The 144,179-nt window shown below is 39.9% G+C and overlaps 1 long non-coding RNA gene across 3 annotated transcripts; it reads left to right on the top strand.

Moving 5' to 3' along the window:
• The first annotated feature begins 26,816 nt into the window (after nt 1-26,816).
• LOC117885152 lies at nt 26,817-128,632 on the top strand. Of its 3 annotated transcripts, XR_004647728.1 has the most exons (5): nt 26,817-27,216; nt 29,944-30,030; nt 113,768-113,939; nt 114,055-114,101; nt 128,293-128,632. It is a non-coding gene; the product is annotated as an uncharacterized LOC117885152 (long non-coding RNA). The 3 variants fall into 3 exon arrangements; XR_004647727.1 differs by lacking the exon at nt 128,293-128,632 and having other exon boundaries at nt 113,771-113,939; nt 114,055-117,120; XR_004647726.1 differs by lacking the exon at nt 128,293-128,632 and having other exon boundaries at nt 114,055-117,120.
• Nucleotides 128,633-144,179: the final 15,547 nt, after the last annotated feature.

Below are 144,179 nucleotides of genomic sequence, written 5' to 3'. Positions count from 1 at the left end.
CTTGAGTAAGTGTCCTATTTGCTGGCAGTGACTGGCACTTGATGTAGAATTTTAAAACAAAACAAAAACCCAAAAAAATAAGGAGTTGAAAACCAGTATTAAAGTTTATTAAAGTGCCTTGTAATAAATCAACCATCCCACTTTAACTTAATATCTGTTGCAAGCACCATATAACTATAGCAAACTTTATAATTCAACGTTTTTTAATAAACAAAAATTCAGAATTAAATACCATTGTCTTAGTTACAGTCCCCTATAGTTAGGGCCCTACCAAATTCACGGTCCATTTTGGTCAATTTCACAGTCAGAGTGTTTTTAAAATCCATAAATTTCATGATTTCAGCTATTTAAATCTGAAATTTCATAGTGTTCTAATTGATGTTCTGAACATCTGACCCAAAAAGGAGTTGTGGGAGGGTCGCAAGATTATTGTGTGTGTGTGTGTGGGGGGTGCAATACTGCTACCCTTACTTCTGCCCGGCTGCTGGCTGCAGCGCTGCCTTCAGAGCCAGGCAGCTGGAAGGTGGCAGCTGCTGGCCAGGAGCCCAGCTCTGAAGGCAGAGCCGCCGCCAGCACAGTGCAGAAGTAAGGATGGCCTGGTATGGTATTGCTACCTTACTTCTGCACTGCTGCCTGCAGAGATGGGCCTTCAGTCAGCAGCCACCACTCTCCAGCCACCCCGCTCTGAAGGCAGCAGTGCAGAAGTAAGGGTGGCATGGTATGGTATTGCCATCCTTATTTCTGCCCTGCTGCTGGTGGGGTGCTGCCTTGAGAGCTGGGTGCCCGGACAACAGCTGCCGCTCTCTGGCCAACCAGCTCTGAAGGCAGTGCAGAAGCAAGGGTGGCAATACCATGACCCCGCTAAAATAACCTTGTGACCCTCCTGCAACTCTCTTTTGGGTCAGGACCCCCAATTTGAGAAACACTGGCCTCCCCTGTGAAATCTGTATAATATAGGGTAAAAGCACACAAAAGACCAGATTTCATGGGGGGGAGACCAGATTTCATGGTCTGTGATCAGGGCTGGCTCCAGCTTTTTTGCCGCCCCAAGCAGCGAAGAAAAAAAAACCCGATTGAGCTGCTGCTGAAGAGACGGAGTGAAGGACCTATCACCGAATTGCCACCGAAGACTAAAGTGGAGCGCTTCAGCTGCCGCCGAAGTGCCGCTGAAGACCGGGACATACTGCCCCAATAACGGATGGAGTGCCGCCCCTTTCTATTTGCCGCCCCAGGCACCTGCTTCCTTTGCTGGTGCCTGGAGCCGGCCCTGTCTGTGACGCATTTTTCATAGCCGTGAATTTGGTAGGGCCCTACATATAGGCATATCCTGAACCCTAGCCAACAGCTAGGCTGTGAGCGGAGGTTTATTGCCTGGGAAGATGAGGGAAATTCATGAAGCAGTAATAGCTCCCACAGCTCCTGTGCTGCTGCTTCCTAGGGAGACCAGTGGTTGGTGGCCATGTGCAGAAGTCGATCCACCATCCCCTTATATTTTCCCAGCCAACATCTGCCCCATCCCTATGTGACAGCACACAGGAACCCCCTGCAAATAGGGCTCCATAACATGCAGGTAGTGCTCATCTCCTGTGTACGTGCCACAAGTCCTGCCCACCCTTTGCAGCGGACTGAGTCATTCTGCTCCATCTTGGGACCACCACCACTGTGGAAGAAAGGAGAGGATTTACTCCACTGGTCTCACTGAAGTCCAGAACAGAACTCTCAGTGGTCCAGTGGGACTAGGATTTAGGCCAGTGGTTCTTAACCTGAGGTGCGAGATGCCCTTTCTGGGGGTGCGAGACATGCCAGATTGTTTTAGAAGGTAAATCATCGAAAACACACATTAAGCACAGGCACGTAAGTACAACTACTTTATTTCATCAAACTTATGTATTTATTAACATTATACATTTTTTAACAATTACTGTAATATACAAACAAAAAATATATCTAGGTTTAAAGAACTGACCTACTTCAAGGATTTTTGATAAGGGGTGCGAGAACATATTTTGAGAACCAAAGGGGTGCAGGTTGCAGTAAAGGTTAAGTACCACTGATTTAGCCTGTAGGACAACGTGCAGCGTGCAAATGGTATCCACCTTCCCTGATTCCTAGGACAGCATTAAGTTCTGGAAAGACCCTCTTTGCAAATGATAGGCGATCAGCTAATTAAAATGAGACTCTGCACAGATGCAGACATTTTTCTTGCAGCTGTATAAACGAGTGTGCATAGCCTATGAATGTGTTCCCATAAGATGGGACTGTCCCAAGCAATTCAGGACATGTGGTAGAGTAATGTGCAGTGGGCTGAAGTCAGTGATCATAAACCATCTTGAAAAGAAAAATATGTGCAGTTTACTGCCAGAGATTACTGAGAGAAAAAACCTGTTTTAAATCAAGAACTGGAGCCATTTCAGTTCCTTAAACTAGCTGAATGTTAGTTTTGAAGAGAGCACTGGTTTTACACCCAAACCAATAGGTTTAGTCTATAAAGGGAATGTATCATAACAAATGAAACCCCTGCTCATGTCTGTACATTTTCCACATTTCTACTGACACTTCAGAGCTACGCCTTTTGTAGTGGATCATTATTTGCTTAATCAGATATTGTAACATGCTGGTAATAATTTAGGATGCAACCCTGCCACACACTAAGCATCCACAACTTCCACAAAGCTGATTGTAATGGGAATTGAGGGCACTCAGGGCTAGATTCACAAAGGGACTTAGGTGCCTAACTGCCACTTTAGGTACCTAAATCCCAGAATCAGGCACCACTGATATTAATAAACCCCCTGCTCAGCTACCACCAAACTCTGTAGGCACCTAAGCTCAATTGGCACCTACATTTTTGCAGTAAAAGCTCCCTAGGTGCCTAGGTTTCTGCCTCCGAGCATGGGCACTGCTGCCCCACTCTGAGCATCCAGATGCCAAGCCCCAGAGTGATGCACAAACTGTGGGGAAGATAGATGTTCCTCTGCCTAACTCACCAGTGGGCCCGATCCAGTCAGTGTACTCAGAGGACACTTACCAGATTGGGCCCTGCACACAAGCTCACACAAAATGGGGGCGGGGGGGAGGAGCAGAGGAGGACGATGACAATTTCCCTTATAACTTTCAGCCCAGTGGTTCGACTAGTCACATGCGATGTGGGAAACCATCCCTCCCCTCAGTTCAAATTCCTGCCCTTCCCTCTGGCTGCCTGCTTAAAAAAAAAAAATTGTGTAGGCACCTAACTCCAAGAGACGGTTTGCAGCTGAGAGTTCCAAGGAGTGGGAAATGCTTCCCTCCAGCCCAAATTTAGGAGCTGCACTCCCTCAGAGGGGTAGGGCTTAGGACACATCCTTTCCTTGGTATCTCCCACTGGCTAGCTTATGCGGGGAGCTACCTAGCATGCTGGCATTTGTGAATCCCAGTTTTAGGATCTGTCTCCCTCCATTCTTGTATAGGATGCCTGGGTGTCTAATTCAGGCTTTGTGGATTCCAGTGATTTTCTAGACCCTTAAGTTCTTTTGTGAATTAAGCCCTCAGTGCCCTGTAGATCCAATCCTCAATTACCACATTTCCCTTCCTCCCAATTTCTTTTTACATCTGAATCTTTTATTTATTTTTAAGCATATGGTTTAAATCTTCCTGAAATCCCATTGTATTTCAGAAACTGGCACATACAAGTCTAAAAATTATCTTTCTACTTATGCCTGACAAAGGACAGGTCATTGCAAGCTATATTTTATGGGACTCTTTTTTTTTTAAAGCAAATTTTTGTCATTGTTATCCATTCTAAATATTCAGAGCAGTGTCAGTCACATCTGTAGAGAGAGGTCTGCTTTAAAGGGACATCTATTTATTCAAGAGTTATTTTTATTCAGCTATTTCATGTTAACTTAATTTTTAAATAAATCTTTGCTTATCTATTGTTTTCATCATATTCATTGTTAACTTATTTATAATGATTATAATAACTATTATTCATAACTCAAATGGTCTTTTAAAATCTCTATATATTAAAGAATAAAAGGTCAATATTGGTTGCAACAGCCATTACAAATAATAATAATAATTAATAATAATAATCAGCTGGTGCGATTTGCAATAAATGTACTACATATCTATGTTGTAACAGATCCAAAAGGGCAAAATTCTGACTCAGTAGTACCACTATAAATCAACTACTGATTTCAGTGAGTTTCTTCCATATTTAAGCCTGTGTTATGGAATTTGGCCTGCAGTATAGATGTTCCTAATAGGTTGTATTTCTGTACAACATACAATAACTAAACAAGTTACGAAGCCAATAGCTTTCAATAGTTTGAAAAAGAAAATTACATGATGGTGAAGCTAAGTTAGTATTATTATAAAAATAATAAAAAAACTGTTTCAGACATAAGGAGCCAGATTCTGATCTGTTACCACGATGTAAGTCAGGAGTAACTTCAATGAAGTCATTAGAATTCAGTGGGTATAAGTGTGATCAGAATTGGACTTACAGCCACCAAGAGTGTATGGGACAAATTCTGTTGTCAGTTACATTGATGTACATTTGGAGAAAGTTCATGGAAGTCACTGGTGTTTAAAAGTCCATTTCTTCCTTCAGTTATCTGCCAAGATTGAGCTGGGTGCAACATGCATACAACAAAAGTGAGTTAATATAATCCCCATTTAATGGTTGGGGAAACTGAGGCAATCAGAGATTAAGTGACTTGCTCAAGGTAACAGAGTGAGTCAGTGGCAGAGCTAGGTCCACATCCCCTGGCTTTCAGACTCCAGCTCCAACTACTAGACATGCTTCCTCTGTTACCTAGCACAGCTATGTACATCATGATTCTGAAGTGTCATCTGGATCATGAAGACACATCATAATATAGGGACATTATTCTGTCTTTTTATAGCATAGCTTTAAAAAAAGAACAGACGGGTTTATTTACCTCTAGTGGACCAGCTCTTGCAACCCCCTACTTACCTAAGTAGTCTCCCTGATTTTGTTGATGCTATGGTTCTGCTATGGGATACAGACTCAACAGTTCTAACAGCTGGTACAAATGGCTGATATTCCAGCACACAGCTGATGTATGGGCTGACAGGGATCACTGCTGCCCAATGGTAGTGGGTTTTGTCCCTTCTAGCCCCTGTGCACTTCTTTCTTGTAAAACCTAAGTACTTAGGCAGTATGTCAGTGAGCTGAATTTCACCCTGAGTGTGACTGTACTCCTGGGCACTATTTTGTCAGCAGAACCAACTGGAAATCAGCCAGCCCATGGATACCTATTTTCTTTGAAATGACAGAAAGTTCAGGCATGGGACCAGTTTGTCTTGTTAAGTGGGTCTTGTCTTGGATATGGTTAGCCCCTTCTGAGTATTATCAAGAAGGGGCATCACTGAGATACAAATTCACACTGATATCACCCTGTAAAGTACATTTACTGTCCACCTTGTTTGCTCAAAAATCTGCTGGTAACATTCTTGGGAGAACAGCTATAGTTATTGTGAGACTTTGGCTGAGGATCTGATCAATTCAATTCTGGCTCCTCTTAAAACACAAACACACAAAAAACCTGACACTTAGCAAATCACAGCCAACAATGAGACAAAGCTTAGAACTGAAAAACCTCCATTCTGCATGTTTGTAACAAGTCCCACTACCAGTTGGTCAAATACTGGAAAGGACAAAAAATAGAGTTACCTACAAAGAAGGCCAATACTTACAGATTTGTATGAGAGCTCCCATGTGTCAATAGAGATCTGTCTCTCAGATTCAGTGCCCCAGTTTCCAGTAATCTCACCTGGTGGTTGTGGAGCAGTTAAAGCTGGTGGGTTCCCAGCTTTTTCTAAGGAGGCCAAGAAGCACAGATGAATAATTCAGCAAAATTAAAATGACATGCTAAGTGGTAGGGGATTTGTAGGCCCCATTTTATTTTTATTAAATAGACTGCTAATGCAAAATGGGTGTTTTTAGGCCATCTCAACAAATGGTATTAAACTCTGAGAAATCTGTGTTAGGGATTTCTGTAACAAACAAAGGGATTCTGTGTACAATGAGACTGTCATCACTCTTGCCAATCCGTTACGTGTTCTGGGATCCTGCCCTGGGTCAAGAGCCACCCAGGCTCATTCGCCACTAACACTTGTCTGTGGGATAATTTGTTGATATGAAAGAAAATTTTATAAAGATTTTTTTTGTTAACTTATTGTTTTACCCCAGTGATACCACATGAGTATCTTACTACAAAGCATGGACTTCTGACAGATAAAGGAGAGGCTTTGAGGGATTCATAAACCCTCTCTCAAGAACTAAAATTAAGTAAAAGGTTCAGTTATGAGACCACAGAATTGTGAGGAGGTTAAAATTCCCAGATCCCTTTCATTAGCTTGGGTAGAAGCCTGTAGTGTTAGCTACTATTACATCTGATGTAGACAAAAAGAACAATAGAAAATGTAGCATCATATATAGAAAAGGCTTTTGTTACATTGCTAAAGGGGAGATTTTGACATAAACATTTATTCCTTGATAATCCTAAGAAAACCCAGCTTTGGTTTCCTGTAGCTGTTGTTCACTGCAAGGTTTATGGAATGCAAAATGTAATTTATCGCTAGACAATAACTAATTATTACTGATTACAAAGAAATAAGTCAACAAAGATATTTTCTTGTTTACATTCTTATCAGACTGTATCAGGACCATCTGTATTTTCAAGTCCTTTATCCCAAGGGATAAATAATTTGCATTGTTCACTGAATATATTCATGCAAACATGGCATTTGGATTTGATGCACAGTTGCAAAGCCATAGCCAAAACACTTTGGTGGGAAAACACTCATTAATATACAGTAAGGAAAACACACGTGTGCACACCCACACACAGAGGAGTGGAACCTAGACACCACAGTGAATTGATTGTTGAGAAACTATATAAGGATTGGATTATACTGGAGTAATGCTTGTGTTTGAAAGCTATTCTGTGTACAATTATCTCCATATTCTGCAGATATTTGTGCAGATTATATTCACATATATATTTGATGTGTGTGACAGTGTGGCATGTCACCCACGCTGCAAAATTCAGATCCAAATCTGGAGGAGACATGAAATGGTTATATAACTTGAACCTTAAAAACTCCAGGATGAGTCTGTGTCCTGTGGGCTCTAAACTGAGAGAGAGGAATATAGTGATATCCTATGTCTCTTGTCCTGCTAGCAAGAATTCTCAGCTCACTCCTGCTTCCTCTTCCAGCCTCTGCTCAGTCACACAAAGCCCTCTCTTGCTCTTAGCTGAACTGAAAGGCCCCCTCCCCCTTCCAGCAGGCCAAGATTTTCAAACTTCCTGCCCAACTCCTCTCTGCTGCCAGCTTCACTGCCCACTCTCCCTGCACTCACAGGTTGCTGGCATAGTGGTGGTGTTAATTCTTTCTAGTATAGTACTGTTTTGCTGATTTTTTCCCCATAACTCTTTCCTGGCCCAAGGGAAGAGTCAGAAACTTGGAGGTTCAGGAAAAAGGCCAGGCATGTCAAGAAGGCTGAGTAGGGGGTAGAGGGGTTTCCCAGCAGGGGTAGTCAGGATAACTCGGACTTGATCTACGCATGAATTCCAGCCTTCCCCAGCAGCCAGAAACCCAGCAAACAGCAGACTATTTGGTTCCCCTGTATACTTAAGTCTTCATCCTGTGAATCAGAGGTTGCCTTAAGTATTAATTCTGTGTTTTATAAGAGATGCTGAAAAATAATCGTCAGGTGTTATATTATTATTCATCTTGCTAAAGCCCAAAAGTGCACCAGGCCCCAGAAGGTATAAAGCTTTCAAACCAGTTAAAACTTTACTCTCATTTCTTTGTGCTCCTCTGTCTGTTTGTTGTATCCTAGGTGCTGTCCTGACACAATAACTAATAAACTGTTCCGACTTGAAATGGAAATGGAGGCAGTTTGTGCACATTACGTGATACCTGCCAGCTCCCATGCACCAGGTTAGTGATACAGTCATGGTCATACAATGCCCTACGAGCAATAAATAGAGACAGTTTGTTTGCGTATCCTGGTACCTGGTACAAAGTTCATGTTCACTGGTGTAGTAAAATCATGATGCTCTTGGAGCCTAGATATGACATAGAAATGTACATATCTCACTTATCTACTATTGCCCATGAATTGGCCTCTTAAGTCTTATTTCTTATGCCAACCAGATGGTATTAAAAATGAGCCTAATTGAAATCTAGGGAAAATATCCTTTTTAGCTGGTGTGGCAGTATGGATCATTCTCACAAATACTCTTAATGGGTTAGGGGGAGACTCTGTGTCCTGAGGAAGTAACAGGCTACCTCATGGCAGTGAGAGGCTGGAGTGTGCTGATCACTGCACAAGGCTGATTAATGGAGTGATTAAAGCACCAGAGGGTTAGGACTCTGGCAGCTGGGGCATAGGAAATGGGCATGGGAGAGGGGAAATATACAACTCCCAGAAATCATGGGATTGAATTCCCCTAGCAAATACTTTGATGTTGGAGGTGGGAAGGAAGAAACACATCAGGCAAAAAGAAATAAAGTAGAAAAGCACTTAGAAGTCTGATGCTTACAAGGGAAATCTCCCAACTTTTTGCTCACTTAGCAGAAGGCAATAAAGTTGCCTGTTGTGAGGCTTGTTCTGACGTATTGCTAACCGATCTCAGACCTGAGGTTGTTGGTTCAGGCTCCAGAAATCTGGTCCTTTGGAATAACAATACAGTAAATGCTGACTGACAGCTTCTCAAACCCAGCAAAGCCAAATAAAACTCATAGGCCCAGGCAGCCCTGTGCTTCAGCCACATCTCTTACTTTTCCTATTCCCTGTCCTATTCCTTACTCTTAGGTTTTTGATTTGGTCTATTATACAGATAAGGACCATCCACAGAGCTGGAATCTGCATCTGGATTTAAAATTCCCAAGGCTCAGAGAGGTTTAGATCAGATGTCTGGGAATGGAGGTCTGCATTATAGCCCCAGACATCTGATCTAAAATAACTTTAAACTTGTAACCATTTTCATATTCGCTTCAACAATAAGAAATATGGGAATCTGCATTCTTGGGCTGCTAGCATAACTTCTCCATGCTTTCCAACGCCACACTTGATAAGAAATACTTTCAATATTAACATTCAGCTCCTGTATCATGCATGAAGGTTAATAGCCAAGAATATCCTTAGAGAGAAGGTGCACTGCATTTAATAAATGAAGACCAGAATGGGATATGAAAGGAAAGTAAAATTCACCCTCAATCCACTAGAGGGTAGCTCCCTTCAGATAAAGACTGAAACACTTCAAACCAATCTGAGCAACTCTCTGCTTTGTTTGCCTGCACTTTACTTGGCCTGACAAACCAATATTAATATTCATTTCTTTCTCTCTCTCTCTCTCACACACACACATTGAGCTTCAGCTTCTAGTTTAATAAGCCACAACAAAAACATCAAAATTCTGTAATGACTCTGACATGGCAGCAGGGAAAATTAGAATCCAAGGATAGTATGCATCTCAAATTACATTAGCCATCAAAACCTTTTTTTAAAAAAATAGACAACTGGTCACTAAAGCAATGGATTTACTATGTAATATGAATTAATAGGTCCTAAGTTTAAATCCCCTGTATGTTATTTAGCGGTATTTGTGGAGTACAGACATTGCTACGGAATGGATCGTTCATGAGCATTACAAGGAAAGCACATACATTATATATAATGCTTATAGAAATCTACACCGCCTTCAACATGCCAGCTGTTTCTGTTCATGACACTGAGTTATTGATGAAATCCAGGAAGACATTTTGTAGTAAAACATGCTACCTGCTTGCTTTTTAAACCACTGGTGTTGCCGGTTCATCTAGCTAAATAATTAAGGAAGCAATGTGAAATTAAACGTTATGTGCCAACTCACTTTTTTCCCCTCATCGAACCTGCTGGTAAGAGGAGGCAGGAACTGGAGAAAAATATGGATTACAGGGGTTGCTTAGGTGTTGCTATCATATGTACAGAAGGTAAAGAGAATGATAATATGTGTTTCCTGTCTGTGTTCACTGTTCAGTGTTGCAAACCTTTCTGCTTGTTGCAGTAGAGTAAATGGGGTGTTTAATTTGGGATTCAGTGTAGTCTGGAGTCAAGGTGCAGCAGTTTTATAACAGACATACAATTTTATTGGAGGCTGAAGGTTTAAATTCCACCGTACATGCATTTATATAAATGGAACTTCAACTCTGCAGATGTACAGCATCTGTGTGTGTTTGTGTATGTTTAGTGTGCTCTCTGATTTCTGAGTTTGAGGAGGTGGAAAAATTATGCTGTAAATACATTTGTTTCTGAATATTTCTAATACAAATGCACTTACAAGCATTCTAAAATGCAAAAATAAAATAAAATAAAAAATTGTTCATCAGGCACTGTTTCTCAGTTCCTCATTAGATTTTTGAGAACACGCTTGATATCTCTGTTTCTAGTTTATGACCTACAAAAGAAGCATTTATGTTTTGGCAAATATTTTCTTTGTTTAGCTTTTCCCAGAAAACAGCACCAAAACTCTAAGGAAAGGTATTTGGATCATGTAATTGCTTCTTTTCTGTTTAGCTTAGGACAGTCTTTTTTTTTTTGTGCAATGATTTTCTGGAAAGACCACAATTTAATGTATATGTTTGGAAATCAAATTATTTAGAATTATGACCACGTCATCAAAATAAACTATTTTGAAATGCACTGCCAGCTCACAAAACAGATTGTATGGGGAAGAAATGGATAATGCTTGGCTTGAGCTCATAAAAGTCAGTAAAATCTAAACACTAAGAACTGTTTCATTTTATTTTCCTCAAAATATAAATCCATCTCTGATCATGATATTTAAACTGTTCATGGGGTGGACCCCCCTTAGTGTGTGAATTTTCATTGATTTTTATCAACACCACATTCGGTGAGTTAACCACCAGGTGGTGCCCTTAGTTTATGGACATCCGTCCATTCCCTCCTTCCCAAAGATACAGTGAGATTAATATTATTGGAGCAAGAATCCTGTTTCAGACAGGGGATTTAACACCCACAGATAAAAAAAGGAAAGCTTCTGCCTACACTGGTACAATAAACCTGGCTTTAAGAGCCTTGTTACTACTAGATTTAATAGCCTACACATTTTTCCCTCTGTTTACAATCCTTGCACACCAAAGACAGAAAACAATATGGTTGTGTGGGACATAAATACATTGCTGCAGATCTTTTTTATATAGGGCAAACTGCACACTGACTCTCAACTGTTAGCATATTTCTGTTTCATTGGTGGTTGCTTGTGTGCTGTGAACCTCTGCTTTCTCAAGTACAGTATAGTAACTGTGTACCTGGGGGAAAAGAAATTATTTCTGGGCAGAGAAATGAAGATGCTAATTCTGCTGTGGGTAATCAAAGGCAATTTGCATTTCAGTTACCATTTTTCTAGCTCTCCTTCTACTGCACTACTTGAAATCTAGCTAGTGATAGCCCACTGTCACGGTTTATTATGACTCCTGTTTAGCCACAAGGTAATTACACTGACGTATGTAATCAGCTGCTCATCTGTATATATTTTTTTTAAATTGGCTGAATAACTTGCTTGTGAAAGAAAGACACTGACAATCTAAAAATTAACTCCTGTATTAACACATGCACATAGCTGCAGAATGAGCTAACCCACAGCATCTTGCCAATGACCTCAACCTTGATCTGGAAGGACCATTTATTCACAAGCAAAACATTTATTCTTAATGCAAGCTGGTCCTGGGGCTGCTGACTATGTGACATTCGGGGCTCTATGAATAACATGAATATACACACTCACAAAGTTACTATGATTATTCTTGTTACTGTTTGGAGGTGTATGTAACGTACACAATTATCTGATCGTTCCTGGGGAACTGTTAATTTAAAGTCAGGCTTTGCTGGCTTTGTACATTTCACAAAGAAAATGTGGATTTGGAATGTGGGGAGATGCAGGGCTCAGGAAGCATCCTGATATATTCATGAAGCCCAGCATGTCCATTAGAAACCTCCTTTATTTTTGTCACTGCAATGAAATATTCTATGATATGTTACATGTTCTTGTTCATGAAACTCCTAGTAACCACCATTTTGCTGTCTGCCCACAACAGCAATAAAATGGTGGTACAGAGGAGAGCTACCACATCTAGCTCAGTATAAGAGTTCCTCTGCTCGCACTAACCTCAATTACAACTAGAACCCTGCAAACATTATGTAGTTGTTGTTATTAAATAGCAATAGTTTTTAGATTAGGGAAAAGACAAGGAAATGAGAAAAATATCAGATGTGCATCAGCAAAACACACTGGGTAAAAATTAACCTTGAAATTGAGAGAAACAATGTATCTATTCATTTGAAAGCAGCCCTCCTGTGAAATACTTTAATAACTACAACAAAGTGTATCCTACTTTTAGAGTATGTGGCTATAAGATGATTCAAACCTCCAGCACAATATGTGACTTTGTGAGGCTGAAGAAGCTAGGAAAGTATTTTAAAAAATAAAACCAGATTGAAAAATAATTATATCCAAGTGCAAGCAGAAATTAGATTTATCCTTGCAAATGATGCACCAAGGAGGAGATTTTTTAATATTATGATTTGGCAGTTTTGGAGTGTAGTTAGTCTCATTTTTACAGGGTTCTGCTTACTGGACACCTGTTTGGGGATGTAATGAAGGGTTGACCAATTACATGTATGGCAAGGGAATTTTAGTGATTAAGAAAATTGCAGGCTTCAAGAGTGAGTGGGAGAATGCAATTTCTCCCTTTCAAGACAGAGCTGTGGAAAATGTATGTGAATGAAACACATTGCTAGAGCCCATATGTAATATATAACACAGTCCACCAGGGGCTGAACTGAAACCACGACTACTATGCCTTAGGACCATTAGTTGGTCTTAAACAGGTGTCAAAAAGGCAAATACCAGTGTTTCACTTATTAGGTTATGCCAGTCATCTCCTTACCTTGTTGAAGTTTTTGCCTTTAAAACAAAACATGGATAACACTAGGCTCAAACCATCACAGAGGAACTAAGAGAAGCAGTGCACTTTATCATTTTGTTCTCTAACTTAATAATGCTTTTCAGTTAAACTTAAGTGCTCTCTGCCATTTCAATTCAAAGCTAAGGAAAGCCCCTTAAGCTTAATTTTTCCCTCTAGAGTTGTTTTTTACTTTATACGGTTAATTTTCTTTGGTATTAAACAGCAAATCCAAACCCAACCAAGATAAGCTGCTCAAATTATATTTCTGTGCATTCTTGACCCAATGCAACAATTATCAGGGGAAAATAAGTTCTCTTTACAATACTGAAGGCTGTCTTGTGTCTTGACATACACTGATTTTCATTGGATCGTATAACTTAAACAAGAACAGTTTGCTAGCCTAATAAATCCAGAATTCTGGTCAAGAAATAAATGTGGTGTCAATAACCCTTTAGCCAGATAATAGAAAGGAGATTATGTGATTATTTTGTCAAAAAATTAGGTTTCTTGTTTTTAATTGGTGTCATATCCTGTCGAGAGCCTGTAGGGTTTAAATCACAGTCCACCAGATTAGACAGAGAAGGAAGCGTTATAGTAAATCCTTTCATCCAGTGGTTGTTGGTTTTTATCTGTTGCCCTAATTTCTGTTAAAATACTTCCCAGGAAAGATAACAGGAAACAGTAAACATGGCAACACCACAAAATAATTTTCTGATGCACTATTTCTGTCAGTGTTCAAAGAATAAGTTGTACGGGCTGGAAAGGAAACTGCTGTATCATTAAAACCCATGCAGGCTAAAACAGCCACCCTTTCACCCTTTTGTAAAATGACCCCCCTCCCCACCATATCTCATAAATCTTTCAAACTAGGCTAGAGCCATGTATTGACGCTGCTTCTTGCATTAATGGCTTGAAACTGTTGTGCATCACAGTGCTGCGTTCAAAGGGAATCAAGAGTATTTAAAAACAACTTCTGGTGTAGGATGCAATTATAACTGACAACCAGATGTCTGCCCTGTCTGGCACAACAAGCCTACCAGAGATTGTAAATGGTCTTGAGACCACTAGATCTAAACAGTGCGTCCAAAGTGACTGATATACAGATAAACAACAATACCACAAATCACCGAGACAAACTGAGGAGTTGCTAGTACTGATAAAGATTTTAGAAGTCAGGAAGCAGCTGACCCCTCCGCCCTTGCTCCTCTTACTTTTTACTGTGCCAAACCAAAGCATGTTAGTGAAAAAGGACCTAGCACATAAAGTATGTTTATATATCCACTGCCAAAAGTTCATCTCAGGAGGAAGGCCCCATGGGTAAGTGTTTAGATTACAAAATCTAAATGGACTCTAGTGAGAAGTATTCAATACTTTTGTTAACTTACAAAGGTCTGGATAATTTGTGTCAATCTCTGTACTGCATTTTGGTTCCTTTCCCAATTAAGTATTATCTACTGGAAGCATTTAACAGTGATTTTACATCCTAAAATTAAAAGCAAACCCTCATCTAGCTGCAATCTGATTTGATCACTAGGAAAACCTACTTGCAGGTGGTACAGGTTTGATATGAAAGTGCACTTCCAATAGGAGTCCAAACCGTTGGTTAGAAATTTCCTTTTCTTTACTCAGCACCTACTTTAAATATCTTCTGTGTACAACGCACTCACAAGGCACAGAATCAATATGTGCCTACTACATTAATACACAGAGAGCCATGAGAAGTTCCAACCAGACCACAATTTGTGGGAGGGCAGAGCAGAGAACTCATCTATCTTCATATCCTTTATCTACATATTTCTGTGGATTATTCTTTGTGGGTCTGTAATAGGCAGCAGGTTTAAAACAAACATAAGGAAGTACTTCTTTACAAAACAGTCAAACTTTGGAACTTGTTGCCATGGGATGTTGTGAAGGCCAAAAGTATAACTGGGTTCAAAAAAGAATTAGATAAGTTCATGGAGGATAGGTGCTTCAATGACTGTTAGTAAGGCCCTACCAAATTCATGGTCCATTTTGGTAAATTTCATGGTCATAGCATTTTAAAAATCTTGAATTTCATGGTTACAGATGTTTAAATCTTAAATTTCACATTGTCACAAATCATTAATATGTATTTAAAAATATAAACATATAAAGCCCTTAAGTCACCATTTCTCAAATTGGGGATCATGAACCAAATGGTGGTCTCAAGACAACTGGGTTGTGGTCACTGTATTGATACCCTAACTTCTGCTCTACCTTCTGAGCTGGGTGGCTGGAGAGCAGTGGCTGCTGGCCAGAAGCCCAACTCTGATGGCAGCACTGCTGCCAGCAGCAGCCCAGAAGTGAAGGTGGCATGGTATGGTATTGCCACCCTTACTTCTCCACTGCTGTCAGTGGTGGTGCAGAAGGGTGGCAATACCACACCATGCCACCCTCACTTCTACGCTGATGCTGATGGTGGTGCTGCCTTCAGAACTGGGCTCCCAGCCAGCAGCCACTGCTCTCCAGCTGCCTAGCTCTGAAGGCAGCGCAGAAGTGAGGGTAGCAATATCACAACCCCTCTACAATAGCAAGATTTCATGGGGAAAACCAGATTTCACAGTATGTGATGCGTTTTTCATGGCTGTGAATTTGGTAGGGCTCTAGCTATTAGCCAAGACAGTCAGGGATGAAACCCCATGCTCTGGGTGTCCCTAATCCTACAACTGTCAGAAGCTGACACTGGACGACAGGAGATGAATCACTCAACATTGCTGTATTCTGTTAATTCCCCCCGAAGCATCTGGTGCTGGCCACTGTCAGAAGACAGGATACTGGGCTAGATGGACCATTGGTCTGATCCAGCATGGCCATTCTTCTGTTCTTAATCCAAAGCCCATTAAATTAAATGAAAAGACACCTTCCACTTATTTCCATGGACATTGTATCAGTCCATAAATATCTCTGATGACATTTTTGTAAGAATGTTCTATCAAACTGACATACTTTTGAAGTATCAATAAATTAGACAGTAGACAATATCTGGAAGAAAATTTGAACAATCCTATTTTGAAATGGGGGATCATGAAAGGAGTGTAAAGTAAACTAAAAATAAGCTACTATGTCTTCTCTAGACCCTTTAAATGGATTTTTATTTTAATCTATTTTAAAGACACTCTTCTTCTTGAGATATTGCTATTGTCTTTTTTTTAATTATCTCATTTATAAAACATTTCTCTGCTTTGAAACCTCTTATTTTTGTATAGATGGCTGAGTTACAAATGTGAACTCAAAGGATCTGAGAAGATCCTTCCCTTATATCCCAGTGAGGAAATACATGCATCACTTTACTTTACCACAAGTCTTCACTGTGTTGCAAAAGCAGGTCTACCCAATATATAATTAGAATGAAAGCTAAGGGACTCTATAATACAAAGATGGCATCAGTGATGGGAAAACTGCAATTTTGAAAGGGGCCCTTTTCCAAATATGAAGTTTGAAAGATTTAGTGTCTTGAAACATCTTTTGGGTTGGTGCAATGTCACTGTAATAAAAAGAATGTCACCTAAATCAGAGCAATATGGTGTGCAAACTTCTGTTGGACAAATTGCCCAAGGTATTATTCAGAGGAGAACTGATATAGCTAGTCTAAGAACCAGCCCAAACTTTTGCTCACTCTTTGAAGCAAACTTTTTAAAATGAGTTGAAAATTAATGGTTAAGGACCCTTCCCATGAAGGAAGACCCAAGATGGCCTCTGTTCTCTCTGTTTATTTTTCTTGACCTTCAAGTTTGGCCTCCACTCCTGACAGCCTTCCTGCAAACCCCTAACAAGCTCTATCAGACTGTCCTTTGTCTTTTGGCGTTCTAGAGCAGTATCCAGTCCCTCTCAGAATCTCTCCTCTGCTAACTGCTGCTAACTCATCTTCTATGGGGTACAACATGAAAAAAATGGATTGCTTAGCCCCCACAGCATGGGAAACTTAGATTAAGCAGTAGAAAGACTAACAAAGCCTGAACCTAAGAGAGGGGAATGACAGCATGACCTTGAACATCTTCTGCTCAGAAAGAAACTGCTGGGAGGGTGAGGTGGGAGAGAGAACTGCAAGCCATGCCTCTTCAAGAGAAGGTGACAAGTACAGACCACAGGTTTCCCTCAACAAAAAAAGATGCTGCCAGGAGGTTGGGTATGAAAGGAGAAAGGAGAAGAGAATAGCTGGAAAGTAAAGGTTTGAGCCTTCCTCTCAAAGATAGAGGCCTGAGGGGAGTCCCACCGAGGGAGAGAAGTAGAGCCTAGTGAGGGCTGCACTCGATGGCTAGCATCAAAATCTGGATAATAATTCAGCTAAGCTTTAAGTAAGTGTCCAGAAGCTTCTTTGAACCAAACTAATCTATGAAGCTGTGCTGGGTTTTGCTCCTCACTGCCTATTATTCCTTCATCAAGTTTATCTTTACGCTGGGCCTTCTGTTTGTCACCAGAACTCTAAAAACTTCCTTTTGATGTGGTGCATTTTGTATTTACCAATTTTAAAATTATTATTATAATTACTATGCAGTATTATGCATAAGAACATTTCCTTCTGAGACCTTTTTTGTGGACATTTCAGAATTTTAAATAAAATCTGTTGTCAGTGTAATGTCATACTGATAATGTTATATCAATCATAACTGGCCTATTTAGGTTGGTAATCATTAAGAAAGGGATAGATAAGATGACAGAAAATATCAGATTGCCTCTATATAAATCCCTGGTATGCCCACATCTTGAATGGGTGCAGATGTGGTCACCCCATCTCAAAAAAGATATACTGGAATTGGAAAAGGATCAGAAAAGGGCAACAAAAATGATTAGGAGTATGGAACAGCTTTCAGATGAGGGGACTAAGTCGGGCGGACCGGATGATCTTCATCCAAGAATACTGAAGGAACTGGCGCGAGAAATAGCAGGCCCCTTAGCGATGATTTTTAATGAATCTTTAAACTCGGGGCTGGTACCGTTGGACTGGAGAATAGCTAATGTAGTTCCTATTTTCAAGAAAGGGAAAAAAAGTGACCCGGGTAACTACAGGCCTGTCAGTTTAACATCTGTAGTGTGCAAGGTCCTGGAGAAAATTCTGAAGGAGAAAGTAGTTAAGGACCTTGAGGTCAATGGCAATTCCGACAAATTACAACATGGTTTTACCAAAGGCAGATCGTGCCAAACCAATCTGATCTCCTTCTTTGAGAAAGTAACAGACTTATTAGATAAGGGAAATGCGGTGGACCTAATGTACCTCGATTTCAGTAAAGCGTTTGATACGGTACCGCACGAGCAATTATTGGTTAAATTGGAAAAGATAGGGATCGATATGAAAATCCAGAGGTGGATAAGGAACTGGTTAATGGGGAGACTGCAGCGGGTCATATTGAAAGGTGAACTGTCAGGTTGGAGGGAGGTCACCAGTGGAGTTCCTCAAGGTTCAGTTTTGGGACCGATTTTATTTAATCTATTTATTACTGACCTCGGAACCAATTGTAGGAGTGGGCTGATAAAGTTTGCGGATGACACAAAGCTGGGAGGTATTGCCAATTCGGAGGAGGATCGGGATATTCTGCAGGGAGACTTGAATGACCTTGTAAATTGGAGTAACAGAAATAGGATGAAATGTAATAGTGAAAAGTGTAAGGTGATGCATTTAGGGATGACTAACAAGAATTTTAGTTACAAGCTGGGGACGCATCAGTTAGAAATAACAGAGGAGGAGAAAGACCTCGGAGTCCTGGTAGACCGCAGGATGACTATGAGTCGACAACGTGACGTGGCGGTGAAAAAAGCCAATGCGGTCTTGGGATGCATTAGGCGAGGTATATCTAGTAGGGATAAGGAGGTGCTGCTTCCGTTGTACAAGGCACTGGTGAGACCTCATTTGGAGTACTGTGTGCAGTTCTGGTCTCCCATGTTTAAAAAAGATGAACTCAAACTGGAACAGGTACAGAGAAGGGCAACTAGGATGATCAGAGGAATGGAAAACCTGTCGTATGAAAGGAGACTCGAGGAGCTCGGGTTGTTTAGCCTAACCAAAAGAAGGCTGAGGGGGGATATGATTGCTCTCTTCAAATATATGAGAGGAATAAATACCAGGGAGGGAGAGAAATTATTTCAGCTCAGTACTAATGTGGACACGAGAACGAATGGATATAAACTGGCCATGGGGAAGTTTAGGCTTGAAATTAGACGAAGGTTTCTGACCGTCAGAGGGGTGAAATATTGGAACGGCCTTCCGAGGGAAACGGTGGGGGCGACGGACCTGTCTGGTTTTAAGATTAAGTTAGATAAGTTTATGGAGGGAATGGTTTAATGGTGAAACATAGTAGTCAAGGAATACCAAGCAATGGTAGGTAAATAGTATAATGGCTAACAGGGGTCAGGCTAGAGACTCTTGCCTATATGCTCGGGTTCTTACTGATCGCCATATTTGGGGTCGGGAAGGAATTTTCCTCCAGGGTAGATTGGCTGAGCCTCTGGAGGTTTTTCGCCTTCCTCCGCAGCATGGGGCAGGGATCGCTAGCAGGAGGGTCTCTGCTGATTGAAGTCACTAAAACACAGGATTGGGGACTTCAACAGCAGAGTCCAGGGAAGGGGTAGGGACGGTTTTATGGCCTGCAGCATGCAGGGGGTCAGACCAGATGATCATAATGGTCCCTTCTGACCTTAAAGTCTATGAGTCTATGAGTCAAAAAAAGAACTAGATAAATTCATGGAGGATAGGTCCATCAATGGCTATTAGCCATGATGAGCAGGAATGGTGTCCCTAACCTCTGCTTGCCAGAAGCTGGGAATAGGTGATGGGATGGATCACTTGATGATTACCTGCTCTGTTCATTCCCTCTGGGGCCCCTGGCATTGGCCACTGTCAGAAGACAGGATACTGGGCTAGATGGACCTTTGGTCTGACCCAGAATGGCCATTCTTACGTTTTGTAATTCTCACATATACAGTGGGCCTGAAAGTCTACTCACCCAAGTGTGTGGTGTGCAGCAGAAAAGCAGTGCACCCAATAGATCAAGAGATAGTAAAAGAGTGCAAAAGACACCAAATGTGTCTTCTCTCAACCCCCACCCAATGGTGTATGTCTGAGACACAGTCTGTTGACAGGTAGTGTGGTCTGACAGAAAGTGGCATGTTGTGGACAACTCCAGCGTGCAACATTCAGCTCCTAAACAAGCTGGATAAGAAATGTGCATTCACAGAGCATGAGATAAAGTTGCCTTCAGCTTTAAATTGCTCACATTCCCCATAAACAGACCAAAGACCACCTTTACCAATAAATGGGGACACAGGAAAGATGGGCTGTCCAGTTACTGCACTAATAAACTAGGTTTAGAAATCATGGTACTCTAGCCATAACAGTAGATTTGTGGCGGAAATAACTCTGTATTCAATTTGCTATAGTGGATCACACATTGAAACTGAGCCAATGTGATGCTGTTGCAAAAAAGGCTAATATCGTTTTGGGGTTTATTAACAGGAATGTCATATGTAAGACACAGGAAGTCGTTGTTCTGCTCTACTTGACATTGGTGAAACTCAGCCAGAGTAAACTCATAAACTTTAAGGTCAGAGGGGACCATCGTGATCATCTAGTCTGGCCTTCTGCACACTGCAGGCCACAGAACCTCACCCACCCATTCCTGTAATAGACCCCTAACTTCTGGCTGAGTTACGAAGGAGAGGGGAAATTAAAATAAAAAAAAAGAGAAAGTTAAGAATAGGCAGAAGAAAGAAAAGGAAAGACAATACATAGAAAAAAGAGGAGAGGCAATTTGAAATAGTGACCCTGCAAAGCAGCATTTGATTCCTTGCACCAGTCCCCCCGCCCCCTCTTTTATCTTCAGCTGATAGGTTAGCGAAAGTGAGAGCCCAGAATCATGGGAAGACTAAACCCCAGGCAGACAAAATGCACTCGCAGGCTGATGGAGAAAAGTGAAGTGAAGTTCAGAGAATTCAGAGGTAGTGATTGCAGCAAAGCCCCTAGTGATCCCAGGCACGGTTTGGAGATTTTGCTGGCTGGGAGCTGAGCGCTAGGATTTAGGGATGACCCTATGGTGGGATTTGATCGGCACAAAGAATAACCTTTTCTATCGCTGGAGAGAACAAACTGCCCCTCTTGGGCAGCGTGGAACGAGTTCCACAGGAGCCTTTTCTCACAGCAACATCTGCTCCAGGGAGGCATGTTCACTCTGCCTGGGACAGCTCATCCCACAGGGACTAAGGGAATCTGGGCCCCCCCAGGAGTGTCCTCTTGCCTGGGCAAGGTGAGTGCAGAAGTTAGTCATGGGGGCAGGTTCAGCAAAGTCCCAAGGAATCGCCCAGCTAGACAAGTCGGCTTCCCACTCCTTGAAGAGGGATTTTGATTAGTTAACATTTCAGTGGCCAAAGGCTCAAAGTTCTGTTGACAAATGGTTTTTCCTGCATCATCCTCACCCAGGGAGTGGCACCTGCTCTGGTCACTAATGGTTTTTACTAAGCAGAAGATCGAAACTTTCCCCCCTAGGAGCAGTTGTATCTTCCTCTTGTCCAGCTTCCCCTTCCCCCTAGATCTGGCTTTTCACCTCCTCCCTGCTACCAAGGAATCTAAGCTGAGCCTCAGTTAGGTGTTAAGCATTTATTCTACCACTAGGAGCTCTAGTTAAACCCTTCTCCTCATTCACAGCCTCTCAGGCCAAGAAACCCTGGACTGAGCTTCCTTCCGAGGACATGCCAAGTGAGACGTAATGACTTGGTGTGCAGCAGAATGTAGTAAGAAGAACAAGGAATGGATTTTATTAAAACTAATGAACTGCCTTTGAATAATTTTGTGACTATGCAAATTGGCAACTTCTTTCTCTGAATATCACTGTAATTGGCAGTGAAAGTTGCTACTTGCTAGATTTGTCATTGGTTGCTTTGGACACTTATTTCCACATTAGGGAAACCAATAAGTCGCTAAATCTAGTGACAAAATTGGTAAAGTTGGCAACACTGGTAATGATAGCTTGCTATAGAAGATGGCACCCCTTGCATCACATCGGGAGAAGGGATGGTCTAGTGGTTAGGGGACTAGCCTGGGATCTGGGTTCAATTTCCTAATCCACCATATACTTCCTGTGTGACCTTGGACAAATCCCACCTTGTCTTTCTAATATCCTGAGGCCGACATGGCTACAACTACACTGCATACTTAGACAAGTCACTTAGTATCTCTGGGCCAGATCATTAAAGATATTTAGGTGTCTAAAGAAGCAGATAGACTCCTAGTGGGATTTTCAAAAGCCCCTCGGTGCCTAAGTACCATTGATTTCAATGGCTTCTGGCACTCAGTGCCCCAGTTTTCCCTCTGAAAATGAGAGTAATGGGACTTATCTGTCTCACAGGGCTGGTGTGTTAAAGATTGGGAGGTGCTCACATATTATGGTAATGGGGCCATGTTAATTACCTTAAATAGCATTGTCCCTTTGTGATCACTTTCTCTTCAGCCAATGGACACTTTGCCTTAATAATACAGCGAGTTCCTGCACTGATACTGTTCCTTTGTTCTCCTGGGAGCTGTCGTAAATGAAAGGACTTCACAGCAGTTCTGATATTGCCCTTTATCTGTATTTATTAGCCATGTGCATTGAGTTTTCACACAGGACTCTGTGAGCATGGGGGTTAATGTGTGTGTGGGGGGGAAGGAATAAAGTATTACAGCAGTCCCGAATTCCTACCTGATCAGCTGTCTGAACAATACAATTTGGTAGAACTTCTCAATATAAGGTAGAATAAAGTTCTCAAATTACCCTTATTTTGCTGTAATTGTTTTCATTTACTAGGGCAAAGGGTTGCCTCTCTGGACCCCTCTAATAATACTGAGTAGTGTGCTTCCAAGGTGGTCTTATCAGACTCTGTTCCTCCCTTTATCTACTACTGCTGTTATGATAAATAAAGTAGCCTCCACAAGAAACAGACCATAAACGAACATTACCTTTTTGTTGAAAACAAGTAATGGGCTATGTATAGTAAATGGGAACAGGCTTGAAATAATAAACAAGAGAAACTGATATGAGAACTACCACTTGTCTTAAGTATATACAGAAATACCCAACTCAAACTATGTTGAATTATAATTGATGACCATGTGCCTAAGCAAAAAAAAAATCCCAACTTGTCTTTTGAGAATTAGAGATGCTCTCCCTTTCTGCCCTCTACCTTCAAACCCATAGCCTGAGCTGCTGTCAGCTATCTCAGAGGATAACTGGGTCTTCAAACTAGGTCCACCCATCAGATGAGCCTGGGGTTTGCTTCCACCTTTCCCTCCAAACTGGGGATACAGAAGAAAATCCAAGGAACTAGGGAACTTTAAGTTAGATAGATGCTCCACTGATTAAATAGTCTATAGCTAGTTTTCCACCCAGTTTTGCTTATCTCACTTTCCTCTCAGGAAAGCCTTTATATGATACATCCTGTAAGGGTTCTTTAGCAACTGGCATGCAGCTAGCACAATGTTCATTGGCATATGCACATTAAATTACACAGCTAGAACTTTCACTGCCTTGTTATAACATATTTAGTGCATATTATCATCATCCGTATGAATTTTTGCCCTAGTGTATCTGTCTCCAGCATATCTATGTACTTGGTGTTGTGGGTTTATCATCATTCCCACATTCTGCATTTTCAAAGAGCCAACTGTGATTTAGCCACACAATTCACATTTCAATCAATAGGAGTTTTGTGGCTAAATCCCAAGCAATTCTTGTAAACTGTGTTATCTTCTTTAATCAGAGGTTTATGGATTGATTTTCTTTGTTTATTGTTTTTTGCAGTTGTTTTAAAAAAGAAGCGGACATGGTGTAATGTGTGTGTGTGTGTGTATAAAACATGTATACACACACACTCAATTATTATTTAGCCCATTACATCAGTCCATAGCATAATACAGTACAGAATAATGTCCGTTGATATTATGAAACCATGATAATGTTAAAGAAATGCATATTAACAATTATAACTAATAATTGCAAGTCAATGGCAAACCTCTCCATGTCTTCAGTGGGACCAGGAATTGGCCCATTATAGTTATTAATATGTATCACTCTATGACCACCATAATGTCAATTGTCCCCATGATGTACTATGGGCCTAGAGTTTGCAGTTTTATCCTGAGTTCATTGGGACCAGGATTTGCTGCTCTATTAAAAAACAATAACTGTAGAGTCAAAAATGTGGGAATATATTCACATATAGTGGCCAAGAACATACACCAGGCTAACAGTTTGCAAAATGTAAAGGAACAAATATTGTCTCAGACCTACATTGCAGATGTCTCCTGCAGCACGTTCTCCATTCACTCAGTACAGGGCACTACCACTGACATCAATGGGGGTTTCATGTGCAGAATATTTTGCTGAACTGACCTTACCAGCATTGACACTGATAGTGGTGGTGAGAGACCATTCATTAGACTGGTATTTGTCCTAGCAAAGTACAAAGCTTTCTGGAGGTTCAAGGGTCATGCTCCTGTCTGGGAGTTTTTCTGTTGAAGCTTCCCCTTTCCAGCTATAGCAATGAAATCAGCACTTCAAAGTCCTGTTCACCCATTTTACCCTCACCTGAGCACCACTCCAGCCCCACAGTCACTGTATTGCTTACCCTCCATTTCTTCACTCTCTCTGGCAGTGGGACTCCACACTTGCTTCCTCAGTCCTCTTCGGGGGTTTCAGAAGAAAATCCAAGGCACTAGGGAAGTGTTAAATTAGTTAGATGCTTCATTGGTTAAATAAGTTGTAGCTAGTTTTCAACGAGTTTCTCTCTCTGTGTCTCTAAAGGAATAATTGAAAACTCTGCTCTTGCAAGGTTAACTATTTCCAGTCCATCATGCCTTTCTGCACATCATTTCATTCTACAGATTTCCAATTTGAGGGTTATGAAAGGTTTAAAAAGTTTAATTTGACCTTGGACCTGTAAACAAATGATTTACAGTTGATGATATTGTTCTGGGATAACTGAACTTCTGTCTTCAAGCAAATCTGTATTAAAGGATTTGCTTTACTTACACTGGGCCAGATTCTGATGTACTTCCTAACACTGAGTAGTACCGTAACTCCTTCAGAAGCCCCATTGATTTCAAAGGCACTGCCCCAGGACTCAATATGAACAAAGGTATCAGAATGTGTCCCACTATTACTGGGGCAGGAAAGTCCTTTGTTCTTAAGATTCTGCTGATTTGGAAGATAAACAGTTTGATCAATTTCCCACTCCTTATGTCTTTTGCAAAGTACATGTAAATTCTTACAATATGCTTTAAACCCAAATTAACTAATGCATTTTTCTTTTAAAACACCCCTTTTGGCAGAATCATGGGCATGCTTGCAATATCACACAAGTGTATGTGTTAGAGGCAAAACAAGCACTGTGTATTTGAATATGGAAATATATTTTAGTTCTAGGCTTCAAGGGGCTATTTTAAACCACAGTGAATAAAACAATTATTTTTAAAATGATGGACTGCACCTTACTGGTGTCCCTCTGAAGCTAAAACTTTAGAACTGTGTGCGTTAGCAAGACAACGTTGGCATTTAAAAAACATATCTTGTATCATCGGTCTCTTTTATCTTTTTTGGCATGCTCTTTAGGAAACAGCAGAGAAAGAAAAATATGAAATTGAACACAGCAAATTTAATTATAAAACAAAACCACCCACCTTGCTTTCAGGGTCAGGAAGTATAATCTCCTCCTTTTGACGCAAGAATGAGTTTAACGACATATGTTAAATTAACAATTATTTAAAATAAAAGGAAATGACCTTAAAAACAGCTGCAGTATCTCAGGCTATAGCACAGAGAGCACTGCAGAAAAACAGCCCATTGTGGAACTCAGGCATATACACAATCAGAGTTCCCCAGTAACTGTACCCTTTCAAAAACAAAAAGCAATCGCTTCAGAGAATATTGCAATACACCTTGTTCTATATTTGATCTCACCAATATAGTCTCTCTCCTTTGCTGCTGGAGCAGATCAAAAGTCACTGTTAGCTGCCAAATGGTGCTATAAAAGGCTATTTTTCAATAAATGGCTTTTTACTGAAGGTTGCAAGCACTTCAGCATTAAATGCACACCTAAGAAGAATAAGCATATTGCAACAGAATAAATTCATTTTTATTGAAACAGCCAGGAGTCACATGACCAAGAATCTAGCCTTTAGGATAGTAACAGACCTAGCTTCAAATGGTAAAGGAATTAACCAGTCTGCCTCCTCCTTCCACCAAGCTTTTTAGCCTGTCAAGGGGTTGCATGTCCATATCTTTCACAGCGCATCTGTAGAGCTATTAAACTGGATAATCCCTCTGGCCTTTGATACATTTCTGGACATGATTATTTCATTACTCGCAGTATATCAGTAGGATCATAATAAAAAGGACTTCTGACAACCTGCCAAGAGTTTTGTGGCCTTGTAAACACAAAAGTACTCTAATAAAATTTTATTAAGTGTTAAAAAGTCATAAAAAGTGAAATAACATAAACTACAAAATTTACTGTCCTCAGCAAATGCTGAAAATATCGTCCATAGTAAAATTAAATTAGCATGTAATAGACAGAGAAGCAGTGTGGAGTGGGTTTAAAAGAGGATCCAGGACAAAAAAATGCTCTTGGAACTGGGTCCTTGGGATTTAGTTTATGGAGATCCTTTCTTTTTATTGGCGGGAAGGTAGAGATGAATGAATATGCAGATTATGGACAGGGGCGTTCTAAGGTCATTTGTGTCCTGTAGGTTGTCGATACCTCTTTGGGAGGGGGTGGGGGGGAATATATTACAGGCTGTAATAGGGGATGGGAGGAGGGAAGCGAGTCATGGGTGCGGCTGCTGTCCACTAGGGAGCGCTGTGAGACTAGGAATCTCTATGCTGTACCTAGGGAGGGAATGGGGGACCTAATAGAAATAACCCTACGGCTCAGTAGGAATGTTCACCCCCCACCGTAAAATTATATTTACATTTTTGGCGTTTTCTTACAAATAAAAAAAAAATGGAGTGAAGAAAACAATGCTGTGGAGTTGAGCTGCCACAGACTTTCTCATGGGGAAGGAAGAGAGGGGGCTGGCTTCTTTGGCTGCATTGCCCATGCCTTCCTCCTGCAACTTTCAGTCCTGCAGCCCAGAGGGGGAAGAGATGTCCCCGATCCCTGTTTCTGATGGGGGGGAAGGCATCAGCCTTAGGCGCTGTGCTTTCCACTTGCACCGTAAATGCCACGAGGGGCCAGACCGCGTGGATCCAAGTAAGTTGACTCTTTTACTCGCATTTGCTGCCCTCAGGGCAATGCCTTGCCACACACTAGGGGCAGGGGTTGCTCGGCTGGTGTTTGTAAGAGCGGACTGGGGGATCACGGAAATAACCCCGCAGTTCAGGGAAATCCACCCACTGCCCCGCTCCCAAGCGCTGCAGGCGGGAGGTGCCGGCCGGCCAAGGGAGCGGCCGCGCGGGGGGTGCTGCCAGCAGGCGCTGGGCTGCAGCGGCTGGGGCTTGAGGGCCGAGTTATCCCAGACCTGCCATGGTTTAAGGCCCCCGAGGCTGGGCGGAGCTGCGGGATGCATGGGAGTGGGGCCGGGCTGCGCTGCAGGCCTAAGGCTGCCTGAACCCAGCCCGCTGCGGCTGGTGGCCCACGCTGACCCCAGGCCTCCTAATGGCCCCGCAGCATCAGTCCTGGCTCGGCCCCACGTCGCTCAGAAAGGAACCTTCGGAAATCCGCAGACAACGTCTCCCATCCGAGCCCTGTGCCCTGGCACCAGCAACCCCTGCTCCGGGCCACGTGGGAAAAGGTCTGCGGAGCACCTCTGAACGGACCTCGCCCTTCAGGGATCACCTAAATCGCCCCGGGGAGGCCCTCTGAGTGCAGATTACAAATGCCCCAGCTGCCCTGGAGAAGGGAGAAAACAATCTGTTGTATATTGGTTGCTTTAGGAGTCAACAATACTCGGCTAAGCAGGATTGAAGCAAACAGGAAGTAAATGAGCAGGCAAATGCCAGGGTGTCATGCCATCACTCTCAGGATTTCCTTAGCTTTTTTGGCTGCACTAGGATTTACCTGAATGTTGCCAGAAAGGAAGTAAACATGTTCTAGTCACATGTAGACACTCCCCAGAGTGCTGGAAAGCTGCCTAAGAGAGAGGGAATTGTATAGAGTTTTATGGACAGGACATTTTTTAAAAGTTTCATTTTGTTTCAGATGAAAAGGATAGTTGGCTTTCAGGTGGCAAGGCTGAAGCCAAACAGAGCAAGATATTGTATAAGCCTGTTTTGTCTTTGTGCTGAATACACGCTGAACATGTGCTGAATACATGCAGTAAAACTAAACCAGAAGTGCAGCTATACATAGCTGTTTTGTGGAAATATTTGTAGGCCAAAAAAAAAAAAAAAAAGTTTTAAGATACATATTATACACACACACAGGTAACCAAGGCCTTTGCTTTTATTAAGAAAACTCCACATAAAGTTGTTTTTTGGAGTGATTTGAGCAATTGTGTAAGCAATTAGTATTTTAGCAACAGAGGATAGAGGTTTAAATAAAAACAAACAGACTTATATGTTATTATTTTGAGGCATAGGAAACAGAGCTAATGAATGAGTAAGCTGTAGGCACAACTTGCTTTACACTGAGTGCTATACATTTGCTAGTTTCCAAAATAGGTATTTTAGCTTCTATATGATATTGGCTAGAACCATGTGCATATGTAGAACCTATAAGCATAAAATATATATTCATCACTATGTTTGATCGCTAAAGCAGTAGTTTAAAAAATCCTTATTTTTGTCCCTTTTGGAGTTAGAAGTATGAGGATATTATTGTATGATCAATATTTAGTTATATTAGCAAATTACAGAAAATGCATTTTAATGCAGATGATGTATTTGATCAATAACAAAAGTCTTCACACTTGATCTGACATTTTATTTTTGAAATATCTAATATTAATTTAATATTAATAACTAATTGGCAACACTCACAGAATATTGTACAGAACATGTTTTGGGAGATAATTCTGCATTTTTTAAAAGGAAGATTAAGAAAATTACCACATCATATAATCTCTTAATTTAAGAAATCTGTGATCAAATATATCTTCTGCAAAAAAATGCGTATTTTAAATATGAAATTAAAAAAAATAATTATTTTTATATACTACTATCTGTACTGTCACAAAAGATCATTTAAGGACTATAAAAATATATGCAGTGCGGTAGAAAAACAGTATAGTCAAGGCTTTGAACTTAATATATGACTAAAAAGTCACTGAAGCATTATATATGTGAATAATGTGAACCATATATGTGTATAACTTAAAGTTTTTAAATGAAATGAAGAGGTGTTCGAATTTGCATTACTGGAAGAATCACCATGTTCATTAAAATGTTGGAGCAATTACCTTATTGCTCTGATTTTTTAAACACCCTTGAAAAAACTGCTTTGGACTTTGACATTAAGATGTATACTTAATTGTTCCTTTAAAATATATATTTTTAAACATGTCATTATATCAACTAATATAATATTTGTGGTTATTTTGCTTTGCATTCTTTCTAAGGATCTGATTTTGCCCAAATATATACACAGTTAAAACCTCAGTCATGCAAGTAATCCCATTTACTTCCGTGGGACTGCTGATCTGAGTAAATGGATTACTGGATCAGGGTTTAAATTATTTGAAAAATACTTTCTTTAAACTCGGCATTGTATTTATACTGGGAATTTTGAACATGTAGCTTGCGGATACAAAGGATTTTCCGAATTGGCTTCATGGGCTGTAACATTGAAAAACTACCCAAGATATGCAAATGAAATCTCAAAACAGGAATTGTACATTTAAATGAGTGTAAAAAACCCACAAATACTGTATCCAAGGGCCTGATCTTGAGAGGTGATGAGTATCTGCAACTCCTATTTAAAATTCTTTCAGTTCAATCCTGTTTGTTTTAAAACACAAATCATTTTTTATTTGTTTTATAGTGTGCCAAAGTGTGCAAGGCACTTCACATGAGACTTGATCCCTACCTGAGACAGTTTGCAATCTGCATTTCAGACATGACACAAGAGGTGAGGAAGACAAACATAATAAGGGGAGTGACCAGTGGTCGCAACAGGCAGTAATGGATCAAATCCTATGCTCAGAGGTGCTTCTTTTGCTGGGTTTCTTTAGATACTTAAAGAATTTTAAACAACCCACTACCCTGTACTATCCCAGCTCTCTGATTTAGGGTTGCCAGGTGCCCAGTTTTCAACCAAACACCCGTTTGAAATGTAGGGTGACCACATAGCAAGTGTGAAAAATCGGGATGAGGGTCGGGGGTAATCAGAGGCCATATTAAAGAAAAGCCCATATATCAGGACTGTCCACATAAAACCGGGACATCTGGTGACCCTATCGAAAAGGGACGCTCTCCCCAGCCCTCTCCAGGTGAAAATGAGCGAGTGAGTGAGGGTGGCGGGGCCTCGGGGAACGGGCGGGGCAAGAGTGTTTGGTTTTGTTCCGTCAGAAAGTTGGCAACCCTACTTACACATACCTAAATCTTTCTGAATTAACCAGTGGCTTCAAATCTCTTCAAAACATTGTATTTCAGAAACAGATTATCTGTGAAATATTGGCCTCATTGAAGTCAACAGCAAAACTCCATTGACTTCAGTCGGGCCAGGATTTCACTCATTCTATACTAATACTTTACATCAAACATATGATAGAAATTTTAAATTATATTTAAAAGAACTGAAATTAGCTGTTTTAAAAGTTATTCTAATTGGTTGCTAACTATTTTTCTGCTGGTAATAGCACAGGTAACATATAACTGTAAGTTCATGTATGTGACCAGTTCTTATAACATTTTAATTACCTGTAACTACCCAGTAACTATAAACTAACACTTTAGCTCAAAATCTACTACAGTTGGTTTATATAATATATGTAAAGTATGTAGATAAGAATATAAGGTCTGATCTAAACTAAATCAATGGGAGTAGGGACATTTAAGATGCTCATTCCATCCACAGTTCATTCCCATCTTCAAATGTGCAATACATTAATACAAGCGATGGGTTAAGTAGGAAGAGGCAGTATTAAATTTGAACTTCTTGCTTTGTGCATTTGAATCATGCCTTTAGTGTTATTTAAATGTTTTTTCTAATTTTAATTTCCCTTGATTTTTAGCAGCAACATAATATTAATACTTGGATAGCACTTTTCATCTGATATAAAATAATCAAATCAGAAAAAAAAACAGTATTGCTTTTAAAAAATGTCAGTTCCCCTACAGCTACCCATATAGACACATCTTCACTGACATTTTTTCTGGTCCATCAGACTGGGATGGAACCAATCCTTTGTATGTATTACATTTTCAACATCTGGATGGAATTTTGATCCGAATTCATCCTGTCCACAGAATGCATTCTCCTTCAACGCAGTTTGAACAAATGTTTCACACCACAGTGTTTGTGTAAATTTTAAACTAAAGCTACATTTTCTTCTCTGGGATTCTGCATTGTGTTCACACTGGGCCAAATTAGTTCTTTCAATATTCATGTGCTCATCACATAAAGGCAACAAGAGTTGAACGGGTAGCTACACGGGCGGAACTGAGAACAGTATGTGTGCAAGGCATTAGGGAGAGCAATCCATGTTGGAAAGGGTTATGAAAATTAGCTGCTGAATGCTCTGTAAAAAATAGCGTTTTGAACTGAGTGAACTTGTCTGTAACTCATCAAATTGATTTGATCCCTTCTCTTTCTCTGCATGCAGGAAAAATGGCCTGCAATCCCTCATTTACTTTTTAAAAGTATTGAAACTGCCCCCAAATAAATTCCTTTTTTATTCACAGTTCTTCCATAATAAAAAACAACTAAACAGGTTTACATTAAATTTGGGATGGGGGGAGGGAGGATTTCATTCAGGCATAGCACTTGTATGTCAAACTTCAGCTTGGTGTGATTTTAAATGGCTAAGCTATATACCCCTCAAAAATGTCTGTTTATAATTAATCAGTGGACCTCTCCTTAACTACAATAGCCTTCTTAGTAGCATTTTAATATATACCAGGTACAGTCCATTAAGCTGGAACAAATATAATCCTGAAAAGACTAGCTTTACATTTTCCTGATCGTGGGTAAGTTTCCACACTTTTAAGCTACCATTTGAAAGCATTTTCTTATTTCCTGAGTTTGAAGTACAACATAGCATCTTTGTTGCCTGATTGCTTTGCTTTCCACAGTTCCTTGAAGTTTGTGGTCCATAAGTCTTGGAGCCTTCAATATAGCTCTAGCTACTGGATAGTCTCTGAGATAATTTCGTAAAATGTTATCTGCAGCTGTGTGATTCTCATGCGCAAGTTACTGCCTGCAGATGTCAAACTCCTAGTGCTGTTAGTACTGTATGTCTAGGTCACAGAGCCTAAAATGAAGGCCTGGAGCCAGACACTCACCTGGGTGCAACTGCAAAGAAGAAAGTGGCTTTCATAATGAAAAACTATATATCAAAATTCATGGCTTTTCAAGGCAGTAGTAGGAGTGTGCCTTAAGAGCTTGATTCTGCTCACACTGAAGTCAATGAGGATTTTACCAGTGACTTTAACATAAGTAAGACAACAGGCCCTAAGCATTTTATCTAGATTCCAAAGCATAACCAGAGTCCAATGTATTCTAACACTTCAGCCTTAGATTTTCTGCATAGTGTACCCATTGCTGCAAAACTATGTGGCAGATTTAAAGCTTGGATTAAACAATTATGGGCATGTTGAAGTCAATGGAGCTGCACCCATTTACACGAGCAAATAATTTGACCTTACATTTCTAGCCCTTAGAGTTGCAAAAACAGCCTTCTAAATACGAACCCAATGCAAACTAATGAGTCTGCAGAATAGCTCTGAGAAATGTGAACTGCACCTATTAATTTCAATGGTGTGTTAATTTAGAAACCTTATAATGATAAGTTAAAGAAATGGTTACATTGTTAACTATCAAACTGCTAATATTTTAGCAGAAGCATTCAGCTAACATGCATTGGATGCAGCGGCTGATATACATAGGGGCTCCAGTTCGGGCAGCAGTAGGACTTATACAGCACATGCAAGGGGTTAGCTCCTTATTCACTACTGGATAAGAACAAGTGACAATCTAGCTCCCCTGTGATCTTATTCCTGTAACCTTTGCCCTTCCTCCCTATTGTTTATTACCTTTGCACTGTGTCCTGTGCAGAACTAGAAAATATTTGCCATATCCCCTTAACCAAGATACATAGATGCAAAAGATACATAGATGGACCTTGTTCCTTATTCTCTCGTTGGAGAACCTGGCTTACATCAACATCAGAACAGATCACCATAAGAAGACTTATACTAGTATAGAAACAGGACAGTTCACAACAAAGTACTACATGTAATGTGTGGCGCATCAGCCATATTTTGAATTTTATCAATCTCTAATGACACCTTTTACATCAGTGGTTCCTCACCTTTGCAGACTACTGTACCCCTTTCAGGAATCTGATTTGTCTTGCGTACCCCAAGTTTTCACCTCACTTAACTACTACTTGCTTACAAAATCAGACATAAAATTACAAAAGTGTCACAGCACACTATTACTGAAAAATTGCTTGCTTTTTCATTTTCACTATCTAATTATAAAATAAAAGATTGGAATATAAATATTGTACTTATAATCAGTGTGATACTTGAATCTGTTTTTCACTTGTGAGCTTTGTCCGAAGCCCAAGCCCCAGGCAATAGAGCTGAAGCATGTAACTTAGCTTCACAGGGCCCCCTATGGCATGTGGCCCCGGGCAATTGCCACCCCTTAATGCCAGCCCTACACTTGCGAACGCCTTAAACCCATCTCATGATGCTCCACCCGGGAGCTGCAAATCCCAGGTTGAGAAACACAGATCTAGGTGAATTGAGCACCCCCAGTAATAGATCTCTGTGTACCCCCCAAGGGGACGCGTACGCCTGGTTGAGAACCACTGTTTTACATTATGTCAATGTAGATTCTTGATTGAGAATCCAATCACACAACTGACTTTATTTTTGCTTAACTTTAATATTGGCACAATAAGTGGAAGGAGCATCAGAACTGAGGAAAAGAAATAGGGATTTTCCCCCACTATAATAAAACAAAACAAGCCAACTGTGTGAGGGTACACACCATCCCAAGAAGTTAGGTCGAGTATATCAGGTTCATAGGATTTTTCACCCTCCCTTCAGGCTGGGCTGTAAAGTTTCCTCTTCTCTTATTGTCAGCCCTGCAGCCCGGTGAACAAAGAGTCTCAGAAGAGACTGTATCAAACTGCAAGTAGGATGTCAAAAAGAATCCAATTCTCATAATTTATGAGAGCATCACTTTCAAAAGGCTTCCAGTGCCTCTACCAGCCTGAGGTCATGCTCAAACTCAGGTTCCTAAATGGTACCGGCCAAGCCACTGACCAGACCAGTTTCACCATTTGGTCTCTTTATACGTTCACATTATTACCCAACTTGATTGGGTTTTTAAAGCAACATGAAAGAGTGCCCCTTTGATTATATTCTTTCACACAATTTTATTGTGTGAGAAGACGCCATCCAGTCTTTGCTTACTCTTGTTAATGCATGCATGATGTGAAAGCCAAAGCCACAGGAGTAGGATGAACAGCTGAAATATCTCTAATGACACCACTTTGAAATTGTATAGCTGCTATTTCTTTTCTATGGTTTCCAAACAACAACAAGAAGAGTAATGTCTATGTTAAGAGCATCAGTGGGGCTCTTTTAATTGGGTAATAGTTATCTGTGTAATTTCTTTTTTTTCTTCTGGTAACACTGGTCTACAATTTTTGAGACGTCGTCTGCTTCAGAGATAAAATGTGCTATTTATTATGTATTTTGATGTGCTGAATTCAAATATGACAATTAAAACAACTGATTGGCTACTGTTTCTAAGATATTTAAGTTTTTACATTTTATGTCTATGTATATTGTGTAGATAGTAGAGTTTTCATCATAAATTGTAAACCTAGGTCTTTTCATGTGTTTATGGTTGCTTTACATGATAATAGTTCACCTGTCCTGTTTATGTAACACTTTAAAAATCAGCAAAAGGGTTATATAAATAAAATGTATTATGAAACAAAAGGCAAAAAACTATTATGGACATAGTTTAGTCCTATTCAGTGTCTACTCGGCGCTTCTTGGCTTGTCTCTTGTATTCATTAAATGGAGCATCTCTTGTCACTGTCCAGCAATAGTCTGCAAGCATTGATGGGCTCCATTTGCCCTAATAGCATTTCTCCATTGTTGCAATGTCCTGGTGAAATCGCTCGTCGCTCACTGCTTTGCAGTTCGGTGGAAAAAAATCTAGATGAGAGTGCAAAAAATGTATCTTTAGTGACATATTGCAACGAAGGCTTTTGTATGCCTTGAGGAGGTTTTCCACCAACAACCTGTATTGTCTGCCTTGTTGTTCCTAGAAAATTTATTGCCACTAACTGGAAGGCTTTCCATGTCGTCTTTTCCTTGCCACGCAGTGCATGGTCAAATGCATCATCTCGAAGAAGTTCACGAATCTGAGGACCAACAAAGACGCCTTCCTTTATCTTAGCTTCACTTAACCTTGGAAATTTTCCACGGAGGTACTTGAAAGCTGCTTGTGTTTTGTCAATGGCCTTGACAAAGTTTTTCATCAGACCCAGCTTGATGTGTAAGGGTGGTAACAAAATTTTCCTTGATTCAACAAGTGGTGGATGCTGAACACTTTTCCTCCCAGGCTCCAATGACTGTCGGAGTGGCCAATCTTTCTTGATGTAGTGGGAATCTCTTGCACGACTATCCCATTTGCAGAGAAAACAGCAGTACTTTGTGTATCCAGTCTGCAGACCAAGCAAGAGAGCAACAACCTTCAAATCGCCACAAAGCTGCCACTGATGTTGGTCATAGTTTGTGCACCTCAAAAGTTGTTTCATGTTGTCATAGGTTTCCTTCATATGGACTGTATGAACAACTGGAATTGATGGCAAAACATTGCCATTATGCAGTAAAACAGCTTTAAGACTTGTCTTCGATGAATCAATGAACAGTCTCCACTCATCTGGATCGTGAACGATGTTGAGGGCTGCCATCACACCATCGATGTTGTTGCAGGCTACAAGATCACCTTCCATGAAGAAGAATGGGACAAGATCCTTTTGACGGTCACGGAACATGGAAACCCTAACATCACCTGCCAGGAGATTCCACTGCTGTAGTCTGGAGCCCAACAGCTCTGCCTTACTCTTGGGTAGTTCCAAATCCCTGACAAGGTCATTCAGTTCACCTTGTGTTTATGAGGTGTGGTTCAGAGGAGGAGGATGGGAGAAAATGTGGGTCCCGTGACATTGATGGTTCAAGACCAGAAGTTTCATCCTCTTCCTCGTCTGACTCAAGTGAGAATGATTCTGATGCATCAGGAACCGGCAGTCCTTCTCCGTGGGGTACTGGGCGTATAGCTGATGGAATGTTTGGATAATGCACAGTCCACTTTTTCTTCTTTGACACACCTTTCCCAACTGGAGGCACCATGCAGAAGTAACAATTGCTGGTATGATCTGTTGGCTCTCTCCAAATCATTGGCACTGCAAAAGGCATAGATTTCCTTTTCCTGTTCAACCACTGGCGAAGATTTGTTGCACAAGTGTTGCAGCATATGTGTGGGGCCCACCTCTTGTCCTGATCTCCAATTTTGCAGCCAAAATAAAGGTGATAGGCTTTCTTAACCATAATGGTTATACTGCGCTTTTGTGATGCAAAAGTCACTTCACCACAAACATAGCAGAAGTTATCCACACTGTTCACACAAGTACGAGGCATCTCTGCTCACTTTGGCTAAACAGAAATGTGTCCCTTTGCAAAATCAAACACTGACAAATAAGAGAGCACGACACTGTATGATTTCTAGAGCTGATATAGGGCAATTTGTTCAGCAGAGTGATGTAAGCTTCGTTATGATTGCATCATCCATGACTTCTAGGAATAACATGATGCAATTCATATCATGTATGACGCAATACCAACTTCAGATTGCAGCATTCATTGTTTTGCCTATAAAGCAAGTACTGGCCAAACCCAGTCATAGATTTATTCATCGATCCAGTCAAAGATGTATTTTAGTCATTTCTGGTTTAAATTGAGATCCCTTCCCTTTATAACTCACTTAACCTCCGCCATTCCCAAGTCAAGGGTTGTATATACTGACCCAATAGCATATCTTGAAAACTAGAACCAATCAACAATTTTAAGCATCATTTTCATTCTCAGTGACCCAGAATTAGTAAAGTTTGACTACATTTATTTCAGAAGCATTTTGGCTGTAGAGCAGTATAATTTAAAATGAAGAGGAAGAAAGCAAAGAATTTTCATGAAGGTTATGTGTTTTAATCACCTGGGAGACCAAACCAGCTATTTATTTACCAAGTGCACATGTATGTAGGCATTTTAAAAGGTATAAATAAATAAATTAATGGAGATATCCCATCTCCTAGAACTGGAAGGGACCTTGAAAGGTCATTGAGTCCAGCCCCCTGCCTTCATTAGCAGGACCAAGTACTGATTTTGCCCCAGATCCCTAAGTGGCCTCCTCAAGGATTGAACTCACAACCCTGGGTTTAGTAGGCCAATGCTCAAACCACTGAGCTATCCCTCCCCCCCCAGTCATCCAGTGTCATCCAGTTAAATATGTATGTTCATGGTCATGTTACATGTAATTTGGTAGACTGTAGGTTCAGTAGTAACAATGACATTTTGCACTTGCATCTCAGATTCTACAAGTGCATTACAGATATTAATTTATTCTCAGAACACCCTATTAGGCAAGTATTAACCCCGTTTAAGAGATGGGTGTAGTGAGGCACAGAGAAGTTCAGGGTTAAATTGTACCTGTTCAGCCCAAAAGAAGCTCTCTTGGAATGCTGGGGGAGTGGATACTGCAATACCCCTTGAAGGAGTTCAGTATATTCCCCTTCATGTGGCTGACTAGCTCTTCCAACTGGTGTGAAAGAGGGGTGGAGCCAGGGCTCTGCCTTCTGCTTCACCTTTGAGATGCCCTGTAAGGGCTGGGGAGAATTTAGCTCTGCTGTCAGTGGTTTGTGCAAAGAATGGCAGAGCTGATAAAATAGCCAAAGTTCAATTCCCAGCCCCCTGCTTTAAACCCTATTCACAATAGTCCCTCCTAAAGTAATAAAAATGAATGGTGCTATTGAGATGACCATCACTATTAATGCATGCCATGACCACTTGAAACTGAGCTCTGCTCACGGTAATGTGGATTGCCACAAGACCCTTTGATGATCACAAATTTAACCCAAGTCTCTACTATATTTTAATATATACATTTTACTGTACAGTTTGTTAGATGTGGGAATTATTCCAAGACAATATGTCCTAATGACTAATGGCCAGATTCTTCTACCCTTATGTTGAGTAAGTAGTACTTTACTCTGCAAATACTTCTATTGATTAAAGTTGAGCAAGGTGTGAGTAAGAGTAGCAGAATCTTAAACCCCAGCCCTGCACTCCACTAGCTCCTCTGTGCTGCCCCATTGAATTAACTGGGGTGCTACATAAGCATAGGTTCTGTTTGAGTGGATCTGACTGCAGGATTGGAGCCAATATCAATACACACTTACTTATTTTAGCTGAAATATTCAGATACACATTAGCACTGAAAACATGTTGAGGCTCTATAATTGCTGTTCCTGCATTCCCATTTTCTAGATGTACAATACTATTTATACTTGTTATCATTCAGTGTCAATTAGTAAACCGGAAAACATGGGAATACTTTTAAGAAAAGTTAATAGCATGGTATACATGAAAACTGCATTTTGGACCTAAAAGCCTCATCTATTGTAATGTATTCTTTTCCCCACTCCCAAGTAATCGAAAAAGAAAGCTACCTAAAAACGCAGTTCACATTAAAAAAACCCCATAATTTTAAAATGCAAAATGGCTTAATAGTTTTTAGTAATAAAATAACCAGCCAGAAAACTTTTTCTATTTCAATTTTGTGCTTTTATGTAACTTCAATATTCCACATCGTTTTAATGTCAAATTCTATTCAAAACATATATTCCCATTTGAGATTAGAACCAAACATACTGTGATCCAGAATTAATTTTTATGGCCACGATATAATCCCCTGAAACAGGGTCTGATCATGGAAGTGCTGACACACCTTTAAATGTAGCATGATGATTGGCATCACTATTATGTTGAAACCAATACACAAATAAACTTAAGATAATTGCTACATAGTTTAAGCAGCAGTGGAACTGCCATAACTTTTATGTATGACTACATTACAATCTTTAGATAAATTGCCTGATGGAAATCAGCAGTGTAGGGCCAATTCATTTTTGTCTATCTTAAAAAGGGCTCAGAAAAACATCATTCCTCATCAAATGATCACTGAGAAGACAGCTTACTGTAATACATGGAGATAAAGAATGGGCTCAGGAGAGGAATGTGCTGTCTTATCAGGATGGACTTAATTGTCCCTAACAGCCAATGTAAAGCTGCATAAAGATTATATTAATTGATTTAATTGTTAATTAAGCTGATTTTAACTTTGTTAGACCAAAAAATGCTGAAAAATTTACAAACACCCATTTTATGAGGCAGTGGTGCTGTTCTCCCAGATACCTCATCACTCTGAGGAAGCCTACTGTGTCTGTTGTGCATGTTTCTGTAGCATATATGGTTTGCTGCGGTAGGTCTACCACCACTGATCATATTTCAGGACAAATTCTCCCCTTTACCATACAGGGGTTTTTCACTATAGAGCCACATAAACTAGTCGTATTTCATGATGAATTGTCTCTGGCCTCCACATTCCACCACCAGCACTATGGCGGCAGACCTGTCAATCCCTTACACCTTCCTCCCATGCCTTTTCCATCTATTCTATTTCATCTAATACAAGAAAGGCTGTTATGCTATAGAGTCCCCACACAGATTCTGTAAATTTTTTTGTAAATAGAGTACAAAAAAGCTACTATTGACATGTATTTTGTGTGTATGTCACTAACAAAGAGGGGGCAGAGAAATCTGCACTGGTGGAAGTGTCCTTGTTGCTTGGGCAGTGGTCTAGAGGCAGGGCTTGAAGACAGCTTTAACTGGTCTCTGGCTACTGATGTTAGTTAGAGATGTGATGATTGGGCCAGGTCCTGCTTCCATTGCCACGGTACTCCTGCTGATTTCTCTCTCCCTTCCCCAATAAATTCCTATAAATGATGATATTCATTTCCCAGCTTGTGATGTTATCTGTTTTATGTAAATATTCTCTGTGTATGAAAGAGTTAGATGCTACCGTACCGTGACCTGCAGACTCTTGTAACATTTTTGAACATCTGAAATTGACTTCAGTGGGGTTGCACAAGGATAGCCGACGTGTGAAATTTGATCCTTTTTGTGATTGGTAGCAATTGTGATAGCAATTATTTCAGCAGGTGACATACACATACTGGACCTTACACCTAAATCAAACACACAGGACTTGATTTTACTACACAGTTTTACAAGGAGATAGTTCCATTAATATCAACGGAGTTACACCAATGTCAAAATGTATTAGTGCAGTGGTGGATCCGGGCCATCATTGCTACAAACAAAACAACGTTTTTTTTCTAACAGAAAATATTAGAAGCTCAGGAAGAGGGATGTAGTTCAACAATAGAAGGGAGTTTCTCCTTGCCCACTCTCAAAAATTGTTCAGTCATTCAGGATAGACTCCCATGTTCTATACAAACATCTGGTCCAGGTTTTCAGCGCATAACATCATTCATCACTATCTGACATGCTACCACTGCTGCCCACATTCCATCAACACGCCACAGAACATCTTTCCTTCTCTCAACACTTTACATTTCATCTGGTCATAGGAATCATTCATGTAGTCTAACAACAAAATGCCACCATTCATAGATTCTAACAACATAATCACTAGTTATACAACAAGTTCTCATTTAGAATATCATATCCCCCGTGGTCACTGGGGGGTGAGTGAGTGAGTTCTGAGACTGGGATATGATCTGCTCCAATGACATGATCTGCTCCAAAACAAAAGTATTCCTAATTAGTAAACAACACATTCAACTCATATAATACTTTTCATTCAAGGATCTCAAAAGTACTTTACCAACATTAATCCTGCCAACACACCTGTTCGGTGAGTATTATTACTCAATTTACAGATTGGTAAACTGAGATATGCAACAAGTAAGTGACTTCTCTGGGGGCTTGTCTGCACAAACACTTAGTTTGTGGCAAGCTGGGGTGTAAGTCTACCCCACACCAGCCAGCCTTGCACTGTGTCTCTGATCTAACCCGCTTGAAATGGGAGTATTTTAAGGTATACTCTGGACATTTTTCTACACATCAGCAGGGTCCAAATGGTGTGTATCAGGCTAGATTGTCTAGATTGTCCATTGTCTACAGCCAAGCCCTAAGATACAACCGAATTTGCTCCAATCCCTCAGACAGAGACAAACACCTACAAGATCTTTATCAAGCATTCTTAAAACTACAATACCCACCTGGGGAAGTGAGGAAACAGATTGACAGAGCAAGACGGGTACCCAGAAATCACCTACTACAGGACAGGCCCAACAAGGAAAATAACAGAACCCCACTGGCCATCACATACAACTTCCAGCTAAAATCTCTCCTGCGCATTATCAACGATCTACAACCTATCCTGGAAAACGATCCCTCACTCTCACAGACCTTGGGAAGCAGGCCAGTCCAGTCTTCGCTTACAGACAACCCCCCAACCTGAAGCAAATACTCACCAGCAACTACACACCACACCACAGAAACACCAACCCAGGAACCAATCCCTGTAGCAAACCTCGTTGCCTACTCTGTCTCCATATCTACTCTAATGACACCATCAGAGGACCCAACAACATCAGCCACACCATCAAGGGCTTATTCACCTGCACGTCTACTAATGTTATATATGCCATCATGTGCCAGCAATGCCCTTCTGCCATATACATTGGCCAAACCGGACAGTTCCTACATAAAAGAATAAATGGACACAAATCAGACATCAGGAATGGTAACATACAAAAGCCAGGAGGTGAACACTTCAACCTCCCTGGACATTCTATAACAGATTTAAAAGTAACTATTCTTGAACAAAAAAACTTCAGAAACAGACTTCAAAGAGAAACAGCAGAACTAAAATTCATTTGCAAATTTAACACCATTAATTTGGACTTGAATAGGGACTGGGAGTGACTGGCTCATTACAAAAGCAGCTTTGCCTCTCGTGGAATTGATACCTCCTCATCTATTATTGGGAGTGGACTACATCCACCCTGATCGAATTGGCCCTGTTCTGGTTCTCCACTTGTGAGGTAACTCCCTTCTCTTCATGTGTCAGTATATAATGCCTGCATCTGTAATTTTCACTCCATGCATCTGAAGAAGTGAGGTTTTTTTACCCACAAAAGCTTATGCCCAAATAAATCTGTTAGTCTTTAAGATGCCACTGGACTCCTTGTTGTTTTTGTGGTCTTGTTTGTGTAGTGCAATCTGAGGACAGAGGGATTCTTGTAATGTGCCTGTACAAATACCATTAGGTTCATTTCATTGTTACGATGCAGTTACTGTTAATTCTGCTTGCACAGAACACCATTTTTCTTCTACCAGAGTTGAATTACAGATCTGACCACTTCATGCTGAAGCACTGAAAGTCTAGTGGGTCAATTTGCTGCAAGTGTCTTATAGTTGTCTTGGTCTGGACCACACAGATTCAAGTTGTGCTGCTGTGTCCTTAGAGGAAGCATTTCCTTCACCACAAAAGGAATGCTTGCCCGGTTAGACCTTGCTGTAGTCAGCACAGTTGGGGAGTAGGTGTAGCCTATCCAATTGATAAGTTCTGCTCAGCAGAGCTGGTCTGAGGTCTGATTTTCAATGTTTTGTCACTACACAGTGTGTAATGTTATCCTGCCATCTGATATGCATGATGGCTCTCAAAAGGGACAGGTGAAGTTTGTCTTTGGCTTGACAGCAGTAGTATATCTGGATTCACAGAGAAAACAGCTAAGATCACTCTGCTTGATAAACTTTGAATTGGGTGGATAACCTGATAGTATGGAGATCCCACACATAATGTTTATGTCTTCTAAAAGAGAAACCAACCTCTCTGATGCAAATGTACAGCTTCTAACCCGTGGAAGCAGTTATCAATGGTTGGAGGGTGAAATCGGCTATGGTAATCCAGCTCAGTAAGGCTGATGCAGATGGGAGTTATAGGACATTGTTTATCTGGTACCGATTGGTACTTTAACTTCTATTTTCAATACATGTTCTCTTGCTGAAAATCTGCCTACTGTCATTTGAAGATATTTTGGAATATATGCTTCAATTGCACAGTCATCTCATCAAATGAGGGCTTGTTGTGAATGAGATTAGAAAGGAAAGATAGTCCAGCCGGGAATTTGGGATACCTTGGTTCAGTTCCTTGCTTGGCCATAGACTTCGTGTGTGACCTTGGCCATAGACTTCCTGTGTGACCTCTCTGCCTCAGTTTCCCATCTGTAAATTGGGGATGATAGCATTTCCCTACCTCACAGGGGCACTGGGAAGATCAATATATTAAAGAGGGTGAGGCGGTCAGATGCTATGGTGCTGGCACCACATATGTATCTGAGATAAAGAGTTATTTATTGATGTAGTTTGTGATGTGCAATTTGATCAGACTCAAGAGATTGTCAGGTATGCAAAACCTGATGCACATGTACAATATATTAACCTCCTTTACTACATCTTGATTCTGACCTGTTCTCCTTCTATACTTCCCTCCTTAGTCAATGTCATCTCCCAAGCCTCTCAAAGCCTGGCTTCAACCCCTCTGTCCAGTATGAGATTTCTCCCCCCGGATCTTCCACTGCTAATTAAGAGTCACATTCTCCAAAACTAAACATCCTACCTTTTCTCCTAAATCTTCTCCACCACCTCTCATCTGTTTCCACTGACATCTCAACTCACTGATCCATCTCTTAGGCTCACAATTCTGGGGTCATCTTCAGTTATTTTCTCTCCTTTGCCAATATCTGCTCTGCTGACATCCACTCTATTGCCAGTTCCTGTTGCCTCTCTCTCTCTCTCCTTTAATACATCTGCTCTCATCATCTCCTTTTGTTCAACCCCTTTCAGTAGCCAAGCTGTAAAAGTGACCCCGTTCTTTGTGATCTTTTCCTCACACAGCTTTGTATGCATATACCCACTTACTGCCCTGGTCTTCCACACATCTTCCCTCTCATGGTCCCTCCTTAAAAGGCACTGCTTCCAAAAGGCTTGTGTTGTTTTTCCATGCACAGAGAGCAAAATATATATCTTTTCAGTTAGATCATTTATACTACATGTAAACAATGAGGGAGATAGCTGTATCATTTTGTATGATTATATGTGCCTCAGTTTACCCGCTTGATATTTTTCTGGCTGATTACATGGAGTTAAATCAAAGGAGGCTGCTAGTGGGGAGTAAGCAGGAAACAAACCAATGACAGACAGAAGCTATTTCCAGAGAGAATATCAGGGGCCCTGGAGAGAAACAGTAGCTGAGCTAGTCACTGAAAAATCCTCACCTGCCTGTCACCAGCAGGGTGACTGGTCTGTGTTTCCCAGACAAGAGTCTAAGAGCAAATGAACACTAAGCAGTTAAAACTCCTGGCCCAGAGGAAAAAGAAGAAAGGCAGAAATGGTCAGCAGCTTCCTGGGCAGATAGACTGGATTAGGCAAAGGATACAGCAGGGCTGTGGAACTAAGGCGGAGGCTCTGGAGGATGTGCCTGAGATAACTGGGCTTGCTTAAGCTTTGAGAGTTGAAGAGCTGCAAGCAAGCCCTGGCAGTGCAGGCCCATTGTGGGTTTCGTCCTTTCCCCTCTCCTTGCTGTGTACCTTTGGTCACATGAACAGTATGTCTGTTTGGAAGGAGCTGGTCTAAGTCATTTTAAATAGTGTCTGGTCACAGGCACCCAAAGGGGAATGTTGTAACAAGGTGGCCTTCCCCTTTAAGGGCCAGCAGGCTTGGGGCCAGTCAGCCCTGCCTCATTATACCTGTGCTGGGTGTTGGACTTAAGAGGAGGAAAGGCCAGCAGTGGAGGGCTGATTGGGAAGGAAAGCAGACAGGCTGCTCCTACTCCTATCTGGGTGAGGGCCAGGAGCTGTCTGAGGACTGTGGTTGGTCAATGTCCAATGTAAGAAGATGGGCACAGGACCAGCTGGATGGGTTGACTAGAGCGCAGGTATCTGTTGAAGCAGGCTGTTGCAGCTGAGGCTCCCTTGTAAGGAAGGGGGCTGGATGCTGAGCTCAGCTGAAGCATCCTTTGTCTAAATGACTCTGTTACCCCGGAAGGAGTAGAACTCTAAAGTGGCTTGGCTGGAGGGCCAAATCATATCTGTGGCTAGATTAGGCCAAAAATCATTGGGAAGCTGAGGCAGCGCTTCTGCAATGCCAGGTCTTGCTGCATGGGAGTGCTTCAGGCCAGGGAGTCTTGTAACAAGTGTCTTGCAGGAATTGCAATTGGGCCGCTCTCATGGTAACATGGTTGGAAGCAGGGGGGCGAATTGTGGCAGAGCCCTGGGGTTCCACCAGAGAGAGGTGAAGGTAGCGAAACCTGTCATCTGTGTGTGCACTCGTGAGGGCCTGCAAGGGAGTACCAGACGCCACCTGCATTGTAACCATAGCAGGACAGGGGAATAGGGGGGTTTGTAACATGTTGATCCAGTCTAAAGTGGGGTGAACTATGGAGTTCCACTGGAAAGAGAGTAAGTCAAGGTCTGTCACTTGGAAAGAGCATCCCTGGGAGAGACCAGAGGTGCAGCTGACACCTTAGCCACCCCACTACATAGTAAGAAAAATACGTAAGAAAGAACAAATATATATCATCGCCATGAAAGGGAAATTACAGAATTACAATGGCATCTCTTTTCAGTGAAACAGCTATGCACATCACAGCCTATAAACCCTACCAGAAAAAAGGCCTATCTATATCCTCTGTTGCTGGCAGAGATGAGTTAATTAACAGAAGACTGAACATCAAACACTAAACAGCACTTTGGTAACAAAATCTTGGCACTAACAAATTAGCTCTTAGGTTCCCAATCCAATCACATTGCTTTGTTCCCTTCCACACACCCACCCTTTCTTTGTCCATTGTCTGTTTAGACATCAGCTCTTCATGGCAGGGATCTTGTCATACCAGTTCATAAAGCACCTGGTACACTGTTAGAGCTATACTGAGAGGGTTGCTGCACATTTCTGTATGTCAGGCCTCTCTACTGCAGATGTAGCCATATGCAAAGTAGTGCCATGCTCTGCATTTTCATAACACAGCATTTACAGTTTTTAATCTCTTTAATGGTTGTTTTTAATCCTGACGACTGTCACTTTCAACCACCATTTTTTCCTCTCATTTTTGGATGACATAACACATACTAATTTCCTTTGGAACTTTCTGAGGACCTTAGCCCTTCCCGTCCCTTTTTACTAGAAAGGGGGAAATATGGCCCCAAACGCTCCCTGTGAAATGGTAAGTGACAGTTTCATTTTTGGCAGGAGACTTTCAGCTTGTGACCGCTCCATTGCTAATTGTACAAGCATCTTTCAATACACTCAGTCTGTTGTGTGAGCAGAGGGGTTTCCATGGGCTTGCCGAGAAGTGGGAACAGGCAGAAGAGCTGTCACTTCCCCCTTTCCATATATCTTGAGCCATTTGCACAAAGATTTCATCTTTTATTTGTTTTTCCCCCTCTTCCACCTGCACAGTGGAAGAGCCCTTGATCATGGATATATTCTTAAATGGATGTATGCTGTTCCCTGGAAACCAGACACTTTTTTTTTGGTCTGTCACTATATCGAGTAAAGGAAAGTTGTGCCCCAGTGATGCTATGAAAAGGTTCAAGAAATTTTAGGCTCACCCTAACCTTTAGCATATTAATGCTTTTTGCTCCTCACAAGAGGCCTCATATTACATGAAACAGTCTTGTAAATAAACCAATACAAAAACAAACAAAAAAAACCCATGCTATTAGAGATGGGCTTTGCCCACCCCCCATCCTCCCAAGGCCTTAATACCCCCCAAACTTTGTCTTCTCCAGATCTGAACTTTGTGGGTTAGTCTACGCCTACCCGTTATTGGTCTGAACTAATTAAACTCACTATCATTACATTTCAGTGTTTATTTTTGTGACATTTCAGCTTTTAGTTACATTAAAATGAATCAACTCAAAATTTAGCATCTGATTTAAAAAAAAAATAATCATGAGTTTGAAGGTCAATATTAAATTCTTCCCAAACTGCCATCTCAGGGAAATGGTGACAGACTGGTATTTTCAAAAGAGCTCAGTATCAGTAGGAAATAGTTGGAGCCATACTAAGCCCTCTTGGAAAACCTATCCGTATTGAACATTATTATGTAGAAAATGAAGGGGCAGGTTCCCACCTTTCAGCTACATCCTAGGCTGAAGGAGACTTGCTGTGTCTCTGGTAGGACGGTGCAAATTTCCCTGCTCTGAGCCTCAACCTCAGTGATGTTCTTCCTAATCAAGTCAGCAGCTCTTAGGATCAGAACCTCTGAGGATCCCCACTGGCTGATTCTCAGAGTTCCACGGACAGATGTCCAGTAGGTTCATTGGTCAGAGGTCAAAGCGCCTCAGGAGAAGCTTCCCCAGAAAATGAATCTTTAAGGGAAATATGGGAGAAATAAAATTAGCTCCAGAATAAAGATCTGGACAAAGTCAACATTTCAATACTTTGGCGGCACTGACCACCCTATGTCCCACAAAAAATCAAGTTGCAGAATAATGAGCAGTGCTTTTCCAAAAGCTTAGACAGCAGTATTACACCCAGTTGAGGCTTATTATCATGTCTAGGTTGTAGGATTTTTGATCTATGATGTAGCATAAATACAGTTATAGATACTTTACTTACCTGTATTTATCACTCTGAAAAGATCATATCTATTAATCACAGATAAGAGCATTGCCTATTGTGCCCCTTACAATTAGAGTGCTCTGCCAGCAGAACTGAAGCAAATGCCAAGATCAAGGAAATGTAAGATCGCTATATAGTCTCATTTCAGAAAACCTTGCATATGCTGTAACTAGGGTCTTGTATGGATTCTTTTTGAGTTTGCTGCCGTTAAAAGTGAATCTGAACATCCCTGAATTGTGGCTCAAGTTTGTCTCAAGATCCAAACATTGAGGATTGGGCCTGTCTCTAGTAGTCTTCCAAAAATATTACAGTAGGTATCTCATTTGTGCCTCTTTGTCCTTGGGACTCCAGCAGAGATGAGCACTGGGCTGTATGGGAGAGAATTTTTAAAAAAACATATGTATAAGGGCCAACATTTTCAGATTTAGGCATCTCAGATTAAGCATCTGAATAAGTAACCCCATTTTCAAAAGTGATGAGTGCCCACAACTCCCATTTATCTTTACACAAATTCCAAGTACGCCAAAATCTTAGAGTTCAAAATCTGGATCCAAATTTTGCAGCTTGAGCACATCTGTAATTAAGAGTCTGTACAAAGAAGTTTGTAAAATATTTAGATCTCTTTTGTTGATGTTTTAAAACTATTTGTCAGTCTAAAAAAGGCTGATTATCTTTTACTACTAAATTTAAGGGCTATTCGTATACAAGAGGTCAGACTTGATGCTCTAATGGTCTCTTTTGGCCCTAAACTATGAATTAAACTCTATGTATCTACAAAGGGTCTACAACATGAAAGCACACAATGTAACTGTTAGTGCACAATAGCAGTGTCCACATTTAGTGCATGGCAGACTAATGTGCTGTACAGTCACATCCTGGTTTGCCACACACAAAGTCTCCTTGTAGACAAGCCCTAGCTTATATATTTAAAAAAAAAATACACCTGAGTAACTAACAAGATGTCTGTCTTCCCATTCAATTGCATTGCTTTCATCGTTTCTCTTCTCCCCTTTAGTTGAATACTGTATGCTCTTCAGGGCTGGGGCCTAGTCTTCACACACGTCTGTAAAACATCTAGCATGCTACAGATAAATGTAAACAGTTTGATTCAGGGAACATCTTTTTGTTCTGTTTGTACAGCACCTAGCACAATGGGGTCCTGGTCTCTGATGGGGGCTTGTAGCTGCTACTCCAATAAAATAATAGCACATTGATGCTATACAAATGTATTAATAATAATTAGTAACTGCTTTCAATGTGTTTGCAGCTATAAGACAACTGAAATTCTTACTTTGTTTTCCTGCAGAATTTGCATGTTAAATGGGTAACTTATAGAGGAAATTCTAGTCACTAATAAGGAATAAAATTATGTGAACAAGACAAAATATTTCAAATATTTTTTTCTAAGAAGAAACTCATAATTTAGATCAGCCAGGTACCTCAGCACTAAGAGTGTTTGTTGTAAGAACACCTGAATCAGACAGCACATTTTGAGAGTGGGTGTTTAATTTTTCTGTGTTTGAAGAGAAACAAAATTTACATTAGGTAGCAGTATTTTTCCTATATTTATTTTTAAATCAGCTGGGTTTTGGCACAAAACATTCTCATTTTTCTGTCCCTGTACATACTTACATTCTTAATAAAGGTTCTTATGTGGAGTGCTAACAGCAAAGTCTGAGTTTGTAGTTTGAGGCAGATCTGTGTATTACAGAAATATGATAGGAACCAACAATAAAATTAGTCACTTTTATCTGAATTAAAGTACCTACTGAATTTCTGTCAATATCACTAAGAGTTCTTCAGGAAAGCATTACCCGCATATGCACTGGTCTACCCATTTTAAGAGTTAAAAGCCCAATAATAGGCTCCTGCTCCCACTGAAGCCAATAAGTCAAATATATTTCTGGCCTAAATCTACTATGAAGTTACAGTAGGAATGCATTTAGTTTACTGACTCTCCATGTGAACACTGCATGATTGGAGATCTATGGGTAGGGGAATGGTGAGCTAAAGGAAGGGGTGGCAACAGAGCAGCCACGTCATACATGTGAAATTCTGACTGGAGCTAGTGCTGCTCAGAAAGAGGGGAAGTGCACAGGCATAGATAGAGAGACAGTGGCAGCATGGATTCTCAGTGAGTCAGTCTGTGTTAGGGAAGGGAGGCATATGGGAAAATAGAGCAGCAGTGAGCATGTGACCTTCCTAGAACTGTGGGGATTTTCCCACTGGTTTTAGGGCATTCACATCACTTGCCCCTCTCTGGATCTGCACATGCCTCCTTTAGCAAAGGGATGATGTGTTGAGAATTCTGCATGGTTTACAACTGCTTGCAGTTTTCTGGGGTGCTATCCCCACCATGAAACATTTTCCATACAGGAGGAGAAAATTACTGTTTTGGGAAGGGGAATTGCCTCTTATCCAATGAAAAGGAAATCTCTGAGGACAAAGAGTTCAGAACTACTGGAAGGAATTCTTAAATCCATCAGACCAAAGAAGTGCATGGTTTCTGATATTCACTTTATGCTTTGTCAACTGGATTTTTACAGCTAATGAAATTGCATTTCCTTTCTGATGTGTCTGAAAATGGATCCACAACCTACACCTGACGATCACTCTTGGTTAATCTTCATGAGCATGATCGTTTAAACCAGATAAGAATGGCCATACTGAGTGAGCACAATGGTAGATCTAGCCCAGTATTCTTTCTCCTGGCAGTGGCCAGCACCAGATACTTTAGAGCAGTAGTTCTCAAACTAGGGCCGCCACTTGTTCAGGGAAAGCCCCTGGCAGGCCAGGCCGGTTTGTTTACCTGCCGCGTCCGCAGGTTCGGCTGATTGCGGCTCCCACTGGCTCCAGGCCAATGGGGGCTGCAGGAAGCAGCACTGGCCAAGGTACATGCTGGCCGCCTTTCCTGCAGCCCCTATTAGCCTGGAGCGGTGAACTACGGCCAGTGGGAGCCGCAATCAGCCGAACCTGCGGATGCAGCAGGTAAACAAACCGGCCCGGCCCGCCAAGGGCTTTCCCTTAACAAGCGACGGCCCTAGTTTGAGAACCACTGCTTTAGAGGGAATGAACAGAACAGGGCAGTTTGGTGAGTGATTCATCCCCGGTCATACAGTCCCAACTTCTGGCAGTCAGGTTTAGGGACACCCGGAACACTGAGTCCTTAACCATCTTGGTCTACTGATGGACCTATCCTCCATGAAATCTAATTTTTTTTTTAACCCGGTTATACTTTGGCCTTTGCAACGTTCCCAGGTTGACTCTGTGTTGTGTGAAGAAGTACTTCCTTATGTATGTTTTAAACCTGCTGCCTGTTCATTTTATTGGGTGGCCCCTGGTTTGAATGAGTAAATAACACTTCCTTATTCACTTTCTTCACATCATTCATGATTTTGTAGACCTCTACCATCTCTCACTCTCACACAAACACACACGAGTTGTCTTTCTTCTAAGCTGAACAATCCCAGTCATTTTAATCTCTCCTGATATGGAAACTGTTCCATTCCCCTAATCATTTTGTTTCCCTTCTCTGTACTTTCCAGTTCTAATATCACTTTACGAATGTGGCAACCAGAACTGCAGGCACTATTCAATGTGTTGGCATACCATAGCTTTATACAGTGGAATATTTTCTGCCTTATTATCTATCCCTTTCCTAATGGGTCCTAACATTGTGCTAGCTTTTTTGACTGCTGCTGCACACTGAGCAGACATTTTCAGAGAAACGTAGGACCAAGCATGAACGTATAACCACCAGATTTGTTTTAACAAGGTAACCAATAGCATTCTGGCTAGGACCTTGTGGACCAGACCTCACTCACATTTCAAGTCAATAAGAATTTTGCCATTTGACTGCACTGGGAGCAGGCACTATAAGGAGCAATCCCACAATAGAAGAGTCATTGCATTAGTTTACTTATGGAAACATTAACTGTACGTTTTACCATTGCTAAACTTTATCCTTTTAGATATAGTATAGTTGATCCAATAATATATCATCCCATCAGCAACAGATCATGGCTGAGAGTGAAGGCTCATAATGCTCCTTAAGCTTAACTGATTCCCAATAATTTAGAGAAGATTCATAAGATATGTGATACAACTAATTTTCATTTTGGGTGGCATAATAGGTGGTATATCAAATTATCAAGCCTTTTTCTCTCCCTGCAAAATTTCTCTTTACAACACATTTAGAACAAAATAGCAAGATGGATATTAATTGAGACTCTAAGTAGCACTTACAAACATTGGACCATTTAAAAGTGCTCAGTAAATCAGTTTGATTTAGAAACATTTACTTTGGAATAAATGACACACATGGTCAATTGGTTTCCAAACAATCCAGAGCCTTGGAAAGAGAGAACACATTAGATCTGAGAAATGCATTCAGGATTTTCAAGATTAGTAAACAGCCAGTTGAAAAAACAATTACATGACAATTTGGGGGAGGTTGCAGAATGTGGCTTGAAGTCTACCAATAGTTTATGGGACTTGATGCTCAGGGGATTGGAAATGGGTTACAATGCATTTCAACTCCAGGTCATTGGGTTGAATCCATGCCATCTCAATAGAGACTGAAACTCATTACAATAATGTCTGTTCAGTGGCCTATGGGAAATGAATTGTCAATGTCAATGCCGTTCCTAGATGATGGGGGTTTACAAGACAGTTGGCCCCCTTGTTAGTAGTCTCAGTAGAGAAGCTAAGGACTACATATGGTTGTGGTAAAACAAGGCTGAAGTGTGTTCCTTGGGCAGAGTGGGGAAGCTTATTCTGCCACTGGCTGAACCATAAAGCAAAGATTTAGGACCCCTGTGCTGTCACTAAAATCAGTTTAAATAAACATTCTACAGATCCACCAGTTTTATTATTGGAAATAACATATTAAAATGGCATGTACAATATGTAGCATTTCTAACACTGCAGTACAGTGGTTAACATTACTTTGTATTGAACTCAGAATGTTTTAGAAATCTGTGCTAATTCTGCATGAGTCTGGAGATCAGTTCAACCAAGTTTGTGATATTTTTGTGATATTTTTGTCTCAGCTTTTACTTTTAATGAGAGCTGTTTTCCTCTACTCTGTCATTGCAATTGTGTAAAATCTGTAATTCTACTGCCTCTAGTTACATATAGCTCAGAGAAATGTCCACTTTCAGATCGAGGCATGCAGATGGGAATGTAGGGATAAGATTTTGGGAATTTTCAAGTGAGAAGGAAGGAAGAATTAAGTTCTGGATAGAATTCATCCAAAAATGTAGGTTGTGTAGTCTTTTCTATTCTCAGCACACACAAAAAAGCTAATCATGTAAATTAAAGCTACCCAAGACCCTACAGTATCTAATACCCTGGAATCTGCAGCTCATTCAGATCACCCCATTCACATATTCCTACCCTTAATAAAACAGGAAATATTGTACAGAGGAAAAAATATTAGCCAGACTCCAGGAATGATCCAAACGTGCAGCAATATGATCTTAGCATTCAGCACTAAACATAAGTATTAAGATGATTATCTTATCTACATGGTGTCCTGGGTCTCTGAAGTCTATGCATAAACTGCAGAATAGTGGTCCAAATTCTGCCCTCACTTGCACCCAGCACTGTCTCAGTGATGTCAGTATGGTTGCATCCAGTACTAGTGAGGGCAGGTTTTGGCTCAGGTTCTGTATGCCTAGATATCAACGTGATAGGTATATTTCTCACATGATATTCTTATCGATAAACTAGGCAAATACAATTTAGATGGGGCTACTATAAGGTGGGTGCATAACTGGTGGATAACCGTACTCAGGGAGTAGTTATTAATGGTTCTCAATCCTGCTGGAAAGGTATAACAAGTGGGGTTCCGCAGGGGTCTGTTTTGGGACTGGCTCTGTTCAATATCTTCATCAACGACTTAGATATTGGCATAGAAAGTACACTTATTAAGTTTGCAGATGATACCAAACTGGGAGGGATTGCAACTGCTTTGGAGGACAGGGTCATAACTCAAAATGATCTGGACAAATTGGAGAAATGGTCTGAGGTAAACAGGATGAAGTTTAACAAAGACAAATGCAAAGTGCTCCACTTAGGAAGGAACAATCAATTTCACACATACAGAATGGGAAGAGACTGTCTAGGAAGGAGTACGGCAGAAAGGGATCTAGAGGTTATAGTGGACCACAAGCTAAATATGCGTCAACAGTGTGATGCTGTTACAAAAAAAGCAAACATGATTCTGGGATGTATTAACAGGTGTGTTGTGAGCAAGACACGAGAAGTCATTCTTCCGCTCTACTCTGCGCTGGTTAGGCCTCAACTGGAGTATTGTGTCCAGTTCTGGGCACCACATTTCAAGAAAGATGTGGAGAAATTGGAGAGGGTCCAGAGAAGAGCAACAAGAATGATCAAAGGTCTTGAGAACATGACCTATGAAGGAAGGCTGAAAGAATTGGGTTTGTTTAGTTTGGAAAAGAGAAGACTGAGAGGGGACATGATAGCGGTTTTCAGGTATCTAAAAGGGTGTCATAAGGAGGAGCGAGAAAACTTGTTCACCTTAGCCTCTAAGGATAGAACAAGAAGCAATGGGCTTAAACTGCAGCAAGGGAGGTTTAGGTTGGACATTAGGAAAAAGTTCCTAACTGTCAGGGTGGTTAAACACTGGAATAAATTGCCTAGGGAGGTTGTGGAATCTCCATCTCTGGAGATATTTAAGAGTAGGTTAGATAGATGTCTATCAGGGATGGTCTAGACAGTATTTGGTCCTGCCATTAGGGCAGGGGACTGGACTCGATGGCCTCTCGAGGTCTCTTCCAGTCCTAGAATCTATGAATCTATTGGAAATACCTTGGCAAGACAGATTTGATGTTGGGCCACCATAACACTGACAATGTTTAATGTAGTTAAGTATTGCCTAGGATGACTGTCTCTGAAAATCAGGCAGGTCACTGTTTTCAGGGCTTGTTCTGGTATCTTTGTCAGTTTTTCATAAATTATTTTGTCCCAGTTGTTGTAAATCCCTGCGTAATCTAGCTATCCAAAGGATCTGCTGAACAACCAGGGAAATTAACGCACCTTGGCTGAAGATATATGCATGATGGATCACCTCCAATCAGGGACTGTAGCATGTCATTACCTTGCCCTCTTCTCCTCCTCAGCATGTCTTCCATTAAAAATCCCCACTCCCCTTAATATAAATCTTTCCTTCTGTTCCCCAAACCCTCTTATGCATACCTCCCACACAACCTACCCAAACCATTGCCTTTGGGGCACTCCCTCCTGCCGCTACACTTGTTCTGGTTTTTCACTGTAAAAATCAAGTCACCCTGCTATTGCAGCTGTAGTTCTCATAATTGTTACCGGAGAGAGGAAGGAGGGATGGGGCAGAAGAGGGGATGATCCTCAATTCTGAAGTCCTGACCTCAGTGGGAGTTTTGCCCGAGTATGGACTACAGGCCCATGCCCAGAGTAGACTGTCTGTGTGACATTGCTTTTTCATAAAAATGATTTGTAAACATTACATCACTGTTCATGGCAGATGGAAGAACATATTGTAAATATGTAAAATAATGCATTAGTACATTAACATAAATAAGGCTAAAATTGCAAAGCTTTGTAGAAAATGTAAAATCACTAATGGAATAATGTGCAGTTTGTTGATTCTTGGAGCAGACACCAATCATAAATATTGTGCAACTGCTAAGAGCACTAGTTAACAATGATTATTTAAACGTTCCTTTAAGGGCAGGATTAATTGATCTTTGAAATGTAGCGCTTGGTTCCAGCAGTAACTGACACTGCTTCCAATTTGAATTTAAGGAACAACGCAGGAGCTTCTAAATTTTATATCTTTTTTATATCTTTGAGTTTACGTCAATCTCATGATGGCAAAGGGCTGCCAGATTATCCATAGTAAATAGTCTATTTACCCACAAAACAGGACCAGAATACATATTGAAAGAGTCAACAACCCTTCTCAATCCAGCATGACAGGACCATTTCTAGAGATGAGCATAGAACAGTCTCTGTGCATGTTCAGTTCATGGGTTCTTTATGGAGAACTGCTTCTCGCTGGATTAACTATGTTGGTGTTTATGGAGGCTGCCAATAATGGTGCCAAATTATGGCGATTTTGATTCTTTTAAAATTGATATGGACACATGACCCCAATAAACTGGACTGAGACTCAGTTCATTTCACGCAGGCCACTGACCATGGTGATGTACAGAAAATGATGGTATCTTTCAGTCTCTTCCAGTGTGGGCTGGACTTGAACATACTAAAGGTGAAAGCACAGTGCCTCTCACAGGTACTCCTAGGGTTGTATATCTCTAAATTGCCCCAAATGTGGGCTTGTACATAATGGCCCTGATTCAGCAAAGAACTTAATGGAAGAATACTTACATGTTCAGTTGTGCTTCTTGGCCCCAGTTTAGCAAGGTAGTTCAGCATGCTTCTGTCTTGAAGTCAGTGTATTACTCACATTTGTAAAGTTAGTCACCTTATTGAATCAAGGCCAGAAGACACAATTGTTCACAAGTGTTCTTCTATTAAGTAGAGATCTTATAGGACATCAGGTGCAAAGGGTGCTGCTACAGCTCTGATGAATGAATCTTTTCCTTACATTAAGCACATACATTTTACTTTCATTATATCTATAAGAGCCAGAAAGCACCCTGCAGCCTTGTGAATTTGGTACAGACTTTCTTATTAACAAATGAAAATGCTTTGAAGCCAAGTTACAGAGATGGCTTGCAAAATGAAAGGCCTTGGCTGCTGATGCTGTTGTTGCCAGATAAAACAAATAGGGCCTGAAGGAATGGAAATATCTAATTCCTCCACACATTGAATTTGTTTACGGTTCACTTGGCATGAAATATTTTTCCCCTTTGGAAATTAGTTCTTAAACCAGAAGCAAATTCTGATATTAAAAAAAAATTGGCCTGTAAAAACAACACCACAAATTAACAGGAATGAACACTTTCACACAGGAAAAAATGATTCATTAACTGCTCTTTCCCTGTTGGAGAAGAATGCATTTTTGGCTCGTCCTCAGAGAGTCTAAGGATGCTTATAATACAAGCAACGTTTAGAAAAACTTCATTACATAGAGAAAATTCCAGGCTTCAATTTTTCTTCTTGAGAGAGTTCAGTGGTTGCTTTATTTTGTGTGTGTGTGTGTGTGTGTGTTTATACACAAAATTAGGTTCTAGCAAAGGGAAAGTGCATTTATGCAAAAGCAATTCATCAACCACTTCTGTGCTCAGAATTCACTGAGGTAATTTAGATACTTTAATGGCAAGGTAGTTTAGGTAGGTATGCAATAAACGTTTTCCCCCAACCCCAACAAACAGCTAGAGTAATGGAAAATGTGTGCTTTAAATGAACCTTTTCAGTAAAGTAATTCTTGTTTTAATTATTTAGCAGTTACCAAATATGAAATAAAACCACATAGCAAACTTCCGTAGAATAGTGTCTCATATTGTGGGAACACTGTTATATTTGATAGTTTTTATATTGGCTGTAATTAAAAGGCTAACATAATACAGTATGCTGCAATAATCTGTTTCTCATAACCTTAACTGTGGAGCAAGCTCCTACCCCTATGAGAAGACCCTTTGCATCCCTTATTTGCAATATTTTCAGGTGGCCTTGATCTTAATGATATCAGACATATATTACATCTGCACTATAATTTACTATTGACATTGTGAATTAAATTTGTTGTTTCAGCTAATGCAACAGAGCAAGCAAAGGCAGATTGTGAAACAAAGCCAACTACTGAAATACGACAGTTGTCAAGTATAAATTTACAAAAGATATTCAGACTGAGAACGGAAGACAAAAATAAATGGACAGAGAAGCCGTTTCTGACAGACTGCAAGGGGCTAGAGACTTAAACTTGAACACTGTAAATCCAAATGTCACAAAATGCTGCTACAGAGTGTGAGACATGTCTATTTCTCAGGAATATAAATGGTGATATGAAACCAAACTTTCAAGATGCTGTGCATTTTGAAAAGTATATCACTACTGCCTGATAACAAACATGATCTTTTTTCCATTAGCTTTAAAAGCATAGAAATTCATACTTTAAATCCAACCACCAACAAATTAACAATATTTCAGGCAGATGGATGTGAAAATTAGCAAATCAGTTCTGTGGAGTTTTCTATTTAATAGAAAAATAAATTATATTGTATGTTTACACAAAATATAGTGTATGACCTGTGTCCAGTTAACTGTTGTGGGGTTTTTTTATTAACAGAACTCAAGAAAAGTTAGTATTTTCTTATCTATTTTACAATCATTGGGATAACAGGAGCTCTATAAATGTAAAATATTTTTACTATAGCATATATGTTATGTTATCACATAACTTTCAGTGTTTCCTTTTGAAATGGATTTACTGCAGTTCCAAGGATGATATAGTATCTTACTGTCTATTGACAGGACTCAATAAAATATGACATCGAAGTATTCTGGATGTGCAGACATGCATAAGCATGTCTGCTGCTGTATCCTGTGAAATATTCTGCAACTACTTTGTTTATTCTAGATACTAAAATTATGATGGGAATAACTGAGGCTGTAAACACAGGAAGAGAACACTAGCCAAAACATGTAGCTCAGAGCTTTCCAGTTCTCAGTTGGAATCGGCTGCAAGAATGTTCTTTCTCTTTTCGTTACAGTTTTGGGAATAAATCTAACATGAGGGAATTAAAACACTGGCTCCATGACCTAAATAAGTTGTCAGCATAGATTTAAGAGGAACATATTGTAGAGTAGTCACAAGACCATCAATGAAGCAACTGTGATCTCTACCAAAATATAGAGCGACAGTCTTTTGGGAACTGTGGAGAGGAATGGTACCTATTTGTGTGATATGTAGGATAACTAAAAAGTGACCTGCATATTTCAGAATCTTTCTGCGGTTTAAATCCAGTTCTGATCTTGCTGATGTGATGACTCCCTTTGGCAATAAAAGAAGAGGATCTGAAATAATGAATAGAAAGAGGTCTTAATCTCTATGGGGCTGAGTTTTCATTTCTTCTGCATGCAAAACTCCCATTGACTCCGCACAGGTACAGATTGCAATAACACGTGATGAAATGCAAAGTTAAAATGGAAACTCTTTAGCCCTTCCCATTATGTCAAAGACCTTGCAAGAGATGATCAATGTAGGCCTGCTCCCAAGAAGTTCTGTGCACCATTGACTGTTAACACCTCGTGGGAGCAGCTTTTATATGGTGTGCTTTAATACCTAAGGACAGCAGCATGAGTTTAAGATTAATTCCAAATGGAGTGTCAGGAGTTTTGGGATCAAGCATTAAATGTTAATTGTAGCACTTTATGGAGCAAAATGATTTATACTGTATCAGCTGAGAATGTGCTAGTCTTTAAAACCTATTATACAAGACAAAATTAGATAGGGATATTTAAATTGGCAATGTTGTATTCATATTTATGGCTTCATTCAGCCTATATATTGATTTCCTTTAATCTCTCCCTATAAGGTAAATCTTGTACATTGACACGCCTGGATAGTGGATATGCTCAGCCAATATACCATGCTATTTCATATGACAATTATTTTGTAAGTAATTTGAATGATCACTACAGAAGGGTTATTATGATCCATTAACATCTTTAACAATTACATCTTCCTCAGGTAAATGTTGTATGGTAGTGTAAAATACCGAAACAGTGGGGGCTGATGAGGAAAAGAACAGTATATTGTCTTTTCAGAGGTGAGCAAAGGTTAGCCCCATTTACATATCTGGTGTAAATGTAAAATAAACGAGTTCTATCTTTAATTTACCTTTTCTACCTCAGTGAAAATCCTAGGTGTTAGAAAAGGATTGTGTCGAGGATGCATTCACTAGACAAAAAGTGCTTCTTATTATTAATGGCTGAAGGAGCCCTCTGTGTAATCAGAAGGCACAGCTGCAGTGATATACGGCCAGTGACAAAGCCAGAGATCTTTCCTTCTCAGCGCTACAAGCCTACCAGCTAAGAGCAAGGAACTTCCAGTGCTGTATATCTGCAAGATAAATAGCAAACGATATGAATATATGTGGTGCTTACAGTCTTGTAAAGTATTGTTATATCCCCCACATACAATCATTCTAAATATGACTCAGGTGCATTTTTCACAATTTCCGCGTTATCCTGGCTGTTTGTAAATAGAAATAGTTTCTCAGCAGAGATTTAAAACCCACTCACTCTGCTGCTTTCTGCCGTCTGATTTGGAAACCGGTGTCTCCGCAACTGATGGTGTCAGCAGAGCAGCTTTCATAAGATTCATAACCATAACCCCCTTTTACCATGACAAGCAGCAGGGAACTTATCAATGATAGAAATCATTTAACGAATATACAAGAATCATTTTTATTTGTATTGCTCAGCTATGTCTCTTTCAAGCTAAATAGGAAGAGATTTCCAGTGAAAAGCAAGGCTAACAATAATGTTTGATTAATACAAAATGATGTGTTCTTGTGCTTATCAAGACCTTCATCACTGCTGGGATGGCTGTGGTTAATGTCCAGATTTCCATGAAAAATTAAAAGAAGTGAAGCTTTGAATGGGCAAGACCAGCCCTTTCATCAGATCAATGGCAGAAACATGTCCACACACATACAGGAAGTCAATGCAGCTCTGTGACCTTTTCATGAACTTTCTAGGAGACGGAAAGATCATTCAGGGAGGCAAAGGTCAGTGTTCATGCTGGTCACAAACAAAAATTAGATTTAGTCAGGCATTGAAAGATAGTTACTAGGTCCTCTGCTTACTTGAACAAAATACTATTTGCATATTTTTGCACCACTGCAAAACAAACTGGTTTAGTATTTACAGCATTAGTGTAGCACAGCTCTAGTATAGTAAATTTGCTTAATAGAACGTATTCTCATTTATCACATTTAATGTATCCACCAAGGAAAAAAATTGGTTTCAGTAATGTGATGGAAGTGACACGCTATGATAAAAGTCTGGAAATTTAAAGTAAACACAGACACTCCTTTGCTTGTCCTATGGAGGCAAAGATATTGCAAGAGACAGAAATCAATATATGGAGTTATGTGCTACAATACTTAGGAAGAAAAAGCACGAGTTAAGGATAGGTGACAGTAAAAAGAGAACCACTACTCTAGTATTTGGAATTAACCGTAATGGATTATAAACACAATGGAGTCTTTGTTTAAATAATAACAAAAAATCTAAGATGAAATATACAAGAAATAATCTTGCTTTTGGCAGGTCATAAATGAAAATCAACATGGTGATCTCAGTCTTCTGTAGCCCACAATGGACATTTGTCCACATTATATGATACATGGTAATCTCTTCTTGAGCCTCATCCAGGAATGGACAAGTAGGTGACATAAATGAGCCCTGAAGTGCACTCAGTACAGATGTCTGGGGATGCTTGTTCAATATCACCGCATACCAGGGCATGTACATAATTTTCGTTAAAGGCAAAATGAAAAGCAATAAATCACTTCTTTAGGGTGACTAAAGGCTGTCTCAGTGTTGTTGTTTTCCTTGCTTTTCATTCCCCAACATGCGGCTATCTCTAAATATTGAAAGAGAATAGTAAAGGGCAAGAATACATTTTTGATTTGGTTTTAATTCAAAGTTTAGTGTGAAGTCTAGAACAGAAAAGACACTTAGGGTGAAGTCAATGGGAGTTTTGCTGTTGACTTTAATAAGGCTAAGATTTCACGCTTGGACAGTAAGGGTTAGATCCTGAAAATACTCTGCTCCCCTGCTGGATGTATTTGTAGAATGTATCTCAAAGAATCGTATAATTAGAAATAGCATAGATTTATTTATTTGACTATTCTCTCTGCCAAATCCTAATAGCCTAATGGAGTTGGTAGGCAGAGCTGAGTAAACAATGTTTTGTTCTTCCCATGAAAACTTAGAGATTTCAAAATCTTTCCCCTTCTGCATTGGGATGAACCAGTCCTTTCAAAGTTTTTCACAAAAAATGAGAGAGAGCAGAAGACCCCAAAATAGCAATGACCTGGTGGTTAGTGTAGGCATGTGGGATACCTAAGTTCAAGTCCCTGCTGTGCCATTCTTCCACATGCCAGTCGAGTGCCCCAAGCATGGGGCTACTGGGGCTTGCTCTTACCCAATGGCTATTGAATTATTTATACAAAGGGAAACAGCTTCAACAGGAGAGATTGAGATGGGCTCACCCCAGAATAGCCAGTAATCTGGGCTCTCACTTGTGGTGTGGGAGACCTAGGTTCAATGAGGCAGGGACTGGGACTTGAACTCTCTTTCTCACATCCCACTTGAATGCCTTGGCCACCAGGCTATTGGCTCTTCTAAGCTTGTTTTCTCCCTGACCAGAAAGTCCATCCTGGACCCAAGACAGGTTTCAATGAATCTTCATTGTCCGATGAACCAGTTTTGTCAAAAAATTCCTGACCAGATGTACTGCCAGGAAGTGTTTAAGGTAAATATTAGTGATGACTAAACTTCAAAAAAGTTCTGAAACCTGTAAGATATTGAGTTCCTTCAACAGCTTGAGAAGTGCACCACTCGCTTATTATTGCGCACCCTGAAGTGTCATTGCTATTGGAGGATGGCTCATTAATATTACATTTCATTAAAAAGTTATAGAGGTTATAAAATATATCGGGGTGGGGAACCTTTTTTCTATCACGGGCCATTGACCCACAGAAAAAATCAATCAGGGGCCCCAAACAGTAAAAAGCAACTTAATTTAGGGGGGTTTTTTAGAGAGAAATATACAACGTTCAACTCACCCACTTTTTTTTAGTGTGATGGCTGAGGTTGCTTTTCCTTGGCACAGGAGCTGAAGAATGAACGTTTAGATGAAGGAACGTGCTGCACGGTGAGGAGGAAATGACAACCACATCATATGCACAAGATTTTGGGCCATGAGCCGGATGAAATTAAGCAATGGGTCATAGGTTCCCCAACCCTGAAATATATCCTTCCACTAAGAAAGTAGTTTTTAGTAAAATAAGATGGCAAAATTAATAAATACATTTTTTCTTATTTGATTATATTAGTTTCTTAATTTTTTCTAACCCTCACTCTCTTTTTCTAATGTTCTCTGGGCTTTTTGGACCTCTTACCCCTATCTCTTAGCCCTGCAAGCCCAACTGACCTTTCAACAGTTATTTGTTGCTCAGTAAGCAATTTTAACTCACTTTCCTTTGTACAAATTAAATCTGGTCTTTGGTTCAGCTTTTGCAGCACAAAATGAGGGGAAATGTCTCTGAAAGGGCCACACACTGCAGCTTCTGTCTGTTGGGAGGGACACTTTCTGTATAATCACCAAGAACTGAAGTGTATTAAAACATGGCCTTTTTCTCAGTTACACTAAGGATGCTTTATGCTGTTCTGGCACTTAGTGAGGATGGAAACAGTCCCCTGACCTCCCTGACTGGTACAGACCTGGTATAAAGACCATTCATCATCCATGCTCCTAGGTTTGTAGTAAGTGGGGTAGATCAGAGCTGAATTCTAGGTGTGGCCAGAGCACATAGGCACTATGGGAAACAGAGTTTAAGTCAGAGCAGCCCTGGGGCTGTTCTAACTTTCACCAAGGCCTGGGCAGGTCCCCATAGAACTCCAAAGTACAGAGAGCACAAAGAAGGCTTAGAGCCACTGTTACCCCCACCCACTTGTTGCTACCTTAAGTCCAGAAATGGAGTAACTGAGACTCAGCCCCTTCATTTTTACTGTAAATATTTTAATTCTCCGTTTTAACACCTTAAAATGACAGTGTTTGGGTTTTACAGTGGTTTCTCCCCCTAAAAAATAATTACCCTTTCCGAAAAGTTACTATGTAGTATATGGGTTTTCATGGCACTTCGGTTCTTGAGCCAGCTGTGCAGATGCTATACTTTCTATTCCAACAGTAACTAGGGAGGACGTTTAATTCAGCAGGACTGGATAACTTCTACCCAAGAGTATTAAAAGAATCAGCCAAGGAACTTTCTGAGCCATTAATGTTGACTTTTAACAAATCCTGGAAATCTGGAGCAGTTCCTGAGCACTGGGATAAAAGTTAATGTAATGTGAATATTTAAAAAGGGAAAATGGGATAACACTCACCAATATAGGCCAGTTTGCCTGACGTCGATCAAGGTCAAAAATCATGGATGAATGGTAGCATAACTAATGCCTATCAACATGGTTTAATGGAAAAATGGGTCTAGTTAAACAGACTTGATTTTGTTTGATAAAGATAACTGTGCTAATATACTATATTTATGGCAAGGCATCAGACTTAGTACTACATGACATTCTGTTAAAAAAATTAACACTGTACAAAATCAGTGTAGCCCATTTTAAGGGATTAAAAACTGGTTAATTCATAGATCAAATTAAGTAAATTGGAAATAGTCATCCTCTGGTGGTGTTTCTAGTCAGGATCCCACAGGGATCTGTACTTGTCCCAGTGCTACTAAATAGCTTTATCAATGATCTGGAAGAAAATATAAAATCATTTCTGGTAAAATTTGCAGATGACATACAAATTAGCGAACTTGCAAAAAAGTGACAAGGACAGCTCAGTTATACAGACTAACCTGCATCACTTGGTAAAGTGGGCTCATTTGAGCAAACGTGTCTTTTCTCACACCCAAATGCAAGGATGTATCACTAGAAACAAAGAATGTTTGTCACTCTTACACAATGGGAGACGGTATCCTGAAAAGTTGTGACTGAAGTCATGACAGCTAACCAGCTGAATATGAGTGCCCGGTGTTACATTAGCTAAGGGTGCTTTGATGCATAGGAAGAGGAATAACAAATAGGAATAGAGTGGTGGTATTACCTCTGTATGTGGCATTAATGGGACCATTACGGGACTACGATGGCCAGCATTGGTATCCACACTTCAAACAATACGTTTAAAAATGGGAAAGGACTCAGAAAAGAGTTACAAGAAAGATTCAAAGTCTGGAAAACTGGCCTTATAGTGATAGATTTAAGAAACTCAATCTGTTTAGTGTCTCCAGGAGCTTATGGTCTACAAGTATGTACATGAGAAAGAGATTTCTGATCCTAGACAACTATTTAATCTAGCAGAAAAAAGGCATAGTGAGCTCCAGTGGCTGGAAGCTGAAGCAGGGGTGAGGGAAAAATTTGTATAGTGGGGGCTCTGAGAGCCATTGAACCAAACTGTAAACCCTTTATATGATGGAAATCACTTCAAGCCTGGGGGTGTAGCAGCACCCCTAGTTCCAGCACCTACGAGCTGAAGCACGTTTTAACAGTGAGGGTGGTTAGACTTGGGAACAACTTACCTAGGAACACAGTGGATGCTCCATCACTTGAAGTCTTTAAATCAAGCCTGAATATTTTTCTAAAAGATGTGCTGTAGCTCAAATGGAAGTTATGGGCCTGCTGAAGGAATTACCGGGGGTGGGGGCTCTATGGCCTGTGTTACACAGGCGGTCAGACTCGACTACCATAATGGTCTCTTCTGGCCTTAAAATTGATTGAGTTAAAGAAGGGAAATAAGCTGTAAGGAGACATAGTAGAGGATAGATAAATAGAGGCGGGGGGGAAGCTGGTTACACATTGTTCTGCCTTTGCCGCTAAAAACCTGTGTGGATATTTAAAAAAAAAAATCACTTGTGAAACTGTGGTTGGGATGGGGAAAGGAGGATAGATTTTTTTGAAAACAAAAAACAAAATATTTTCCTACTATTATTTTTTCTCCTCATCCATTACACCTAATGTGTGGAGGGACAGACTTTTCACATGAGTGATGAAGTTTCAGCGTGGTGTCATTGTGAGGTGGTACATGGCTATGGGATCACCAAAAAGGCCTGAGCAGCCAACCAGAATGCACCTGCAGACAATCAGTGCCCCGGCCATACTCTGGTAACTACCGGGCACTCACAGTAGCTACTTATGAAGTACAAAATCTTAAGTAAGGTTCACAAATACCAACTGTGTCCTCTCTGAGTAAAATTTTGGACCCTAAAGCACAAACAGCTGCTGGATTAAAACATCTGTTCCAGAATTGCTGGGCTCTTTGTGATCAGAGGAGAGATCAGAGCTGAAGAGCACAGAGTTGGTTTCAGTGATTATATTGAGTTATTCTGTTCCTCTTTCCTTCAGGGATTCAGGAGGCTTGTCCATAACCCTTTCCTAGCCTTCACATGCAGGCGACCAGCTTGGCTTAACAGTGAAATCCTTGCTTAAACACAATCTTAAACACAAAAAAGAAGTTTACAAGAAGTGGAAGATTGGACAAATGACCAGGGAGAAGTATAAAAATATTGCTCAGGTATGCAGGAGTGAAATCAGGAAGACCAAATCATACTTGGTGTTGCAGCTAGCAAGAGATGTTAAGAGTAACAAGAAGGGTTTCTTCAGGTATGTTAGCAACAAGAAGAAAGTCAAGGAAAGTGTGGGCCCCTTACTGAATGAGGGAGGCAACCTAGTGAAAGAGGATGTGGAAAAAGCTAATGTACTCAATGTTTTTTTTTGCCTCTCTCTCTTGACGAACAAGGTCAGCTTCCAGACTACTGAACTGGGCAGCACAGCATGGGGAGGAGGTGACCAGCCCTCTGTGGAGAAAGAAGTGGTTCAGGACTATTTAGAAAAGCTGGATGAGTACAAGTCCATGGGGCCGGATGCACTGCATCCAAGGGTGCTAAACGAGTTGGCAGATGTGATTGCAGAGCCATTGTCCATTATCTTTGAAAACTCATGGCGATCGGGGGAGGTCCTGGATGACTGGAAAAAGGCTAATGTAGTGCCCATCTTTAAAAAAGGGAAGAAGGAGGATCTGGGAACCACAGGCCAGTCAGCCTCACCTCAGTCCCATGAAAAATCATGGAGCAGGTCCTCAAGGAATTAATTCTGAAGCACTTAGAGGAGAGGAAAGTGATCAGGAACAGCCAGCATGTATTCACCATGGGCAAGTCATGCCTGACTAACCTAATTGCCTTCTATGAGGAGATAACGGGCTCCGTGGCTGAGGGGAAAGCAGTGGACGTGTTATTCCTTGACTTTGGCAAAGCTTTTGATACGGTCTCCCACAGAATTCTTGCCAGCAAGTTAAAGAAGTATGGGCTGGATGAATTGACTATTAGGTGGATAGAAAGCTGGCTAGATCGTTGGGCTCAACAGGTAGTGATCAATGGCTCCATGTCTAGTTGGCAGCCGGTATCAAGCGGAGTGACCCAAGGGTCAGTCCTGGCGCCGGTTTTGTTCAATATCTTAATTAATGATCTAGAGGATGGCGTGGACTGCACCCTCAGCAAGTTTGCAGATGATACTAAACTGGGAGGAGTGGTAGATATGCTGGAGGGTAGGGATAGGTTACAGAGGGATGTAGACAAATTAGAGGATTGGGCCAAAAGAAATCTGATGAAGTTCAGCAAGGACAAGTGCAGAGTCCTGCACTTAGGACGGAATCCCATGCACTGCTACAGACTAGGGACGGAATGGCTAGACAGCAGTTCTGCAGAAAAGGACCTGGGGTTACAGTGGATGAGAAGCTGGAGATGAGTCAACGGTGTGCCTTGTTGCCAAGAAGGCTAGCGGCATTTTGGCCTGTATAAGTAGGGGCATTGCCAGCAGATCGAGGGACGTGATCATTCTCCTGTATTCGGCATTGGTGAGGCCTCATCTGGAGTACTGTGTCCAGTTTTGGGCCCCACACTACAAGAAGGATGTGGTAAAATTGGAAAGAGTCCAGCAGAGGGCACCAAAAATGATTAGAGGGCTGGAGCACATGACTCATGAGGAGAGGCTGAGGGAACTGGGATTGTTTAGTCTGCAGAAGAGGAGAATGAGGGGGGATTTGATAGCTGCTTTCAACTACCTGAAAGAGGGTTCCAAAGAGGATGGATCTAGACTGTTCTCAGTGGTACCAGATGATAGAACAAGGAATAATGGTCTCAAGTTGCAGTGGGGGAGGTTTAGGTTGTATATTAGGAAAAACTTTTTCTCTAGGAGGATGGTGAAACACTGGAATGGGTTACCTAGGGGGGTGGTGGAATCTCCTTCCTTAGAGGTTTTTAAGGTCAGGCTTGAAAAAGCCCTGGCTGGAACAATTTAGTTGGGGATTGGTCCTGCTTTGAGCAGAGGGTTGGACTATATGACCTCCTGAGGTCCCTTCCAACCCTGATATTCTATGATTCTATGTGTAATGAATACAGCCTGGGTGGGATACTTTGTGGGGACGGTATGGGAGTGTGTGTGCATGGCTGTGTGTACATACTTGTATGTCTGTGCATGCACCATACCCCCCAAGTGCAATCAAACAGACTTGCAGATTCATATTGTGAGCTCTTTCCGTCTGGGATTGTGTCTGTACAGGCCCTAGCACCATTGTGCCTCTAGGTACTACTGTAATACAAATAATAATAAACCCTAGTAATGACTGAAGCAAGGTTTCTATCATTGGGACCCTAAATTCATTTGCCAGCTGACCCTTTCTGATTAAGTCTGCACTTGGCCTCCGCCATTTAATTTTTTCAAATATCAGTTTTCTCTCTCCCTGCAAAAAGCCTGTTCAAAAACAGTTTCCAAATTTCAACCTTTGTAAGGGATTTTTAAAGGAAGACATTTTCTCTGAGCTCCCCTTTGGTGGTAGGCTGGCCAGTGCTTATGGCTCAGGGGGCCAGACCCTCATCAGTGATGGCAGCCAGAAGAGGTCACTCTGGGTCATCCCCCAAATTTCAGTTTCAGTATTGAAACTTCCAATAGGTTTTGAATCTGGTCTTCAATGATTACATTCCCCTCCCTCCCCCCAAACACATACACATAACTTTTTTAAAAAACAAGGGAACTTTAAAAACCTGAGAAAAATGATTACCAAATGTATCTTCTGAGACCTTAAAGGAGTTTATAGTGGACACAGAAAGAGAGACCAACATGAAAGGTCAACTTAGTTAAAAAATGGGAGGCACTGTGGTTTTGCATGTTTTAGAATTTTATATTTTTCTCTTTTATGTTAGTTAGCTGTCTGAAGCGTTGTCATACAGAATCCTAATTCAAGAACTGGAATGAGCCAGTGTCTGTTTATGAGCTGCTGATATAAATAAATGTATCAGACACAAAGGGGGTACATGGTAATTTTCACAGTTCCATTGACTTTATGTAGTCATGACAGTTTAAACCAGCTGAGGATCTGCCCCTTTGTTTTTAAGTCAGAAAAGTCAAGAGCTTGCTACTGGCAAATGAAACTTATAAAAGGAATGTCTTATGATGCAGTCTGTCCTTGAAGTTCAAGCTCCTTCACATCTGCATTCCCTATGTGATCTGACAGAGTCCTTACAAATATATAGTAATCAACATTTTCATATGACAGGGGTGGGATGGAAAAAAATATTAGCAACATGATACCTACCAGATTCTGGACCAAGTCATCACAAATTTGACTTCCTGTTAGACATATCTTCAAAACTACACTGCTCACATGACATTCTTACTAAGCAGCTGCAGATGATAAGAGCTACTCTACTTAATTTACTTTGAAGTATCTTTGAGATACGATTAACCAGATGATAGATGGGTTTTTTTGGTTGGGTTTTTGATTGGTTGGTTTGGTTTTTGTTTCCCTACAGAAAAGTTTGTGAATTGCAGATACCCGTTAGATATTTGTTTACTCTGTGAACAGACTGTCCATATCGCACCCCCAAATACACTAATTTTCAGACTGTTAGAAATAACGAACATTTCTCACACACATAGGGAAATCTGTAACTGCTAAAATCAGCGACAGTAAAAAAGCACTGTAATTAGCCAGTTTAAGTACTTGACAATGCATCTGATTTACAAACTACTATTCTCATCTCTCTCTGCATCATCTTTCTTCCAAGTCCAAGTATGCATTGTTTTAAAATCACTTGCTTTTGAAACATGCTTTCATTAAACAGAACCAGTTTTCTTGCAGTGTTCCATGAAGAGAAGAAAACATATTTATATTTGTTGACAACAATATCTCTATCTTCTAGATCACTAGATTATTTCAGTAGCTTCTTACAAGAGACAGATCTGCTAAGGCAGGAACCACAAGATGACATCTTTGCCCATTAGTTTTCTGCATCACTTGTTATGCACAATGCAAAGGTAATGACTATGAAAATGCAAGCTACTATACAAGTCTAAATAGTTCTAACAAGACAGTATTTTGTACATCTGAATAGTCCAGAAAATTAATGGATAACATTTTAAACTACTAAGATAACACACAGGCTATGGCAAGGAAGTTGGAGGTTTAGATTTATTACTTCTTCTTCCTCAACTTCAATTGTTGACTAAATGAAAGACCATTTTATAGAATATGTTTAAATATATTCCTTTTCTTATGTTCAAGTTTTTTTCTTTATTCAAATGAAACACCTCACTGGTGTAAGATTAAGAAGGTAGATAAAATCAAGGTCAACATTTTATTAACTTTTGTTTTAGCCCGTTCCCTGTTTAAGTGCATCTGGTCTGACATTCCCTGTCTGCATTCCCTGGATATTTAGTGGTAATATTTCAGAGCGTTTAGGTTTTATGGATTCTACAAGAACAATATAACATGATACTGACAATAATAAACAAATACCAACTTGTTTCAGTTTGGAAACAATTGCAGCCATATAACTCTTGGTGGCCTCTTTTATATGAACTTTTATTTTTCTTCGTACAATGGCTAACATGGGAACTATCACCCATCCAATAGCACAGCTTGTATTTGCTCAGGAAATGGTTAAGTTACAGCAGGTCACTCCTGTTACTTCATGGAAATGCTTTGATTTGTCTTCCATACAAAAACAGTTAGAGTCATTTGTTTTACTAACAACTCCCTTCAGAGCAGAACCTCAATACTATCTTTTTTTTAATTAACTTCACACATGACTTTGTCAGGAGGGCTATTTCCTTCTCAAAGAAGAGCTCAAATTTCATAAAATCTGGACATAAAGGACTTAAAAGAACAGACTTTAGAAAATGTTATTTACTTGTTTTTTGCTGTCCAAACTACAAGTTCACCAACAGGCTTTTCAAGAGATATAAATGTAATATTATTCTAATCAACTTAAGCATGTAACATGAGAGCACTGGAGAAAAAAGCAGTCTTGCTTCCATATTGCAATCAGAATGGTTATGGTTACTAATGTCATGTCAGAGATATATTGACATTAGTCACACTTAAAAATTTCTTCCATGTTGAAAGATTCTACCAGTTTGAAAAATATTCCCTATACTTAAAAATAGGGAATAAATCTCTGTCAAAATGGAGGAAATGTTTTTAAGTGCAACCACTTTAATATAAGATATTGAAAGTCAGATTTTAGTTAAGAAACTTACCATCAGTAAAACTTATCATGGTTGCCTTAATTTTAACCTCTGTTTCAGAATGGGCCACATGAATGTGAAACATTTTATGGATGAATGGTAAGCTCTTCATATCTATATCTCTGTTGTGTGGTGTTACTACGTTGCTACCACATTTTCCACAGTAGTTCAATGGTGAGAAAGCTACTGCAGCCTCAATGTGCAAGAAGGTTGAAAATGCTTCCTGGACTTGAAATAGAGGAAAGGAAAAGCTATCTCTTTGTTACAATTTCAAAGCACTCCAAACTCACCACAAACCGCCTGCAAACACTAAAGCTAAGAACACCAGGCAGTATCAAGTCATTAACCTTTTAGGAGCCAATCAAAGCAGTGTGGTGTGACAATGAATGCTTTAATGTGGTATATAAAAGTTAACAAACATGGAAACTGGCAATGATTCATCAAATTTAATATTCCATCAAACTTTTCATTTTAAAGATTGATCCTTTTTTAAAATAACCAAATGAAATAGAATTTCAGCAAGGTGCCTTTAATGAAATTCATCCTAATATTACTAGGACTTCTCAAAATTTTAGAAAACCAAAGTCAGAAAAATAAATAAAAATGAAACAGTTGTATGACCTTCTAAATAACATTGGCATATTTGGCATAACATATTTTATGGAATCTCTTTAGAAGAGTGAAGGAAGTTGTCCTTGCAAATACATTTGCAGTTTAGGTCACACATTGTCTGCAGTTATTGCTAGAAGGCAAAAGCCCCTGTTGTAAAACAGCTGGGCTTCTTGACTTGGGGCAAAGGCAAATTCCACAGGCAAAAACCTAATTAGACACTTCTAAAATTCACAACACTCTTTCACTCTGACTATTCCCCCCACCCCTTTGTATCATCCCCCTCACCCCCAAACAAACGACCATTTGTACTGCCTGGTCACTAGATAAGTTGCGTTTCTACATAAATAGTCTATGGGGCAAATTCCATACTCTTGGAAACAGGAACAACCTCATGGAAGTTAATGGAGTTGTGCTATGGTTAAATTTGGCCCTAAGAGTCCTTTTAACCACTGACTAAAGCTAACTTCCTCCATCCTAGCAGATATCCAGACATATGGGCTACACTGGTCTACAATTTTTGAGTAGTCGTCTGCTTCAGGGATAAAATGTGCTATTTATTATGTATTTTGATGTGCTGAATTCAAATATGACAATTAAAACAACTGATTGGCTACTGTTTCTAAGATATTTAAATTTTTACATTTTATGTCTATGTATATTGTGTAGATAGAGTTTTAATCATAAATTGTAAACCTAGGTCTTTTCATGTGTTTATGGTTGCTTTACATGATAATATTTCACCTGTCTTGTTTATGTAACACTTTAAAAATCAGCAAAAGGGTTATATAAATAAAATTTATTATGAAACAAAAGGCAAAAAACTATTATGTACATAGTTTAGTCCTATTCAGTGTCTACTCAGTGCTTCTTGGCTTGTCTCTTGTATTCATTAAATGGAGCATCTCTTGTCACTGTCCAGCAATAGTCTGCAAGCATTGATGGACTCCATTTGCCCTGATAGGCTTTCTCCATTGTTGCAATGTCCTGGTGAAATCGCCCGCCGTGCTCATCGCTCACTGCTCCGCAGTTCGGTGGAAAAAAATCTAGATGAGAGTGCAAAAAATGTATCTTTAGTGACATGTTGCAACCAAGGCTTTTGTATGCCTTGAGGAGGTTTTCCACCAACAACCTGTAGTTGTCTACCTTGTTGTTTCCTAGAAAATGTATTGCCACTAACTGGAAGGCTCGCAATGCTGTCTTTTCCTTGCCACGCAGTGCATGGTCAAATGCATCATCTCGAAGAAGTTCACGAATCTGAGGACCAACAAAGACACCATCCTTTATCTTAGCTTCACTTAACCTTGGAAATTTTCCACGGAGTTACTTGAAAGCTGCTTGTGTTTTGTCAATGGCCTTGACAAAGTTCTTCATCAGACCCAACTTGATGTGTAAGGGTGGTAACAAAATCTTCCTTGATTCAACAAGTGGTGGATGCTGAACACTTTTCCTCCCAGGCTCCAATGACTGTTGGAGTGGCCAATCATATGGACTGCATGAACAACTGGAATTGATGGCGAAACATTGCCATTATGCAGTAAAACAGCTTTAAGACTCGTCTTCAATTAATCAATGAACAGTCTCCACTCATCTGGATCATGAACAATGCTGAGGGCTGCTATCACACCATCGATGTTGTTGCAGGCTACAAGATCACCTTCCATGAAGAAGAATGGGACAAGATCCTTTTGACGGTCATGGAACATGGAAACCCTAACATCACCTGCCAGGAGATTCCACTGCTGTAGTCTGGAGCCCAACAGCTTTGCCTTACTCTTAGGTAGTTCCAAATCCCTGACAAGGTCATTCAGTTCACCTTGTGTTATGAGGTGTGGTTCAGAGGAGGAGAATAGGAGAAAATGTGGGTCCTGTGACATTGATGGTTCAGGACCAGAAGTTTCATCCTCTTCCTCTTCCTCGTCTGACTCAAGTGAGAATGATTCTGGTGCATCAGGAACCGGCAGTCCTTCTCCGTGGGGTACTGGGCGTATAGCTGGTGGAATGTTTGGACAATGCACAGTCCACTTTTTCTTCTTTGACACACCTTTCCCAACTGGAGGCACTATGCAGAAGTAACAATTGCTGGTATGATCTGTTGGCTCTCTCCAAATCATTGGCGCTGCAAAAGGTATATATTTCCTTTTCCTGTTCAACCACTGGTGAAGATTTGTTGCACAAGTGTTGCAGCATATGTGTGGGGCCCACCTCTTGTCCTGATCTCCAATTTTGCAGCCAAAATAAAGGTGATAGGCTTTCTTAACCATAGTGGTTATACTGCGCTTTTGTGATGCAAAAGTCACTTCACCACAAACATAGCAGAAGTTATCTGCACTGTTCACACAAGTAAGAGGCATCTCTGCTCACTTTAGCTAAACAGAAATGTGTCCCTTTGCAAAATCCAACACTGACAAATAAGAGAGCACGACACTGTATGATTTCTAGAGCTGATATAGGGCAATTTGTTCAGCAGAGTGATGTAAGCTTCGTTATGATTGCATCATCCATGACTTCTAGAAATAACATGATGCAATTCATATCATGTATGACGCAATACCAGCTTCAGATTGCATCATTCATTGTTTTGCCTAAAAAGCAAGTACTGGCCAAACCCAGTCATAGATTTATTCATCGATCCAGTCAAAGATGTATTTTAGTCATTTCTGGTTTAAATTGAGATCCCTTCCCTTTATAACTCACTTATCCTCCGCCATTCCCAAGTCAAGGGTCGTATATACTGACCCATTAGCATATCTTGAAAACTAGAGCCAATCAACAATTTTAAGCATCATTTTTGTTCTCAGTGACCCAGAATTAGTAAAGTTTGACTACATTTATTTCAGAAGCATTTTGGCTGTAGAGCAGTGTCGATGCCTTCTTTATCGAATACAAACACTTGGGACTATAACATCAGAAAACATATATTCATATATGGCCCCCTTCACCGTATGTATGATAGACAGACATTTCAAAACTTTTCATAGGGAAAGGTGTGTTTTAATTTAAATAGAATGTGTCAAGCAGAAAACCCTGAAGACATAAACTACGGAATGTGTGTGCCTTGTAAAATAAATGAAGAATTCTCATAGAAATGAAAGGCTACTAAGTGCCACTGAAGAGCAGTAATTTACTATGATGATACTATTATATATCATTTACTTGCATTGTCTTGATAACATAAATTGTCGTTCTAACCCAAACACATTGCCAGCCAAACAGTATGTTCTCTCACACAATTTTTCACTTAAAAAAAAATTGTAGTATTCATCTATTTTAAAAAAAGATATGATAGACAAGATATTTTAACTGAGTTGGATAATGGAAGACTGCTGTGTTACTCTTGAGATATATGTCTATAACTCACTTATGCATTCTGGTATCTGTACAGTATGTTAACTCATGAATCACAGAATAGCTATCATAAAAAAACAATGTCTACTTGACAAAGTATTAAACTCAGCTTAGATTTGCAGTAAAGATGCATGACTACATTTTTTTAAATTATAAGCACTATTAATGTCAGACTTTTTGGATTGTTTGTAATAATACTGTAGCATTGCATAGCCCATATGCTGTCCAGAGTGCTATATAAGCATTAATTAATTCCTCCTTACAATACTCAGTGAAGTATTATCCTCCTTTTACAGATGATAAAACTGAGGCAAAGAAGTTAAGCAACTTGACCATAGAGAAAGTCAGTTTCAAAGCAGGAGGTTAGATCTCTGATCAATCCTCTTCTCTCTGTTGTCCCTTGCCCCAGCATCCAATCCAATCAGAGAGCAAACCAATGGGATCTCTCCCTTTCCCATTTACCAAGCACACACACAGAACTAGCTAATTTAGGGTCATGAGGCTTCTTTCAACTATCCTTGAATTTAGGGCTGATGTTTTTTTCCCATTTACTCCTTCCACACACGGACCACAGAGTCAGCCTGGAAAGACAAAAACAACAAGGAATCTGGTGGCACCTTAAAGACTAACAGATTTATTTGGGCATAAGCTTTCGTGAGTAAAAACCTCACTTCTTCGGATATGCCCAAATAAATCTGTTAGTCTTTAAGGTGCCACCAGACTCCTTGTTGTTTTTGTAGATACAGACTAACACGGCTACCCCCTGATACCTGGAAAGACAGGCAGCCTTTTCAAACTTAAATAGCGTTCTGTAATCCAGGCTGAGAGAACCATTGTGACGATTGTTCCAGCCTGAGCTGCTTTGCTGGCCTGAGATTTTCAGAAGCCCCAAGTGAAATAATATATATGGGGATCATGACAGATTTTGGTTAACTGCAAACCATATTTAGATTGTGAGGAGGTTAGCGGTGTCCACGAAAAGGGTCTTAGAAGGCTTTTGTCATAGCTGAGAGTGGAGGAAGGGGGAGAATTAACTGAAATGCTTATCAGTAGTAGGAAAGAGAGGAGTTCAGTAGCTGGATGGGATTGGATCTGGTTGTTTTCCATGGAGGAGAAAGGAAGTACATCTCTCAAGGTTTATGGGGTAGATGGTCATGGCAGGCAAGTAGGTGAAGGCTTGCATAAGTGTTTGCTGGGTGGGGGTGTAGACAGAGCAGGCGCCCAGCAAAAATCATTTGTGACTTCACACAAAATCAGCCCTCCCACTTGGGTCTGAGAAAGACAATTCTTGGGGTCCTTCATTGAGTATCCCAAGTGGTAGCACCTACTAAGCCATCCTGAGTGAGCTAAATGTATTATTCAATGGACATTAAACATACAGGGACTGATTTCAAGAAATGCTGAGCACCCACAACTCCAAGTAAAATCATTGGGAGCTCAGGGTGTTCAGCACCTTTGAAAACCAGGTCCCTAAAATCATTTTACATTTCACATTCGACAAGGTATATGCATCTAATATACACCATTGCAATTTGCATTGTATTAAAGACTTAAATCAAAAAGTGTTGGACTAAAATATCATTTTCAAGTTCATTTTAATCATAAACTAAAGTTCAAAAATATCACCAAGTAGGCACGATTGCTACCTGGTCAGCATTGTCAAGGTCTCCTAGCAAAACTAATTAGTATGTTACTAGATATCTACATACCACTGAAATAAATGTTATTTGTATCACCTTCTCCAATGACACAACAGAGATTGTTCAGTAAAACACTATACCTTGTCTTATGCAGGTTTGTTAGAAGAGCAGCTTAATTCATATTTTCCCCGGTTTGATAGTAAGTGAACAGCAGTAGCAATATTAATCTGCAGTAACCTGTCAGTGAACTCTACAGCTAATATGATGTAGTTATGATTTTACCATCAATCAGAACTGAACAGGCTCTGGACAACCCTTACAGCGCTGCCTCAAAAAAAAAAAAAAAAAAAAAATCTAATTGTACAAAAGCTTCATTGGTTTCCAACATTTCTTATCTGTCACAGACTTTTGGCCTACTACACAACATTTTATTATTGCCCTTATTGCATTAGCTTGTCGGACAAAAAAGAAAAGGCTAGATCTAAGCGTTCCCCTGCATTCCATCATTTGTTTGCATGTGGGATCCTATGTGACAGTTCCATATTGTTCTAGATATAGATAAATATTATTAGGACATATGGTCTTGTATGAACTTTTGAACCATTGATTGCCAACAAAACTAGCAATATTTAAAATTTTGTATTTGCTAATGATAGGAATACACTGTGAAAATGGAAGAATCAAGTCACACTGGGGTGTTATATTTTAGATTTAAAATAACCCCACATGCTTTCCTTGGTTAATTTCATTCATGGTTAAAAATGGAATATTAAAAAATAAAGGTGAAGGTCTGCAATAATTAGGGATTATTTGTAATTAAGATGCTAGCAGCGTTTTTATCTAGATATTTTAGTGTGCCCATATTTTTCAGTTCGTAATTTGTATAGCTTTTAAATTTTATCAATATATGTATGCATATATGTGTATGTCTCTCTCTCATTCTCACACACACACATATTTTCAGTATATTTTCTTTCAAACATGGGTTACAAGAGATGGGGATTTAAACATTACTAGCACAACGTATCCATATTACTACCATATTGTTTCTATTGACAGTTTTAATTTACTTTAATTGACTTTAATATTTTAAAGATATAAAAACATCAAGGAAGATGAACTATTAACTTTACATTTAAGATGCAAAAGATTAAAAGGACTAAACAGATAATCAGGCTTTTCAGAACTGATTGCTAATCAGCATGTTGGATAAATGTTTCTGTTTAAAATGTGCACATTGAGAACTAACAGCTGGCTATAAAGTATATAGTTATGTTTGTGATTTAATGTATCACAATCTTTGTATTTGATTTCATTTAGCTTTACTGAGAAACTGAGAATATTTTTGCTAGCATGATTTATTTTTACAGTGGTGGAAAATCATAAAGCAATGAATCAGGTGTGCATAATAGTGCATTATGCAGTCTTCAGAGTGAGCATCTGCTTTTAATAAAACAAAAAATTATAAACAGTTTCAAATGATTTCATCCACTTCTAACCTCACCAAAGATGCAAAAGCTGTGCATATGCACAGCCCACACTGTATGTTCTCCAGTGTATTGTAATATTCATCATTCATTAATCCAGCAGTCTGTACAAAATTTAGAGAGACCTTTCAAAAAAAAAAAAAAAGCTCTCTAACATCAAAGAAATCTTTTTTGGCTATATGTACAGCAAATGGACAGCTGAGTTTTAACCCTCAATGAATCATAATGTAAAGTAGTTGTAATCTAATAAAAATAGCCATACAAAATAAGGAAATGGTTGTTGCATCCTGTTAAAAACAGGCAGGAATGCAGCTTTGGAACTACTGAGGTAGCCGATATAGAAAGACAAAAACAGGATGTTAAATTTTTACTGCAATTGGAAGCAACTGACCTTTTTCTGAGCACATCATCACCACTGCCTCTAGGGGGTTCTGTGTGACTGCAGAACCCCAAAATGCTTTGCTGTAAGCCCACACTGCATCTGAGACGGACAGAATGACAAAGAGTAAGAAATATTTTAAAAATCATTCAAAATGTAAACTTTCCTCAACACTGTTGCAATTTTGACCATCACTCTAGCCTGTTTCCTTTAAAATTGACCACAGCAAAGTGAAGTTCTCAAACTGACCTCAAAACTTCAACCTGCAGTGATTCAAAATAGCATCAGGCAAAAATATACCATTGTTATGGTAATTAGATGGGTTTTCAATATATAATTAGATTGGCACAATTTTTAAAATACCTATATTCAAAACTTTAAAGCTATTATGTTCAAATGAGATGAACACATTTGCCAAACATTTAAGCAATGCTAAAATATTTTCACTCTACAGTACATGTGTATTTAATGATTATCTACATTATGATTTGATTTTTGTGCGTCTGTATAATGCCCTTTATTTCTCTGCAAAATATCTTGCTTTCTAGAGGGCATTGCAAATGAATGAGATCTTTAACTTAACTTTTCCTCTAGTGTTTTGACGAGCAAAAACAAAACCTGTTTTAAAATGGTACCCTTTGATTTTCAAGAAATAGTGTTGAATTAAATATAAAAGGACAAGAAAAAAAAGAATGTAAAAGTTAGAACTGCAGAATGTGTGGAAGCTGATAACCACAGAGAAACATCATTATAAGCTCAGTTGATCAGAGAACAATAAAACCACATACTTTAAAAAGAGTTCAGAGATTAATAACAAAATCATTTAGAAAAAAAAAACCCTCAAGTAATTCTGTGGTGAACATGAATCATAACAGGATTAACAACATTTGGGGATTATTTTTAAGTTACTAACAAGTATATTGGACTAGATTCTTCAGTCATAACAATGTTTAGTTTGCAATTTCACATCTATTTACTACAGAGAAGGTCAGTGGATGGATATTAAAAAAACAGCTTAAATTAATGTGTTTTGCTGTGGTGCCTACAGCAAAGCCAATGCATTGCAACAGAGAATTCAGTCACCTCTGCCATGCTGCCATAGGAAAGCCACTCTTTAAGGCAGCCATAAAGGTGGCTGTTTTTATGGAATTGAGACATTAAAGCAATCCAGATAAAGGGGAATTTTTTTAATGTAAGTCATGAATGTCAAGAGACATGACCCCATTTCAGAGAAGTGAATTTTCAGGTAAACGGGTTCAGATTATCAGAGTTTTACTATATATTAGAATACACCTTTTGCTGCTCAACCATTCATAGTCCTCAATTTACCTGCACATCCTTCTTCTGCAAAGCATTCAAGCACGTGTTTAACATTAGGCAACTTAAGTTAAGCATATGCTTACAGACAATTATATGAACCTTTCATATGATCTTTTTTGGAAAGTCGATGTCATATCGTGTAATGGAATGATCAATTTTATCAATGTTGTGCAGGTCTGTTATGCTGATAGTGTATGCCCCTCAACCTTTTTGGTATCTCCAATTTTTCTTTTCTTTTTCTTTTTTTAAATATATAGTTTTAGCCTAAATTCTGGATCCAAAGTTATCTTTGGAATTTGACCCACATAGCACTGTTTACTAAGTTTGCAGACAGCTCAAATCAATAGCATTATGAGAGGTGGCAGTTGCCTAGGTGTTTCCATAGCATGTTGACGCTGAACCCTAATTATGAAAATGTGTATGTCACCACCTAATACCTCCCTGTTGACTGTATTATTAGAAAGATCTTGTCAATGTACTTATCCAATCTGGTCATATCTTCTATTAATTTGAAAGGACTTTCCCTAAGAATAAGGCTGAAATGTTTAAATGTGGTATAGGGGGCTAAGCATTAGGTTTGAAACACCTAGACTCTCTGGAACTATATGTTCAAATACAGGTAGAGTAACTCCAATTAAATTTAATGTGGGTAATCCTTAAAGTTCTAACAGCTGAATGGAATGTGAAGAGGCTTTAGTCTGGTTATACAACATAGTCAGGTTCAGTCCACAATGCAAACATTAACTGTGTTCTAACTGGTTCAGGGGATTTGGTTATCCTTGCAGTGTGGATGGGCCCTTAGATGAACTCTTAAAAAACCAAGCTCCTGTCTTCTCTGCCTGCATTTCAAGTACTGGAGTGTACTTAGCCCTTTGACAATGCACCATACAAGAGAGTGAGAGTGTAAGAAATCTTCCCCCAAGCCTTGTGCTCCTGCTCAGGGTCAAGCAAAGTCTAGGCCCTTGCATTCTCAGCATGCAAGAACTAGGGAACTGTAGAATCAACTATTTCCAAGAGGAGGCAAGAAAGGTCAGAAAAGGGCTAACAGGGGTGAGAAAAGCATGCTGCAGCCTGTAAGAGGTTGTAGTGGTAGTGACCTCTGACTTACAATGCCTCCAACTGCAGCCGCTTGGCACTATACTCCTTTCACAGATGGGAAACTGAGAAAGAGTGGACAAAGTGATTTGCCAAAGCCATAAAGGATGTCATCCAAGACTAGAACCCAACTCCCAAGTCTGTGCCTTAATAAGAATGACACTCGTCCGCTTGTGTTTTTCTGGTATTATAAATAAATAACAAGGAGAACAGTAATAGTAAAGTCTTTTCATGGCATGTTTGGGTAACACAAAGGGCTGCAAAATGCAGAGTTCTATTCGATATTGCCCAGTGCATGAGAGTTCTTTATATTTAAAGAAGCCAGAAGACAAGCACCTATAAATTCAGCAACTACATCTGTCCATATTTCTTTTCTTATTACAATATAACTGTGTTACTACTTTGGATGAAATATTAAGAAGCAAATGAGGAAGCTGAGTACAAATCCACTCATCACAAATGAGACCTTCAAGTGAGAGATCACAAATGAGACCTGAAAGAGAAGACACTTCATTTATTGGGCACAGTTATGTTGCTTTAAAAATATATATTTTAAAAATCATTTTTTCCAGTTTTGGAGACACCAATTGTGCCACATCCATTCTACTAGCTATTATATCTCCCTGCCTCACCCTGCAAAAAACATAAAGCCAATGAAACAGCCAAAGCAGAGGGAGCACTTTATGATGCTCTGGAAGAGCTTCCCTTTGACCAAACAAATAATGGCTTTGACAGGCACAAGAAGAATTCACATTCAGATCACCCTGTCTGGAAGGAGGGGACATCATGGGTTGGAGCGCTGGAGGGCAGTATGAACAGGACATACACTCAGAACACCCCCTAAAACAGTGGCAGGTAGTGTGGGTGATGGAACTTGGAGCTGGAGACCAGAAATACCTACCGATTCCAAACACAGCACTGCCACTTGGAGTGGACCTGATCCAAAATCCAGTCAAATCATTGAGACCCTTTATATTTTTTCCAGTGGACTTTGGAGCAGGCTCTATGTAGCAATGAGCAAGTAACTAGAGCTGGATGGTAAGCAATTTTCCTGTCCCCGGAAAATACTTCTGATTTCAAACAGTTTTCCCATCGTAAATCTGGATGAGAAGTCAAAATCTCAAAAATGTTTAAAAAAAAAATTGGTCTGAGTCAATCAAAACATTTTGTCCAATAATTTCAAAATGTTTTGATTCACTTTCAACTATTTTTTAACTCTAATGAGATTACATTTTTAAACAAAAGTCATTTGGAATGAGGACACTGACATTTTTCATTTCAACAATTTCTAAACTTATTCTCCAAAAATTTTTGAGTCAAGAGATTAGTCAAAACTGACCCTTTACCACAAACGGTGTAGGTTTTTGCAAATCAACGTTTTTGTTTTTGATGGGAAAACATCTCATTGAAAAATTGCCAAGCAGCTCTATAGATAACCTGTGTGCCTTCCTACCCACTTTGTCAAACAGGGATAATAGTACCCACCATGTTGGGTTGAGGATTAACTTGGTAATATTTGTGGAGAGGTGAATATATCTGGTTGAGTATTTTTGAGCTTTCTGTACCCCAGCGCAAAGGAACTACATCTTCATTGCATTAAATGTGCATAGTGTAAAGAGGAGATTAAAGTCAAGTTTAAAAGGAAAAATAAGCTATGCAATGAGATTCATAATCAGTACTTGAAAGCTGTTGAAACTACTGCTAGAGAGGCTATTTTTTAATATATTGACATTATGTACAGAGTGAGGGCACAATTCACAAGCCGATTCCTCCACTCCCAATGGAGCTAAGGAAACTCTCAGGACCACAGCTGGTAACACAGCCCCTATACTTTATTCCTAAACCAGGAGACTGATAATTGCACTTTGAATTGAGCAGAACATTTGAAAATAATTAATAGTATTTGATGCAATTAGTATTATTTGATGTGATACGTGCGTTATACTTTTTATTGCCAACAACCAGGGCTTAAATACTTTCTCAGAGGAGGTTGCATGCCAGCAGTTCAGAAAGTAGTCCCTAGGCAGGTCAATATATAAATAGCTTTGCTGAGAGTGCAACATGCTTAAGGCTCCACAGAGCCAACAGTACCTCAAGAAATTTAAAAATACCGAAATATGTAAATAGCCTTTTACAAATGCAAACCGTATATCTAAAAATATTATATGGGTTAAAATTGTATATAACAATGATCTGAATGGGAGTAAAAGCACAAATGTGAAGCCAGGATAAGTAAAGTTAAGAGAAAGAGACGGCCTCTCCCTACACAGGGAAAATCCACATAGGAGCAGGAAACCTACACCACAGCCTCCCATCAGGGTGTAAGGTTGGCTTACTCCTCTGCACAACATTCAGAGGGGTTGTGTCATCCTGCCCAATGCTGCAGGTCACCCAAGATCCATATATTGCCTGAAGGTCTCATGATTTTGCAGTCGCTCCTGCATCACCCTACCCTTGACCTCCTTAGCAATAATGCAATACAGCTCCTGTAGAAATTCAGATACCATGGGCATGGGCATGGCATAAAAACGTTGATTGATTAGATAAACAAGCAGGAAGGCAAGAGACAACATGCCTTTGTTTTCTTTACTTACTACCTTAGGACTCCACCCAGACCATTACAGCCTGATTTTCAAAGGGGCTGAACACCCAAAACTAACAGTAACCACTACAGGTGCTAAGTGCCCTGAAAATCAGACCATGACTCCCTCCTTGACTGCTAGCCCCCCTTCTCTGCAATGATTCTTCAATAATTCCAGGTGATTGTAGCCACAGAGGCTACTCTCTTGTCAGGCAGGATACTTCTATCTTGGATGAATATATTCAGTGCTGATTTTGTCCTTGCAAAATAAGCCAACCCTAGATAATGTCACAGACCCCCACTGGCCAGTTACATATGGCTACAGTAGTGCCTGTTATCCAATGAGGGAAGTAAGAAAGATGTAGAAGTAGGACTTGGGATACAGAGGAAATTAGGAATGCATTTGTTCCAGCTCCATGACTCCATGGTGAAGAACTAGGGTTTTTTTCTTTTGGGCCTTGCAAACCAGATTGACACTCCTTTGGGCGAGGACGTCCTGATGTGCAGCCAGTGTATGTGGCCGTCTGGAGTCTTGTGAGCTCCCAAAGGCCATACATATCTTCTTCTAAATAAGGCCCTATGTGACGCAGCAGCACCATCAATCATGTCAGCAACTGGCACAGCTCTAGGGACATGATTTGTTAGTTAACGTGGCCTTTCACTGCTAGCTCTCTAGTAGCACAAACCAATGTATGATCTACGGCTTTTAAAAATTTGTCAGCAATAGACTGGAAGAAGTTAAATGAAAATTAGTGACAGATCCTTGCATTATGCCGATTTACATGTGCTAATAATCTGGCCGTAGGTATTTACAGTCCAGATGACATTCCCCACCAGAGAGTCTGTATTCTGAGACAGGTTAAATTTTGGATCAAGCTCTATGCGCACACAGTCCCTCTGAATCTAGAGTTCTCTTCTTTTTAAAAGGCCTCGTAGGTACAGAACCCCTGGCTGGGAAGCTTATGTGTCGGCATGTATCCCTATTGATTTGGCCTATTTCTTTATAAATATAAAAATGAGCATATTTACAGCACAAGTATCCTAACAACTACTAATGCACACCGATATATATCAGTATGCTGCATCCAAGGAGTAAAGGTGAGAGCTGATAAAATGAGGAGCGTAATTTACTGTGCTCTGGCTTCAGCTGGCAGTGATTTTAAAGGGAACTCAGCAGATTTTTTTTTTATAATGGTTGTTTCTTGCAGCGGCAAAATACCTGGTGTTATTCTAAAGGGCTTAACCCATAGATATTCTGCCATATCACACAGTCACGAAAGAAGCTAGATGGTTAAAAAAAACCTGTTCCAATGGATTATTTGATATTTGTCATATTGATTTAATTTTATTTTCATTATTAATTTTATTCTGCAATGGTTTAAATATAAAGAAAACCTAATGTGTATCAGTGCGGTCTGGGATTGATTCCTTGAATGAGGAACGACTCTTATTCGCTTGATCCTTTATCATAAACATGGGATTCAAGAGTTACGGTGAATATTAAATTGATATGATAATTGTATTTTTATTTGGAGAGCAACCTAAAAGAGCAAAGAGCAGGCTCTGAGTTCTGCTTTATTTAACTGGAACACCCCAAAAATGTAACCAGTTTTATATTCTCAAATTCCCATGCATTTGAGAATATAAATGAAATATCTGGACGAATCCCAAAGCAATATAGACAACTTATTTGCATTAAATATATGACTGATCCTAGTTGAGTAATGCAAATGAAAATCGCCTCATATGTGTTTCATGCATGATAAAAAGCAATGTTGTAATATGCGTTGTTGAAACCGAAAATCAAGAAATTTAAGCTGGGCATGCTGAGGGCATTGGGAGATATATCGGGAGGATTTGGAGTTGGGTACTAAAGACCTGAAAGGGTTATTTATATAGCAATTAATATCAGAGCCACACATTTTTAGTTTCCAGGATACTCAAAGTCCCCTTTCAGAATTGATTCTCACCTTCATTCTTAGTTGGTCACTTTTGTTTGGATGTTATCACTCTGGGTGCACTCAGCCAATTAAATCTTGTGATTCATTTTCTCCCTCATACACTCATCCACGGGTTCCCATAGCCCTTAGGGTGTATTTGAACAGTGAAGTTGTATGCGGTACTATTGTGCCTTTGCTGTTTCCTTGATGGCCGAAGTTCTGAGGCTGGGAGCAGCAGCAATATGTGACTATTTCTCTCTGTCTCTTTTTTTAACTAGGCAAAAAATGAAAGAGGGTAGAGCAGTGTGAGTTTTAAGGGGTGGGGTAGTTGGTGGCAGGACTGTCCTTGGGGCTTGATTGTCCGAATGGGAATGACTTGTATACTGCAACAGAAGAATTGGCCTTTGGTGGCAGGAGAAAGGGATTGAAGAAACATCAGCCCCGCATATATTTATCTCATATGTCCCCTAAAATATGTAAATATGAGCACATGCCTGTCAGATTTAATGGACCAGCTGAGGATCTGGCCTTGAACTGATGTTTTGCTGATAGCCCAAGGCTAGCTGTGTATTCACTGTTTCTGAACAAGATAACGGGGTCCATCTTCTTGTTATATGTCGGCCCAATGCCTTCCATAACAGGTGCTATTGTAAAATAAACAATAAAAAAATACATGTGGTTATTTAAATTACCTTAGGGATAGCTGGGTGGAAATGTTCTTCCCCTCCCACCTGTTCTACTTCTAGATTTCCACTGAATTTGGTGTTATTTCTTTTCTTACTCTATGCTACTATTATACAATAACTGCCATTTACATCTAATTTATTATAAGCACATATTGAGTAATAGACCATAAAGCTTTTGCAGCTTCTGTCCTTAGTTACATTGTACCACTGCTGAATAACAAATAAATTGCTAAAATTTATTTTTCAACAGGACGTTGATTAAAAGCTGCTTGAGTTTAAAATTTCCAACCGTCTAAAATGAAATGCCTTCACATACTTCATACACCAGGCCAGCCAGAGAGTTTATTTTCCTTCAGTGTATAAATAATGGATTTTCCCATTTAAGTAAATCCATCATTAGACTAGGTTGAATTCTCAAATGATGACAGCTTGAATTGTCTTGCAGTGCAGCTAACTAGCTGGAACTAATTCGGAAATGGGTATAGAGCATAATTATTGTAACCTAGTGTAAGAGGAAGCATCTCACCTGAGTCAATCATACCTAACAGCAAGACAAGTAAGAACAAAGTCTACAATGGAAACACATCCGCCTGGTTATAAACTACATCAATTTTTGTTTAGTGATTTAAATCCCCATCTTTAGAAGGGAGCAAGTGTCAAAGCTAAAAATATTTCATACTAGGTTTACTGCTGAGAGCTTCAGGCATAACCAGTAGCAACTGCTTACAATTAATCTTACCTCCAGAGATGGGAGAACATGTTCAAAGAAAATGTAAACCTATTCAAATGTCATGGTTCTAAAACGTATCCTTGAAACTGTACCTTTAGATTTTATTTTTAAGTTTTCAGTGATCTCAGGGTTCTGAGATGACATGGTAAAACCACCGAAAGTCCTCTTCCTAGTGTGTGGAGCACCCCAGGAAGTGCCTCATCCGTGCTGAGTAGCACACAGGTGACCATCAAAGTAAGGAAAACATGCGATGGGAAAAAAAAAGAGCAGCCATGTTGGAACTAGGGATGGGGAAGGTTTATGGTAGCAAGACAGGTGCCAACAGCAGGAATCGGAAAAGGCCTGTCAAAGGGGCTATGTGTCAGAAGGGAACTGGGTGAGTGAACAGTTGATTTTTTTTTTTGGTTTGGTGACTATACAGAAAATACAAACTTTTTTTTGCATTGACATAAAATGACATTTGTGGAGGGTTTTTTTTCATTTTGTTTCCTTTTCAGGTGTTATTTACCCCTTTGTTTTGTTTGTTTTTTAAATAAATCTAACTAAATTTCTAAACCAAACACCAGTTTGAAATGAAAAGTTGAAAATGAAACATTTTGGCTCTCTTTTTTTGGGGGGGGGGGGCAACCCTATTCACTGAATTTGACCCAAACTGCATTTTTTCTCAGATAAACTATTCCTTCAAAAAATTCACCCACCTCTAACTGGGAAGGGAGATGTAGGTTATTGAGCATGAAATAAGAGAGGACCTAAGGGAACTGAATCGAGAGAGACCTAGGAGTAGACAAAGGAGCTTGAGAGCATTTTCTGTAGAGAGAGGGAGAAGTCTTAGGGGACAGATGGAGTCCTAGAACAGAAAGAGATTTATGGAGCTCTGAAAACAGAAAGAAAGATGGGGGCCCTTCAGAGAGACAGCTAAGGATGAAGGACACTTCCAGTGAATCTAACTTTTGGAAATCCAACTAGTTAAGGGAGCTGTGAGATCTAAACTTTCGTCATTGTTGCATGACTCAGGTTGTAAAGTAATTTCTGCCTCAACATCAATCTGTGGCTAGATGAAGCAGACTTTAATTGACATTCCAGCTCCACCCCTTAAAATATCCTCACTAATTCTCTGGTGTCATTAGCTAATCACAAGCTTCCTGACATAACCAAAATGAGGTGGGCTATTACTGTGCAAATTTGTTCAGTTTTTAAAAATGACAGGAGATGCATCCCACAGCCTTGCACCACATTTAATATCTACCTCAGATGTGGTTCCTCAAGAGCCATTTGCTATTGTCATCAATTGGTAATCCCACCAGAGGGTTACTGAAGACAATCTGTGGCTATCACACTGGTAATTGTTTTATCTACACAGCAGCGAGGCGGGTGCTTCATTTTTACCAGAACTGTCAAATAGTAAAATGTTCTTACAGCAGCAGTTACAGTTCATTTCAGTTTGATAAATGCCAGAGTTGCAAATTATAACAATTGAATCCAAATAAGAACTGTCCATTTGTACAATAAAGTCCTTTGTCCCATCATGTCTGGTTCACATCATAGAAATTAGAGATGGAAAAGAAAGGTTAAATCCCCCAGTCCATCTCCCTGCTAATGCAGGATTGTTCCCTATAATACATTTTCTAGTGTTTTGTCCAGTCTAGTTTTAAAAGTCTCAGGCAATAGGTCGCTCACCACTCCCCTGGGAAAACTATTCCACAGCCTACTGGAGTTCACTCTCAGGAAGCATTTCCTGATATTCAGTACACCTTTTCCCTTCTTAGACATATCCCATAACTGCTACTTGTGTCCCTCTGGAACACACTGAATAATTCCTTTCCCTCATTGGTGGTGGTCTTCAAATATTGGTAGACTGTTATAATCTTCCCCATTAATCATTTCTTAGCAAAGCAACAGATGTATTTAACTCTTTTAATCCTTCTTTATAAATCAATCCTTCTAGCCTCGAGATCATTTTTGTTGCTCTTCTCTGAATTCTCCAATTTGTCAGTACCTTTCTGGTGACGCAATGTCCAACTCTGAATACAATATTCCAGGTGCGGTTACCATATAGAAAATGACTATTTTCTCCCTTCTCCATATAAGATGCCATTTATGCAGCTCCAAATTGCCTTTTTCATACCATATCACTTTGAAATTTATGTGTAATTTGCTGTGTGCTATTCACTTAGATTTCTTTCAGCATTGTTGCTTACTAAGTTTCTTCTTCCTGTTGTTCCTTTTCAGATGCACTAGCCTGTATTTTTCCAAGTTAAGTTTCATTTAATTATTTTCAGTCTGTATTTCTAATTTCTCTAGGACCCTTCCCATAACTTTTCTTTGTTCATTGATCTTTATAATTCTCCTGCTTATCTGTGAATTTCATCAGAGTTGTACACTCACTATTCCAGATCATTAATGAAGTAGTTAAATAAGACTTGTCCTAACACTGATCCATGTGGTAGCCAACCAGACATTTCTCCCCACTTTGATACATTGCAGCATATCCTCACCTTCAGTTTACAGTCTTTTAGCCAGTTTTAAATATATATGAAAACCAATTTGAATTATTTTTCTATTAAGTGTGTGAAGTACAATATAAAATCCATCATTAAAATCCAAATATAACCCAGCTATGTTTCCTTGTCTTTTAAGGTCCCAATCCAAGGCCCACTGAAGTCAAAGGAATTCTTTATATTAACTTCAGTGGGCTTTGGGTCAGGCCCTAATATTATTATTATTTTTTTTTTTTAAGAAAAGCAAACCAGCTAATTTGACAAAACTCAGTTTTTTAAAAAAACATCCATGCAATTTACTTCTCATTGTTCTTTTATCCTCTAGATATTTCTGATTTCTTTTTCCTTTAATGTTTATTCCATTGCCATAGTAGGGAGAGATGTTAAGCTTACAGGACAGTGTCACCTTTGGGGATTTTTAGAAGTTGGTAATACATTAGAATTCTCCTCTTTTCCGTTATCTTTTCACTTTGCCTCTGACTTTTCGAAAGTAAATGCCAGTGAATCTAGCTAATTCCCTTAATTCATCTAGAATGCAGCTTGTATTTGTTCACATTTGCCAACTGCATTCCCTTACCTGCTCTGTATCAATAGCTCCAGTTACTTTTACGGGTCTTCATCCTCTCCCTCAATTCTGCAAATTTCCCTTCTTTATTTTTCTTTCTGAGGGCAGATTTTTTTAAGGAATTTTATATCAGAGCCATTTCTGAGTCATTTATTTCATCCTCCTCGTTTGTTAATGGCCCTAGTTTGTCACTAGTACTTTTCCCCCTTGATATATTTGCAAAATACCTTCTCATTCCCCTTCACCTCTAACATAAATACATTTTTTTTCTTTCCTTGGCTGCACTTATATTTTGCTTGCAAGCCTGAACTGACAGAATATTCTAAAGAGAATCATTGCTTTTAAATATGGTTCTACTGTATATATAGGAAATGTGAGATCTGCTATATAAACAAACTTCGCTAACAAACTTCTCCAGTCTTATTGGCTTGAAACAAATTACATTAGTGTAGAAATGTTTATATTGGTATGAAATAATCAATCCTGACCTGGGTTTATTGTAGTAGACCTTAATTCTGGCTTATAGTGTATCTAGCTTTTCTTCATCTCATCATATCCAGTTATAATTACATTTAGTGATCATCAGAATAAGATGAAATAGAGTAACTTTACACTCTTAAAATTACACTACTAAAATAATCATTAGAAGTCAACCATGAGTTGATGGCAGTAACTTCTCCCAACAACTGATGAGAAAACCTGTAGAACATGATAGCTATCAGAAATGAGAATTTTTTCTCTCACAACAAATAGGAGCTAAGAAAGCCAGGGCAATAATGCATATACAGTATAAGGAACAAATTGTGCCCTACATCGCACACATGCCACTCGTGTTTACTTGGAAGACTTCATTAAGCATTAAGTAATCCACATAACACTCCCTATTTTTCAGATGTGGAAACCGAGGGAGAGAGAGATGAAGTGATTTGACCAATGCTACACAGTGACCCAGTCTCTGAGACAGGAATAGAAATCAAAATTCCTGCTTATTCCACTAGACCATGAAACTTCTCCATTAAAACTAGATTCGGTATCACTCTAAAATATACTGCAAGAAACAATACTTTATTGGTAGCGGGATGGACTAGATGATCCAATGGGATTTTTATATCTCTATTATCTGCTGTTGTCTGTAGCTATCTGTAGGAAACAATACTGCACTGGTAGGGGGATGGACAATATACTGTAGGAATATACAATATACTGTAGGAAACAATACTGCACTGGTAGGGGGATGGACAATATACTGTAGGAATATACAATATACTGTAGGAAACAATATTGCATTGGTAGGGGGATGGACAATGTACTGTAGGAATATACAATATACTGTAGGAAACAATACTGCATTGGTAGGGGGATGGACTAGATAATCCAATGGGATTTTTATATTTCTACTATCTTCTGTTGTAGCTGTTGTCTGTAGTGCTGCTAACTACCTATCAGATATGCTAGTGATATTTTGTAGACCAGTTAGTTAACACAATGATCATTTCATCCTCTTATACTTTGTTCCCTTGCTCACTGCAGGCCTGATTCAAAGCTCAATAAAGTCAATAGAGAGGCTCCCATTGACTTCAATGGTTTATGGATCAGATGGTCTTAACTCCATGTGACAAATTAATCAAAGTATGTATATTTCTAATGTGGTCAAATACTCTTTGCAAAAAAAAAAAATAATTTTGTATCTTAGACCTAAGATATTTTACAAGATTTCTTGCATAACTAATGTGTAAAAATTGCAAAAAGTCCCACATTAAATAGTTCCACCACTTCCCTTTTAATTCCATTTTTAAAAAATCTCTAGAGAAATGGCTGCCTTAATATGGAATCCAAATAATGATCATGTTAAATTAGAAAGGAAGTTAGAAAAAATGTATTCTTATCTGAAACAAGCAAAAAGTTCTTATTTGAGGATGCAGGAGGAAAGTAAAATAGGTTAGTAGTATTGGCTGTTGGGTGGCCTATGTGAAATGAATTGTCAGAGTTTTTAGTGGACAAATGACTTCACTATAGGCATATTGTTGCATTTGGCACATCTCCCTTATAGACAGAGAAGCAAAAGACTGAATTGGCATGGAGCCTGAACTGCCTCTTACCTTTAGTGGGGGCCTCACTGCATTTTAGATACATTTTGGGGCAGTATGGGGAAGCTTGAACTGCTATTGCCTGCTCTGTCTTTGAGTTTACAGGGCTCTCAAGCTATCAGTTTTCAAAATAATATTACAATTAAAAGCCTTACTTCACCCATGCACAAAGGACAAACTTGATATTGTATCTACACAGCCTGAAAGTTGAATCACAGAATCTTAGAATCATAGGATGGGAAGGGACCTCAAGTGGTCTTCTAGTCCAGTCTCCGGAATAAGGGTTGACATCTAAAAAAGACTGAGTGTTCAGATGACCACAGGAAAATGTGTGAAGTTTGAGGTACAAGACAGTTTGACATTCAACTAGGGCTCACTTTTGCCTGCTGCCCTCATTCAAAATGTGTGCCATGCGGCTCTTATTCCCCCAACACAGTTGTGAAGGATATATGGCTGTTTTCATAACCTCCCAGTTGTAGATTGCTTCCCCCTCTTTATTGCCCCATATCAGCAGTCGTATTGTAGCATTAATCTTGCTCTGTGACTGGATGCTAGGTCCGTGATGGCCAAATTATTTTGACCCGTGGGCTTGCATAGCAACTGCAGAGAGAGAAACACTGTGGGCTGCAAATAGCCTACAGCCACTTCTGTCTCTTGCAACTACACCTTTAAGTTATTTTAGGCATTTGTCTTTCTCTGTTGCCCTCTTGTAACTCTCCTACCAGTTTCTATACAGGTGAAGCTCTATTATCTGAAGCTCAGTTATCCAAATCTGTTGCTCGAAACACTGTGATGTCTCCTTATGTCTATTACTTTGATTCTTTCTTATTCAGCACCCTCCGTTACAGTCAGTTGTTTTTCCTTTTGGCAGGGAGGGAGAGGGGTTGAAATGCTATTATTTTCCTGTTGTGCTGGGCCCCCCTTCCTGGCTGTGTGCTCTGTAACCCATGGCAACCACAGAAAGTCATTACAAACACTCTCAGTCACTACTTTCTGGCATAACTGCTATGCAGAGGCCCAGGTCTAGAAGCAGTTCTTCTGTGGACTGGGCTTGGCAGCATTAATCGCACTGGAGGGTTACCTGTGGTTCTTCTAAATGCTGTGGCCTCTTCTGTGCTAGGCAGTGCTCAAGAGTAGTAAAGGCCATCCTGTCTCTTCCAACCAGCTCGTCTAATGTGCAAGAGGAGAGCCTGAACTCAAACCCAAGTCTGCTTTAGTTTGTTAGTATGAATTAGTTAATAAAGTTAGCGTGAACTTCTCTAGGGTTTATACAATTTTAGGGTGAGCTTTTCAAAAGCACTCCACATTGGCCTAACTCTGCATCCAGTGATGTAATTGACCGCAAGGCAGGACAGTTAGGTCAACACTGAGTACTTCTGAAAATGTGCCCCCTACAGAATTATTTTTTTCAATAAACCAGTAATAATTCATAGTCTGATGCTTTTTGCTGATTGTAACTCTTTTTTTAAGCTGGGAAGTTTAGTTTTGCTTAGCAGCAGCATGTGAATTTCAGTGAAGATCTGATTTTTACCCAGTTGTACAGCTAAGTTGACTGAGGCACAAGCTGGTCAGTTATCTGCCCAAAGTTTTAGTGAGTCAATGGCTGAATCTGGATTTGAATCCAGAATGTCCTGGATCTGAGGCTTCAGTTTAGATATAAACATTATTTTGTGTTTTCTTTCTTTAATTTTCTGTTTCAAACGTGCATCTGTAGAAATATGATTCGGAACTGGTGATAAACTGAAATACTTTGAATAAATGTATGGTGATCCTAAAGTGAATGGGAGACTAATTCTTCCCTTGAATATGTCTGTGTAGATACAATTAAATTAATGGGAAACCCAGGGGAGCATCTGAGAGCAGAGTTTGATCCATTCCCAAGATCTTGCTATGTACTTTCTTTCAAAGGGAATATTTCAGAGACAGTCAGGACAATGACACAAACCCTTGAAAGCTGGCACTGTGAAGTCGTTCCCTGAAGAACTACTGCCTTCTGATGGCAGCATTTCAGCAAGTACCCAAAAATAGTGGTGAAGGGGACAGAGATACTTTGTATGTCTTTAATTTACAATGGAACAAGAGAAGAAGGTGTGTCTTTGAGGTGACAAGCAGGGCCGGCTCTGGCTTTTTTGCCGCCCCAGGCAAAAAAGCCTCCCCCCGCCCCCCCCACCCCCCAGCGCGGTAGGGGAGGGCACCAAGCCCGGCCACAGGCTGCTCTCCCTGACCGGCCAGAGTGCCGGGGGGAGGGCAACGAGCCTGCCGCGGCTCCGCTGGTGGCCGGAGCCCCGGGAGGAGGGCGGAGAGTCTGGCCGCGGCTCCGCTCTCCCCGGCGGCCAGAGTGCCGGGGGCAGGGCAGCGAGCTGGCCGGGGCTCCGCTCTCCCTGGCGGCCAGAGTGCCGGAGGGAGGGCAGCGAGCCTGCCGCGGCTCCGCTCTCCCCGGCGGCCAGAGCGCCGGGTGGAGGGCGGAGAGCCCGCCGTGGCTCCGCTCTCCCCGGCGGCCAGAGCGCCAGGAGGAGGGCGGAGAGCCCGCCGCGGCTCCGCTCTCCCCGGTGGCCAGAGCGCCGGGTGGAGGGTGGTGAGCCCTCGCGGCTCCGCTCTCCCCCGTGGCCAGAGCGCCAGGGGGAGGGCGGAGTGGCGGCCAAAGCGCCGGGGGGAGGGCGGCGTGCCGGCCGGGGTTCCGCTCTCCCTGGCGGCCAGAGTGCTGGGGGGAGGCCGGAGAGCCCAGCCGGGGCTCCGCTCTCCCCGGCGGCCGGAGCTGGAGCACCGCGCCGCCCCCCTCCAGGTGCCGCCCCAAGCACAAGCTTGGTGGGCTGGTGCCTGGAGCCGGCCCTGGTGACAAGAGCTCCTGAGTCATCTACATTTAATGAGATTGTAGCTTTCTCCTGAGAACAATTTTTTCCTTTTGAAATGCAGTAAAATGGTGGCCACTTAGACCTAGAGATGGGCTCAAACCACAAAGTTCAGATGCAGATCAAAAGTTTTCTAAAGCCCAGTTCTATTTATAGAGTTTAGGTTTGGCCCATTGGAGAGGTAGGGATCTGAAAGTCTGGATCTAAGCCAGGATTTGAACATCTCAAAAGTTTCAGTGTGTTCATGTCCAAGAATTTGACTTGGGTTCATCTTGACTTTCACTGTAAGGTATGTTCAATGTTTCTTTGTTTACAAGCATCTGTGATTTGCTTAATCCTTCCATATTATCCGTTGTAAGAGAAAGTCATAGCATTTTTTGCTTCTGTTTCTGGATGGTACCTCAAATGTTCAGATTTGGTTGGTCCTTACTGTTTGCAGGATTTTTGTTTTAGAAACAAAGTTAGGTTTTAGATTTTCTCTCCAGCCTCTGAGGAGCATCTATTTTAAATCAATATTTAAATAAACAATTAACTGAAGAGTTAATTAATAATAATGTGATTAATTTCTGTTTACAAATATTTCTGTGCTTAGAAAAGTCAAAACCATGAGAGTACTATTGTTGAATGAAAAATGAAGGCCACATTTTTCAAATACAGGTACCTAAAGTTGGAGAGCAAAATAAAAGTAACCTAAATATCAGCCATGCTGAACACTTGCAACTCCCTTTGAAGAAAATAGGAGGTGTGCATGTCACATCACAATGATAAAGAAATACAGAAAGAATTTACTTTCTTCTAACACTTGAACAAAGAATTTTCTCACAATGAGAAAAACAATGTCATCCCAAAAGCTTCCCTCTTTTTCTCGGCTTCACTGTAGAGCTTTTGCCTACAGCCTTCCCAACTCCTTCCTGGCTGGCTTCTTGCTAGTTTTAAAGAAACAGTGTTCATATCCTTGCAGTAGGCGGTAAGTATCTTTGGAAATCAAGCCCCTTTTCTTTAAGAGTGCACAAGGAACTTGGGTGCTGATTTCCCATTGAAAGTTGGAGGGAATTGGGCAACTATGTGCCTTAGGTACTTATGAAAATTTCCTCCAAAGAGCCTAAATTTGCACTGAGGTATCTAATGTTGAGCACTCAAGTTTGAAAAATTTGGCCCAAGTGAATAATTACATCAGCCTCAAAATACTATAGTTACAATCCAAATGTTCTTAACATGAGGGGGATTATAGGTCACTCCTTCACTGGGGAAAATGAAAAAAATATTACAAACATTCACCATTGTTTGTGAGGCAGCAGTTTGGTTGCCGGGCCTTCACTCTCCAACCCATGGTCACCTTCTTCATTGGGTACAAAGTCATTAATGGTAGGCTGGTTCTGCCCCCTCTCTCAGCCTGTCTTACTTCTGGGTTGGAGGTTGGGGTTAGGGAGGGAAGGAGAATTCTTCAGAGGCTGTCCTGTTATCTACACTGTCTGCTCCCTTCTCTTCAGCCTGTTTGTGCCCTAGCAACCTTCCCTTTAGTGGAGTTCTTTTTCTGCTCCCTTGAGCTTGAACAAGCAGACTCAAAAAGGGACAGGTTCTTGAAGCTGAGGAGTAAGGTCTCTGCATTTCATCCACCCTTTGATACCTCATTCTGCCTGCCACAACTAGTGGGAAGAAGTAAGAGGTGGGAGTCTTCAGCCAAAAATTGACCATTGTGAGTAAGAATGAGAGGTGGAGCAGGACTATTCATGCCATCCCATCCCATTGGTGTTCTGGTGGGTCTGGGTCTTAGATTTGTCCCAAGAATAGCACATCTTGGTACGTTCTTGTTGCACTTCCAGTCCTGCACATCTACTCTATTCTATATAGTTCCTGATACCGCATCATCTTAGTATCTGAGTGAAGGCAGATACCTAGAAAGTGCTACCAGCATGGGTCAAATTTGCCACCAACATAGGCAACTGCAATTCACAGCTGGCTCTACAAAACTCAGCAGTATGGTATATGCGTAATCATTTCCAACTGCAGCTATGGTTAATAAAAATGATGGGACAATCTATTTGAAAAACTCCAGATCACAAAATCTCAATATCTCCACAATATCCATTGTCTTTTATAGAATGGGAATATTCTCTTTTCTAATGTTTCAACCCTGCATTCCTTGCACATCCCAAACTCCTACTTAATTCCATTTTGGAAGCATTCAGTTTGAACAAGATGCAGGATCTGACCCCCCTAACTGTATGAGCTGAAGGATGGAAAAGGAAGCAAATGTCCAGCTGCATGTCCCACTTATTTGAAATGAAACTTTAGGGAAATTCTTTGTCTTCACTACACTTTCTAATAGAGCAGAAAGCACTTCACAAATAAAATACCTGTCTCAGAATTGCCATTGTAAAGGGCATGACTTTAAATGCACAAGATCTTTAGAATCAACTCTATAGTAAGGCTCTGATCCTGTAAAGATTTACACTCCTGCTGCACTTGAAATCAATAGGATGACTCATGAGCTTACAATTAAGCAGGAGCATAAATGTTCACAGGATTGGCGCCTTAATTTTTCCAAAAATGTATTCAATCCTTTACCATTCACAATTAAAACACAGTTTATTTTAAACACCTTAAAATCTGTACCTAAATAAGCTTGTAGCTTTAGGGTTAGTTCAGAATTATTAGCATTCTATCAAAGATACAAGGTAAGCTTTTTACCAAGAATTGTAGAAATCTTGTATTTTTATAACAGATTAAAACCTGAAGAAAGTCATTTTAATTATGAATGAAACATTACAATGAAACAAGTATTTAACTGCATGTTTTACAGCCTGACTCATTTTGTGTAGAGGCAGCTACACCCCTACCTTTTGCCATTTGTTAAAAGGGAAGTGTGGCTGCTGAACTGAACATTATTGCCCACTAGATGTCGCTGTTGCTGGTGCTGTGGTGATGGGTGGGGGAGGGGGAACTTGAGGAGAGTAGTCATGCTGTAATAAAAAAGGAAGCAAGTTATTGTTGTGGATCCAGCCATCTTGGCTCAATGTATTCCATGACATGAGACTGGAGGGGGGCGGGAAGAGAGAGAGCAAAAGCAATAATATAACAAATTCAGATTTAGCCCTCTAGAGAGCTTCAGTTTTGACCCATCTGCAGCATTCTCTGACATTGAGCTCTGTTTTGACTGTTATCAAATCACTGAAATGCTCCTGTGGAGAGCAGAAGAAAAGTCCGCTTAATAACTCCCTTACCTATGGAATGGGCAAACAAGTAGAAAACATTTCACATTGCTTCGTATTCAGGGAGGAAGCATACAACAACGACAATTGTGATTTGGTGCTGAACAAATTTGATGAGCAATTTATATCACAAAGGAATGCAGGCTACTGTATGTGCTCAAAGGGAGGCTTTACAAGAAGCTGATATCATTTGCTAGAAAATTGAATTTAGGGGCAAAGAGAAAATCAAATCAGGGACAGAAAAGTGATAAGAATGCTGAACAAGGGCTTGTCCTAGAAATCACAGATAAAGACTGATTTCACTGCTGTAGAAATGGCAGAGCTCTCTGAGCTCACAGAAAATTAAAATCAAGAGGGTACTAGGAGGTACATTACTGTGTAAATACCCAAGAGCCCTTCTCTCCTGAAGACCTAGGGTCAAATTTAAAGGGGAGTCTAAGCTGGAGCAATTTACACCTTCTAGTCCCTCAGCATGTAATTTACTGCAAGTTGGACTCCCTTTCAGAGCTACTTGTCAACATGTAACTTAAACCTCCTTACACATCACTTTTGGTTTTGGCCCCTGGAGGTAAATTTGGAATAGACTACTAATGAACACAGACTTGAGGGTCTCAGCCCGGTCATTAGTGAATGATCATTTAACATCATCAAGCCAATATCCAGTGTGACACTGTTGACATTCACCTGTCAGTGAACCTCAAGTTAAAGGGAGAATAGACCAAGTACAGAACCCCTACAAAGACACAGGTTCATTACATTTAGCAACCTTTGTTCAGGGATATCCAGGACTAGAATAACAGGTTTTTCTGGCTCAGACTGGTGTTTATTGGCAGAACTGCATTTAGGAAGAGTGCTTGTGGCAGTGGTGTTTGGTGTCATTCATTCTCAGCAGTAAAAATCAGACCATTTAATAAATTGGAGGGAGAGGGGGAACGAAATTGAAATGGAAATTAGGGAGTAAGAGTCCTGAGCTAGGGTTGCTCATTCATAATAGCCATAGACAAAAGGGAAAAATATCCCAAATCCTATGCAAATAAAGTGCCATGTTCTGCGCTGACTCAAACCTTGAGCAGTCCTCTTGATGTAAAGGGGTAGAATGGGGCAGAAATCAATACAGGATTTAGCCTACAAGTTGTATAAAAGAAAGGTCTGATGCAACCTGAACTGCAGTCTGCTGCTCAGTCAAAGGCATAAGATATAATTTCTCTGCATCGTTGTGCAAATTCAGAACTTTTTTCTTAGCAAGATGACCTGTACTGATGAATTGGAGCCTGTTTTTTCAGGTGACATTTATGGTTAGAAAATTATCAGCTTCAAAATACGTTTCTAGTTGAAATAACATAGAATTCCTTTTCCCACCAACTCGTAATTGCAGCAAACAAATAAACTTGCTCCTGATTAAACCTGAAACCAGTACAAGCATTGGATAATTCAGCTCAAACAGCATTTTAGGAGCCAGCTTTCATCTTTACAATTTGTTAGTGGATCCAAAATGGATTGTCTCTGCATCAGAATGTTGCCACTATTAGTAAATGGCAAAAATTGGGGCTTTCCCATTTTCTGCCCTTTGTCATGCAACAGGTTTCTGCCCCTTCATTCATCAAACTGGAGCAGTGAGCTGTGAGTAGCAATGCCCACTTTCCCCTTGATATTGGGAGGACGGGCTTTACAAAGCAACGGCTCTCAGCATTTGCCTGCTGCAGGTTTTGGTGAGGCCGGCATATCTAGTCTGTATTGCCTTATAAAGGAGTGCAAGGAAGGCCAAGTAGCAGACTGCTACTGTTATTTAAAAAACAGCATACTCCTCTTCTGCCCAAACCCTGCCATGCTTGATCCATACATTTGCCATAGTTCCAGGTGAATGCAGCTAGAGGGCCCATTCTCCCTGATCTGTAGGCAGAAGCCTCATGATCTCCTTAATATTAAAGCACCTTTATAGAAACCAGTGAATCCATTTTAGTGTAAGGGGACCTTCAAAAGAAAAAAGGTTTCTCCTCATGGTGAGCTGATCTTGACGAATTCAGCTTTAAATTTTTCAGTTCATACTAAGCTACATACATTAAGACTATTAGCTCTGATGCAAGAAGCTCTGGCATACTCTGAGGCAGAGGTTCTCAACCAGCGGCTCGCAGGTTGCTTGTGGCCCAATCAGCACAGAGCTGTGGCCCATGTGACATCCTCAGGGCCACATAGGTAGTATTGGATGCAGCCCACATAACACAATGTGGGCCGCGTATATGGTTCACAACGGTAAATAGATTGAGAACCACTGTCTGAGGTGACATATTACTGAAACAGCAGGGACAGTAATTGGAAGTCAGTTGTGTTTTTTTACTCTACACGCCTGAAAAGTGCTCTATTCTATGAGGAAATAAATAAACAACAAGAGTATGAGTGTGCAAGAATTTATAGGTAAGCCTATGTGGAGTTAAATCAGCCCAGATTTCACTTGTCTGTAGGGTGACCAGATGTCCCGATTTTATAGGGACAGTCCCAATTTTTGCAGGTTTTTCTTACATAGGCACCTATTACTCCCCACCCTCTGTCCCGATTTTTCACACTTGCTGTCTGGTCACCCTACTTGTCTGTGATCTACTTGTGATCAGTGTTTGAGGTAAAAAATCTTTATTCAATTTCCCTATAACACTAGTGACTGCCAACTAGGTTTCTAAGCAACCCAATTTCTAAAAATGTCTTAGACAAAACTGTTATTATACTGGAGTTACTTACCGGTTATCCAGTGACCTGCTTGAATCTCCTGGAGTTTGAAGAAGTTAAAACTTCTGTGAAAGCTATTGGAATCTGTAGATCAGTCTGGACTAACACACTCAGCTGCTTACACAAATAAGACAACCCAGGTAGCCACACCAGGTCTCTGAAAATGCAAAGGAGAATTGCCTGATCAAAAGTTCACCATAGGGAATATAATATTTTTAATTTTATGGTCTTGGCTATCAAATGAATCTTATGGCTTATTAATACAAAGTATGGTCGTTCCAATAGCGCTGCTAAATGTAATCCTAAATCTGATACTTGAAGGTATCTAGGATTGACAACTTGCTGTATGCAGTTTGTGTCATTGCCTTGCATCAGTAAAGATATAAAGAACAAAAGAGAATCATGCAACTATTGCTTCAGACATGCAGAAGCCAACTCCCTTCCCCAAATAACCCTTGTAACCGTTTCTCTGCCTGACATATTAGACTTTAATTCAATTAAGAGTACTCTTCCCTAACGTGAGATTCAATTGCTTCTTAATTCGTTAATTACTCCACAGAACTCGTAAAGCATGAACAGCAGCAGTGTGGGCTTTCACCGAATAGTGCCCCAACTCTGACCTACGAGGACCATGGGCAGGTGTGAAAGAGGCTTAGTGCCTGGGCCTATCCACTGAGTCTGCCAACTCTGGTAGTGGTTTTAGTGTTGCGAACACCTGCCCATTATCAGCTGGAGGGAGTCTAGCAAACTCCTGTCACGTAGGTGACCATCCCAGCCCAGGTTCGCAATCTTCAATCATTGTGGATCAGAGCTGGATTTGAACAGGCAGCCTAGATTCCATTGCCAGTTTTTTAGCAATGTTAGCAGTGTTTTCTAAGTACATGAACGAATACTGAAAGGCATAGATGTGTTAAAGTCTTCCTTTGCCTTACTGCTAATAGTGGTACCCAGTTTGTGACAGCTGAATTTCTGGTCCTTTCAAGTTAGGTATGATGGACATATAAAACCAGCTGTTCACTTTCCCAGAATAAGCACAGAGAAAAAAGATGTGCACATACTACATAAAGGGACCTTTGTCAAGATAAAATTGGGTGATATCCTCACTCCACTCCAGCCCTTTACCCAGCATAAAGGAGCCCTAAAAACACTGTTTCAGCTATGGGAGGATTCCTTTGGCATAGGCAATGCAGAGACAGCCATATAGCTGCCTTTCAAGGCCTCCCTTATAAGCCCGGGTGTAGGGGTCATGCTGGGGGTGTGGCTGCAGCACACAACCCTGCGGAGATTCTAGTCTCAGCAGCACTGACACACGTAGGACTGTCTGGAGGAGGCTGTGGTAACTTAGGCAGACCTCCAGGGCTGTGGCCCTGAGCAGCCTAGGATCTGGAGAGCAGAAAGGTAATTTAACGCTACCTTAGACCCATCTCCTCTGGACTAAGTATGAGGTTGCACCTGTGAGGGAATGTCCACACTGCAATAAAACACCCTTGGCTGGCCTGCATCAGCTGCTTTGGGCTTGCAGGGCTTGGGCTGCAGGGCTAAAATTGCAGTGTAGAGATTTGGGCTTGAGCTGGACCCTTCTCCCATGCAGGTCCCAGAGCCCAGGCTCTAGCTCAAATGTCTACACTACAATTTTATAGCCTCACAGCCCAAGCCCTGCAACCCTGAGTCAACTGACATGGGCCAGCCACGGGTGTTTTATTGTAGTGGATCAGTACACAATCTCATCCAATACATATTTTTAAAAGATGGTGTGAGCAATGTTACTATTCTAAAACAACTTTAGATCGTTCAAACTGAAATCATTCTAAATATCAAATACACTTCCAACCACTTGTGCTGCTTGCTTACTTTTGCACTTAATTCAGCTTGGAGAGTGAAAATCAACAGGGCTATTTATAGTCAGTTTCATTTCCTGATTCTCAAGTGCTAGCTTATTCCTTCAGTGTATAGGAACCTATATATTTTTAATAACCTTTCTATTCACATTTAAAGATGGATCCAGGGTAGTTTCCAGATCTGGATTAGGTCTAGGTTGTGACATCATACAAGCTGTTCTTAGAAGATTTTGGGTGCATTTACCTCAGAAAAAAAGACCCTTTCACTTTTGGATTCCATCTAGAAATATACCAGTAGAGGACTACAGGGATTTTAATATGAACAGATACTACTTCTGAATTTGAAGAGATTTGGGTTTGAGATTTGGGTTTTGACCCTTTCCATTCATATTAGTTTTTGCAAAACATTTTTTTTTTTTGCTTTAGCAAAACCTACATTTGGGATTTGACCTCCTTGATGGTGCCCTGTTAAAGAACACTGAAACAGAACAGTCCACTAATCTTTTCCTAGCACTTAGATATCAAAATTTCTGTGGGAGCAACAGATGCCAGCCTGGTTCAACTTCTCTGATGTGGTAGCAATTAAAGTACACAGTTCTCATTCTGGTAGAGAATCTAGCCCCAATTGTGACCACCCCCTTTTCTCTCTCCTCTAGCCCCCTCACACTTCACTCCAAAAGAGTGGTAGAAAGTTTAGAGGAATTAACCTGGTACATGTGAATTTTCATGACATATCACTCTACCAGAGCATGAAGCCTACCCTGAACTGGATGATTTGGTCCATGTAAATGCTAGAGAAAGGGCTACTCCAGTTTCAGGGAAAGATAAATCTCTCTGTGTTAAAAGGAACAATGGGAAACTTTAAGAGCTAAATTTACTAATGTTCATTCTCAGAAGTCATGAAATTCACACAGTGCTTTCCTTGAAATTTTATGTAGTGAGTGCCGTGTTAAAATGCATTTGAACTCAGAGGTACCATGGGGCCATACATGTTCCACACTGGTGATCTTATGTCTAGTAGGACAGCAAGGGACTTGATAGAAAGCGTTAATATAGCTCTCTCTCATGTCAATGGCCAAAAGGACAAGAGTAAAAGATAACTCCATCAACCAGTACTCAAATGTTCCCTGATATACATAGAAACAGCCAAGTGAAAGGAAAATATGATACATACTAATGTCCCTAATTGACACTTTATCTTAGTGTGTGATAAGGAAATGTGCAAGATTCTGCAATAAGTGAATATTTAACAGATCTGAATAAAGATAAATTGATGAGAACCTTTCACCGATAAACAAATATATCTTTATTCTTTTGGATGTAGGAGATAGCTATACAAATGACAAGCTGCATTTTATGTGATGATGAACATGTGTTGCTAAATAAATTGAATATGGTCAAATAATAAAAAAACATTTAAAACAATTCCTTTACTGAGGAAGGAACAATGTCTAAGGTTATTACAAACTTAGATTATTACAAGATTTAAAAACTCCTAATTAGTTTTCAATTTTTATGCCTCTGTTTCTGTTTTGCAATTGACTTAGCTTAGTGGGTGAAACTAGGTCACTCAGTTTCACTTTCTGCTCATAGTTAGTTTCATTTACCAGTTTTCAATAACTGTCTCTGTAGTTTTGTGTTTGGGGTTCCAGTGCTGCAGGGACACACTGAAATCTAGGTCATCTGGGACCCTAAACATTTGGTTTATTGAATGTAAACAAAGAAGTATGAAAATATTTCTATTCGATATTTGTAAATTCTCCCTTCCTCCACTATCCTTACTTTTTTCCTTCTGAAAAAAACACAACACAACAAAATTGGCATATTGTGTTTTTAAAAATGTCCCTCCAGGGAAAGGATAAAGATTTTCATTCTTCATAGACTCTTACTAAGACAAAATGAACAATTATCTAAGTGTTCACAACAAGATTGGGATTAGATTATATTTTTATTTTCGAAAGAGGGAGAAAGTGAGAACAGTTAGCTAAAAACTGTTGTACTACATTTGTCCACTAAGTGGTCCTTAAAGACAGATATTTAGAAAAGGCAGATTCAGGTTTATGCCTTCACATTAGATGGGGCTATTTTAATATCAGCTAGTAGATGAGGCCAAAACATCTTTGAAAGTTTTGTCACCTTAAGCTATATTTATGTTGCACATTTATCAGAGTTGAAAACTATGAATTATATTTAAATTATAAAGGCCTCTCCTGCACACTAGTAGATTTTACTTACATGAGCAGTCCCATTGACTTCAACAGATCTACTCCCATGAGTAAGTTCTATAGGCTCAGGCCCTCATTTGATACTAGAATGCTCCTTTCATACTCAAGGTAACCCAAAACACTTTGTAAAGTAATGAATTAAACACTGGTATTGAAAAAAAGTCAGAAATAGCCCCACACAGCTGTGGACAATTTCATAATATTCAACTCTCATATGAAAATATTTAAATTCAAATCACTTTACAAATGGAGGGCTTGATTTGCTCTCAGGCTAGTGGCAGCAGCTGTGCACTCAGGGTTATTCAACCCAGAAGGTTGGTACTACTGCACTTGGTGGGGGTTTCTCCAGAAACAGGATTCCATAAGAAATCTGCTGGTGGAGGGTCACTCTGAGATGTGCTGAATGAGAGCATTCTCTAGACAACCAATCCACACATCCTCTTTGTTCTGTGCCACTTACTTTTGGATTGCACTAACTGGTACCAAAATTCACCAAAAGTGAGTGTTACTGATCCCCTGTGCTATTGCAAAATCCTCCATTGTGCAGACTTTATGCCACGAGGGACCTGCAATGTGGGTCATACCAGCTTCCGCCATCAGAAATCCAGGAATGAATCAAGGTTCCTAACATTAATTTTAAGACCCTTCTGAATTGTAGAGATGGCTACATTCAAGTGAAGAGTTAAAGCAACTTGCCCCAGGGGAGTCACAACAAGAGCCAGAGCTAAAACTCTTTCCATTTCTCACAGAGTCAAGTGAAAGTGTGAACATGTTTCCTCCTTTGTTCTGTATAGGCATTCAACCTTACTAACTTTATGCAGTAGTATATATATGTATTTTCCAAAAAGTTAGTTTCTAAATGTAAGAAATTAAATTTCTCCAACACAACATTTTTAAAACGTTATATTCTATGTAGAAATGGAAAACTAAAGTGCATAAAACAGACTTGCATTCACTGCATGTGAGCTTTTATTATGTTTTTGTAATTTGATAGTTTGTTAATGGCTAATTTCTAAATACATTGTACTAATTTCTATATGCATTTTGGAGTTAGGCACTCATTTCAAGAGTGTAAAGTATGTGATACTGTGAGACTTTATTGATTTATAGAACAATGTAGTATTGACCATTCCTTTTGTTAAGAAATGCAAGCAAGCATAAGGTTAAAAATTATTGTTATGAATTTTAGAAATGGACTTCCTTGTTATTACACTGTAGTTCTTCTGAAAATTAGAGTGATAGGTGAATATAAGCGGTGTAATTTGCTTGCCATACACAACCCGTACCCCCTGCAAATCTAATGCAAAAATGAGCTCTCTGAAATTTGTCCCACAATAGGATACTTTTTAAAAAAAAAGAAAGAATGCGCAAATCTATCTGAAGGGTAGAGTTCTAAACAACAATATTCTAACAATAATAGGCCCTTGCATGTAGATATTACATATCTCATATTATATAGGGCTGGATTTTGACTATTTCTAAAGCAATCAAGTTAGAGTGGGGCTAGGTCTATACTACCCACCTGAATCGGCGGGTAGAAATCGACCTCTCGGGGATCGATTTATCGCGTCCCGTTGGGACGCGACAATCGATCCCCGAATCGGCGCTCTTACTCCACCAGCGGAGGTGGTAATAAGCAGCGCCGACAGAAAGCCGCAGAAGTCGATTTTGCCGCCGTCCTCACAACGGGGTAAGTCGGCTGTGATACGTCGAATTCAGCTACGCTATTCACGTAGCTGAATTTGCGTATCTTAAATCGACTCCCCCCTGTAGTGTAGATGTACCCTGGAAGAGATCTTGGCTCTTCTGCATTGCTATGTTAAGGCTACCTAGAGAGCAGTTGAGATGCGGGATGGAGAGCAAGAGCTAGGGACCCAATACTCCCCTTGTCCCCATCAAGAGCTGGTGGGCAGGAAGGGTCCATAATAATGGCTTCATGCCCCGTGCACCAGTAGAGTTAGCTAGGCATCAGGAGGGGGAGTAAGGTATGCCTCAAAAAGGGGTCAAGGAGTGTACACCATTCCCACAGCAAGTGGAGATCACAGAATGGAATTGTAACATATCCTTCCTGATGCTTCTTCTGGGGTGGCCCAGGTATGTGCCACCCTTTACTCTGGGCTTATCTAAAAGCTGTCTTACCTATAATATTCTCCTAAGAGATCCCCAAATGTTTCATAAACTAACAGAAAGAGAAATCACTGGACTGCAGCAACCTTTTGGATAGAATGCAGTGCTTGTGTAATAGCGCATAGCACCACTACTCAGGAGTAGTTTAGGACAAGGAGTGTAGCCATTTGAGACTGCGAGTGGAAATTAGGTAGGAAGAATATAATTATCCAAACTGGAATTTGGTCAGGACTAACAACCCTGGTCTTGTAAGACCTGTCATAGAGGGTTTGGTTGGTTATGCTGAAATGTTTTGATTGAATGAGGAAAAAATACAAAATTAAATACGATGGAGCTATGTTCATCCTATCTTATAATGATATGTTGGATTCCTTTACTGCTTTGTGGTGTTAGAGAAGAATCTCCATAATAAAGGGAAAAAATAAACAAGCCATATAAAATGAGGTAATGCTACTCAGAAACTGCCATCATACAGCAGTCACATGCGTCTATAACTGCCCCCAGCAGTGTTTCTTCAGTTTCCTCAGTAGAGCTCCCCATTCATATATAATCAAGGTGTCATTATCTGCCAAACTACTCTAAAAAAATAAAAACTGTAGGTGAAATCCTGGCCCCCACTGAAGTCAATGGCAAAACTGCCATTGACTTCACCTCAGATGTCATTTTCACATGATCTGTCATGTCACTTAATCATTAATAGTAAGAGCAAAAACTTTGGGTCAATGAGCCCCGATAAAACTTTTCGCACTAGAAGAAAAGAGAAGTCTCTAATATTAAAGTTAATTTTTAACTGCGCCTGTTCCGAAAAGCGCCTAATTTTTTGACAACTCCACAACTGTCAGGACAACCAGCTACATCGTCAGCACCGAGTCACATACAATGTGCTTGCTAAGACGAGAGGCATCCAGAGAATCCTACCTGGTTCCTGCAGTTGCCAGTAGAATCCCATTTGTTGGGACCACAGATTTAGTGGATAGAAAAGGTGAAAGAAGTTCCCTTGGGAGTTGAGGCAGCAGGAGAAGGTAGCAGAAGCAAAGGAGTGAATAAAAAGAAACACTTGCACTTCAGCATCCAATCCACGATGTGGAAACATTCAATAAGCTAGCTCTACTCCGTATTCTGAGGGAGGGGAAATCAAACAGGAACGCAGGTGATCTGTGACCCCTTCTCCTAGCTAAGCCAATGCAAAGGCCCATTATACTTCTCTTCAGATATTTGGTCTGTGATTCAGGATGTATAAGGATTTCTAAGAACCATTAGGACATGGACTCTGCACTGGAGTATCCTTTTCATGAACTCCTGCTCATTTTAGTGAAAGAAGTAGGATTCACAAGGACCTTTTAGTACATTAATCACCTTTGGCAAGTGCAGCCCTAGCCATGCAGTTCTACCTGATGCAAAATCCTCACAAGGGAATTTCATCTGTGAATGCTGTGCACGATGGTCTAATGTGTACATAGGAAAGGGAGCTTTTGGCACCTATTCAAAGGCAAAACATACCAGATACAAAACTCCACCTTGTGTGACCTAAGTCATGTGATTCAAATACTAAAATAGCCACATGGGCCTATACACATAGCAGAAGCAAAACAAACCGCTTAAAAACCAAGATAATTGAACATAAAAGCACCATCAGGAAACATCATGAGTCCCTTGTCATTTCACATTTCACGCAACACAAACATGACATCTTATCCCTTAGATTGCTACACATTAATCAAACATACCTCCACACTTGAGAGGATAAATGCTATCTAAGGAGAGAAGCCTTTTGTATATTTACTTTGTATTCTTTAAGCCCTGCAGACCTCAGTAATGAATGGAATCTTAGACCATTTTTCACATGAAGAGCCAGAATGTCATACAAAATTTCTCATTTCATACCACACTGTCCTCACATGTTGCCCAGATAATTTCTCAAGACTGGGATGTCCTTTAAAAAGCAGCAATTTTTGTTGAGATTTATTGTCAGAAATAATGGATTTGGTGAGCCACACTGCTGTGTGCATTTCTTATTGTAGACAGCAGCACTATAACTATGCAAGCACTGTAACCCCCGGGCACTATGACAATTCCTGATGCACCATACAAGTGCTGGTGCAAAAGTCCTTAGTGCTGTTTGTGGGAATTCCCCTGGGGACTCAATGGAAATTTAAAAATACAATCTACTATGAAATACGCCTATTATCTATTATTAGTCTGTTGGCAAACAACTGCCTGTACTATGTGAATTGCAGGGATATTTTTAGAGGCAGGTTAAGCTTTTAGTGATGGGCCCATGTGGGCGCTCCATCACTGACCATTTTTAAATCAAGATTGGATATTTTTTCTAAAAGCTGTGCTCTAAAAATTAGTTTGGGGAAATTCTATGACCCGTGTTATGCGGGAGGTCAGACTAGATGATCACAATGATCCCTTCTGGACTTGGAATCTATGGATCTATAAAAATGTTAAATTCCAATAATAATCCAAAAATGTAGGTGCTTATGCTAATGTTTTAGATATTCTGCCATTCCAGGGGCTTGGTCACTGGTGTACCTCAGCCCCTCCTAGTCTCTGCCTGTGGCACATCATAGTCTAGTCTCCTGTGGGTTGTAACACTTTGATCTCGTTTGGTTGTAGGGTTCATGTGCAGGAGCTGGGTTAGACACAGACTAGATGATCTGGTGCGCCTTTCTGGCCTTAAACTCTATAATTCTACCCCTACCCCACCACTTTGCTGCCTTCACTTCATGACCCAGCCCCCTCCTGAAAACATCCTATCTAAGGCTGCAAGGAGCATGACAGCTTTGGAGGGCCTTATGATGCACATTTCCCACACTCTAGAACTTCCTTGCTCACAAGCACCCCAGAGTATCCTGCCTGCCAAGCTATTCAAAGTGTCTATGGCCTGGTGCTCAGCCAAGTGGCTGTCAACAACACAGAGGCTTATGGAAGCATTTGGAACAGGGTAGATAGGAGGTTGGAGGTCTCTTGGGTTTCAGGGAGGAAAAGAGGATTTAAGGGAACTGGGAAGAGAGGGAAATCCAAGCCTTTAAAACTCAGTCTTCAGCTCGTCATTAGGTTCTGATTGTTTTGTCCATCCCTACTTTCATCTTTAAGGAACAGAATACTTCTATAAAAAGTGAACTGCTGTTAGTAATAAATAATCTTAACAATTAGCTCCTATATAGTGCTTTCCACCCATAGAGCTCTGTGATCAGATGATCCTAGTGAAAGTCTAACTCACTATAGCTAAATAGTTGATTATTAAACATTTCATTGTGTGAGACTGTAAATTCTAGTTATTGAAGTAGGCTAAATCTTGGTCTGCTTTCTGGATTTGATTGCTTTATAGTTTAGAATTAGCTCCTTGCTGACATTTACAAGAGTCATTATTTCTTCCAAGTATATTATGAGAAGAAACAACGTGAAAGCAAAGAAAAGGAAATATAATGGCAAAGGCACTGATTGTAACAGCTGCCCCATTTGTTTTTATACAAATCAATTGAGGCCAAATTGTGCCATCCTTAATTGAAGAAAACTCCCATTGACTTTAATGTGGAATTTGGTCCTAAGGTAGGTACAGTTTTGTTCACATCATTTGCCCCTCACCATGGAAAGGATTTGCTTTCATACAGTGTCAGAATGTAATAGTGCATTGGAATTTGTACTAGCAGCATGATGTGTCTTTTTAAAGGAAATGGTAATATCCTAAAGCACTCGCTAAAATAAAAACTCCAATGAGGGTCTTTTCCTGACCAAGGGCTTCAGAATTTGTCCCTGTGTCAGTGGAGACCAATGGAGATCATGGCCTTCATTTGAAAAAAAAAAAAAAATTACTAGTGATATGGGGTGCTTCAGTTCTTGCATGCCCAATTTGAGTGCTGAGTACCTGCCACCTGAACACTGGGTCCCGATTAGGGGTCTCAAAACGGGCACCCAAAACCTAAGGCACTCAAAATCATTAGGGACGTTTGAAAATGCAAATCTATATTGCATCTGTTGCTAATCTGTACATTATGCAAGCTACTGTAACAAATTATTGTAGGGCAGTGTAAAGAGGCCTCTGTATAAATGAGGCCCCGTGTATTTACAACTGGGTGAGAAAAATCTCTTTATGGTATATCTGACATATATCTTTCTTGACCTATCTTTTCTATAGAGAATGGGAAAAGAGAGAGAGAAAATACATGGGATTAAATCTTGGCGTCATTTGAGTCAATGAGAGTTTGCAATGAGAGTTTCATCCATGGAGAGGAAAAATGGGGTTTTGAGGCGTGAAGGAAATGATTTTAAAAATCTGCTGTGAGTTACAAGAAGGTCTGATGCTTTCTAAATTATGAATATTGATTAATGGTTGTGCTATGTAAAGTTGTGAGAGTATTGTGAGCTTGAAACAAAACCATAGGTCCAAATAGCGTCAGACTTTGGGAAGTTCTGATCCAGATGCAAACTTTGCAGCTCAAACCCATCTCTAACTTTATACAGGCTTCACAATAAACCTGCTACAAAGATGAATTTTTAACTTTTTAAAACAAATGTTGTAATGTCATGCTGGAGTTTCTGGCATAATAAGGCCTAGGGACATGAAGACAGTGAGGTCAAGCTGGAGGACAAAGTGATGGGGCTGATAGGACTGGCAATAAATGTACGGTTTTCTTTTTTTAAAGAGGAAGAAGATGGAAGGGATGAGAGTGGCGGGAGCCTCATAGGGAAGGGCTGAATGGTGGAAGCTGATTGGCAGACCAAGAAGAGAGGAATTATAGAAACTGAGCTCCTCCCAGTCAATTCTTTCACTTCCTCTAAAAAATACTATGTCAAAAAATAGCATGTTAGTCCAGCACTGGTTTTTGTTAACAACACCCACTTGAGCTCTGCTCTCAAGATTTATTATAACACCATTAAACCCCTAGGGGTCATTACAATCTTGCCTTTCATTTGGTCTGTACATAAATAATTGATCATCATAAGGATCGAAAACTGTGGAAATGAAGACAACTTAACACAGATATTCTTTATGACATCAATTACAGGGGAAATCATTTGATGTGAACAGAGAATATTTCAAATGGTACAATGATGATAGCTACTAAAATTACTTTGTAGGCTAAATGAAATGTGTACACTGATTGGTTCTGTTGCCCGTTTACAGAGAAAGTGTATTACGGTTCAAGGAAAAAGATGGCTAATTATCTAAACATACATAGGGTGTGATTCACCACCACCTTACTGCAGTTTTACACCTATATGACTCCATTCAAGTCACCAGCCAAAAACTGACATGATGGAGTTGTGAATCAGGCCCATAGTTTGTAAGTAATTTACTGCTGCCAGTTGCAGTACGGAAGGAGGAAATGTTTTGGAGTGCTTGTTGCTGTGAGTTAAGCCCCCGGAGTGTGCATGCTATTGTCAGCAGTGGAATGTACTATGCCAGCAGTGTCATGGGGTTAAGGTTTGAGAGTAGCTGTTACAACAGTAGCTGAAAACATTTATGACACTAAAACCTGGGGACAGGCTGAAATACTGTAAACAGCATCACTGAACCTGTTGAAAGGATGTCAGAGTTCAAATATTTTTGTATGAGGCAATTTATGTAGTGTTGACTGCTGAATTTTTACCTATGGGGATGAGCACCAGGAAGCTGGTTTGGTTGGAGGGGACATTTTCTATCATTGTTGTTAGTTGTGGTGTTTATATATGGCATCGTTCCATTTTTCCCACTAGCACAGGGATAGGTAGTTTGTAGGGTATTCAAATAGTACTGGGGATGGTATTAAAAATCTATGCTAATGGTAAGTATAGGGGTTCACTGTATTCCCGTAAGGCAAGAACAATGACTGGATGCTTGTCTTCTGTTCTTTCTTTAATTATAAGGGATGTACTGAATATATAGAGTGATAACATTGTTTTATTTGATATGTCATTGGGAAGGGTGTTATGCCAAGTGAATATTGAATTTTGAATGTGAGTAAGCGAGTGAAAGGGAATGTATTTCAGTGAGCAGTGCTGAGTGAAAAGTTGCTGGTGTGTATCTTACAGCATGTATGTTACAGTCTGGCTATATAGAGAGCAAGTTCTATAGGCATGTGACCGCTACTGAAAATATTTTGCCTGATAGTCCTGAAGAGTTCAGCGCCAGGAAATTTAGAAATTGGGCTGTGGAGAAAAGTGAAACAATAAATTTGAATTCATGTCATACTGAAATCAACAGGACTACACACTGAGCAAGGAATCACACATGAGTAAAGGTGGCAGGGTCTTGAATTTTGACTGAATTGTCATATTAGGATGATATTAAACCATTGACAGATCATATTTATTATTTATTTGTATTGTGGTTGTGCCTAAGGCCACTGTTGCATGTGTCCTTTTGTGTAACAATAATAATAATTAGCAATTAATTGGTTACAAGCAGCACCATGAGTGGAGAGATTTTTCCATACAATGACTGAACGCAATAATGTAAAGAAGCTCTCAGAACACTTTTTGGGTGAGGCAGGCCATGTAGTGGAGAGGTCTGCTGGGGACGTTGCTGGCTTTGAAGAGATGGGTTGTGGCTTGATATAATTTTTATACAGTTTTTTTCTGGTATTCTTTTCATTTGATAAAATAATATTTTCCCTTCTCTCTGTCCCCAGCAGGCTGCTAACTTGAAGCAAGACTTCCGCATGTCTGCTCTTCCCTGGGCAAGGGTGTGCAGCCCAATCACATCCCACAACTAAATTTCCGTTTATGTGTCAGTTATAGATAAGGGGGGATTTAAAGACACCAGTGAGAGGGGCTAGGCTATGGCCCACCACCACATCGTGGGTAGGTACAAGGTTGAGGCTTCATTTGTTAATTTTGCACTGTGTTACCCCCTCAGCAAGTGTACAAAAGCTTTTTTTTACAGTCTGACCCTAGCTGGCTGTCTTTTTCCTTTCAGATCAGAGGAATGGAGATCGTAATCCAGAAGCAGCCTGAGGAACATAAGTGTGTATTTTTACCCTTTCTGGTGTATTTGCATGAAATCTTATACCCTAATGAGGCTCTTGGATGGATTTCCCTTTTAAGACTTTGTGGGAAATGGTTATAGTGAGTATTTCATTTTTTGTACAAAGAGAAATAAAGATTTTTTATTTTGTAGTAATTCTATATGTTTGGTCTTTCCCCCCCTAAACACTTGCATGGCAGCAAGAAGGCTGGGCAGCAGGAGCATCACAGGAGGCAGCAGGGACAGTTTCTCAGGGGAACAGAGTAGGGTTCATGGAGAGGCAGATTGGGCAGCAGGAGGGATTGCACACTAAAGCCCAACCCCATTTGGACTGAGCTTTGGGGAAAAAAATGGCAGGCAGGAAAGGCAGAAGATAGAGGAAGTAGGAGGCCAAGCAATAATTAAAATGGCTGATTACCTTTAGTAGCAGCCATTTTAAACACCACTTATTCATACATTATTAGGGAACAGATACATACAAATAACAGTCTGGCTAAATTACCAGATTTCTGTACAAATCAATTCCAGTTTGGGAAAATCCCAAGTGTAATGGAATATGGATGTGAGGTAAGGAGGTTGGGTGCTTACGAGGTAGGGTCCATTTCCAAGGGGTTAGAATTGTTCTAGGAGGTTTATGGGAATCTCAGGGTGTAGTACAATCTCTTGTTGCTTTAGACTGTTGTTTACTTTCTGTGTTTCATAATTTGAGGCATACTCAGGTATGAAGAACAGATGTGTAGATGGTAGTTTTTGACTCGCATGCACAGGGGAACAAGTATAGTTTAGGAATGATTTTAAAAACAGATTTCTTTTAAAGGTATGTTCAAGTAACCATACGTGGTTATTTTCTGAAAACAGACATATCTGTGAGACATCTCTAAACCTCCACTGGAAAAACAAGCCATTCCAACTAAAAAATATTGAGAGGAAACACTGTGTAAGAGGTTACTATAAGTTCTATTCCCATTGCAGACAGATGTAATTTGCATGCTTGTTTCTCTGGAAACTTTTCAAAGTTGTTTTTCCACCGCAAATACTAGCAAAGTGCTCTGGGGAAGGGGGAAACAAATAGTACATTTTTAAAGCTGGCTGTCCCCTACCATTAATGGCTCTTCCAACTAAAGGGATGAAGTTAAGGTTGAGGATACCACAGTATGTTCAGTGTACGTGGGTAGCAGTAGACATTCATATTCTACACACACACAAAGAAATATGAGAGAAGGGGGCAGGGTTTGATATATGTGAACACTAGGACAATCTACATCTGGCAACCCAACGCTAAGCACTGATGGAATGAGTCACATAAGGAGTGTATTGTCCAAGGATTCACATAAAGAACATATTTTAATTATAACAATATGTTAGCACATTTCTATCCCTAGGTCTGCAAGCACTTTACAAATGGCAAGTAAGCATTATTAGCCTGATACCTGTTTTCGGGTTGTCTGTAGAGGAGGGGGGAATCACATTGCCTGATGCTACCAGCTCAGCTGATCTGACCCTGGCTGCTTGGCCTGCTGCCACTCCTTTCAGTGTTCTGGAGCTGGCTAGCCTGTGTTCCCCATTCTATCATTACATGGCTAGCTGATACTGCTGCCACACTTCCCATTTTCTGGTGCTTACAAGCCACTCTGAGTGATGGAATCTTCTGGGGAGAGGATGAGATGCCCACACCCACTCTGCATTCTTCTGTGGATGGACAGTTTGAAGTCTCCAACCTTGGAAGAGATGAGGGAGGTGGCAAAGGGTTCTCAGATAGTTCTGCATTAGAATGCAGTGGAGGCTCTTCCAGATAGGCAGGGTAGACTTTGTTTATCATGCTTTGAATCAAGTATAGTATGACCTTTTCCAGTTTTGACCATATTTTTAATACTCTAAGTCACCTAGTCACTTTCATACATCACCAGATCGAGTGCAAGAAATGGAAAGCAGAAGATGCAATCTGGCAGATTTGGTGGAGGAAAAAATGGAAAACAGGCTGATTGGCCAACCCATCCCTCACTCAATCCCACAGAGACTGGGGCTGCATGGGGTAGAGAAAAAAGGAAGGAGTAGGTCATTCAGCCACTCTCAAAAGACCTGGAGGGGAGCAGCAGCATCTTGGTTGGGCCTAAAGTAAGAAACCAGAGATGGAAGGGTTTCCCCTAGAAGACAAGGAGTCAGGAAAGAAGGGCATGGAGGGTGGTTGGTGACTTCCCCTCTATCCTCTGAAAGTGATATGCAGGTGGGGGTGAACATTTCAGAACCTCTAAAACCATTTGATTTGCGTCTGAGTACTGAACAAAGGTTCAGGAGATTCTTGTTTTAGTGAAAGCAGTTAATCAGTCTCTCTCTATTACCCCTTCATTCTGTTCCTTACAATCTAACCACAATCACATTCCCTTTTGCCAAAATAAATCTATCTTAATGGGAGGAAAACCAAAACAAATGTGTCATTTGATTTACTACCTTGGCAATATGTTAATTGCCAGGTGCTAGCACTGGCTAGAGCTACATCAGAAGTTGGTCTTTTACAGTTCCTGCTGCGGCACCCATTTCTGCTAAATGAGGGTGGGGGTAAAAGGAGTGGCTGTAGAACCACAGATTTTTAAAAAAGCAAATGATGACTATCTTCCATTTCTATTTGAACTTCTTACATAGTTTTCTGTATGAACACTTATTGAATTGTCATGATTTATATAAAATGGTAAGAGCTGAAATTATTAACCAGTTTTTAGAAAAACTCTTTGATCCAGATTTTTAATGACAAATCAGGCAACATGTGAAGTCACAAGGGTGACAGCAGCCATTACTTCACCAGAAGCTGACAACTCAGTTAAGCACTTGCTGGCATTTTTATATGTAAACATATACTCTGAAACATAGAGCTGATACGTAAAACACCCACCAGGTCAAATTCAGCATCTGCCATGAATAGTTTTAATTCAACACAAGAGTCTATCTTTTCAGTGGCACAAGAACAGCTGTATGTCAGAAGCATTAACTTCCTAATGCATTGCACCCCTAGAATTGTCTGTGCTTCAGACTAACCTTGGGCTTTCCTCCCTTGACTTTAATGGGATTAGTCAAAGGTTTAAAGTTGGGTACATGCCTAAGTAACATGCCAAATCACATCCTTAATGTTGTGCACCTAGTGTTCTGTCCCGCAAGGTACTGAGTGCCCTGGGTATTAATGGGACTAGAGAGTGCTTAGCACTTTGCAGAACTTGGCCATTGCAGGGCTCCTGACTGCAGGCTGAATGTGCCAGGTAGGAGTCCAGTTATCCAGGAGCACCTGTGCTTAGGCTAGCAACATTAGGTACATTGAGAAACGAGTGAGATTTGTCACAAAAGGAAGTCCAAAACTTTAAGTTACAATTGTTTAAAAGCAACATTGCATTGGCCTACAGCCTTTGGTTCAGTCAAAACTTCCTTGGATTTCAGTGGGCCATTTGCCTGCATAAGGAATACAAAATTAGGTCCTCTAAAGAGAAACTTCAAATACATCCATAAATGTTCTTTGTAACAGAGTTTTGTAAGTGTCTTTATAGTACAAGTCCTTTATATTTTTGTTAATTATTTAGAAGCTCAAAAACTGCTGAATGCATTTTTTAAAATTATCGATCAGTTGAACTTCTTTCTTACTGTTTGAAGTGTACTTTATCCCTGTGTGTGTAAGAGAGAGACCATGTGTCTGTTTTTGTTAGAAAGTCCTGCTTTGCCACAAATTTGTTGGGTGACTTTGATCAAGACAAAGAACTCCTCAGTGTCCTTATATGTAAAATGGGGATAATGAAAATCACCTTATTACAGTAGTGTTTTGAGGCTAGAATCATTAATGTCTGTAAAGCACTTTGAGAACCTTTGATGGAATGCACTACATGTGTATGGGATATTATTGCTCGGCTAACACTCCTTAGTATACTTGAGAGAACTGAAGGGAATACACCCAACTGACTGATTGTTGTTATGGACCTGCTCACTTATCTTGCATTGTAAGATTGCATTGTAAATATTTAACAAGAAGAATTTCCTTTCCCTTCATAGACGTGCTTCAGTGTATTTAATATATTTTAAGAAAAGCAATGACATACAGCAACTACCCTCCTACCCTACCCAATCTGAACCCTGGAGTTGTTCTACTGCATCTTTAAAAGCCTCTGAAGACATGGCAAGATAACATCAAGGCCAACGGGTGCATGTTGGGAGAGATGATCAGTCACTTACTTTTTTGATGTTAATTCAACAACATGTTCATAAGTTCAGAGTGAGTTCTTAGACCTATTGAGCTAATGGGGATTGTTCTCTACTTAAGTCCTGAAGGCCCAGATTGTTCAGACCTCCACTGAAGGATGAATCCAAAGTTCTCTCAAGGAAGAAAGTTTGAATAGCACTATGGCGGGAAATGGGAAAAAACTTTGCTTGCCTTGAATGGGAGCAAAATTAGGCCTACGGTGAGTGCTTTTGAAAAATCCCACCCTGAGAGTGGGCCAAACCAGTGCTGCAAGTACTCGAACTGGTTTTTGTTTCCACAGCTGAATTCAGGTGAATTATGTTAATCCTACAACAAAAAGAAAGTTCTTTTTAAAGCAAATGCAGTATGTACTTTTATCAAGAGCTCTTGTATTCAACTGCTGTCTCCAAAATGGATGTTTTATCCCTTTGGGGGAGGCTGTAGTAGCCTCTGAAGTAATGGGCTTCTGTACACAAAAATACCTAGTGCGTTTAAAGGTAACAATTTAAAGGTGGTAGCCTTGGGCCATCAGGATGACTTAGTAGCATGGTTGTCTTCAGACCAACAAGATATTTATTGTAGGATTTTTTCTTGGAATCAGCTTCCTGGGGCCTACAGGTGCTAATTAAATCCTCTAGTATTTATAAAGGAAAGGACTTCAGTCTCCAAAACTGCCAGTCAAAACACTGACGCCTTTCACAGGCCATAAATTTACTTACAAATAGAAAGCATCATTTGGGCAGTTGTAAAACTCTCTCTGAGGACTGTCTGTTCTGCAGCACCAACAAATCAGCAAAAGGGATGGTTGTGATATTATGGTCAATGCCTTTGTGGTAAGAATTTCCATTCAGCCAATAAAGGAACTTGTGCTGATGATATAGAACAGCTGCCATCACCTTTCATCAATACTGAGGAGAAAGGAAATACCGGATACTCCAGATGGGAATCTGCTATATGTACACTAAGAGATCTGTGTGCATTTCCTGTGATTGTTAATGAAGGATAGTGGGGGTGTTACTGATCTTAGTGAAGTATTATTTGTGCTAATGGCCATACCTTAGTGATTGCTATTTATGTTACAGTAGTTTACAGTATCTTTCAGGTAGCCCATTAATTTTTTCAGTAATCCTTACTGAGACGTTCCTGCTGTTACATGTTCTGCTGCACTGAGGATTAGGAGTTACAGAGTAAATTTCCTCCTATTTTCTTCAAAAGTCCCAGCATATTCATCAACACTAATATAGTCTTCTCAACAGATTTCCCTACAAAGCTTCTGCTTATTTATTAACAAATAAATAAATTAATGGGAATCTTTGCCATCAACAGTTCAATCTGTTGGGCCTCGAGGCCTCTGTTTCCATCACTTCTGGTGTGAGATGGTTTGAGATTGTGACCACTTCCTTAGATCTCTATCTTGTTTTGAGATAGTCACTTAAGATTCATTTAAGTTTCTCTTTGTAAATCATTCCTTTCCATATGAACTTCAGAACAGAGACCACTTGTGTATTGGATGGTCATATCTATTGGTAACAGTATGAAATAGAGTACAGTTATGGAATCAGGCCATTTGGCTGGAGAGTAAAGAAAGACAACATAATGTACAGGCGGTAAAAGCTGTGCAGCAATAAGGCAAAGGATTCATATTGTCACCTCGTAATTATTTAATGCAACATTGAGTCAAAATATCCCTGTTCTGGTTTTATGATTGAAGAAGAGGTTAATTCTGTGGTTATTAATGTCATGAGCCTGTTGGATTAAAAGTAATTATTAATATATATTGGTGCTTTGGGGAAAGTATGGTTCAGTACAGACCCTGGATTTGGTTTGTATTATTAGAAAGAAATATGTCTCCCAGCCTGTTCTCTCAGCCTGCTGAGTTTGTGCTAATTGAAGCAGGCCTGTTAGTTTGCAAGGTCTGTGCTAATTGTAGAAAAACATCCAGAGACAAAGAGTCTGTTCTAAAAGCAATAAGATAACAACATGTTACAAATGTTTTTCTGAACACAGGAACAAAATTTGCTGTTCCTCCACTTTTACATTCCTGTCTTGCTTGTTTTCTTTTCATGTATAATAAGTGGCATGGATAGATTCATTGGAGTCTGTCATGCCCCAATGATTTGAGAATAGTTATGTTAAAGAATGCATAGGTAATAAAATGTAGGAAGTATGTTAAGTAAAATAGGGTGTGATTGCGGATGTATGTTTGAAAGAGTAATAAAAGGTTGAAGTGCCAGCCTAATAAATAACACTACATCTAGAGGAAAAACCAACAGGCCGAAGAATGAGAATGCGTTGGGTAAGATAACTGGATAACCCCAAGGGCAAGTGGGAATCCACCCCCCAACTGCCCCAAGGATGGCGGGGGGAGAACCGAAGAACAAGATAACAAGCCGTCATTGCTGTGCCATTTGCGTGATTGACTATAATTTCAAACGTGAGAACAGTGATTATCACTTCAAATGTGAAAACAGCATGACGAAGCAAACCCTATAGATTTGAATGAGGATGAATCCCTATAAAGACAGACTCTAAAAACTAAGAACTTTGAGTTTGGTTCTGCAGCCACCCTCCAGGAGCATTGGATGCCCATCTGACAAGACTCGTCTCCATCCTCGTGTCCAGGGCACCTGGCCAGTGACTTGGCATGAGCAATTCTAAGGCTGGTAACTATATCAACAACCTTGCATCACGTGTGTGTGTGTGTGTGTGTGTGTGTGTGTGTGTGTGTGTGTGTGTGTGTGTGTGTGTGTGTGTGAATGAATGTGTGAGTGAGTAGAATGTTATAGCTATAATTGATTAATTCTTTCTGTATTCACAATAAACACAGCGTATTGCCTTATCTCCTAAATAAGAGCCTGCTGGTTTTCATTTTCTAAGTATAACAACCTGATGTGTGAGCTGATTGCTTCAGCTGGCTCTCCAGGATATCCAGAGGTAGTTTATCTACTCCGTGTTTATAGGAGATGATGGTGGCCATGTTGCTACATGAGGGTTGGAGGTGAGGCAAAGGGAGGTTCTGACTTCTGGACTGATAGCATTGCAGAGGAAGCATAGAGCACCCCAGTGAGAAAACAGTGTGTTATGTCATTTACTAGTTACCTGCACTGGCTAACACAAGCAGCAGCATTAACAGGCTCTGGATGAGTCAGGGCCACACAGCGGGGAGTTGGGGTGGCCAAAGGGGTAGTTTGCCTCGGGACCCCATTTGAGAGGGACCCCAAAATGACAGACGGGTGGCCAGGCCAAATTTGAGCAGCACTGTGACTTGGATCATGGATTTGCAGTGCCATTCAGGTTTACCTGCCCCAGCTAGACCCCAGATCCCACTGTCACTGTGCTGGCAACATTACACCAGGCCTGAGGAGACTCACTATGCTGAGAGCCCAGAGCTACGGTCAGGGATGCCAACCATGGTATAATCCCCCCCCCCCATCCCTGCAGGGAGGGCAGTGACCCCCATAGGCCTGGGCCCTCTCTGACACCCACCCTGTCCCCTATTCTTGAACTCTTTCATTTTCATGGTAATTTTTGGAAGGGTGAGGGCATCAGTTTCAGATTTTGCCCCAGGCCCCCAAAACCTCTGAACAGCCCTGGGGGGAATTGCATTCAATTCCTCTCTGTTGCAGAGAGGGTCACCACTGCAAAAGGTCACTGATGGGGGAAAGGTAGTTTTTTTTTTTTTTTAAAAGTGGGGTGAAGACTGATGGAGGGGAGAGTATTTTGTTTCCCAGTATGGAAAGGAGGATTATTGACGGGGTTGGGAGTCTGTTCTGAGGTAGGAGAAATCTGCAGACAAAAGAAGACACGAGTGTGTAAGAGCAGGAGACCTTATTGTTAATGACAGGGGACATGGTCTGAGGGAGAAAGGGACAGTTTTCATTTAGAATAAAAAAATGCATCCATAGTTTTTCCATTGCTGATTGGGTGTTTTCGTTTAGAAAAAAATATTTCACTGCCAACACTAAAAGCAGGACAAGAAACCTTTGAAGCTGATTAAAAGCAGTTACAGTGTTTCAGTTTGAGCATCACAACTGAACAGATAAAAGTAAAAAATTCTCCAGGCTGTGATCCAAAACCAAAACACAACTGCTGGTATTTTGGTAAATGATGCTGGATTTTTTCCCATCATCTGTAAGACACTTCCTGTGTGTCTTTTAAGCTCTTGACTAGAATGTTGAGTGAGCAAACACAAAACAACAAGGAGTATTACTGCATTGTATGTCTGGAACTTGCTGGCTGATATTTTAAACTTTTTATTAGATACAATCTGATAATGCTGCTTGCACTGTTCAGTTGTATGTATCAAAGACAACTTTGACAAATATGGCTTGCTGCCTCCTCAATTTCTAGTAGAAGTCATGTTACATCCTAAGCTTGAAGAATCCTTGTCCAGGTCTCTGATGGGGTGCACAAATCTCATTCTAAGTCAAGACACGAAGGGTTTGATAGTCCATCCTGGTGATGGAATTAAATTGTCCTCACCCTGTAATGCCAGAAGTGTAAAGCCTAGAAGGAGGGTAGTCTGTGGGTAGCAATCAGGAGGCAACTGGAGATAATGGCTTCAAAGAGCTGGCTGCCTTGATAAACAGAGGATCCGTCTCATAAGTCTGGAGGCAATTGGATCCCAGAGGCTTGAGACATGCAACCAGCAAGAGAAGGCGCTTTCCCGGGTGAAAACAAACAGACCACCCATATCCCAGCCTTCCTAGGCCCCTCTTAAAATGTGGTCACTCTAGCCTTTTGTTTGTAGTGCAACTTGGGAAAGCTTGACTGTCCACCAAACTTGACTATCCAGAGGACAAAAAAAGTTGAGCAGTGGGATTGTGGAATACCTTTGGTGGACTCCCAGAGCACGAGTCAAGGGAGGCTGTGTCTACACTGGAAAACAAGAGAGCTTGAATCCTGGGGCCCAGCTTGACTTAGTTCAGACTTACAGAAAGGCTCCAGCAGCGGAGAGGCAGAGGGACATTATACTGGTAAAAATAGCACTGTAAATTTAAATTACTTATAAAATGGATAACATTGATAAATACTTTAATAGCATGTTAGCAAGGACTTTGTAGCTCCTCTGACCTGGAGGAATTCCACAGAAACATCAGAAGTTCTTCTCATCTTAAACTCTATGTGCCAATATTTGCCTATTGCCACCTCCACTGAGATTTGGGAACTGTACAGTACTAAACAGTGGGGATACGCTGTGCTCTGTAATATGTCTGAAGAAAGGCACTGAAGAAATGTGTTTCATTAGCAGCTGAATGTCGACATTTCACAAATGCCCCTATAATAAATGTAAATGTAATTATAGAGCGCTGCCACAGCATGCTTTATGAACTGAGGATCATTTTTATTTTGGTGTGCCCAGAGTTCTTGTATTACTTAAGGAAACTGATTAATGTTGTCAGGAGTAACTCTTATGTTACCGACACATGGGCTTCAACCTGTGCTTATTGAAGTCAATGGCAAAACTCTCATTGACTTCAGTGGTGAAAGGTCAGGTATCGTGCACTGAGTCAATTGTTTGAGGATTATAATCTAAAATTTTAGGGAAGAATTTGAATGAAAATTATGTAGACTGGGTTTTAGTACAATGTCGGGAAAGACCTTTAAGAACAGACAGGGAAACAAATTATATCCGTAAGGGAAAGCTACAATACAACATACATTCTAAGACTATTTCTAACAGCCAAATGCACAAATAAGATCTGCTACTACAGATGGACTTGAACCAAAGCTCCAGATCTAAAATCTCTAAAGTTTAGAAGAATCTAGATCCGGATCTGACCTTTGAGTTGGACCCATCTAGCGCTAGTTGGGATTTTTTTGACAAAACATATTCCAGACTCCTTTGTAAATGAAAAGTTCAATTTTTCTGTTTGAAATGACTTTCCTTTAGAAATGTAATTTATAGTAAAACAATTAAATTTAAAAGGCTGAAATCTAAACAAAATATTTCAAAATTATCAAAACAAAAGATGCTGATTGATCGAAGCCATTTGTTTTTTTAAATTGGTTTTTGAAAATTTCACTTTTCATCATCGTTTGGGACAGGAATTTTTTTTTTTTTTGAAATGTCAAAATTTTTCCTGGGACTGGTAAACTGTTTCCTGCCCAGCGCTAGACACTACTCTACTATACCTTGGGACTGCCAAACAGTGCAGCTGCCTGACATGACAACGTGCAGGCTTTAAATGTTTTTAACTGTTCTGAGAGACACTAAATTTGAATTTACAAACATTGAATAATGTTAAAAAAAACTATTTTCTGATAGACAGACCTTTAAATAGGTCCTGACCTTTTAAAAATGGGTTCTCTCTTCCTCCTGATGTTCACAAAGGTGTATTGGGTGGATCTGTTAGCAACACTACCAAGTATGCGCAAGCCTACCTCTTCTCGCAGCGCATGTCTGCCTAATGTCTTTTAAGTTTCAGCTTTGCTGCTACTCTTGCTGGTAAACAATCTTGCAGTGCCTGGGGAAGAGTGTTCATGAGAGCGGTATTACTAGTGTATGAGACAGGAAATGCAATTATTAACAAACAGTGAAAATGATTGTGTGTTCTGGAATGCACAAAGTAAACAAACTGAAAAAATAATTGTCTAATCGCCTTCAGTTACATTAATTAGTAACACCAACAGGTACAACATTTTCAGCTAGAAATTAGATTTTCACGTTAACAATATCCTTTTAAAATGCACTAATTATATAGGGAAAAGCATTTTGCTCTGTTAGTTTCCTAGTTGGCTAACAGCTTCTGCTGGTAAAACTGCTGACCAGCAAACTACTGGCTGAGACAGAATCACATAACCTCAAATTTTAGAGCCCCAGCATAAAGTAAATCTGATATTTGATGGTAGCAGATATAGGGCTGGGGTTCTATAAAAGGCCAAAGAAAAATGACCCTATATTATAGACATCTGAATTTGTTGACAACATTTGAAATTATTCTGTAAGCAATTTGGGTCTTTCAACAGGTTTGTATAAGGTCTAGTGTGGTTTGCTCTAGGGGCAACATAACAATATAAATAAACAACAACAATTATTCTATTACAGGTGCATTTTTTTTTTATTCTTCTGCTTTATTATGTGCTGTCAAAAATACTACAGGAAACAATTGGGGGGGAGGGAAAGGAAGTAAATGGTGTCAAATTACAAGTACATGAATGTGGTTCTTATACATTCTCAGAGATGCTAGCAACATCCTAAATAAACATTCTGCAAAACTCATTTATTCAAGACCTCTGCTGCAACTATAAGTGAAGCTTTGCTACTGACCGAGAGATACATGTGGCTTAGCGTTAATACCAAGAAGTCTCAGCAGAGGGGGAACTGATGCTACAGCACACTTTAGGCAAAAGGACATATTGGAAGATATCATAAAACACACTAGACTGGGACCTTTAGTTGAAAGGAGAAACTATTATTCTTTGGGTTGAACAGTGACCTGTGGCTTTAGGCATTAGTAATTTTTGATAAATGATCTACCCTTCCCTCTCCCCTTTCCCAACTTGAGGGGCAATTCTTTTCCACCATAAACCTCAATGCCAGACAATACACTTAGTAATTAGTTTATAGTAAGGTAGCTTTCATAGCCTCATATTAGAAAGAAAGTATACTGGAGAGTCTTTAAAAATGGCTTCAATTTATTTTATTGGTTGACACAGTGAGATAACTTTATACCTCTTCAGTCTCTGGAAAAGGCTTGCAGCTTACTACCCACATTAAATATATTTATATGTTAATAATACATTGATTTAAGATCTTTATTTCCCCTGTTTTATGATGTGGTTGTGGTTTTTTATAGAATATGTATTAGTATGACTTTTGGCATGTTACGAATGCTACTTTGCTAAAGCATGTTAACTGCTTTGGTCAAGAGCCACGTTAGCTGCTCCATCAATTACACTTTTAAATGCTTGTCACATTAAAAAGCAGCAGCCCTGGGCCATTGAGGATTTTTTTCTTCTTCTTTTTAGGCAAAGATTTTTTGTGTCCTCTTCCTGCTTTTGATCTTCTTCTCCTTCTAGAAATGTGCTTGTTTCTTTTCTATAGTGGAAAGTTCTTTGTCTAAAGAGAAGCTTTATTACTTATAAAACTCACTGTGAAATCCAAATACTTGAGGTATTTTATTATAATTTGTGTTACTGTAAAATGTTATATGCATTGGTTACCATTAAATTATTAATATTTACCAATTGTTATAGCAGAATGGGACCGTAGCTGAAATACTGCCATTATTCCTTATAGGGAAATACTATGGTATCTTACCACACAACTCCGTGGTATCTATTAGCAAGTGTTAACTTTTCTATGGTGACCGTTGCATACAGTCACACAGAGCAGCCTAAACTATTTTCCCTAAATATATTTCTTGTTGTGCAGAAGCTTTTCTGCTTCTAAGAGACAGGTAAGGAAGATTCTGGAGCAAAATCTCTACTGGCCTTCAAAATCCATAGGTATTTAAAAACACTACCTCTGTGTTCAGGCCAGGGATTATTCCAATCCAATGGGAACATTGGATCACAACTGGCATTAAAGGAACTATTATGAAAATCAGCATCTTTGTCATAGGATAAGGGAGATGAACCAAAAAATGAGAAGGAAAAGAGAAGGACACATGTGTGAAGGGAAAAAAAGTTAACAGTCCTATGCTTTCTAATGTTTCCCACTAGCTGATCTCAAATAACACAGCTGGCAGACATATGAAAGTTTTTATAGTGTATATTTAGCTTTTTCTATGAATTGCACAATAAATAAATACATTTGACATCATAGCCAGCTATGTATTTTGCAAAGACGCCTCCTGACACAGTGGCTGATTATGCTAAAGCAGCTTTCCCTGAAGAAAGCAGTCCATCTGGGAATGATATTACAGTGCAGGCAAATCACCAATTTTAGTGCTAAAACGTTGTGCCCTTCCAGGCCCAGTACAGGGAATGGCAGCCAGGAACCTAGAGGAAAAGTAAAATCTCTTCTCCACTGTCCAGTTGTTGGGTACCCCTAAGATATATAAAAGGGAACCAGATTCTCTTTAGGGTTATCTGCAGCAACCCTAGTTAATAGCAGACTGCTCTTCCTCTCAATTAAGTTACCACTCAATGAAAGAGCTCAACATCCCCTTTTCTACATGTCTCTAGTGGGGCTCAAGCAATTTTTTTACTTTCATAACTGACACAGCAAGCCCAGAGGTGCTGGGGCTATGAACTGCCAAGCCTAGAGGTGCCGAGGCTCAGGCCTGGCACAAATTAAGTGTTACAAATGCTAATGTTACAGTAGTGCGTAGCTGTTTGAGCCTCTGTATAATGTTATTTGGCTTACACGTATTTTATTATATTTGGCTGTTGGTGATAGTTAGATTAAAATTATTTCCAGATTATAATAAAGGCAACCCTAAACTTAATGAGTGCTGTTCATTGACCATATTAAAACAAAATTTTTAAAAGGCCATATATCAAACTGTGAGGAAGCCATTAAAAAAACTGCAGCATTATTGGCTTAAAGCAACTACTGAACCTTGGGAAGAGATTTGTTCCACGTTTCTTATGACACTGTAAAATCACTAAGGATATAAACCAGTCATTGGCACTCTCTCAAAAAACACATCATTGTAACCCATTATAACAATACCACTGCGATGTGCGCACATAATATTTATAAAAGCGAGGCTATGAAACCAACTGACAGCTGTGATGTATCATTTTATAAAAGAGAATATACATGACAAAATGTTTCAAAATGAACACTAAAAAAGATACTGCCAATGTTAAAACAATTCAGCTGTTCCTGCATTTCAGCATCAGCTGGGGCTTCCCCGGAATATGCTTGTGGATGACCTTTTTAAGGACATATATCATATAATCATGTATTTACTCTGTTTTCAGACACCCTTCTGTATCTGTGATGAATGCTGTGTACCGTATACGGTTATTAGAACACTGTGTAATACTCTGTTTGGTTTTCAACTGTCTTGTTTTTCTTATAGAAACCAGCACATCAATGGCACATCAACGACAGACCACTGGCCTCAGCAGTATGGATGCTTTACCTGGACTCGTAGGGAAAGACACACCTGGGACCCTGAAAGGAGGCTTTTCCCCTGCTTCCCCAGTTATATGGCTGTGCCCTTGTGAGCCCCAGGAAGATGCAGCATGGCCTACACCATGCTTCCTAACTGTGGCCCAGCTGATTGATTCATACATGTCCAGGGGAGGGCTTATAAACTTTGTCCCTTCATGGGGCTTCCAATGGCACCATGGGGTTTGCTGCTGTCAGCTTTTCTTCCACTGGGTTCAACATAGGACTAGATTTCTGGGCCTGCTGGGAGCATTAACCAATCGCTTTTTACTCCTGCTGGGAGTAAAAAGGAGGGAATTTCCCCTCATGGCTGAATTGGCCATTGTGCCAAGTGTTTTTTCACCTTGCTCTCAGCCCATTGTGTTAATATTCTTCTGTTGGTTGCAAACATGCATGTGGCCAATGTGGATAAAGGCGTCCATCAATTCTGGCTAAACCTGAGCATAGGACCAAGAATAGGAGAGGGTATCCCCTGCAGAAGATGTGGTCAGGCTGATCTCCAGGGATGGGTACAGCAAAGAACAATCTTTCTCTCCCCTATGTAACTTGTATCCTCACATGAGAGAAGAGGAGCAAGGGATTCAGCACTGGTGTTGGAACATTTTTTTTAATTTGGGGGGACGAGGGCGATTCAAGGAGGTGACCCCCTCACAGATAGTCCTGCAAACTAAGTGAGAGTGGATCTACACTGGCCTTGTTCCTGCCTGGTATTTTATTAGGCCACAACGTTATTGATTCAACTCTATTTAAAACACATTACTATATTGTTTTGCTTTTCTTCCTGCTGTGTCTGGACCAATCACCCTTTGCCACCAGACACAAGAGGCCCCAAGATGCAACTGCTGGTTTTGTTCAGCACAAAGGGGGCAAATATAAAATGACTTTTTTTCACTCATTAAACTTTCTGGATTCATCAGCATTTGCATGCTCAGATTTGACCCCAGGGGTATCAGCAAGCCAAATCTGAATTACTTATATGCAAATATATTTCTGAATCAGACATTTCATTATTTGACCCATTCTATCCAAGGTAGCTGTCTCTTCTTAGCAATAAAATGACTTTTGCAGAAGGCCTGACCCATCTTAGCCTTTAATTCTTGAATAACGAGCATTTTCTGAAAGACTGTCTAAAGTAATGGTGCATAAAAGACTGGTGCTAGTGTGCCCCAGGCTTAACATGCTGTACCAACTGGCAGTTAAAATGGCATCAAATCTGCTAAAGTTTTAGGTTCATAAATATGCCTCAAAGTAGCCCCCTTTAACTCCCATATTTGTCATTTGTATATGGTTGTGATATTTCATTCAAAGCATGCCTTGTAAGATGACATATGGTCTGCTGAAACTCATTGTTCTGTCAATATATGTGTATCATCATTGTATATGGAATTATGATATTCTGCTATATGGTTATCATTGAAATATGTTGTGTGTCTGGGAGACACCCATAGCTAGCTCTCCAGTGGCAACAAAGGAGGTGACCCTCACCCAAACAGGCGTTTAGCGGCCATCACGAGCCATTGACCAGCAGGGAATTGTAAACAAGAGATTTACAATTCTGTAATTGCATTGTGTGGTGTACAAGCACCACACAATGAAGATTTTTTTTCAATGCTGTGACTCAGCAAGGCCCACCAGGACATATCTAGGCCAATATCTTTCCTGGGAATTGATTTGAATTAATTGAAAATATAAAATAAGGAACAGTGGTATCATGAGATGACCTCTCCTCCTCCTCCACCTACTCTGAAGGCAACAAGAACGCTGTGAAGACAAAGACTTTGAATTGGGGAGATTGGTCTCAGGCTGAGACGGGAATGCAGCCTGTGTATTAAAAACTGTAACCTGCTGCAACATTCAGTGGAGTGAGAAAAGCTGTTTAAATTCTAAACTTTATCAGACTAAGTAAGATTTGACTCAGACTGTGATTTTACTTTTATTTCTTTTGTAACCATCTTTATCTCATATACGTACCACTTACAATCACTTAAAATTAATCTTTCTGTAGTTAATAAACTTATTTTAATGTTTTATCCTTACTGGTGAGTTTGTCTAAAGTGCTTGGGGAATCTGCTCAGATTACAAAGGCTAGTGCATGTCCACTATTCTTTGTGGAAGTGGCAAACAATTAATGAGCTTGCATTGTTCAAGAGAAGGTTTTTAGCAATGTAAGATGGTACCTTTGTGGGGTGCAAAACTGGGAGAATTTGTTGATGTCTCCCAATATATAGTTCATGCAACTTAGCTGGGTATGTCTCTGCATGTTGTTGACTGAGTGATCACAGCATCTGGAGAGGTATGCTGCTTGTCACTTGCAAAACATCATGAGAGACAGCCCAGGCTGGAAAGTTAAGGGGGCACAGCGATCCCACAGTTCTGGGATCCTGTCACTCACACATTTTCAAAAACAACTTACAATATCAGTGGTGAGTGTAAAATTGCATGTTAATTTATTTGTATCCTGTAATTGCACCCATTTAGAAGGCTAAATTACAAATTCCACCTGTAAACTTTAAGTGCAAATAATTGTGCCCACATATGCAAGTACAACATTGCATCTGCAATATTAGAGCCCAGGCTGAGTCCTGCTCAGAATTAGGGCAGTAATATTTATTTTTTATTGGGCCATCTCTGAAATAACTGTTAGTCACAATCTAGATCGAGGACAAAGATCCAGGCTTCCTGCTATTAGTAAGAAGACATTATGAACGTATGCATCTGACTGGAATTCAGCAAAATAATCAGTAAAAGTTAGTACACATTTGGTAACAATTTGATTCCAAGTTTAGCTTTTTTTCAGGAAGGATTAATGATCAATACTGGAAGATGTAATCTGACTTCAACCTGAAGAACAGAAAATCTGCTCTTTACATTTAAATTTATAAAGTTAAAAATGGATTTAGAAAGTGGCAATTAGTTTTTTAATAAGACATAGGAAAACACCTTCATTTTCATCTGACCAAAACGATACTTGCTTAACACTTTATTTTAACAGCTGTACAAAAGTCATCTTAAAGTTTAGGTACAAGATTTGCTGTAGGTAGAGAATAATCTATAAAATAACAAATAAGATTTAAAGAATCCTGAATGTATTTGTCAGGCATATTATAAACAAAATCCAGAGATCACCCTGGTTCTGGGTCAAAATTGCACAAGAACAGCCAATAGGATTTCATAGTCAATCTATTTTTAACCCTGATTCAACCTCAAATTTGAACCCTAAGTCTCATGCTAATCTGTATAAAGCCACCACTTTCTAAGCCCCTTTTCAGAATTGGTCTCAGCAAACTAGTTGAAAAGTTTTTTTTTTTAAACTATAACTGTCTATTGTTAGATTCTCCTGGGTATGAATCTCTGCTGTAAGTGCCTGTATGATAGTTGTGTTTAGTGTGGGGGGAGGGGCTGAATAGTGTTTAGTCTGAATAGTGACAAACATTTAAAAGATGGCCTTAATGCTAATGAAGAAGGGAAATAAACACTTTATTGTCAAAGGGTCCAAGTCTCAGCAACCAGAACATACACAATCATCCAGGAATCACAAGTCTCCTAGAAAACGTCGCCACAATCTAATATCCATTAAAACTTGGTGACGGGCAGAAATGGAGATTTGATGTTCCGGTTCAGACTCAAGGGGAAGTTGTCTTTAAATTTCAAAATGCACAACACAGATAGAGTGGGCAGAGATGTGTCGCTTTTCGAGGCTACATTCTCCAGGTCAACTTGCTTTTAAAGACTTCAACCGGAGCCTCACTGAAAGCAAGAAGCATGTGGACTAACAAAAAGGAAGTTGTGTGCAGTTTTTGGCCTCTGTCCACCCTCTTCACTTAGGGTTTTTTGGTTTGTTTGTTTTTTTAATTTCTATAGGCATTTATAATATTTATTCCTAAAACAATATACTTTCTCAAATGGCAGATTATGTTTCCATAACCTCTTCTGCATTAAGTGCAGGATATAGAAAGAAGCATTTTCCAGCTGGGTGAGATTTCTCTGTCTCAGGATAAATTCTAATAAATGCCTACAATTTATAATTGATACTTTCGGGATAGTCTCAAAGAATTTCAAGCAATCTAGAATTTAACAGCAATCAACAGAATCAAGACAAAGTGAAATAATTACAGCGGAACATACTGAAAAGTGAGGTTTAAATTGATGTTGCATATTATTCATTTTGACAACTGCAGACTCATATTAAAGATAGCAAAGACTGAGGCGACAGCAACTAGAAGGGGTAATACTAATTTATTACTAACAGAAAAACAAATCTGAATTTGAACTGATGCATATACTGCTCTGTGAGAATTATAAAATACATTGTAGTTCTCTAGCACCTTTGATCAAGAGAGGCCCCAAAATGCTTTTCACACTTTCTGTACAATGGTAACTTCAACACCTACCACTGACACACAGCTGTCCCTGGGTGGAAATACAGCAGACTTTTCGCAACAGCAAATCAACACAATAATGATTCGGAGGCAAAGTGAGAAACATCTTATGCTGAAACTGCACAAGCAGTGTAGGTAGATTGGTGCGGAAACATGTTTTATTGCTTGGGATTAGAGGGACTGGCTTTCAGAAAAATCTAGAATAAACTCCTGTCCACACTACACATTTACGGTGTGATGTTAGCCAAGTCACTTAATTTATCTGTTCCTCAGTTTCCCCCTCTATAGAACGGGAATAATACTTTCTCACCCAATTTGTTGTGAGATTTAATTCATTAATACATAAAAGTTTGGAGATCCTTGGCTGCAAGGTGAGGCATAAGTTCATAGTATTAGAACTCAGAGCCTTTGTTTAGTTTCTTCCTCAGTCCAGCACCTCCAGTAAAAAAAACAAAACAAACCATGTCCACTTTCATCTTACGTGGGCAATGATCCAGTACTAGCACAGTGGGCAGAGTGCACCTCCTGAGTCAGCAGCAATAGCACTCACTAAAATGCCTGGTTTTTGTTTTTAAGATCACCTATCCAATTACTGATCAGGCAGAACCCTGCTTATCTTATGAGAGCTGAAAAGATCAAAGCAGAAGGTACTATGGCTGCAGGCCCTTTCTCTTTTAGACGAGGCTAAATTCCCTTTTTTAAATTAACTACCTACATCTGGACTGAATGAGAACTTATCTTTGAATCTTCTCCAAACAAAGAAGAATCAACTGTTCCCATTTTTAGCGAGAGGAAGAAATTTAATGGTAGTAGGAATTCATTCTAATATCACCCCTGCCATACCTGAAAGCAAAACAGTTGTTACTACAAAGGGCCTGGTGCAAATAGATAGTGCCAGCTTTCAGGTTACTTCTAAACTGATCTTCAAGTTTTCAGAGTGGTCCACCATGGCCAACCCCAAAACATTTCCTGGGGTTTACTTACAAAAATCAAGGAGCTATGGAGACTTGGTTATCTTCACCATTCAGATCCATCCATCCTGTTCCTCCCACCTTTTACTTCTGGGCCAATGAGGAAGGACAGACAGGAGAGCTGCAGGAGGGAGCTTATACTCTGGGATTGGCACTGAAAGAAAGGGGCAGCAAGGATGAAGGGGTTCACTAGGGAACATTTAATATGCACAAGCAGGATCTACACAAGACAGTTATTGTGCAATGCATTGGTGCTCATTAGAATTTACACTAGTGCACATTACCCCACTGTGCAGACAAGCCCTAAGAGACACCTGAAGAAGGCTCCTTGTTTTGTTTTGTTTTGTTTTGTTTTGTTTTAAAAACAAACACCAAGGAAAAGCTTCATGGAGAGATGAAACTGCAGGGAGATGGGAGTGGAGAGCACAGCTCCACAACAGATGCTTGTAAGCTGGCAAAGTAGGAAGAAATCCAGGGAACAAGAAAGGGATGATGAGAAACACATCCTAGATACTTATCACAAGGACCCTGGGCTGGAACCCAGAGGAAAGGTCAAGGGGCAGGCAAGGGTTCCCCTACAACCCTCTTGCAGGAAAGGCAGTGTAAGCCTCAGGAATGGGGCAAGGACTACTGAGCCTGGACTAGGGATGAAGGCTGGCTATGTGGTCTCTTAGACTTTGTTTTTTTGTTGGGACTTATTTGGGTACTCCAGAAAGGGGCGGGCTATAGGGCTAAGACACAGAAGTTGCAAATTGCAATGCCTGATGCCAGGGGGCACTATGGCAGTGGGGGCTATCGCTTTAAGGTACATCTAAAAAAATTGTAAATGAAAAACCAACACTAAGCCTTCCTCGCATGGAAGAAAGGACATGGCAATGCAGAGTCGGAACCACCATTTTAGAATTTTATTTTGCCAAACATCTTTCCTCCCCATATTCCAAGAACTGCTTTATTCACTTTGTGCCAGAGTGTGAATTCCCAGTGGTGAGCAGTTATTTACCCAAGTAGTCTCATTGACTTCTATGGGACCACTCAGGTGAATAAATTGCTTACCAAAGGGGAGCAACAAGATACTGGGACAAAATGGGTCAGCATTTCTTGGGGCACTGCTGACCCACAAATAAGATGACCAGTGTATCAAAATGAAAAAAAAAAACAGGGCAACTGCCATTCAGGGTTGGTGGGAGATGGGGTGACACCTCTCAGAGCTTTATAGAGAACTAGGAAATAGCATAATTACAGCACCAATAAGCTACTTCATTATTTAAACATAAACAAAAACATGATTTAGAGTTTTTCCAACTTCAAAGCTGATAAAACATCAAAATGTCAATTTTTTAATTAAAAAAACCCATCAAAGATTATTTTAGAGTAACCCTAAAATACAAGCTGCTCCATTCATACATCACACCATCCTGGCCTGTTTCCCACCCCCTTCTCACTTGGGATCTCGTGCTTCTCTCGCTCTCCAGTAAGGAGCCCATTTTCCGCACTCATCCTCTTCTTTGCTATTCCTGGCTGGGCCTTGCTCCTGCTGCCCTGATGCTGTTGCCCTAGCTGGGCCCGATTCCTGCAGCTTTGGTAGTGATGCTGGTGCCACCCACCAGTCCCCTGAGGTAGTAGTCTGGTACCGGTGCTGCCAGTGCCACTAGTGGCCTCTTCCTGAAAGTGTGGCGGGGGCTATGTCACATGGCTTCCCAGAGTTTGCCACTGTGCCATCTGCTAGTGAGGGATGTGGGGGAGTTGTGAACTATAAAATAGGACATTCATATATGGGGATTTACAGCTCCATATTTCCAGGATGGAGAGCTGAAAAATAGAACTGTCCAGGGAAAAAACAAAAGGGTCATTTTACCCATAGAAATACCTGTAGGGTGAAGGAAAAATGCTGTAGAGAGCAGCCATCCTTCCCACTCACCTCAACTATTATTATTCAGTTTTAGGTTTTTATACCACACCAATCCCCATGGTGTCTGAGCACCTTCTGTCTCCCTATACCACACTGAATCTCCGCTTCCATGGTGTGAGAAGTGGGATGAGAGGGAACAAGCCAACAGTCCCTCACTCTTCCCACCCTACTCAGCCCCCTAAGACTAACCTAATAAAGCTAGGTCTCCTTTGCTCATGAAAGCAGACAGACAATCTAGCCTCCCATGAAATGTACCCAACAAACCAGTTTAATTCAGAGGAACAGTGCTGTGTTATTAAAGACCCATAATCTGTCATAGTCAAGTGAGAAACTAAATAATTCACATCCTAAAATCATGCATTGTTTTTAAAAGATATTCAGTACATAAACCACATTCAAACAGTGCTATGAAGTTGACTTAAAGCCAGGAAATTCTATTTAAATAAACTTAAAGTATGTTGTTCCACTTTTTTTTTTAAAGTTTGAGGCCAGAAGGATCAGACCTAACCTAGAATTTCCTGAATCATGTGGTTTAATGTATATTAAATATTGTTTTTAAAGTTGTTAAGTAAATATGTGATAAACTATTAATCCATTAGAAGAGGAACTGGTCTTTTCAAATAAATTCATTAATCTTCAAATATTGAATATTATAACACAGTCAAATATTACATTGCTCTTTATCTAAGTGAACATATAGTTTCAAGATATATTTAGGAAGGAAATGTGTGTTTATTGATTGTATGAGTGAAATGACTTTAATTAAGGAAACAGGCTCACTGCCAAAAAGTTCGTACGTAGCTATTAGTGTGAGCTGCTTACTATAACAGCCCAAGAAGTCATCATCAAAAGCAGATGCCTAAGTCGGCTACAGCATAGATTCTGGTCAGACAAATCCTAATGCTGTACCTTTTGTGACACATAGATTCTCTTCACTTTGAAAGCAAACTCCACTAAACACAACTCTGATATTAGTTTTTCTGCAAAATGCTATGTAAAAACCCTTTAAGCTTGAAAGCAAAACTAATTGTGAGTCCTCTAACTGAGCAAGATTCTGTTGTGAAGATTTTGGGGTCATATGATAAATACAATGCATCTCACCATTTCAAGAGGGAATATGGAGAAGAAAAGCTGAGATCCTTTCAAAGAGGCAATGTAAATACCTTCCTGTTAGCTTGCACTCTTCTAAAAATTATGGTGATGCATTACATTTTTCTCCCGGTTTGGCTGAGGTTACATTTCATGTTCAAAGATAAAGTGAGTAATTGGGAACCAAAAATATTAAGATTGTGCAATATGTTTTTGGTTACAGTCACTTCCAAAGTTCTAGATGTTTCAGTTCCTTGTGTGAAACATTAAACTGAAAATACTACACAAACAACAGTAATAACTAGGGAAGATGAAATGTCAGTTGTTCATATTTGGTTTATTTCATATCTGCATTCAAACATTCTGATCTGTATTCACACCTCTTAGTCTAGGCCTTGGTCTGTGAATCCCATGGGAATTTTAACAATTCCTCTGGTACATCTTGGTTCAAGTTGTTTGGCAAACAACAAAATAGCCCCTCTCATAGTATTTTAGTGCTTCCACACAAGACCAAGGGGAGGAGCTCCATAAAAATGAAAGAAGTTAGTTTGGGATATAGTATGATTTTAAGGGAAAGGCTCAGTGAGCAACTTCTCCAGAATGGTTCATATGTCATCTCTCCAATTCAGAACTGAACCTTAGCCTGGTATTAACTGTGGTACTGTGCTGGTTGAGTTGTCCTGTTCTGGATGAGAAGTAAAACTGTTCTAAGTGTAGGGGCATACTATACTATGGTGTCTCCGTTTAATGATAGCTAATGAGAGTATGTGTCTGTGAATCACACCAAATATGTACATGTATGGGTAATAGCCATATAATAAATTGCATTTGTTGTGCATCTCTGACTAGGTAGCCTGCTCTCTGCCGACTAATCCACATCCCTGGGATTAATTCTAACATTCTAAACCCCTGATCAAACCACGCTATCCACTTTTATTTAACCCAACCTGCCAAACAGAGGTTCTAGTCTTTCCCCTCCATGGTAGAAATGGGATTTTTATACTACTGAAAATGGAAGAACCCTAATTTTCAAATGCTTGCTTCTAGCCATGGAAAGTGTTGAGATATCAGAATTTAAACTTATAGCACTTATATTTGAAAAAACTAGAGATATTTCAAATGGGTTAATTTTACATTTTGTCTCCCTTTGAGCCCTGTATAACTGAGATGAAGTCTTGGCCGCACTGATTTCGGTGAGGCCAGGATTTCACTCAGATTCTGCATGAGGCAGTATAAAAGAAATATATTTTTAAAAGATTAAACACTCAAGCAGCTTTGCAGTGAAGCAGTATATACAGAGCACACAATGGAGTGGAATGGTTTAAAGGGTTTATTGACACTTGTCTGGGAAAATCTTCATAATTTGCTCAGGGTATTCTCATTCTTGATTAATGCAGCAATCACAGATGAGTGCCAATAAAATCTTTATATCATACCACAGAATCATGATTTTCATTATATACAGTGTATAAATGAAACAATTTTTAATATTTATAGTGTAAATTATATATACACACTCATCTATATCACAAACATGCTCACACACTCATGTGTATGGATCGCTCCCATTCGACTTCAAAGTATCAGACTGTACCCAGGACATCTGTAAAACCAGTAGCCAATATTTAGCATACATTTGACAAGTCATCAATAAACATCTGTATTGAGCCTTGGAGAAAGGCTGTGCAAAGGTCCTCTGGAGTCCAGAGAAGACATATAACCAGCGGCTGCTTTGGGTTAAATCATTTTACAGATTTGAAGACATAGTTGGGATTTTAGAGCTGTAGACGTGTAGTACATTGAATCACCAGTAAGGGGAACCCTCTTTGCAGTAAACCTTCAAGCCTTCACTGCTTTGATTGAAAGTGTGGTTATAAAGATAATGTGACATTTTGGTTCCAAAAAAATTATGTTTAATCAGAAGGCAACCAGAGATAAGCAGTTTAAAATGAAATCTGAATTACAATTTCAAGTCTCCACTTTTTTATACTTCTCAATGAGATTGAAGAGGAAATGTGAATGAACCTGCATATCAAATACAGGCATTAACCCATAACAATCTTAAATGAAAGAAAAATTGAGGGAAATAGGTTTTTTCTCCAGGTTTTAAAATATATCATATTACTCAGAATTTCAAAATAAATTTCTCTATTAACTGGCATTCTTAATAAAATAATGGAAAATAAATGGTTTATATGATAACATAAAACTTAGTAATTTTACCCATAACCGAATCAATCTGTATTTTTAGAGTCAGAGGAACACAACAATTTGGAAACCTAGAAATTAAGTATTCTGATCATTAATAGTCCTGGGTAAATATAAAGATAAGCCTTGCTAATATAGGTGCACCAGGATCAACTCCTGAAAAAAGTTATGATAGTTTGAGACCCATCATTAACCCTTTTGCCACCCTGTGTATGTTTGATTCATGACTAGATTGCTATGTTTGTGGCCTATGATCATACAATGCGCAGCTCCAGAAATGATAAAATGTTAATATGGTGCAATGGACACAGTGTGAATATTTGTATCCTGAGTGGGCAGTAGGGGTGGTGTTCCCGGGTTGAGTAGAAGTGGTATATGTTGAAGAATGGTAAGCACTGCAGCATCTATTTTGGTGAATAATCCAGCAATAGACTCACTTGTATAAAATGTGAGATAATATGGAACTGTTGCAACTAATGTGCAAAGAATCACCCCCTTTCTCTTTCCAAGTGAGTACTCTTCCATTCAACTCAGGCTAGAAAAAACTCTTCATTTAGCCAGATTTTTTCCCCTAGTGGTAAATATTTAACTATATGGAACCACAGGCTAGTGCAGAGGTTTAATGCAGGCCATAAAATCTAAAAGTAAATACCACTTTCTGTCAGAAACCAGAATTTCTGCCATGGTTGTTCAAATACCCTTCCCTCCAGATGTCCAGTGAGAATGGCTGCCTTTTTCTAACTTTTGAATACACCATAAATGCACTACACAGACTGACAGCATATCAATATTAATTAATAATTCACAACTCTGTCCAAATTTTTCCCTACATGTAATCACAACTCTAAATCTTTGGAAACCTTCCTTTATCTAGCAGGAGAGAAAAACTATTTCACTTCTTCCACCCTGCATTGTTTTCAGTCTCTTCTTAGGTGCATCAGCAAATATATGGGAAAGTCTCTCTTGGATGTTTCTAAATGTTCAAATGCTTAATGCTGTAATGCAGTTACATATTGCAAATGTGTGCTGTTATTCCTCATTGGAGCCATTCCTAGGATACACCATATTTTATTTATAAAAACGTTAGGTAAGTGGAATGTTTTCGCCAGCTGCACCTAGTTAGGAAGTTGGAGCCCTCGCTTTCAAATATGGATCTTGCTCCTGTAATGTAATCCATGCATTCATCACCTCATGATGAGCCCTGCAATGTGCTATATGTAAGGTTACATCCTAAATCTACTCAGAGAGTGAAGTTGGTGGATCACTGATTTTAGTGAATCACTTATTAAGTGGCGTACCCTGCGAGCAGGGCAGCTCCTGTGCTCCCACAGCTGCACTGACTGTAGCTGCAGTGCCTGCCTATTAGTCTCTAGGAGAAGCTGAAGGTCTTGATTTGACATATGAAGCCCCAGATGGCCTAGGGTATCACCTCTCTTCCTGAGCATACTTCTACAGCGAAGGTCAGCAGCTTTTGCAAAAGTGCCATGGTTATTTAATTATCATAAGAGAGAGAGGATGGCAGATACAACATTATCTGTGAGGGGTCTTTGGCTCTGGAATTCATGCCCTCATTGGTCCAAAATTGATTGATAAGTATGGAAGGCTGAGGATATGTGGTGCACTGGGATCGGATGCATCTTGCACATGTATCTATAGCTGATATCTTAATTGCTATGCTGAATCAGGGTCAGTGTCCCCTGCTGTAACCACCGGACAAAACTTCTCTGTGGCAGTGGTTTCCTTACCAAGAAATAACAACACATTTATTTGATTTCTTTGTAGGTATGTATATTGCACTCCTCACTGTATCATCTGAGCACCTCAAAGACACCGGTGAATTAAATCTCACCCCTGAAAAACAGGAAAGCATTATCTCCCCCATACATCAAAGCCTTCCTCCTATACAGCACATCCCTGCTCAAAAGACTTCTTTGGCTTCTATTGCCTTCCCAGTCCATGGATTTATCCTTCCCATGCTCTGTCCATCTCTCTAAACTCTTGTCTTCCTACTCACCACACAAACCTACATCCTTTTAAAATGACTGGTTGGAATCCTGGTCCCATTTAAGTCAAAGGAAGTGTTGCTATTAAGTACAATAGGATTCCTTTCTGTTCCTTTTTAGCTCTCCAGAGTAGCCATAGGCTATTTCTGAGGTTGTACCAAAAATCTGAGACCATTTCTTTACTTGACTATATTTCAACAATTCCATGCTTTCCTGGTACCATCTGAAAACCTACTAATGTCCTGGGATTCTTAGTTATGTCTCGAATCATTCAAATACTGTGCTCTGAGATCTTCATTTTCCTTATAATAAAAATCACCTTACACTTATATATTGCAAACAAGCATCGATTCATCCTCTACTGGGACGCAGCCACATCTGAGACAGAACACACACACACACACAAGTAAATGTCCACCCATTCATATCAGTGCTATAAATTTGCTTAGGGAATGCATGCTATGTGGGAGCAGCTCAGGGAGGGAACGAGTCTTAATGGCACAGTCTAGCCTCATAGTTCAGCACTGATAAAAGGGGAATACGGCTTCTGACTGCATTTCCACCACCCAGCTTTCCATGGCGATCTCCCAGCCACGCACTAAGCAGACCCATACTTGCTTAACTAATGACGTCTGATGAGATCACATCCAGAAGCAAGGCAGCTCTACTAAGCATAAACTTCTTGAAACTTGACAATTTTACTTTTTTTTTAGATCTTTCCCAGTATATCAACAGCTACCATGAATATGGTATATTGTAATCCAAATACTTTAGATGCATTGACTGTGATCATTTTTAAAAAATTCCTTGTGAAACCCACTAACAGAATACACTGACTCTGTATAAAACTCAATGTCAAGCAAATTTCCATTATCAAACTTATTTTCAAAATTTGCACAGGTCAGCACACTTAGGTTAAGTCAAGAACAGGATTATTTGCAAGCATGTAGGAAGACAAGGCCCTCTCTTCAAAGACCTTACAAATGAAACAGATAACCAGGAGATCAGAGAGGGAGAAAGATGCAATATAAAGGTAGAGTGGGATAGTGGTGATGGTTAGGATGCATCTCAGTTCCATGGTTTTTATTTGGATTTCTTTTTCTAAATCTTCCCCCTCCCTCCTGTTGTGTGGGTGGGTGCTAAGGATTTCCTTGTCTCAATTTCATTCACTTTCATTGTCATTCGACCCATTCAATATGTAAGGTGCATACCCCGCAAGTAGCTCGTAAAGTCTCCGAAGCATCCAAAAAATTATGTTGGGCTGATGTGATGATTCTGATACGACATCATCAGAAAATACACTTTTGGTGGCAAATTTTCCATTAACTTAATTTGGCCTTCTTTGGGCTTCATGAATGAGCAACCAAATTAAATAATAACAAAATACAAACAAAAGCTGAGTTTGGGGTGGGATTTTTTTATACTTAAATATAATTGGACTGCAGATTTTAATCAACATTATGTGTACAGTGTTTCAAATAAAATTACATTTTTACTTTACATTAATATTGACATTGCAACTAACTCCTTCCTAAGGGTTGGCTGGACCAGTCAATATTGCTCTGTTAAAGCCATTACACGGAGTTTAGTCAAAGATCTGTTGATGAAAGTCTCCATACTGCTCCAAACAGCTCAACTCTGGTTTCATTATAAGAATGTGTTTTCTGAAGAAAATAGCTTTTTAAAATATTGGTAAAATGATGGGAAAAATAAACCAAAAGCAGTCCTATGCTAACTATGTTAACGTTTAGAGTTACGCCAGGAATGAATTTGGCTCAATACATATACTTCCAGCCAAAGTGGGCTATAATTTTTTTCTATGATTGGGATCCCATTCCCATTGTAAACACATTCATATATATAAAAAATATATAATACAACTGTTAATGTTAAAAATATCCATTTGATAAAGTCTCAATATTACAGATGGCCACGGTGCTTTGGAGCAGCTCTGTGTTGTGTCAAAAATCTCCTTCCTAATGCCTTTGTACAAGGTCTCTGGACAGCTGTTACAATGTATCAATGTGAAAGAGCCCATTTAATAATCTCTCCACATACTACAGGTTGGCACAATCCTGCATTGATACAGCTGCAAAGAATGATTTGCTTCTGTAAGGACTATAGGCTCCATCCTAAGATTACAATGGGGAAAAAAATTGCAACAGTTCTATTACAAAGTTAAGTTGGTAGGTAAGCCCTCTACTGTTCCCTCCTCTCTGCCCCTGGGAATCATCCCATCTTCTTCCACAGTGAAAAGGTACTCCTGCTTCACTAGAGAAATACGAAAGATAAGAAACACGGTTGCCTCTTGCTTTGAACTGAAGACAGACGACCATACTATCAGAGTGCTGAGTAGGAAATTCTAGCTATTATTTATCATGTCCCAGCAGAATGTAACATAATGGGATTTGATAGAGAAAAAGGCCTTTTTCTATTATTGTGACTGAAAAAATGCATTGACAATCCCAATCAAACTATTAGATATGCTAGAAAAATGTAAATGTAAACTCTATTATCTGCATCTGCAATAAATGCAGAAGGTAGTTTAAGTTCAAGAATAATTTTTTACATTTCTGTAACATGGCTGTTCTAAAGAAGTTTTCTAAAAGATTACGAGATTTTCCGTAGAAATAACTACCCTATTGTTCTTTTAAAATGAAAAAAGTTATATCCACTGATGTCTCCTAGACTTTTAGATTCAGTTTACTCACCTTAAAAACAGCCAAATGTGGAGCTATATTTCTATAGGAATTCCTATGCCATGCTTGCTTTCCCTTTTGTTTGTTTGTTTGTTTGTTTGTTTGTTTGTTTTTTGTGTATTTTTAAAATAGGAAACCTTATTTCTACATCCTAGGTACAATGTGGTCCAGACAAGTTGTGACTGAAAGTCATTGCCATGTAGGAGCATATCCTGCTTGCCTTTCTCATACTCATAGTCTCTTTGAATTCAGTGGGACTACTCAGAAGAGTAAGGTGAGAAATATTTGGTTTGCTGGTCCTGTTCCAGCAAAGCACTTCAGTATATGCCTAACTTTAAGCTCACGAATAGGCTCATTGAAGTTAAGCACGTTTGAGTGCTTTGCTGGATGGAGGCCTAAATGAATAACTGATCACGGTACTTTTCGTGAACAAGATTCTAGCACATAAACCACCCTCACAAATTATACTATCTGGCTATAATGAGAGAATGGAATAGCACATAAACCTTCGCAGAATCAGTGTCTTTGCTATATGCT

Source organism: Trachemys scripta, chromosome 11 (genome assembly GCF_013100865.1).
Source record: "Trachemys scripta elegans isolate TJP31775 chromosome 11, CAS_Tse_1.0, whole genome shotgun sequence".
NCBI classification, from domain to species: domain Eukaryota; kingdom Metazoa; phylum Chordata; order Testudines; family Emydidae; genus Trachemys; species Trachemys scripta.
The sequence above is the reverse complement of the archived record's forward strand: the minus strand, read 5'-3'. Positions and strand labels throughout refer to the sequence as shown.